General features: G+C 36.1%; 3 protein-coding genes, 1 long non-coding RNA gene and 1 pseudogene across 5 annotated transcripts; 3 read left to right on the forward strand and 2 right to left on the reverse strand.

Annotated features, from left to right (window-relative positions):
• Positions 1-27,865: 27,865 nt before the first annotated feature.
• On the forward strand, positions 27,866-30,667 carry FOXE1 (forkhead box E1). The gene has a single exon (XM_074281821.1). It carries the CDS (start codon positions 28,550-28,552, stop codon positions 29,852-29,854), a length of 1,305 nt encoding a protein of 434 aa, XP_074137922.1. The 5' UTR covers positions 27,866-28,549; the 3' UTR covers positions 29,855-30,667.
• Positions 30,668-64,210: 33,543 nt separating this feature from the next.
• On the forward strand, positions 64,211-100,729 carry LOC141550817 (uncharacterized). The gene is made up of 3 exons (XR_012484687.1): positions 64,211-64,272; positions 66,652-66,764; positions 96,517-100,729. It is a non-coding gene; the product is annotated as an uncharacterized LOC141550817 (long non-coding RNA).
• On the forward strand, positions 66,855-80,818 carry LOC141552245 (cyclin-G1 pseudogene; annotated as a pseudogene).
• Positions 97,856-112,332, reverse strand: TRMO (tRNA methyltransferase O). 2 transcript variants are annotated; one of them, XM_074281823.1, is made up of 5 exons: positions 112,102-112,332; positions 107,659-107,833; positions 106,979-107,136; positions 102,115-102,735; positions 97,856-100,019 (listed from the first exon to the last, which is right to left on the reverse strand). In XM_074281823.1, exons 1-5 carry the CDS (start codon positions 112,187-112,189, stop codon positions 99,763-99,765), a joined length of 1,299 nt encoding a protein of 432 aa, XP_074137924.1. In that variant the 5' UTR covers positions 112,190-112,332; the 3' UTR covers positions 97,856-99,762. The 2 variants fall into 2 exon arrangements, with proteins under 2 accessions (XP_074137924.1, XP_074137925.1); XM_074281824.1 differs by lacking the exon at positions 112,102-112,332 and adding an exon at positions 111,302-111,610.
• Positions 112,333-121,799: 9,467 nt separating this feature from the next.
• HEMGN (hemogen) lies at positions 121,800-134,048 on the reverse strand. The gene is made up of 4 exons (XM_074281822.1): positions 133,904-134,048; positions 131,383-131,473; positions 123,595-125,792; positions 121,800-122,478 (listed from the first exon to the last, which is right to left on the reverse strand). The coding sequence occupies exons 1-4, from the start codon at positions 133,980-133,982 to the stop codon at positions 122,363-122,365; spliced, it is 2,484 nt and encodes an 827-aa protein (XP_074137923.1). The 5' UTR covers positions 133,983-134,048; the 3' UTR covers positions 121,800-122,362.
• Between the last annotated feature and the right edge of the window lie 10,131 nt (positions 134,049-144,179).

Genomic DNA, 144,179 nt, shown 5'->3' on the forward strand with positions numbered 1-144,179 from the left:
CATCTACATCCAGAAAAAAACCTTTGAAGATTAAATGTAAATCAACATATGCTATGTTCACTTCTCTTTTCTGTTTTTTTTTTCCTCTCTCAATAGTTTTTCTCTTTTGTTCTGATTTTTCTCTCTCAACATGATTCATCAATTAATGTGTATTTAAAAATAAATAAATAGTTTTAAATTTGTTTTTGCATATAATTTGATGAAAATTAAATTTTATTTTATTTATTTATTTTGCTGAGGCAATTAGAGTTAAGTGACTTGCCCAGGGTCACACAGCTAGGATGTGTTAAATGTCTTAGACCAAATTTGAACTCAGATCCTCCTGACTTCAGGGCTAGTGCTGTATTCCCTGTCCTGGGAAAATGAATTTTTTTTAAAAATCACATAGATACCAGTGAAGCTTTCAGTATGTCTTTGAGTTATCCTTAATTCATTCTACATACCTGAGCCAATTCTTTTTTTTTTAATCATATAGCTGTCAACTAATCTTCATTATAGTGTTCATCCTTGACAATTCTTTATAAGCAATATACTGTAATTTCCACACACTCACCATGCACCTCTTCATTGTCCCTTGGGTGTCTTACAACTTTGACTCTTCAGAGTCAAATACCAGAGTCTGTGGTATTCCATGAATAATAACCATATAGCCAGTAGATTTATTTGTTTCTCCTTAGACTTGGAGAGCTATTGTGGGCTGTCTAGTAAAGGGTGTGTTTTTTTGGTTTATTCATCCCTTATATGAGCACAGTAGTCTCATATTTGATAAACCTAAAGATCACAGCTATTAGGGTAGGAATTCACTATTTGACAAGAATTCCTAAAAAATTCCTAAAAAAAAAAAAAGTAGAAAGCAATCTCTTATAATTTAGCTATTGGTTTAAACAATAGCTAACACTATATACCTAGAAAAGTTCCAAATGGATATGTGATTTAGACTTAAACTGACATCAAAGATAGATTAAAGGAGCAAGGAGGAAATTATTTAATCAACCTCTTCATGTGTTCTCTGGGACCTTCTAAGATGGACCTATTTACAGCTAGGACTGGATATCCCCACAAACATGAATGGATCTTTTATGTATATCTTTCCTTCATGTTGGGGAATAATTACTGGTAGTTATAATCCTTCCTGTGAGAATGGGTTTCTTGTTTACTTATCATGATGCCCATCAATTGGAAAATGGCTAAAGAAATTGTGATATATGAATGTTATGGAATATTATTGTTCTGTAAGAAATGATCAATAGGATGATTTCAGAAAGGCCTGGGGAGACTTACATGAACTGATGCCGAGTGAAAGGAGCAAAACCAGGAGATCATTATACACTTCAACAACAATACTGTATGAGAATGTATTCTGATGGACATGGCCCTCTTCAGCAATGAGATGATCCAAATCAGTTCCAATAGAGCAGTAATGAACTGAACCAGCTACACCCAGCGAAAGAACTCTGGGAGATGACTATGAACCACTACATAGAATTCCCAATCCCTCTAATTTTGTCCGCCTGCATTTTTGGTTTCCTTCACAGGCTAATTGTACACTATTTCAAAGTCCGATTCTTTTTGTACAGCAAAATAACTGTTTGGACATGTATACATATATTGCATTTAATTTATACTTTAACATATTTAACATGTATTGGTCAACCTGCCATCTGGGGGAGGGGATGGGGGAAGGAGAGAAAAATTGTAACAAAAGATTTGGCAATGGTCAATGCTGTAAAATTAGCCATGCATATATCTGGTAAATAAAAAGCTATAATAAAAAAATAAAAAAGAAACACTAATTATAAAAGGGAGAGAGAATATGAATATATATATATATGAGGATTCAGCAGCAGATAGACAGCAAGGCTTAGTATTCTGAAGGGCCCAGTGAAAATATGAATGGCAATATAATTGAAGCAAATATTTTATTTATAATCAATCATTTCCATTCTAATCCTATTTTGTTTAATTTTCTTTGTTGAAAATTTTCTCAATTTCATGTAATTGATATGATGTATTTTATCTTTTTATTGTTTCTTCCATTTTCTAGTTAAAAATCCACACACAAGCATGCACACACAAACAACACACACACACACACACACACGTCTCCAAAGAGGTCTAGTCAGGGGTATAACTAAGGCTAGGTGATTGGTACTTTGTCTCAGAGTGCAGAAATTTAGAGGGTAGTGACAGCATAAATAAATATAAAACAAAACAAAATACCCTGAACTTATCACCTAGTTAACATAAATATAATTCATTAAAATATGAAACTATCCCATGACACTTCTCATCAAGTCAACTCCCTTTTAGCAAGCACCTCAGAAGAAGCTTTATAATGGTATTTTCTGGGCTTTATCTCTCTTTTATCTATTATTTAAGAGTTTATTTCATCTCATTTGCCCCAGGATCAATAATGGTATTTTTATATCAATTCATATACTCAATAAATGTCTTACATGTCCTCTGGTTGAAAAAGATTAATAAAATATATGTACCAGCAATGATATTTGAGAACCTCTATGATTGCATAATACTAAAATGATCTGAAGGATTTCATAAACACATATCAGGGCAAACAGAAGCACAATATGTCAAGTAAATTCCTCCAAATATTGGGGTGCTCCAGCCTTCAATAGGAAGTGCTGTGTCCAGATGTAGAAAGAAGGGAGGAGGGGCAGCTAGGTGGCGCAGTGGATAGAACACCATTCCTGAAGTCAGAAGGATCTGAGTTCCAATATGGTCTTAACATTTCCTAGCTATGTGACCCTGGGCAAGTCACTTAACCCCAATTGCCTCAGGGAGAGAGAGAGAGAGAGAGAGAGAGAGAGAGAGAGAGAGAGAGAGAGAGAGAGAGAGAGAGAGAGAGAGAGAGAGAGAGAGAGAGAGAGAGAGAGAGAAGGAAAATCAAAGTGAATATAACCCCCTAAATCAATGTAAAGAATTCACTCTAACCCTTCCCCCAATCCCTTGCTTACGACATTTTGTTAGCTTTCCTTATGGTTTTCTCAATCTAGGCTGAAGTAAAGCAATGACATTGCTTCCTCATCTAGACTCAGTCAAGTAAAAAGGTTGGACTTTGACTGGAAGAGACATGTCACAGCTCAGTTGTGGTTCCTTTGGAGGACTCAGCAGCTGTTTGGATCCTACAGTTTTTAAGTAGCCTTGGAGAGAATAGCTTTTTTTTTTTTTTTTTTTTTTTTTTGCCAGAACACAAAAACCTCCCCAAGTTTTCTGAGGCTTTCGTATTTGAATTGTTGTTTATTCAGCCTGAGCCCCAGCAGAATGAGGTCCTGACATTGATTGCTGGGTCAGTATTATGTAATGGGATCCTACTTACCTGCAAGCAGACAGACAAATGGATGATTTGACAGGCAAAACAGAGAGAGACTTCTAGCTCACAGGCAGCCAAGAGGCTATTCAAAGCCAGGGTCTGAGAGATTTTCATGAGGTGCTGACATACTGGGCCTGAATGCAATAGAAACGATGCAAAACTGACAACCTGTGCAATCAAGCATGGCAGGTGATTTTTAGCATCCAAACAAAGCATTAGAATGCTTTGAATATTCCCCCAACGAGAAGCTGTGTTCCTTTGGGAACATAGTCTATAGATTTGTGTGGGGAGGTTCAGCAGGCTTAGAAAACCTTTGTCACTGTCTGAGTTATTGTTCCATCCTAAAACTTACAACATGAGAAAATAATGACAGACCTCATCTGGATGTCACTGAAGAAGGAAATCAATTCAAGGAAGATTTTTTTCCCCTTCAGTTCATGGCTTTTGTGTGTCAATAGTTGCTTAGCTCTCTTCCCCAAACCTCATAATGAAGAGTTGCAGCTGTGGGCTGATCTTCTCCAATGTGCTGCCTTTTATTTGTAATATGGTGATCCCTAACAAGAGGAAGAATGAATGTCTTGCTGTCTTCTTCACCAAGCTCAGAATAAACACAACCTTCATTCTCGCCTTTTCCTTTCCTTCTTTCTTTCTTTCCTTCCTTCCTTTCTCTTTCTTTCTTTTTTCTTTCTCTCTTCCTCTCTTGCTCTTTCTTTCTTCTTTCCTTCTTCTCTCAGTCTCTCCATGTCTCTCTCTCTCTCTCTCTCTCTCTCTCTCTCTCTCTCTCTCTCTCTCTCTCTCTCTCTCTCTCTCTCTCTCTCTCTCTCTCTCTCTCTCTCTCTCTCTCTCTCTCTCTCTCTCTGTCTCTCTCTCCCTCTCCCTCTCCTTCTCTCTCTCTCTTCCAATCTGTCTTTCTTCTTTCTTTTCTCTCTCTCTTACTTTTTCCTCTCCCTCTTTTTGTCTCTGTCTCTCTGTTTCTGTCTCTATCTCTGACTTTTCCTCAATCTCTCTGTCTGTTTCTTTTTTCTTTCTTTCCCTTTCTTTCTTTCTCTTTCTTTCTTTCTCCTTCTTTCTTTCTCCTTCTTTCTTTCTTTCTTTCTTTCTTTCTTTCTTTCTTTCTTTCTTTCTTTCTTTCTTTCTTTCTTTCTTTCTTTCTTTCTTTCTTTCTTTCTTTCTTTCTTTCTTTCTTTCTTTCTCTTTTAAAATATTAGTTCTCCCAATCTGATAATACTAGAAATGCATCAGTTACAAACACACTCATTCCTACTACTAAACAGTAGCATGAGGTTTGCTCCTTTTTTTTCTTTCCTTTCTCTCTCTTAGTTTCTCTCACTCATTCTCTCTCAATTTCTGTCTTTGATTCTGTTTGTCTCTCTCTATGTGTGTGTATGTGTCTCTCTCTCTCCATGTCTCTCTCTCTCTCTGTCTGTCTCACTCCCTTTGTCCCTTTCTATTTCTCTGTCTCTCTCTGTTTCTGTCTCTTTCTCTGTCTCTCTGTGTGTTTCTGTGTTTCTCTGTGTCTCTCTATCTCTATATCTGTCTGTCTTTCCCTTCCTCTCTTCCTTCCTCCATTCCTTCCTTCCTCTTTCTGTCTCTCCCCTTAAATCATTAGATCTCCCAATCTGATAACACTAGAAATGCATCAATTATGAACAAACCCAATCCCACTACTAAACAATAGCAGGAAGTTTGCTCCTTAAACAACCTGGTGGTCCCCCACTCTCATGGCATCATCATAACAATTCTGAACTTAATTCAGATATCAGATCAGTATAGCCTGCTGCAGTTGAGAACTCAGGAGCTCCAACCCAGCTCCCCAGTAGTTGGGATTTCAAGCATGTGACAGCACATCAAGTTCAACCTTCATTCTTCTCAATTAGACAGAAATCTCCATCAGAATAGAAGTTAGAGCTGGAAAGACTTCTAATATAAACACCCTCATTTATAAAAGACCCTAAAGATAAAAGACCCTTAAGAGATAAAGACACACACACATGCACACACACACACACACACACACCATACACACATACATACAGACAATATGTGCATTAGACACATTTATATGCAAGCTGGCTATTTGTGAATATGTAAGCTAGATAGACATAAATATATAAAAGCTGAGCATGTATGTACAAATATCTATTAGCTGTATATGAGTAAGCTGGTTTCATATATGTGTATGATTGTGTGTGTGTGTGTGTGACATACTCACACACATGGTGGGCATAGTAAGTAGATAGGTATATAGCCTAGCTCAGACTCAGACTCAGATCTTCTGACTTTGAATTTGGAGTTCACTCTATTATTCCACACTCTCCATAAACCCCAGTGGTATGCCTGGCAGTCCATGTCTAGTTCCTATCCCAGAAGCCAAGGTTTAGAGTATGACCGACTGATGTAGCCCAAGAGGCCAAATCCAGAATTCAAAATGGCATGACTGTAGGTCAGGACCCAAATATGGGAATGATAAGGTGAGTCATTCAGGCAGAGAAGGGTTAGGTAAAAGAGTACTTTCCAGGTCTTGAAAATCCAAGGAACCAAATCAGTCTATAGTACTTTTCCCAAAAGAAAAATAAACGAAGATTAAAATTGCAGTTCATATAAGGACATCAATCAAAATTACACAAAACCTTTATAGAGTGTAGACACATGGAGGCTACCAGAAATGGAACAAAAGTTCTAAACAATGTCTAGCCCAGTGAGACACAGGAAGCTTTAGGGGGATCTTCCAGGAATCATGGCACCTCTGGAACAGAGGTATCAAATAAACTGCAATATTCTTTCTCATTCTTTTTTTTTCTTTTGGTCTGATTTTTCTTGCACAACATGACAAATATGGAAATATGTTTAGGAGGATTCTACATTTTTATGAAGAGTCTATATTGGATTGCTTGCTGTTTTGAAGAGGAGGAAGAACCAACATACAAAAATTCACTGTCCCTGAACCAGGGGGCAACAACTTCAGTCCCTTGGAGAGAGTGTGCTCAAACTTAAAGTGATAGCTATAAACATTCTTCTCACCACCACTTTTATTTCTGGGTGTGACTTATGTCCTAAAGAGGAAAAAGAGCATGTTTCTTACCTGTGCAGCCAGATCTAAGACTTAGAGCTTAAGTGAAAAATAGATCTATGTTTCCCTATTTCCTCATCTACAAAAATGAGAAGTCACAAATGTTTTGACACCACTTTTGTGGTAATAAAAAACTAGAAGCAAAATAGGTTAAATAGATAAATAAATTGTGGTATATTTAATGGGAAAGTATTATGGTATTAAATATGACAAATATGAGGAATTCAGACTAATATGGAAAGAAATAAGAAATACTATTGCAAAGTGAAGAAAGCAGAACCAGGAGAACAATATACACAACAGGTACAATAATGTAAATAAAATAAAATTATGAAACAAGCAGACATATTAATTTCAAAGGCCCATTTTGGTTCCAAAGAAACAATGATGAAACCTTCCTCCCTCCATTTGACACAGTGTAATACAGCTGCAGAACATTATTATTATTGTTTATTCTTTGTTTTCTAAAAAGAACCAATGACATCACAGGGTGATGTCTTTACTTGCACACAAACACAATTTAAATGAGTAAGAATTGCACAAAGTCATCAGTTTCACTCACAGCTATTGAAGTCCAGGAGCAAGACAAAAATCAAGACAACTGCAATGGCTCAGGATGCAATGGATGACCTTAGCATCTTTAATATCTGACCAAGTGCTAAGAGCTCCTCAGACTTGCTTCAACTGTCTTCATGGACATTGGAACATGTCATATAGGGATAGGATAAGTCATCTTACCAGAAGCCTGCTAAGGGCTATATTGAACTCAGGATTGAGAAATAATACAAATAACAAAGGTGAGAAATAAATGTGGTAAGCCAGCATTTTCAGAAGACATTCCCTGTAATGAATCCTTTAGTGTGTTTATAAAAGCATGTAAAAAATAAGGTGGGAAAAAACTAAAAGGCTGAAGGATGTTGTATACATTGTCAGAAAGGACCAATGTAGATGCAAATACACTATCCCACAAGCCACATGACACCAAAATGATGGTAATATCTAAAGGAAATATAATCAGAATCTAGGAGAAGTGAAGAGGGGCAAGAGATTGGAATTCTCCAACTAAGGATTACCAATATTAATCATACACCTTTTCTTTACAAAAAGGGGATTGAGGACAAAGAGAAAAAATGTATGAGGAAATGAACATAAATACACAATTAATTATTACAACTGTGAACAGGAATGAAATAAACTCACACATAAAAATGGGGGGGGAAGCAGAATAAATTAGAAAGTGAACTATGTTGCTTTTAAAAACGGGCTTGAAAAATAAAATTTTGTACATATTTCAAACATGGAATTTCACAAGAATATGAAGCTAGAGCACAATAGATTATGTTTCCAATTAATTTTTTTAAATAGTATTAAAGGTCACTTTCTCACATACCCTTTGATCCAGCAGTGTCTTTCCTGGTTCTATGTCCCAAAGACCCATATGTACAAAATGTTTGTAGCAGCCCTTTTTGTAGTGGCAAGGAACTAGAAATTGAGTGGATGCCCATCAATAGGGGAATGACTGAATAAGTTATGGAATATGAAGGTAATGGAATATTATTGTTTTATAAGAAATGAAAAGCAAGCCGATTTCATAAAAGCCTGGAAAGACTTATATGTTAAGTGAAATGAGCAGGACCAAGAGAACATTGTACACAGTGACAAGATTATGTGATGATCAACTGTGATGGACTTGGTCTTTCCAACAATGAGATGATCCAAGATAAACTTGTAATAGAAAATATCATCCATATTCAGAGAGAACTATAGAGAGTGAATGTAGCGAGCTGTCGTCTCTAGAAGCTGCCGGATCGCTCTCTGGGAAGAGATCTGCTGTGTCTACTCAAATCTTTAAGACAGATTCTTCTTCCTGTAGTGAACCGTTGTCTCCAGGCAGTTGCTGTTAACTCTTGTCCTTAGAAGTGACTTCCCTTCCTGCAGAGAGCCCCGTCAAGCCTGATGCAATTCAGAGTCTTCCTTCTTGAATCCTGGCTCTGAATCTCCTCCAGCTCTTATCCTTCTCCAGGCCGATCTGCTCTCTGCGCCCATTGCTGTCTCTTTTTATCCTCCCAGAGAATGGGCGTGGGATAATGCAAGGGCTTCTGGGAAGAACCACCCCAGCCAATGAGCTTGCCCCCTCTATCAAGTCAACCTGAGTTCTCACCTTGTAATTGTCCAGAAAACCTCAGTTCTCACTTAGTAATCATAACATCTCCCCCTTTCTTTTGATTTAGAACATAGGACAGTCATGACCTTGAAACATAAATCCATCAATATGGGAAGTATTACAGATAATTACACAAATGACCTTGAAACATAAATCCATCAATATGGGAAGTATTACAGATAATTACATAAATTACATAAGCACATAGTAACATAGTAACATAACACATGCTAGAAGTATATAACAATCATAAATTGAAAATTTATAAATGTCCATAAGTCCATTGTCCATTAGTCTCATCTTGTGTGAGGAAGTCCAATGATTCCTGCTGGTTTTTAAAGTTCTTTAACAGTCTTCTTATTATCCATGCTCTTTCAGTGTCAGATGTTTCTTAGATCTTCTCCTTTATTTTGAGATCTTTCTCTTTTTCTGTCTCTCTCTGATGGACAAGGCGAATATGACTCGTTGGCACCCATCTGATTCCTTCTCCTGCTGAAGAAATACAAGCAAACCCTCTCCCCCAGGCAGTTAACCTACCTAATTTTCTTCTATTTACCACTTTCTAAATCTCTTCTCATCATCTGACAATTACATTGGAGTTGTTTGCACTGGGCACAGCCCTGTTGGTTTAAAAGGCCTGTATTCTCCCCAAGTGTAATCCATTTTTGCAATCTGATTGCCTTTTGACTGACTTATCAGGTAATCCCTTTCTGCCATGTGATTGCTTCTCTGCTGATTGATTAAATCAGAGTCCTGGCCTTCTAAAGGCTCTTTAGGTGTAACATCAGCTGCCATCATGCCCCAAGTCTTTTTTGCCTGGGGCCCTGGACCTGGGCCCCTCATCCCATTTCCCTGAATTATTCTACACTCTGATGCCCAATGGAGTCCTCTGTTGCATTTTGGACATGGGGTTTTAGGTCTTCTCTCACCCTGTCTTCTCACTGTATCTCCATACCTACACTGAGCTCTTAGATGTCCAATTTTTCCACATTGAAAACATCGCCGAGTTTCTCTAGAAGGCCTTTGCCAGGAGGGACCCTGTCTTTCCACATTCATCATTGTCCGGGTGTAAAAAGCATTTGTTCCCACTGTAGCACAGCGTCTTATGATCTCCTCTAAAGGAGCATCTTTGTCTAATCCCCATATAATTCTTTTGCAAATCTCATTGGCATTTTCCTTAGCCAGATGTCTGGTCATTATTTCTGTAGCTGAATTTTCTCCAATAGTTCTTTTGACAGCAGTTTGCAAACGTCCCACAAAATCTGCAAAAGGTTCATTGGGACCTTGCTGTATTTTAGTGAAAGCCTCTCCACGATCTTTCTGTCCAGGGAGGACACCCCAAGCTTTTATTGCAGCCTTAGCAATTTGTTCATATATTGTCATGGTATAATCAGTCTGTTCTGAATTCTCTCCATACCGACCTTCACCAGCCAAGTGCTCAAAAGTGAATTGTGTGTTAACTCCTATTTCCAAATTGCATCTGACTTGAATTTTACATAATTCATGAAATTCCGAAAGCCATAATAAATTTTCTCCAGGTTCCAGGCATATCCTTGCTATGGATTTCCAATCATTTGGGGTTAGGACTTCATAAGACAAACCATCTAGTAACATTTTGACATAAGCTGATGTAGCCCCATAAAGGGTACAACCTTTTTTCAAATCCTTAATTGTATTCAAATCTAAAGGTGCATATCTTCTCCTTTTTTTACCTACAGAGTCAGTATTTTCAATCACAGGATATGCATGTATAAAATCACTTATATCCTGTCCTTCTTTCTTAGCTTTAACCAATGCTTTTTCTAATCTTGTCATAGGCTTAGGCTGCTTCACAGGCAATTCTGTTTGTGTTTCTGCCTCTTCCTCTCCTCCTTCTTGCTCCACCCATGAAGGGTTAATTGAGAGAGGAGATGGGAGGTGCTCCTGTTGCTGTTGCTCAGAATTGTACTTAACTTCATTGTTATCTGATTCATCCTTTTCACCTAGTTTAGTTGACACCTCCCCATTTTGCTCCTTCATCTCTTCCTTTAGAATAACATTTTTTAAAGCCATTTGGATTAAATTGTAAGTATGAATTGTATCTTTGGAAACTGAGTTTGGTCTGGAACCAAAGGGCAAAATGTCACAAAGGCAATTGTAGTGTTCACCTAATTGCTCTCCTACTAATTTCCACTCATCTGGATCCAATTCTTTTTCCAGAGAAAAAGAAGGACATATGACCTTCACAGTTCTTAAAAGTTCAGTAATCTCCTCTAAAATTATAATCAATCCTTGGCTTTTCATAATCTTGATGATGCTCTCTAAACATTTTCCTTGAACAGAAGGTGTTTGCCCCATTTCACTATAAGAGATTGCTGGTTTAGCCCTTAAGTTAAGTTCCTTATTTATCTATTAGCACGCTCACTTAATCTTTAACAAAGTTTCCTCGTTACTCACGGTTCTGGGTCAGAGAGACTGAGATCTGGATGGGAGGCTTTTCAACTGGAATCAGGACCGTGTCTGTCCCTGTTCGGGCGCCAAATTGCGAAGGTCTGGTCTAGCTCCTCTTGTCAGGATAAGCAAAAGTCCTTGCCCCACGTTGGGCGCCAAATGTAGCGAGCTGTCGTCTCTAGAAGCTGCCGGATCGCTCTCTGGGAAGAGATCTGCTGTGTCTACTCAAATCTTTAAGACAGATTCTTCTTCCTGTAGTGAACCGTTGTCTCCAGGCAGTTGCTGTTAACTCTTGTCCTTAGAAGTGACTTCCCTTCCTGCAGAGAGCCCCGTCAAGCCTGATGCAATTCAGAGTCTTCCTTCTTGAATCCTGGCTCTGAATCTCCTCCAGCTCTTATCCTTCTCCAGGCCGATCTGCTCTCTGCGCCCATTGCTGTCTCTTTTTATCCTCCCAGAGAATGGGCGTGGGATAATGCAAGGGCTTCTGGGAAGAACCACCCCAGCCAATGAGCTTGCCCCCTCTATCAAGTCAACCTGAGTTCTCACCTTGTAATTGTCCAGAAAACCTCAGTTCTCACTTAGTAATCATAACAAGTGAATATGGATCAAAGCATAGTATTTTCACTTTTTTTGTTGTTTTTGTTTGCTTATTTTTTCTTTCTTGTATTTTTTCCTTCCGGTTTAATTTTTCTTGTGCAAATGACAAATACAGAAATATGTTTAGAAGAATTGCATATATTTAACATATATGGGATTACTTGCTGGATAAAGAAGGGGGAAGGGAAGGAGGGAAGGGGAAAAATGTGGAATAAAAGGTTTTGCAAAGGCAAATGTTGAAAAGTATCTGTGTATGTATTGGGGGAGAACATACTACTATTTTTTAAAAAGTCATTATCTCAGTTGAGGCAGTTCTCATTTCTTTCCCAATTTTTCTTCTATTAGTCATATCTTTCTTAAACTGTTCTAAGAATTCTTGCTGGGTTTGTGCACAATTAGCATCTTTTCTAGTTATAGAGGTGTTTTCACATAGTTATCTTCTGTATTTCTGTATTGGTCTTCTCTATCACTGTCATAGCTTTTTATGGTCAAGTACTTTTTTTGGGGGGGAGCTGTTGCTCATTTTTTCCAGCCCATTTCTTGACTTTGAACTTTATTTTAAACTGGGTTCTACTCTCCTAGGGCTTGAAAGTTTTCAGAGCTTCCAAGGTGATATGATCTGGGAGAAGTTTGATCACTGCTCTCCTAGTCTGTGCTCTAGTGTTTAGGTAGGAAAAGCTCCTACTTCCTCTGCAGCTGCAAGTGCTAATGCTCTTCTCTATCCTGAACCTGTGCCAACATTCCTAAGTTGTCTTAGTCTGGAAAATTGTCTCACCCTGACCTTTTTTTGGTCTCTGCCACTTCAGAATTCAATTCAAGGCATTTTTTAAAAAGTGGTTTGGAGAGGAATTAGGGAGAATTTGGCTAAGTTGCTACCTCTAATCTTACCCTTTCACTCCTCCCTAATTTTTGGTTGAAAAATGATGGACTAGAAGTATAGAATGATTGATCATTTTCAAATATATGTAATGTGGAGAATTATTTTGCTTGACTGCACTTTTTTGTTATAATGGAAGACTTTTTGTTTGGGGTTGTTGAGTTGCAAGGGAGAACAGGTCAGTGATATCAAGGGGGGAAAAACAAGAAAATAATGTAAAAAGTATTGAAACTTTTTAATGCATAGAAGAGAAAAAGAAATTCATTTGGAAACAGTTCTGGAACTAATATGTTGAATTTGTCATATCCTTTTCTAAAAAAGACAAATAAAGATTTATGATTTTAAATAAAATTCTCATTTTCTGTTCTTATATTTATTTAAAGCTTGTTTACTTTTTTATTTATTTTATTTCTTATACTGATAGCCTTAACAAATTCTGATAATTTGATTACTTTTTTATTTACTTTATTTCTTATCCTGATAGTCTTAACAAATGCTGATAATCACCAATTATCTAAATATCTTACTGATGTAGAAATGGGTAATTAGGGATCTCCTATAAGTGGAGATATTTTAATTGTGGTATTTTGCCTGAATAGTGGCTCAGAGATGTAAAAAAACAAAAAACTATTGCTTTAGTTTTATAATTTCCAGGGACAGAATAGAGAAAATATGTATATTGGGCTTCTTCTAGATAATAATTGAGAAATAGTTAAACTGGTTTAACTGGTACTGAGACTGGACCCCCACCATTTTCCCCAGGTTTTGTTGGAGAGGAAATCCCTTTCCAGAAAAGAGGGGTTGAAGGAGAGGATGGAGAGATAGTCATTGCCAAAAAGAACAAGAGTATTGTATTCTCTAAACATAGTTGGTTAAAAGTGAACAAGAGAATAAAAATAACTAACAGCCATACTCACCTATATAAACCATACAGCCAGACCCTGCTGGATGCAAAAGGCCAGCTCACCTTTAGAGGCCCTTGCACTTCTAGATCTATGATTTTGGGGACAGATTGTAGCTGATGGTACAGGAGATAGAATGCTAGGCCTGGACTAGGGAAAATCTAAGTTCAAATCCAATCCCAGTTTCCTCGATTGTAAAATGAGAATAATAAAAATACCTACCTCACAGACTTGTAGCAAGGATCAAATGAGATATAATACCTGCATAAGTGATTAGCACAATGCCTGGTACATAGTAGGCACTTTATAAATTCTCTACTCTCCCCTAAAAGTAAATAAATTGTCAGTATTTGTTAAGACTATCAGTATAATGTCAACAACAATACTATATGATGATCAATTTTGATGGATGTGGCCATTTTCAACAATGAGATCAAATCAGCTCCAATAGAGCAGTAATGAACTGAACCAGCTACACCCAGCAAAAGAACTCTGGGAGATGACTATGAACCACTACATAGAATTTCCAATACCTCTATTTTTGTCCACCTGAAATTTGGATTTCCTTCACAGACTAATTGTACACTATTTCAAAGTCCGATTCTGTTTATACAGCAAAACAACTGTTTGGACATGTATCCATATATTGTATTTAATTTATACTTTAACATATTAAACATGTATGGGTCAACCTGCCATCTGGGGGGGGGGAAGGAGGGGAAAAATGAGAACAAAAGGTTTGGCAACTGTCAATGTTGTAAAATTACCCATGCATAGATCTGGTAAATAAAAACTATTAAATAAAAAACAATACTATCAGTATAAGAAATAAAGTAAATAAAAAAGTAAACAAGCTTTGTCATAAAGTTGTTATATAATCCTATGGGTCACCTCTAACATCTTTACCTGTTATAACATTCCACAAGTCCAAGTATTATTCCGTGTCTATGATAAAGTATTTACCCAATCACCATTATGAGGGAACGTTTTATGGAAGTTATTTTTATATTAATTTGCTAATTAGTATTTCTAATACTAATTTACATTACTAATAGGAACTAATATAATTTGTATGAAACTAAGACTAATTAGACCTGTAGATGCTAAATGGTCTGTAGGTATCATTGATCATATATCCATTGGTGACTGTTTCAGTATGAGAAAGGAGCCTTGGGTTGGTCCATCCAAAAGCCAATGATCATTGTTCTTTTATCCTTTGAAGCCAAATAAATAGTGGCTGTATAAGCATGTTGAGAAAACTTGTGGCTTTGTCATTGGCTGTTGGACTTAAGGATATATTTCTTTTTTTAAAAAAATGTTAATAGAGTTTTTTTTTAATTTTTCCAAATACAATGCAAAAAAATTAGTTTTCAACATTCATCTTTGCAAAACCTTACATTCCAATTTTTTCTCTCTTCCTCCTCTGCCCTCCCTAAGACAGCAAGCAAGCTGATATAGGCTAAACATGTACAATTCTTCTAAACATAGTTTTAAATTCTTTATACTGTACAAAAAAAATTCAGATAAAATGGGGAAAATGAGAAAAAAAACTCAAGCAAACAAACAACAACAAAAAGGTGAAAACACTGTGCTTTGATCCATATACGGTTTCCAAATTCTCTGGATGTAAATGACTCTTTCCATCACACCTATTCGAATTGCTAAGGACGGATTTCTTGCACTCTAACCAGACCTTTGATTTGAATAAGAATAGACAGCTGTCACAGATTGAAAGAATTAATCCATGTATCAAGCTTACTAAGCAAAAATTTATAACTTTGAGTCATATAATATTAAATAATAATCAAGAATCAATATTTCAAAGAGATTCCTGATGGACTCGCTAAGATTTGATGCTTGCAAGTATCACTAAAAAGGGCTATTGTAGGGCAGCTAGGTGGTGCAGTGGATAGAGCACCAGCCCTGAAGTCAGGAGGACCCGAGTTCAAATCTGGTCTCAGACACTTAACACTTCCTAGCTGTGTGACCCTGGGCAAGTCACTTAACCCCAATTGCCTCAGCCAATAAATAAATAAATAAAACTGTTGAAACCATCGTCCTTTCTTTGCAGAGATGAGGGGAAATGGGTATGGAATATTGCATATACTGACAGACTCAGTTAATGTCTCAATTAGTTTTGCTCAACAGCTCACCCCCCTCCCTTTTAAATTTTAATTCTCTTTATTAGAAATGGTTCTCTTAAGGAGGTAGAATGAAATGAATACATCCAGGAATAAAAATGATGCAAAAATAAAAGATATCAGTATATTTTTAATAGCTGTATTGGAGAAATGGGAATGAAAAATATAATTATGGATAAAAACAAAAAACTCCAGTCAGTAGGTGGAGCTGCAGTCCAGGATTTTGAGTCAGTTATTCCTTATAGATTGATGCTAATTACTCTCTTTAAAAAATTTTTAAGCCCTTTAACTTTAGAATTATATTTTTTGTCCTACCTCCTTTCCTTCTATTATCTTTTTTTCCTTGTCTTACTTTTCCCCCTCTCTTCTTTCCTTCCTCCTTCCCTTCCTTTCTTCATTTTCTCTCCCTTTTCTCCTTTTCCTTCCTTTCCCCCTCATTTCTTCCTTTCTTCTCTCCCCTTCTACTTTTCTTCCTTCGTCTTTCCCACTTTTCTTCTTTCTTTCTTTCATTCCTTCTTTGCTGCCCTTTCTTCCCTTTCCTCCTGTCTTCTTTTCTTCCCTCCTTCATTTTCTCCCTTCTTCTACCTTTCCAACTTGTAGCATATGCTGTTATTGTTTAAGCAGTTCTATACACAGCTAGCTTGCCCTAAAAAAAAAAAAAAACCCCTCTAAATCTCTTTTTTGACTGGTTAACAAGATATAGCCTACTGTTCTAGTAACTCAGTGCTTCTGGAGGAACCATAAGTGGGCAATATGGTTCAACAATTCTATCATCATCACTTGACCATTTCTCTCTACCTCCTAATCAACATGATGAGGATGCTTCTAAGATTTTAGGGATTAAAAAGACTTTTCAAACTTTTTCCAGTTACATCTAACTCTTCATGACTCCATTTGGGGTTTCTTGGCAAAGATACTGGAGTGGTTGGCCATTTCCTTCTCTAGCTCATTTTACAGATGAGGAAACTGAGGGAAGCAGAGTTAACTGACTTGTCCTGGGTCACATGCTAGTAAATATCTGAGGCCAGATTTGAACTCAGGAAGACTCATCTTTCTGACTCTGAGCCTAGAGCTCTATCTGCTGAGGCATCTAGCTGCCCAGAGGTTAAAGAAATTATATTACAGATGTTTCTCTTCCTAGGGATCTTGAATAGAAATGTATAGCATTACTGAGAGTTCAACTAAAGTATATTGGCAGGCAGAGTGAGTGATCATCAGTCTTGATTAGGATGAGCTTGGTGAAAATACTTACTAAAGACATCAGTGAAAGAAATAAGCAGGGAAAGGTTCAAGTCTATGGATCCCTTGCAGCACCAAGGATTGTCAGATTAGAAATGCCTCATTTTACAGTATTATTTCACTTGATGCTCACAACAATCCTCTTAGGAGGTCTTCCGGATTGCAGGCCCAACACTCTACCCACTGTACCACCCAGCTGCCACAAATGATCTTTTAGGATCCTTTCATTTGAGTCCAAAGATGAAAGGAGACATTTAGAGGAGGGGAAAACTACAGAGCCTCTTGAACCAGCATTGGTTCTAATTATTACACATAGCTGAAAAAAAAATTAAACTATTATTCCAAGTTTTTTATGCTACCTTTGATTTTGCTTTGAAAATTGTCCATAGGATCTCAGGATTGGAAGGATCCTCAGAAGCTTTCTAAGTCTAGTTAATCTATTTTTGAATTTATTACCAAATCAAATATAATCTTGTGCCCCAAACACTTATATAATTGATTTTCACTGTACTTTTTTTAGTTCATAATCTTTTAAAATGTCCAATTCTTTCAGAATGCCTGTTCATGATTCACAAAGCCCTGCTTGAAAAATCTCTGGCAAAAAAAAAAAAAAAAAAAGGAAAAACTTTTCATATCCCCCAAATATTTTTCTAAAAAGATACAGAACTCTAGCTGCTCAATAGAAATAACTAAATTTTGGAAACAATTTTGCAGAATTAGTTGAGGGCATAATAAAGAGTCACTTAACTATCTTTGCCTCAGTTCCCTCATTTATAAAATAATACAGAATGAAATGGCAAATTACTCCAATATCTCTGCCAAGGAACACCGGATGGAGTTGCAAACATTCAAATATGCCTGTAAACAACTGAACAAAAAGATCATTTAGTCAAATGACCTCATTTTCCAGATTAGAAAACTGAGACCCATATAGTTTGAATAACACAGTAAGTTTACACAACTAGTTAGTAGAACAAGCAAGATTAGAACTCAAGTCTTATCCAAACCAGGGATATTTTCTGTGATATCACAAGCCTCTGGAAAGCTTAAAAATTTTTTAAATATTAAGAAATCACAAAGAAAATCTGATAATAAACATATTTTCTAAACTATACATAATAGCTTGATTAGGCATGAGCTCTTTATTTCACAAAAGAATTTACCAGTTTATCTGATAAAGGTCTCATTTCCAAGATACAAGAGAAGTTGATTCAAATTTGTAAAAATAAGAACCATTGGTAAATAATTCAAAGATATGAAGAGGCAGTTTTCAAAAGAAGACAGCCAAGCTATTAAGTCATATGAACAAATGCTTCAGGTTACTAATAACTAGAGAAATTTAAAAGGAAGCAACTTTGAAGTTCCACTACATAGCCATCAGATTGGCAAAGATGACAGAAGAGGAAATCGCAAATATTGGAAGAGATGGACAAAAATTGGCTTTTTCATAGACTATTGTGGAACTGTGAAACAGTCTAGCATTTTGGAAAGCAATCTGGAACTATTCCCAAAAAGAGACTAAACTGTCTCCTGATAGACTTATTCTCCAAAGAAATCAAGCAAAGAGAGAAAGGGTGAATATAACAAAATATAACAAAAAAGATTTATAGGAGTTTTTTCTATAGTGGGAAAGAACTGTAAACTAATGTGCTACCCATTTTGGCTTATGAATATAATGAAATATGCCAGAAAAGATGAGGAAAGAGAAACCTGGGAAAACTTATATGAACTGATTCAAAATGAAGTGAGTAGAAACAGAACAATTTATACAATAACAAAATAAAGGGAAAAAACGTTAAGTCAATTCTTAATTCAATGTAATGGCCAAACACAATTCCAGAGGACCTTGGATGATTCATGATACCCACTTCTTGTCAGAAAGTTGATGGGTTCAAGATGTAGAATGAGATTTATATTTTTGGATCTGGCCAATGGAGGGATTTGTTTTGCTTGACAATACATATTTTTCCAAGGGTTTTGTTTTACTTTGGAGGCAATGTAAAGGGATAGGGTTCCCATTTTTAAAAATGAGAAGAAAACAAGTTAAAAGGAATTCTAGATGAGTAGGACAGCTTTGAAAGGTACCTATAAAATGTATTAAATACTTTTTCAAAAAAGCTAGCTCCTTATAATAAAGATTTATAGTTTCCTGTACTATCCTCTCATTCTGCTTTCATTTGGTATTTGCTAAATGAAGAACAGAGGCAGCTACAAGGCATGGCTGATAGAGCAGGACCTGGAGTCAGGAAGACTTATCTTCCTGAGTTCAAATCTCAGATACTTCCTAGTTGTGTGACCCTGGGCAACTCATTTAACCTTATTTGCCTCAGTTTCCTCACCTGTAAAATGAGCTGGAGAAGGAAATGGCAAACCACTCCAGTTTCCTTGCCAAGAAATCCCCAAATGGGGTCATGAAGAGTCAGACATGACTAAGACATTGGAACAACAAAAGCAAAATAGAAACAAACAGAAGAATTTACCACAGAATTTCTTTAAGTGGCAAGTGCATTAAGAATGTGACTGGTTTTTAAAGAATTCCATTTACAGAACCATATCCTGCCGCCCTGAATATACTATTAAATGGCCTGATATCGTATCTATGCCGCCTATTGTTCCTCTGATGCCTATTTACTTAGTGTCCAGGTATGGAAATGTTGTTGTTTTAAAGTTAAATACATATCAAACCACAGTGTTTAATCTGCCAAAGAAAAAATAAATACATGCAAATCATACTTGATATACAGCACATAATAACTTGTGTAGATAGCCAAAGTGAAGTAGGAAACCAAAACAATTATCTAGATAATTTACTCAAAAAAATAATAATTACTGAAGAAAAGAGAAAGGCTGGCCTCTGTTCTCTAAATTAGCTATCTGCCCAAAAATGCACTTCTAAGAATGGCTCATCTCCAATACTCAGCCTCTATCTCTACTTACATTTCTCTGACTCTGTCTTTCTCTGTGTTTCTGTCTGTCTCTCTGTGTCTTTGTGTGTGTGAATGTTCCTCTCTGTCTCTCAATGGTCTATCTCCTGCCTGTCTCTGTTTCTCTCCCTCCCTCTTTTTCACTTTCTATCCATCTGTCTCTATCGCCTCTCCCTTTAATTTTGTTTGTCTTTTTCTCTGTCTCTGTCTCCTAGTCTCTCTTTCCTCTGGTCTTTGTCTCTGTCATTTTCTTAACTTCCTTCTTTCTCCTTTCCCTTCCCTCTACCCTATTCCTCTTAACACAGGCTCAAACAGTCATTTACCTACTCGTGTGTGCACACACATTTTCTACTTCTCTCACTTTTTGACTGAGTTTAAGTATACCCTTAGGCGTGAACTAAACTACAATTTCTTTCCCAGCAAGGTTTTGAAATACTTCTATGCATTTGAACCTACCCTTCATTAAAGTGCAGTTCTGGGAAAGGGCTATGAAAAATAAATTGTAAATGGACCTTTTCACAGAGACTCAGACAGCCCTTAAAAAAAATCAGAAATATGTCCAAAAAATAATCAAACTTTCTTTGCCTGAATTCCACAAAGGCAGCTCTTGAATTTTATTTGTAAAGAGGGCAATGGCAGGCAAGAGCATTCCAAATATGCCCTCCCTGCCTAACTAAGGTGATGAGAGATGCCCTGGAACCAAAGGATATGTACAGGCCCACTGCTTGCAGCTCCAGAACAAATAGGCTATTAGCTATGAGAATTAAGTAGAATAAATTCTATTGGTCCTACAACATGGTCAGGAATTGGTTTTTGAATACTAAAATTCAACAGACAAACAAATTATTTGCATAGACCTAGCATACAAGTATAAACAATTGAATGTGTTTATAACATTTAGTTTAAAAAAAAAAGATTTTATGTAGCTGGCATGGTTTTCAGAATATTTTCACATTTGTGTTTTCTTTTAAGCCTCAGAATCTAGACCCATAAAATAGGCAAAGGGCTAATATTATTCTTCCCATTTTAGAGATTATCAAATGACTTACTCAGAATCAAATAACTAGTAAAAGAGCCAGGACAAGAATTCCTATCTCCCTAATTCTAGTTGTCTTTTCCCTGTCTTGGAATTATTTGCAGATTTCTACAATTGTCTTTTACCTTTTCTGTGGAAAATGGTGAGTGAAGGTAAAGATTTGAGGGAGTTATATAACAACACACATTAGATTGAAGATCGTGGTCAAAATTGGAGTGAGAGAGACAGAGAAACATGGAACATTGCTCCTTTTTCAAACTTCATGCTGATTCTACTAATGGAATCCACTCCATGGAAGATTAGCTGGGGCCAAAACAGTGACAGGTCCCCATTAGCAACTAAATGAACATTCAAATGCTTCTGTGTTTTTAATTCACTCTAGAACTTTTATTCCCATGTGATGAATGGACAGATACCTCAACTCCAAGTATTTCATATTTGTATCTGATGACCAATCTCATAGAAAATACGAGTCAAAATTATTAGGGAAATTAGTGTTACAAATACATCTAGGTAATATGATTTCTCTGAAGAACTTTGGATTAGATTGTGAGACATGAGAGACATGAAACTGTCCAGAATGGTATGTCTGTATCAAAGAAGGTACTGTGCTCTACAAGCAAACCAGAATTGCAATCTCATATTTCAGGCAAAAATTTAGAGATGCATCTACTCAAATGTGTGCACTATTTGTGTCCCACCTGTGGTAGAGTCTTCCAACCTCATATTAGTCTGATCAACCAAAGTGGAGACACATTAGTTTGACCCCAACACAATAATGTCATTTTTGTTCTCTTGGAGCACAAAAGACTGCAGCCAGGTGGTGTGGGAGATCAACTGGATCAGAAAGTTGGATGAGAAGTCAGGCAGACCTAGTTTTGAATTATGCCTCGAATATACTGATTTGAGTAACCCTTAGAAAATCATTTAGTCTCAGGTTCTTCATTTGTCAAATAAGAATAAAATGACACCTACATCACTAGATTGTTGTGAGGATCAAATGACAAATCACATACAAAGATTTAAAGATCTCCAATATAAATGTTAGCTATTATCATACATTCCTGTATTCATTTGTAAGGGCACAGCTGTGGAGAGCTAATAAAATTCAAAATGTATACATCCCAAAACTCCTGTATCCAAAGGTAGCATATGTCTAGATCACAGGAAGTTTACTTTTTATTACTGCATATTCTCCTTGTTAATAAGTATCATTTTTACTTTTTATTCCACTCCAAAATTATAAAATTGCTGTTTGAAATATTCTAGTAAAGACAATCAAATATGACTAAGGTCATGATGATTAGAAATTATTTAAGTACATCATATTCAAAGAAAGGCAGTGACTGGGGACTTGGAGCTAAACTCTAATTGGTAAATCTCCAAATACACACACACACACACACACACACACACACACAAATATACACACCTAGACAACTTGGGAGCACTGCCTCAATAGTGAGAGGCCATCATACACACAGGTAACACTACATTTATTAAGAACTTACCATCACCCTATGGGTGCCCTATGGGGCAGACAGCTTTACCCTTCCCGTTCCCCAGCTTATCTTATCCCCCAATTCCCAGTCACCAACCCATAAGTAGGAATCTTCTATTTTCAGTGCTACCTGGTAGTTAAATATGTGTATGTTGTGATTAGGTTATTAAATACATCTGTTATGAGCAGTGGATAAAACATCATGCTTGGAGTCAGGAAGATCTGAGTCAAACTTGACCTCAGACACTTACTAGTTATGTTATCCTGGACGATCTACCTCAGTTTCTCATCTGTAAAATTAGGACGCATTGGAGAAGGAAATGGCAGATCATTCCAAGATCTTTGCTAAGAAAACTTCATGGACAAAAGCATGGGGATCATGTAGAGTTGAACACAACTAACAACATTTGTTAAATTATAGAGATACCTGTAAATTGAAAGGGTGGCTATTTAATAAATCAAACCCTATAGTGTTCCTTCCAGAAAGACTCTGGGATCATAATACTTTAAGCAGAGATTTAGAGTGTAATTCTTCTCGAGAAAAAAAAATAGAAGGGTCGCTGATCCTTTTTTTCCTCCTACAGCTACATCCCTCTTATTCTGTTTTTCAATTTGACATATATAGCTCCCAAACTCAGAGACAGAAAGTTGGGGAGATGTTTTATGAAAGAATTTATCCTGGTAAGATTGGAGTGGCAGAGAGGTGAGTTCAAATTCCAGAACCACGGAGGGAAAAAGGAGGAAGAGTTTGGGAAAAGAAAAGGGGGGGGGGGAAGAAAAAGAAGAGAAGATTGACTAATAAGTGTGAATTAATAGAAGTGAAACACAAAGAAAGACACTGAAGAGAAATTGACATTGAATTGTAGAGGAAAAAAGACAGGAAAGATAAAAGGGAAGAAAAAGAAGAGATAAGATCAAAATGGAAGATAATGGAGGAAATAAAAAGGGAGGGATAGAGAGATACCAGAAGAAAGAACGGGGCTAGATTTAGTTTTCTTCTTTTACTTAAAAGTAGTTCAAATCCCGACTCCACTTCTCTAGAAGCACACTGACTCCACCAATCCTTCCCTCCTCCTGAAGCAACAAAAACCCAGAAGTTACTATTGTTTACTAAGTTTCAATTGGAGTTTAAGCATTAGTTTCCTTCTGCTTCCCAGGGCTATTCTTCATGTAAATCCCTACTGTACGCTAAATGGCTCAGAGAGTGGGGTGCTAATAAGTATTTAACAGCAGGTTTTCTGAAAAGACAGGATGAATTTTAAGTTTAATCTTCATTATTTTCTCCTTCATTTTCTTAAGTCTAAATAATCAATAAAACAATAAATCAAAAGGCTGATTTGTAACATTTTCCTGTTTTTGAAAACTTAGCAAAAGATATAGCTCAGGCCCTTTAAGGTCTAGGAAAAGTAATCTCAGATTTAGAAAGATTCTCCACCATACTTTTATGGGTTGAGAAGTTAGAAATAGAGACTTACTTGTTCAAAGTAACTCTCTGTTGAGAGTTGGGACATTTCACCTTTATTTACATCCTCATAATCCTTAAAACTTTTTCAAGTAGCCTCCATCTCTGCCAAACCCGGTTTTAAAAAATGGAACATAAAATGTTATCTAAACACATTAATTGGCTAAGAAAATGTAGTTAAGACCTCAGAAAACTTAGGTCCTGTCCCTTACCCCCATCCCCAGGGAGATGTTTAAGAAAGCATTTGCTCATAGTACAACATTCCCTTCTTGTTGGTATAGAGCCAAATTCTCCAACTAATTAAGAGGAGGATTAGCAATAGACTTTCTTTCTGAGCAGCCTTAAATGAGAGGACCCTTAGCCTGGAACTTCCTTTCCAAGCTCTCTGCAAATATTATATAACCCTCTTTTTTTCCTTTCCTCTCTACTCTGAAACTCAACATGAAGTTGCTTGAGCAAGCACAACTGACCTGAAATTAATGCTTTCCAGATTTGGAGATCACTGGGCAAGGAATAGGAGGAACTTAACAAATTGTAGTCTCTAAATCTACTTGCATTTTATCTCCATGCCACAGGCAATATGAAAGGTGAAATAAGGAAGAAAATTATCACCTCAGCTATCTCCTGGGAAGAGCTCTGAGAAACTATCTTCCTCCATCAATCTAGGTATTTATTAAAATTCTTACTTTGGACTTCCACTGGAGAAGAAGAGAATGACCTGAAATGAGGAATCTTTTTCTGAAAATAAAAATAGCAATATTGATTCATTTATATAGTGTGGCATAGTTTGTAAGGTGCTTTCCTCAAAAGAGCTCTCTATAAGATAAAGTACACAATAGAGAATTGTGTACTCTGTTCAAAGCCAGAAATACTTTTAGAAAGTATTTTCTGTAATTGCTGATTTTATTCTATTCCCCAAAACTTATTCTATGAACTGTGATTTTTTTTAACTTTTTAATTCCTGCGATTAATAAAACGTGTGTTATTTTAGAAAAAGGAGGATGGAATTTCAAAACGATGGAATTCTAATTTACCTCAATATATTGGGGGAGGTTTGGGTTTTTATTAGGAAAAAAGCAATACTTGAAGTGGCAGTGAGAACCTAGAGTTGTATTTCATCTGACATCAACAAGAACCTCTGCATGAATATGAAGAGAGTAATCTCATCGAATAGAACAAATCGCTCATAATTTAGATTAAAATAGTCAAGTATTCTTCGGGAGTTAAAAATCCATTTGGCAAATAATCATTCTTTCATTTATAAACCCAACAGATTTTTTTTCAATGTTGCCTTAATCTAATCACTACAGGAAAAAGATTTTAATAGATAGTTTTGCAATAAGATAGAGTTTCAACAGTAATTTCTTTAACAAGGCATAAGCAAACGCATCACATTTCGTATAAGAGATTATAAAATCTAATCGTGTTAGTCTCTTTAATTCCTAGTTCATAGTACAGTGCCTTGAAGGTAGTGGGTACTGAAGAAATAGTTGCTGTCAATATTGTAGTTATTGGATCTGGGTGGAGAGGTTTTTGCTGTTGAACAAAGAACTCAAGGCGAGTAGTGGGGGTGGGGGGGAACACTTCCTGCTCTACCACAAATTCTTTGGGTGATCTCGGGTAAATCACTATCTCTCTGAACCTCAGATTCCCTTTCTAAAAATGAGGTGAATGTAATAGATGATGCAATAGAGCTCTAATGTTTTGTGACAATAAACGTCTTCTCCCTGGATTTGGCACATCTGTAGGCTAGGACCAGTCTCATTTTTCAAGACTGTCGGGATGTTGGGAATTTTTAGGTGACTCGGTGAATTTGGGATACCATTAATTTTATTCCAAATTCTCCAGAGTCTGCTAAAACATTAAAATGATTTGTCAAAGCTAACCACTTTGTAGAAAGCTGTGACTAGTAACGATTCAATTCCAAAACAAAGAAATGCCAGCTTTTCTGGCAGTAAAGATAAGAAAAAAATAATTATCTGTGGCTTAAGAAATAGAAGTTTTACCAGCAGATATGAAAGTGAAGGAATAATATGCATCATTTAGCTATATTTAGCTATGTATTTTATGTCTTTTTTTTTAATGGTGAAGACTTGGAAGCTTTTAAGGACTTAAGAAATATAAACCAGTTTAATTGGGAACAGCACTTTTAATTTAGCCTCTTAATTCATCTGGAAAAGGATGGGCAAAACTTTTCATCCGACTTTTAAGCAAAAATTGTTTTTGTTTTGCTTTGTTTATGTATTTAATATATCCTGAAGGAACTGTACAGAAGCAAGAACCTAAAATCATTCTGTGGTTTCCTTTCTGCCCTGTGCCTCTGAGCCAAACTTGGCTGTGATGTCAGTCCGGGGGCCTTCCACGCTTTCCCAGAGACTCTGGCAATTTTTTATAAAAAGCTTTGAGCCAACAACATTCAAACTGGCGATCGCTCTCTACTTCAACTTCTGAGATAGAAGAAAAAGAAAATTTCTTTTTTAAGATATAGGCTACTCACCCCATTGCACTCTATGAAAATAAGAGAAGAACTTAAGTGCTAGGGGTGGGACAGTTAAGCACAGACAGAAACACAGTTGCATCACCATCAGGATTGCCTAGGCAGAGAAATGTAGTTTCGACAAATATCGAGGAGGTTTTTCTGGGCAGCAGATGCTTCCCAAGAAAAAGATTCTTTTTCACAGTACATTAGTGAATCGGGGAGAGAAAAAAAAAAAAAAAAAAAAAAAAAAAAAAAAAAACACAAAAACCTACACTCTGCTTCGACACACAGCCTCCAAATGGGGCTAATGATGCAGGTGGATCTACCAGATGATTTTTTCCTCTCCATCCACTCAATTCTCAGATTCGACCCACTCTCTTTCACCAAAACTCTCAAACGCAAATACTATCAAATGCACAATAACTCGAGCGCATACCCAGCCTACTCAGAGATCAGAGTGCTCCTTTCGGGTGGGATGAGTTCAAGATGCACTTGATCTCTCTTCACTTTCAGGAACTGAAAGCAGCAGCAGGCGAAGCCTCAGACCGCTGGCCCCTTCAGACTGCCGGCTTGGTGCGGGTATCCTCTTTGGACTCGTGGGCAGAGAATGGGAAAGAATGGCAGAGAGAAAGCGGGAGTCTTCAAAGAAAAAAAGTGTTTGTTGGCATTTTTCCCGTACTTTCCTTCGGGGCCTTTTGTTTTAGGACACAGAAGAAACAGGTTTGCAGTGTAAGGTATAGATAGTATACATTTGCGCTCAGGGAGTGCGTAGAAGAAGGTAATTCGTCCTCCCGGAACTGAAAAGGAAGTCGGCAAACCTCCCTCAAGTGGACTTTCCAAACCCATCCTAACTCAATTTTTCCTCCCTCACATCCGGTCTTATTGTTTTGGGCTCCTTATTCTCCTCTGGAATAAACTAAGAGACCATCTCTTTCACCAGTTTATTCAAAATCGGAAATATGGAGCTAGAAGGGGCCTCAGCAACTACTGTGAATGAGGAAACTGAGGCGCAGAGAGGTTTAGGGACTGTTTAAGGTCGCCCATGTAGAGGCTTCCAAGGTGGGATTCGAATCCAGATCTCCTGACTTCAGAGACAGTGCTCTTTTTATAGTGCCATATAGTCTCTCTAATCCTTATTTTAGTTTCTTTAAAAAAAAAAAAAAAAAAAAAGATAGTGTACAGACATCCCTAAATTTCCGTGCTTAAGTATTTATTTTGTCATTTTATTTTCTCTTCCTCTCCCTTCTCTTCCCTCCCCCTTCCCGCCCCCATCACCGTGGTCAAAGAACTCCAGCATTCCTTTCCTTCTGGGCAATTTTCTGCAGACGAGGTTTCCAAGGACTTGACTAGCCAGGTCCTTTGACAGCAGCAACAGCCTGTCTCCAGGACTATACCCAAAACTTCTCCGGGTTTAGGTAGGACCTGCCAGAGCTTGCGTTTCGTTGTCTTTGCCTTGCAGAACTCAGACTTTCCTCCACCCCAAGATAAGGTATCCGAGGTAGATATGTGTGGAGGGGGGCATCCACTGAGCAGCTATGATTGCAGCCACATCAACGCCACCAATATGGTTTCAGTAAATATAAACTCTAGTTCAGGTGGGAGGGAGGCGGGAATTGCTGCACAGCCCCCTGAGCGCCTCTGTGTCTTTAAGGAAGAAGGAAGGAGGGAGGAGCTGGTTGGTGTTTGCAAAGGGGAGTGCCCTCTGCCCAGGTACAGAGAAAACCTTGCTGAAGCAGAGAAGAGAAACTCGACCCTTCGCCTGGCAAAATATAAGTGAGGAGCAAGCTGTCAAGTGGTGTCAGTTCCCCACTACCTTGGAATGGGTCCCGCACATACGATCCCTCTATGCTTCGGATCCACCAGATCTCCAGAGGCCTGAGAGATTCTGGCTCTCTACACCTCTGGACGTGACCCTGATCGTGGATAGTTGGAGCGAGGGGGGTTGGAGTAGGAAATGGAAAGTTGCAGAGAGAGAACCTACCTCAGCACGGGATCTCGCCAGCGATAACTTCTTGCTTCCTTCACTCAACCTTCCCTCAAACCCCCCTCAAACCTCAACACTTGAGATACCGAGCCAAAAACTTCCTTGGATTGTCTCCCAGATGCCCCATACCTGATGCAAGGTGAGACAACCCTGTGCGGGCCCTCTGAACTGTGGCTTCGTGTCTACTACGAGCTTCGTCCGAACTGGGGACTTCGGGTTCCCCGTAGAGAGCAAGTTGTAACGTAAGAAGCTTCCCCAAACTCGGCCTCTTTGCACCAGCCTGGACTGCATCCCCCCACCCTCACCCCTTCCCGGCCACAGAACCTTCTGCCACAGACAGAGCCCGTGCGCCTGGGCCCGGGCCCCCACTTCTCCCCTAGGGGAGCTGGGTGGCCAAGGCCCGGCCCAGGGGATGACTGAGGAGACGAGGCATTCTCCCCAGCGAGATTGCCCCGAGGACAGGGGCCCGCAGCACCCGTCCACGCCAGGGGCCGAAGCTGCGGGCAGAAGCCTCCCCCTGATGCCGGTAGTGAAGGTAGAGAAGGAGCCCGCTGCCTGTGAGCCCTCGGGGGGCCTCAGCGAGCTGGGGGAGCCGGTGGTAAAGGGCGCCGGTGGCGGCGGGCGCAGGAGGAAGAGGCCCTTGCAGCGAGGTAAGCCCCCTTACAGCTACATTGCGCTCATAGCTATGGCCATCGCGCACGCCCCGGACAGGAAGCTGACCCTGGGAGGCATTTACAAGTTTATCACAGAGCGCTTCCCTTTCTACCGGGACAACCCTAAAAAGTGGCAGAACAGCATCCGTCACAACCTCACTCTCAATGACTGTTTTATAAAGATTCCCCGGGAGCCGGGCCGCCCGGGAAAGGGCAATTACTGGGCACTGGATCCCAACGCCGAGGACATGTTCGAGAGCGGCAGTTTTCTGCGCAGGAGAAAGAGATTCAAGCGCACCGACCTCTCTACGTACCCGGCTTACATGCACGATGCGGCGGCGGCGGCGGCGGCGGCGGCCGCTGCGGGCATGTTCCCCAGCTCGGTGCCAGTGGCTCGTCCTCCCTATCCTGGCTCGGTATATTCCAACGTGGCTGCCGCCATGAATCCAGCGGGCTATGGTCAGACTCTGGGCCCCCACTCCTCCGTTTACTACCCGGCCTCGTCCCCTGGCCAATGCCGGGTGTTCAGCATCAACAGCCTGGTGCACGGGCCTGGAGACCTGCTGCAGCAGCAGCCTGCTCCGCCGCCCTCGATCGGACGCCCGCTTAGCCCGGACCTCAGCCAGGCGCCTCCAGTAGCTGCAGCCGCCTGCTCCTTCGGGGCCTCCGCCTCCGCCGCCGCCGCCTCGTACAGCAACCCCGCGTGCAGTGGAGGAAGTGGAGGCAGCGGCGGGGCTGGGCCCACCGGGGTGCTGCCTCGGCCGTCCAACCCCATGGCTTATACCTATCCAGTTCCCAACGGCCATCTGCCCATGAACCACGGGTCATATCCTCAGGGAAACAGCAGCCAACTGTTCGGAGCGTCCAGCCGTCTGGCAATGTCCACCTCCCCTCCGGGGGCCAACGACCCGGTGGACTTCTACGGCAGAATGTCCCCCGGCCAGATCAGTTCACTGGCACACAGCTACAATCCCGGGGGGCAGCTCGGGGCTGGCCCCAATGCCTACCACGTCCGGCATTCAGCCTACTCTAGTAACGTGGAAAGGTTCGTGTCGGCCATGTAAAACATACAAACAAAAGACATCCTCCCCAGAGGTCCCGAATCACCCAGGAAAGCTGGAGCAATACAGATCGCCACCCTCCAACCTCAACGGGCAAACTAGGCGACTAGGCCTGAGTGATGAGGGTGTGGAGGGCCAGGACACAGGTAGAAATATCTCAAACTGTGCAAAAGGCAGAATTATCGGTTGTAGGTCTGTGTGTTGGGATGAGGGTAGTTGAAGCAGAGAGGAGTAAGGAACAGTGCCGTACCTTTAGTGGAGGTTGCCTCTCAACTATAAGAAAGACCAGAGTTTCAGCTGAAGATTGCCCCTTCAGTATCCCGCTTCGTTCATCGCCCAGTTAACTACATCTTAATGTGCTCCATCACTATTCCTGTGTCCTTATTAGTACAGAATTCTTTCATGGGGCTCTGGAAAGACAAAATACTCAGGGTGCTCTTGGATAAGGGCAGAAAACGCGAGGTGCAGGGTGAATTCGATCAGGCAACTGGAAGGGGATCAAAGACTCTGGTCCAACTCGCAATGTTCTCTCAGTTGTCTATTTGCTTGGAAAGCTGTTTCCTGGGAAGCTGTTAATCACCAGACTGCTTAGGAATCTATGCCGAAGGGAGACTGCAGCCTATTGGTTTGTTTATTTTGTTTTAACGGCTTTCTTGCCTTTTCACCTAGGTGGTTTGTGACATGAATTCATTCTAGCAAACAAACAATTGGCTGCTTCCTTCAGACTTTCTTTGTATACCCCAGACAAGGGGCATTTTTATACAGTGTCTGCTCCTCGTGGCTTTAACATTGTAATAAATGTTTCTGACAGCAGAATGTAGTTTCATCTTCACTGAAATATGAAGGTTTTTGAGGGTTCAACTTGGCTCCCCTGCTGTTCATTAAGTCTACTTCAATTCGCATCATTCTACTCCAGACCTCAATTTGGGCGACAGTATACGAGTATGATGGAAGGTATCCTCAAAGATTATAAAAGGCATATGGGAGTTAATCAAGGAGATGATAGAACAGATCGAAATCTGGAAACCTGGAAGTCCCATTTACACTTTAAAAATAGATTCAAAAGCCGACATCCACTTCCTAGTTCCTTTGCCTTCCGAGAAAGCTGAGTTTGAGGTGCGATCGGAAAACCTTAAGAGAGGGACCGGGACAGGAACAAAAACAGGGAAAAGATGGAAAGATAAGGACAGCATTATATAAGTAAGAAAATGTAACTGGAAAAATTTCAGGCTGATGGTGTCTCTTACACTGCTTCTAGAACACGATTGGCTCTCAAAAGTTAGAATTTAATTGAAAGACATTCGTGTCTTTTCCTCCTTCCGTCGTGAGTGGTTACTGTTAAATAGATAAAAAGTGAGGATGGGGAGGGAGGTGGGGGAAGGAGAAGTCAGAACTGCAATCAAAAAGGCAAAAATCAATCAAAAGGCAAACAAAAGAATTGATCAGAAGTTTTCAGTAATGTCCGATTCTTCATGACCCTGTTTGGGGCTTTCGGTCAAAGATACTGGAGTGGTTTGCCATTTCCTTCTCTAACTCATTTACAGATAAGGAAACTGAAGCCAACAGGGTTAAGTGACTTACCCCGGGTCATATAGATAGATAGATAGATAGATAGATAGATAGATAGATAGATAGATAGATAGATAATTATATATAATCATTATATATATGTGTGTGTATATATATATATATATATATATATAGAAGTGGACTTTCCAACAAACAGCAAAAATAGAAGAAAAAATCCGACTGCTTATTAGTACAAAAAGTCTTTTTTATCGGATCCTCAAGAAAGTTTAGGAAGTTAACTTTTGGATATATAGCTAAATCTAAAAGCTTGTTTCTGAGGTGCGACTGAGATTCGGTGCACTCAGAAACACTATCTTCAAACCAACTAACTTGTGAGTGGTTGAAACAACCACTGCAAAGACTTTGGACTTTAAATGTGACAGAATGCTGCTTCTTCATCGGGTAGTAAGAATCACAAGTATGCTTGTCAGCATTCTGATGAGATTTTTTTTTTTTTTTTTAATGGTGAAGGATAGATTTGGAAATAGTGGAGGTCTGAAGGGAGTAGGAATTTGTGGATTGCTAAACTGGCCCATCTTTGTGTAAATCAGTGATGATTTATTTCTTCCAATGAAACGAACAAAAATAATAATATAACTGAATCTATGTTTAAAGCATAAATATTTGGGCCAGCCCCAAGAATCTGATGTGCCTTTCTTTACTATTTACTGTGAACTAGTTGTCTTGAGAAAAATATCAGTGCCTACATACAGTATTGGAATATAGGTAGTTATAAGTAGTTTTGTTTCTGGATATAGTAATATATTATCCACTTTGGAAACAGCTTCATGTGTATTTGCATATGTGTGTTTGAGTGATCAAACCCAGGCAAATGACTGAGTTCCTATGTCCTAGCCTGTGATGTCATTCACTTAGGAAACTTCCAGGACAGAAATTTCATCCACCAATGCAGATAGCAATTTGAATGTAACTGTAATGTAGAATTGTTTACAATAAGAGCTCTTAATCTGGGATTCACCATCAAGTCTGGGGATAGATTTTAAGGGATTTGAAGGTCTTGGATTGGGAAGGGGGAAAATAGTATTTATCTCTAGCATCTAAGGATTAGCATTCCCTTGCATAATGACTTTTAAAAAACTATTATTCTGAGTGGGGGTCCATACTTTCACCATACTGCCAAAAGGGCTCCTGACACAATAAAGATTAAGAAACCCTGTTTATGTAAACTAACTTCTCTGTCCGTGGTCACACAGATTGTGTCAGTTAAGGGACATTAGCCATATAGACAAACAAGCATACTACATCTCCATATTTGCATGTGAATTATATACATATAATTAATAGCCTAATTTTCATTGAGGCAGTGGAGTAGAATGGGAAAAGCATTTAACTTTGAGTTAGAAGAGCTGAGTTTGCTTACAGGCTGTCCCCCCCACCCACCCTCTCTGAGCATTCACTTAGTTTCTCATTTTTTGAATCTATAGCATGGACATAATAACATGTGCTCTACCTACTTCATTAGGGTTGTTGTGATAAAAGTTTATAACACAACATGGGGTTGGAAAGCACCCAGTTTCAAGAAAAAAGAGAGGAAAAAATGAAAGAGGCTGAATTTTGGAAGAGAGGGAAAATCTAAGAAGCAAAGAAGCAAAGAATAGGGCATTATTGTTTCTTTTAAGGAAAACAAATCACTTTCTGAAACATGAGTAACATGATTTTCTGAGACCACCATTGCACTTTATGTATCTTTGGACAGACTCAAATATTTTGGTGGTTAAAAAAAGATGTATTTTATCTCTTTGGTGAGAGCAAAGGGTTAGAGAGTGGTAAACTAGAGGAGATGGAAAATAAGTTCATTTGGAGCCAGTTGTAGCTGATATAAAATATTATACTGAGCAAAGAAAAGAAATGACTTCTTGATTTCTCTGATTGTGAGTCTACAATTTATAGGTTGCTATAGAAGCAGCCTGTAAAGATAAAAGAGAAATTGGTCCTAAAGCAGAGAGTTCCTAGTTTGGGATGCAAAATGTGTATCCTGGGTTGGGAGGGCAAGAAGAGATTTAAACTACCAAGGAATATATCAGGTTTTGAAATAGGGGAAGAATTAAAAATGCTTACTTTCTGTTTCCAGTATCTCTTCCATATTTAGCAGGAAGTTAAATCAGAATGCAAGGAGACCTGAGGTGTTTCTTTAAAGGATTTGAAGACAGAAGGGAAAAAGATGGAGTTGGTGCTTTCTTCTTTATATTAGATCAGATCTGTGATTCACCAATGTAGGCAACTGCCCGTAAGAAATGCTCTCTACTAATGCAGAATACCATCTGCTTAAGCCACTGAAAGGGTAAGCAATTTACCTAAGATCACACATAGGTAACAAGAGTGGGACTTGAACAGTTGTTGTTAGTTTTTACATTACATTTATGTTTTTTAAGAATATTTTCTCACATAAACCTTTTTTAAGTGAAAAATAATAGTGTGAGTGGAGTGAGTCAAGTTTCATATATTGTAATCCAGCTGTCACCAAAGAGCTTCCTTTTTCTGTCCTTTTTTTTATCCTCATCTATATAAGGAAGGGTTTGAACTTGGTGGTCCCTAAGAGTTCCCCCAGGGAAGCCTTTTGATAGTATCTCTTTGAAAATATGGGTCCTATTAGTTTAGCTTCCATGTTTTCCCCCTTTGACATCGTCAGTATAGAAAGCCAATTCCTCATTAACAATTTTCTCTAAAAGAGCAGATCTCCCCCTACTCTGTAATTTACAGCCTTACAAAGTTACCTGGCACCATGCAAGGCTTCCTTAACTGTCCCAAGATCATACAGCTGGTATGTTAACAGAGGTGGGATTTGAACCTAGGGTTTTCTAACAAAATCCAGGCCCTGCCACTATGCCAAACTGCCTCTCATGATATGGCTTAAGTAGCTTGTTACAATAACGATTCTCCTTTATATAGGTCGCTGTTTAAGGTTCATAAAAATTCATCTCTCACAAAAAACTTGTGAGGTAGGTAAGGACAGCACTATTGTATGAATTTTATGCATTAATTTCACAAAATTAAATCACTTGGCCAGGATCACACAATTTTCAAGGCCAGAACTATGCTCAGCTCTAACCAAACCCAGAGTTCATTTTGCTCCACCACATTGCCTGCATTATGGTCAAGTCTGTGAGTACTTAGTGGTGGGTAATTACGTGGGCTAGTCTCTAATTACAGAATTCTTGTGATAATTCGCCCCACAGCCTTCTTTTTTTTTTTTTTAATTAACATTTATAATTAAGCTGGGGAAGCTAGCACAAAAGCAAAATTTCCTACCGTGCCTTTGCTACTGAAATGAAGATTATTAAAGCTCTTTTATCCCTTGGATTGTTTGGTGAGGGGGAGGGAGGGTGAGCAAACCACATGTTTCAATATTCAAGCCGCAGCGTGAAGAAAAACTAGCCTAACCTCAGAGCACACGTGGAAGATACATCACTATTATAGTTATTGTAGCTATTATTATCATTGCCATCTGGGTGATTATTGTTATTACGATCATTATTGTTATTGCCTTCTCGGTGATTATTGTTATTCTTGTTAATAGTAATAATAGCATCGTTTTAGTGGGTCCCCGCCAAATTCATCCCAGCTATAAAATAATTATGATGCTTCGATACTTCAAAAGATCAGCTTCAGCGGTGCGGAGGATCCCTCTTCTAATTCACATGGCAGCCCTTCAGTAACTTAGTAGGTTGTCTAATGTGTAGAAGTGGCTAAGAGGAAAATAATTGGCCTTCACTGCCCTTCTGGTGATGAAGTTCGCACATTAACCAGATAGACCTCATCAGACAGCAGACACCCACTCAGTCCACTGTGCGGCCAGTACTAGAAATCTTTCCAGCCCCATAGAACTTGCCAGAGCTTGTACTTCTCTGGCATTGCCTTCGGGAACTCAGGGTGGTCATGTTAGGGCATCGGAGGAAGATTTTTAGTGCAGAAATGGAATCATAAGCTCATAGTTTTATAACTATGAACTAGAACGGAACAAAAAGGTTATCCTGTCCAGCTCCTTCATTTTATAAATAAGGAAACTGAGGTCTAGAGAGATAAAGCCATGAAGTAAATAGCAGAGCTGAAATCATAACCCATGTCCTCCAAATCCCATTTCCACACTTTTCCCGACCAAGCAAGTATAATTCTAAAAATTAATGCGAATATATAGAATTTAAGGCTATCTTCCAAACAGCGAGCATTAAAACATGTCGCTATTGAAATTATAGGAGCAAGAAAGAAATTACTTTTCGGATTGACGGATAGAGGAAAAATTCATGACCAAAGGAGTCACAGATAATAAAATGGACAGAAAACTGAAAAAAAAAAAAATGCACAAAATAAAACCAGTGTAGTTACTGTTACTCCAGTTTGAAGCTCATGATGGACTCACCACAATTTTTCCCGCTAAAAGATCGTAATGTTTTAGTTTGGTTTCTCATGATGAAGGACTTTAATTTCGGGTTTTTGAAATTTTTCAGTGTCTTTTGTGTTAATGCAAAAATGTTTATCTTCCGGGAAATAAAATATCCAAGGGAAATTCACAAGTTATCTACTCAGACATCTACTATAAATCATCATTCATTCTGCCCATTGGGGTACCAGACGGTACATTGGGGTAAAAGGAGGAAAGGAAAGGCAGATTTTGGCTGTTTCCCCGGTGAGGGTAGCTAGAAAAAATAAAGCAAATTGACTGACCTGTTTCAAGTTAGGCCCTAGGAAGAGAAAGTAAGGTTTTACCTTTTACTGGTATTACTTTGTTGTTTAAATTAGTTATATTCACCCATTCCTTTACTTTCCTTTCTCACTTTCTCACTCAAACCAGCATCTACAGGAAAGTCATTCTACTCCGTGGAGGAAAAGAGGGAGATTTAAAAACCTTAAACTTGGTGACTTTGATTAGCTTTCATTAAAATAACAATAAACTTCAAGCCAGTGCCATTGCCTGGACCTCAGTTTCTCCCAAGCGTTTGATTAGAATACTTCTAAAGCAGTTTTTCCCATTTATGAGTGTGTGTCATAGATTTCTTTGGGTAGTTCAGTCAAGTTTAGATGCCCACAATGTTTTTATCACACACACACACTTGTTCATGTGTATGTGTGTATATGATTACAAATAGAAAATATTACAGAAGAAACTAATTATACTAAAACATAGTTAGAAGGAATTAAAATTAGTTTTCTGACCTCAGATTAAGAACTTGAGTTAAGGTCTTTTCTAGCTCAAAAAAAAAAAAAATCTTATAATCTCTAAAATTATAAGGTTGCCCCTTTTCTTTTTTTTTTTTATTAATTTTATAATTATTTTTAAAAATTTTTGACAGTACATATGCATGAGTAATTTTTTTTATAACATTATCCCTTGTATTCATTTTTCCAAATTTTCCCCTCCCTCCCTCTACTCCCTCCCTTAGATGACAGGCAATCCCATACATTTTACATGTATTACAGTATAACCTGGATACAATATATGTGTGTAAATCCAATTTTCTTGTTGCACGGTAAGAATTGGATTCCGAAGGTATAACTAACCTGGGAAGATGGACAGTAGTACTATCAGTTTACATTCAATCCTCAGTGTTCCTTCTCTGGGTGTAGTTTTTCCTGTCCATCACTGATCAACTGGAAGTGAGTTGGATCTTCTTTATGTTGAAGATATCCACTTCCATCAGAATATATCTTCATACAGTATTGTTGTTGAAGTGTATAGTGATCTTCTGGTTCTGCTCATTTCACTCAGCATCAGTTCATGTAAATCTCTCCAAACCTCTCTGTATTCATTCTGCTGGTCATTTAAAATTGCCCCTTTTCTAAAGATCAATCCTTAATGGGAATTATATTTTGAATTTTTCTAGTTATGAAAAATGAATTTTCTATGATTTTCTCTACAGCCCAATAGCAGTATTTCTGGGTTCTAGAGAAGAATTTGAACCTAGTTGATATGTAAAATAAGTTTCAAATTCCTGAGGGACAAAGTAGGTTATTATTATTCATCAATACAATCAATTTCAGTAGTCTTACACTGGGCTTTAACTGGTGCTAGGTCCCTCAGGAATTAACAGAGATCAGGTACCAACTATGCCTTACAAGCTAGGAACTAGGAAGCAAACAGATAAGTATTTTTGGACTATGCTTCAACAAGAGTATTCAAGAAGGAGAAACACAAAACAAAGTTCAATTTGAGATCCAAGAGTCTTGATTAGATATTGCAAGAGACTGGACTCCTTTGGGCTGCATTTGTGGATAGTTCACAATGTCCCTACCTCCAACCACACCTTCCTCCTCCCCCATCTCCCACTTCACCCTCCTCCCCCCTAAAAGAAAAACCCAAGCTGTCCCTCCCAAAATTAAACTGCAAGTGGGAACCTGCCTGTATCTGAGGCCATTGAGGGCCATACCTCTGTTTTGTGATGTTGGAAATTACCCTTTCCCCATTTGAGTTAATAGAATAATTCTCTGAGAAAGTACCATATCCTGGGTTTTCTTGTGGCTGTGTTGCAGGAACTATATATGCCACTGAAGGGACAAAACGATGAAATTATAGATTAAGCTAAACTAATTCACTACAGGACAAACTACTTGTGTACAAGACTATCTGGTTGTAGTACTCACAGGACCACAAGACTGTAGAGGATCTCCTTAGGGAACCAAGCCAAGAATTAAGTTTGGAATAATTTGATGGATCTCTCCAGATCTTCTTTTCTAACCTGCATCATCTTTGCCTAGGAAATGATGTTGTTGATTCTAAAGCTGGTTAAAGACTCTGGATAGAACAGCAAAACCACTCTCCACAACTGGAAGAACAATTCAGAGAATATGTCTCATTGATGATGGGTCTGAAATGTTTTCTCCCTGCAGAAATAGCAATACTTTACTGTTACCCTAATGGCAAGAACCTCAGGATCTTCTTTTGGCTAAACCTATCTGGGAACAAAAAAGAGTGGGAAAACTTCCTCATGACAGTTTCCATTCTGCTTGCTGTTCAACTTCCAGACAGAGGAATAAATAGTAGTTGAGCTAACATTAGTTACAATTGGTGGGAAACTGAAAATATTGATGAACCAAAAAGTTTGTCTTTATGCTCCTTCACTTTCCATTTCCTATGTGATCCTGAATCCTGGGCTTCAAATCATGTGATCTCAATTCCTATTTTTAATTTTATTGTTTAGTTAAGCATTTCAAATTAATCTGCTTCTCCCTCTATTTCTCTTTGTTGAACAATTTTTAAATAAAAAATGAAGTCCTTGATATATAGCAGCTTAGTTGTTCCCCCATTAGTCCCCTAAAAAAGATCTCTGAATTTTAAATTTATCGATTCTATCTGGAATTGAGTGGCTTGTTTCACTTTTATTCTTTTGAATTTCATCTACTGTGAAATCTCAATCACAATGTATTCCTGGTTTATTTTGAAGTCTTTAAAAGAATACTTTGTTTTTTGTCTTCCCTCCTTAGCCTCATATCCCCTAAAACCATAGCTTTAAGGACTTGGAACTATGATTTATTTGATAAAATGAATTCTCTAGTGAGCAAACACTCCTTACTAATGCAAACCATCACCTTCTTTGTAATCTGTAGAGCCTGGAGTTTAAGTGACTTGCCCAGAGTCACACATAAGAAAGATGTTTAAAGGCAAGATTTGAACTGGGATGTTTCTGACTCCAAGGTCAGCCCTCTACCCATGACACCTTTTTTGCTCTTACTACCAAAATTTCTGTTAAAGGACATCAGTAAGGCCAATCTTAGGTTTTCCAAGACACCAGAGGAAGATTTTTATTATTATTAGTTTAATTGAGCACACAAACATGTAACTGAGTAATTATAGCACATGAGCAGAAAGTAAGAAAGAGAAAAGGTTTGGGAATTCCATGCTGGGGTGTATCTAAATGTTAATGTTTGCGATACATCCAGAGCGTTTAAGTGTCTAAGTATCTTTACCTGTTTCACGAACACTAATTAAATCTATTGGCAGCATGGTGAGACATGAACTGATCATTTCCCTAGTTTTACAGGTGTGGAAACAATCAGGAAAAGGTTAAGTGATTTGCTGGAAGGCAGAGAGAGTAAGAAATCCAGCCAAGAAGAGCTTAACTCCCACCTCTTTTCTTTAACCACCACACACCCTACCTGTGTGCAGTATAACTTGGGTAAAGAGCTGTATGTGTGCCCAATAGAGTAAACAAATAGCCTTTGTTTTTATACAGAAGCCCAAATACTGTTACTGACATGATTTCATTATTCTTCTCCTTTTGCTAGAGTTTGGATTTGTTCATTTATTTGATAGTAGATGGTCTCAAGTTTTGAAACTCTCTGCCCCCCCCCCCCCATCTATATTTTGGTTACAAAGAAACTGAATTTCTCTGATTCTCTTTCCTTCTCTGCAAAATAAAAGAGCAAGGTAAAAGCTAGGAAATTTCCAACTCCCTTCCAACTCTAAATCCTATAATCTTACAGAGAAGTTACATAATCTCTCTAATGATCCAGGAAATATTTGTTGAAAAATAATTTCAGACAGTTTTCTGTTCATTCATTCAATGCGTACTGCATAATAATAGTTTTATGGCATCTCATTTAATCTTCAACAATTTGTGAGAGAAAGAGGCATAAGCATTATCATCCCCTCATTCCTACTTTTTTTTTTTTTACAACTGAGGAAAGTAGACACTGAGAGGTTAAGAAATTTGTTCTAATTAGGTTATCTAGGTAGCAGGTAACAACCAGAATAAAAATCCTCTCATAAACTAGTGATGAATAAAAAATTCTTTGAGAAATGGGAATATTAAGTGATCTGTCTAAATCAGATTAGGAGGCCCGGGAGTCCAACCCATAGCTAAACAAAGAATCTCCACCTATAAACAACCAGGATTGTTTGTTTGGAGACTTCCAAAGTGGGGGGGAGGGGGGAGAAGAGAGAGAAACTTCTTCCCGAGGTAGTCTATTTGACTTTTGGATGGTTTTAATTGTCAAGAAGTGTTTGTGTTTGTCAAGCCTAAATTTCCCTTTCTTTAATTTTCCTCCCACTACATACTCTCCCCTATTTCTAATTCTACCCTCAGGCAGCCATGTTAAACATCACTAAGAATATTTTAATTCATTAATCATTTCAATAATGGGAACTTCCTACACCTTGTCCAGTTACAAAAACAGACAAGATAGCTATAGAAGTCTGTCAATAAACATCTATCAAGAGCCTCCTATGTGCCATGAACTGTGCTAAATTCTAGGGATACAAATTAAAATAAAAGATAGCCCCTGATTTCCAGCATCTTCTAGTCTAGTGGAAGAGACCGGATGCAAGCGGCCATGTACAAACTATGTACTGGATAAATTGAAGATAATCTTCACAGGGAAGGTTTTAGAATTAAGGGGAATAAGGAAAGGCTTCCTGATGGGAAGATTTTAGCTGGGACCTAAAAAGAAGTTCAGTAATTCCTATGAAAGGAATTACATATGATATTATAATCATAATTTGACAATCTTGATAGTGTCAATCTGATGGTGACAGAAGTCTGGAGGCCCCTTGTTTTCATTTTAATGAAAAGAGTACATTTTATTGATGCATTTTGTTTTTATATTACAAACATTTATAGATTATCCCCATTCCATGAGAAAATGCTTGTGTAACAAAGTAAAATAATTAGACAAAATGAATAAGTGGATTCTTTTGAAAGTAATTGCAACATTCAACATTTATAACACCTCTCCCTTCTCTGTTTTTTATGAAATTTAATTATAATTTATTTTATCTTCCATCCCATTCCCCAATTAAAAAAACCTGTAGCTCCAAGAAGCTGTAACATGTGGTCACACCTCATTAAAATCATTTGGGCAGACAGACTAAACCAGGATGATGGTAACGACCAGCTACAAATCTGTCAGTGAATTGGGAGGATGTCTACCCCAAGGCTGTGAAGACTTCCTCTGACAGAATGGATGGATGGGAACAATTTGTTCCAATACCCATGATGGCAGCTGAAGCGGTTCTGTGGAGAGTTTGAGAGCTTGGCTTTAAGACTCTAAGACTCCAAGGTCATCCACTGTATTCCGGGCCATTGCCAATCATCCTTACTTTTGTCTTGCCACTGAACTTTGATGACTCTGAGAGAGTGAATTTGACGTTTTGCCTCATTTAAATCCATTTCACTCGAAAATCAAGACATCAATTATGGTGACATCATTGATCCTTTTCAAAAATGAAGGATGAACAACAAGTTCTCTCTCTGTCTGTGTTAACTGTCTCCTTTGCTTTCAGTTATAGGAGAATGACAACAGTTTGAAATTCCGAAGGAAAGAGATCAGATCAGGCTAAGCCTCTTGGGCCAAAAGGTGGAGGAATCTCGGTCTTTAGGGGAAGACTTGGTTATGCCGGACCATGCTGGTCAGTTGACAATTAACTGATCATTTTTTTATCACACTGATTGGGAAAGGTTGGGGGAAGAATAACAGGGGAAAAGGAAAAAGTCATACTTTAGTAAATATAAACTTCTTGAGTTAGAGATTGTTCATTTTCATATTTATATCTTCCCAATCCAGAACACAACTGATTCATGGTAAATTATTAATAAAATGTTTATTGAATTGAAGTGAATACTTAATTAATGTAAGTAGTCCAGGACTACTGCCCCAGGACTAGTGACTACCTTTATTTCCACGGGCCTACAGGAACTAGCCCAAGCCAAGAACCTCCTTTTATTTGTCTTGTTTGCTGAGGCAAAACAGGTTGAGGGTATTTGGATCTCTAACAGTTCCCTCCTTTGAACTATGGCGAGAGATTAGAAGAATTGGGTAATCCGGGAATTATAAATGCATAGCCAGAAGGGAACATAGAATTTAGAGTTGGAAAGAACCTTAGAAACCATCCTGTAGTGGAATAATGGCCTTAAAACTGGAAGGAATCTTAGAGATGATGTCATCTCTTGGTTATTTTACGAATGAAGAAACTAAGACACAAAATGTTAAATGACTTCACTAGTAAGTGTCCAAAAGAAAGTCTTGAATGTAGGCTTTCCTGGATGCAAGTCTATCCACTATGGCAAAACACAATCTTTATTTCCCATGACATCACTGCTCTGTTTATTCTTTCTGGATCAAGAAGGTAGAAGAAACTGAATTTGTCCAAAAAGCATATTAGATTTAAGACTGGGGAGAGGGGTGTGAATCAGAGGAAAGGTTTTGACAACAGGTACTAAAAAAAAAATTATACAATTAGTTCATAGCTTCCCATCAATCAAGAGCAAAGCTGTTGTCCCTTCTCCTATTACATAGCTCTCAAATACCATGATGATACATTTCTCACCTAACATTTAATCAGTAAGCATCACAGAATATTAGCTCCAAAAAGAGTGATAACCTAATCCAATCCTCTCAGCTCCCCCCCCCTCATTTAAAACAAATTCATTTACCCAAATAGCATAGCAAAAACTACAGTTTGAAGCCTTTTCCCCATCACTAGGGCATATTCTCCCACAAATACACAAAGAGTTGGGAGGGGGGAAGTATAATTATTGTAGAGCCAAGTCAACTCACAACTTTGGAATTGTGGGGCCCTCAGTGCCCCTTCTTAATACTAATAGCTAACATTCCATTTAAAATAGTTGTAGACAATATAAAACATTTGGGAGTCTACCTGCTAGGACAAACCCAGGAATTATATGAACACAATTATGAAACACTTTTCACACGAATAAAGTCAGATCTGAACAACTGGAAATGTATTGGGTAGACCCAGAAAACTTAATAAAAATGACAATTTTACCTAAATTAATTTACTTACTCAGTGTCATGCCAATCAAATTGCCAAAAAATTATTTATAGAGTTAGAAAACAACACCAAAATTCATCTGGAAGAACAAAAGATCAAGAATATCAAGAAGTCAATTAAAAAATGTGTAGGAAGATAGTCTAGGCTTATCAGATGTCAAATTGTATTATCAAGCAGTAATCATCACAACAATCTGGTACTGTCTAAGAAATAGAATGATAGATCAGTGGAATAGATTAGGTATGCAGGACACAGTAGTAAATAACCATAGTTAGGAAATGTTTGATAAACCCAAAGATCCAAAGATTGGGGACAAAAACTCACTATTAAACAGCAGCCCTGAAAGATAGATGCTATTATTATCCTTATTTTACAGGGATTATATAGCTAGTAAGTATCTAAGGCTGCATTTGAGTTTTAGGTCTTCCTGATTCCATACTCAGTATTATTTGCACTGTATCATCTATCTGCTTCTGGAGCATTCTAAAGTCTCTCCACTTCAAACTGTTGTACTCTCTTTCAAAGACACAGTGTCTCTGCTATACTGGAAGCTCAATTGGCTTTGCTCCTAAAGGGGAGCAGTATTTTAGCTAGACAGGCTAATTTGAGATTAGGCTGAATAGATCATTCTTAATCTTCACTTTCTACTCACCCATTTTACAGAATAAATGAAGGTTCTTCACAAACCACTCTAGATATCTATTTTAACTTTATCATTTATATTATTTGTTTTGTGAAGCAATTGGGGTTAAGTGACTAGTCCAGGATCACACAGTAAGTGTTAAATATCTGAGACCACATTTGAACTCAGGTTCTCTTGACTCAAGGGTTGGTGCTCTATACACTGCCATTCAGTTGCCCCTAACTTCATAATTTTAGCACCATAAAAATTATGTGTGGTAGAGCCTAGATACCATAATCTTCTCTGGAGGACCTGAAACTGTATGGTTCCATGTTTATAGCTCATTTTAGGAAAAACTTGCTTATTCTATTTTGTATGAGAAACCTTAGCAGCTGAAAGTCATGGGATTATTGGTTCAGAACTGGGTAGGAATTTAGAGATTACTATCTGTGTGACTTTGGACATGTCATTTACTCTGCCTCAGTTTCCTCCTTTGTAAACTAAGGATAAAAACACCTACCTCCCAAGGTTGTTCAGTCAAGATACAATATAAAAAATATATTTGTAAAATCCTTTGCAAATCTTAAAGGCTTTATATAAACGCTAGCTAGTACTATTATTAGTCTAACAACCATTTTTCTGAGGGGCAAATTCAGATGCAGAGAGGTGAAACAAATAGTAGATCTGAGTTTGGAACCTAAGTCTTCTAACTCTGTTTTATAGCTGTGTGGTAAAAGAAGGAGACGGGAGAAGGGCAGCAGGGGGAGAAGAGGAATTTGTGCATTTCCCGATTCTACAATGATACTGGCAGATCCTATCTGGATAAACTATCAGTAAACCAATATTTTCATTTGAACTATGTAGATCTGGAGAATTAGTTTCCTCTATGCCTCTGTGGAATGTGATCATTCACAGATCACTGATTTATCCTGAAAGGTTGCATGAGTTTTAAAGATAATCCCAACTTTCTAAATCACCAATCACACCCATCCTCCAGCTACTGCTAGTTCCTTCACTCTGAGATTTTTGTTGTTCAGTCCTTCCAGTAGTGTCTGACCTTTTGTGACCCAATTTTGGGAGGGGCAGGTTGACAGAGTATGGGAATGTTTTATCATTTCCTTCTATAGCTCATTTTACTAAGAAACTGAGACATACACGGTTAAGTGACTTGTCCAGAATCACACAACTGATAAGTGTCTGATGTCAGATTTGAATTTAAGAAGAGGAGCCTTCCTGACTCTAAGCCTAGCACTCTAACTATCCATCTGTTTGCCTTCTGAGATTTACCTAACAATTATTTTGTATATATCTTCTATGTGTGCAGTTATTTCCATACTCTCTCATCCATTAGAATGTGAACTCCTTGAAAGCTTTCACTGAATCTTTTTCCTTTTGAATCAGAGTGACAGATATATAAGTGATTGTTGACTGATTGACTGATGATTGTATTAGTATAGAACAGAACCTTTTTGTTGTTGTTGTTGCTGTTGCTGCTGCTGCTGCTTGCTGCTATTTTAAAGAAGAAAAATAACCAAATGACCTGAGCCCACATCTCATTGTCCTTCCTCCTGGGAGTTCTCCTGCCTAAGGTAGATGTGGAAGTTTCCTCTGAGTCAAGGGTGAAGAAGCTGCCCTGTAGTTTACAAAATACACTGAGGAGTGCCTGTTTAACTGTCTAATTTCCAAATTAATTGCAATAAGAACTTAACAAAACAAACTCTAGCTAATAGTCTCAGCAAACTTTGCCCAGCAAGCTGACAGGCTGGAATTCAGCTAGCACAATAGCTCAGGCTGCAGAGGGGAATGTCTTTTCTTCTGAAAGGGAGAAGAGATTGCCTTTTTTTTTCCCCAGTGAAGGCTCGTCCAGGCCTGCCATTGCCCTGATAGGAGAAGGGAAAACAAAAGCAAGGACTGTTTTTCCACTCAAATAATCAACTGTAATTAATAGAAACAACTTCCCTGAAATGGAGGCATAGCAGAAAGGGCTTATGACTTATGCATTAGAAGACAGCAGTCTTTTTAGCAAGGGAAGTTGATAGTGGTTGAAGTATTAATTTTGACAATTACCACACAGAATTCTTAAGAGGATAGAGCCGCCCTACACGGAGGCCACACAGGGAATTACTATTGTTAACATGAGTACATGTACAAGCCATGTGCATATGAAAATAAAGGTAATAATCCCCATTTGTACAGACTTTTGCAGCTTTCAAAGTACTTTCAGATCCATTATCCCATTTGATCCCCCAAACCATTCTATGAGATAGAGGTAATTATGACTAATCCTACTCAGTAGATCAGGAAACTGAGGCTCAAAGAATTTTCATGGCTCCCTGAGAATAAGGGATAGCCCTTGTTTTTCTCTCTTTGTTCCTTGCACCCAGTAGGTGCTTAATAAATATTGATTTCCCAAAGGCCACACCTAGACAAGACCCCTTGATCTTAGTCTATGTGATCTTAGTCCTATGTGATTTTTGCTGCTATGAAAATATGCAGATTTAAACACGTAAATAATAGCTGACATTTATAGAGTACTTTAAGACTTGTAAAGTGCTTTATATGTCAATGAAAAGGGCCTCAGTATAGATATTAGGACCTAGTCTTCCTTGTTAATGTCAGAAGAGTGATATCTTGACTTACCAGTGAAATGGATTTAAGAGAGGCAAGGTTGTGCAAAGTCATCATCTTCCAGAATCATTTGAGTCCAGTGGCAAGACACAGGACAAGCTTTGGCTGGGACTTATTATTAACCAATCAGTGAGAGTCAGAGTGATTTGGATTTAAAGGCATAGTAAACTAGTTCCAAATGAATCCCATTGGTTTAATCAAAGTCTGGTTTTCTGGAACTCTATTTCTAGAAATCATAAATGAAACTACAGAAGGAAAAAGAAGTAATTGTCTCAGTTTGTTGGGGGGGAAGATGGAATAAATATGTAAGGAAGAAAAAAAAAAAATCTAGCCCCCAAACTCCAAGGTATCTTTTGAGTTTAAGTTACTACTTACTTAGTGGGTGCAAAACACTTTGCTACTTGTCTGGGAATACAAAGTAGTCCCCAGCCTTTAGGGCCTTTCAGTGTACTGTGAGGAAAGGGGACAAATACATAGTATACAAACAAAAACAAGTAAATAGAAAGTAACCACAACATACTTTCAAGAGAGAAAGAATACTAAGAGCTGGAGGTATTAAGAAAGGCTCAAGAATGTTCATTTTCAAACACTAGATTTAACTTGAATAAAAGTGAGAATTCTATATGGTGGACATGGGCAATCATTTGGGCAAAGACATGGTGGTGAGGAATGGAATGTCATTTGGGGGAATATCTAAGTATATTGTGTGTGTATGTATATTACTCTTCCTTATTACTCCAAGGACCTAGAACAATATTTTGCAAATTTAAATATTTGTTTTACATATATATGTATATTTGTGTGTATGTATATATACATATAAACATATATCACACTCCCATTTGACCTAATGAATTGGATCCTTTCAGAACTAAGAGGTAACTCTTAAGAGTTGGGGGTTATCTTTCTATTGCTTCAGCTTTCAATACTGCTCTTTTCCTCCATTGCAAGGGTATGCTTGAACCAGCTCAAACAAATCAGGGCTTAATCTAATGTTTTGTTGGTTGTCTTCACAAAAAAAGTGATGAAAAAAATATTAATAAGGAAAATTAATCTGTGTCTTGCATACATTTTCTCCAGAGTAGTTAAACACTTGCCAGCAAACCCTAGATTGATTTATCAATTAGCCATCCAGATTCGGTTTTTAGAAAGGATTATTTATTGTGGTGGTATAGGAAGAATGGTAACATTCACTCATCAATTCTTACTAAGTAGAAAATGGGCTTAAGCTTAGAGTATAGCAAAGGGGAAAATCACAAGTCCTTTTGTTGGAGTCTTCAAGATATTTCCCTTAGGTATTTAATTTTGTGGGGTGATTTTCTCTGGGGGGGGGGAGGGTTGGTTATATTGTTGATATTCATTTGTTTGTTTGTTTTTCCTGCTGGGATCGTCATAGAAAGTTGAAACCACTACTGGTCAAATCCTTGGCTATTGATGCAGATGCCACTGTTGTCTACTCCAAAGACACTGCTAGGATGGTGACTGAGAAGATGGGAAATCCAAAAATCCTCCAAATTCTTCCAAGATCATAAGGACTTCTTCTGATCAAGGAGGGAAGGGAAGAAGGAGAGTTGATCAATTTTGCCCTTGTCTGCTACCCATCTACTCACCATTAGCACCATCAGCACCACCATCACCACCATTCCTTGCCAGAATTGCTCTCATTGGCCTGAAGATCATTTAAAATCTCCAATTCCACTAGCTTTGAGATTTTTATAAAGCCTCGGAGGGTTTCCCCCAAGTTCTTCAATTAATTGATAGATGTTCTATCTCACCTAAGAAGATAATCAGGTATTAGTGAACAACTGAGAAATGTTTTATCTGATAGATAAGTTTGCTCAAATACCTTCTTAACTATTTTAGATAGGGTGGGATAGGGTGATTTGATGAATTTTTTCAATCAATTCCAACCTTTTCAGGCTTTTTATACAAACTCTATCAGCAAAACTAGATTAGATACTACCATCTTCTGGGTCCAAGTCACTCCCACAGAACTGCTTCTGGAAAAAATAGAGAAGTGATTTTAGTCCTTAAATAAATAATTCCCTTGGATAGAACTCACGATAAGACAGGTCTTCTATAATAAATTCCTTTCTATATCAGAGATCCCAGCATAATTTTTCCTGTGTAAATAAATACCAAAGTAACATTAAATAAGTTTCATTTTGCCAAGATGTCTGCTATGCTGATTGGGGGATAAGGCAGAAATCAATTTGTGACATATTCCAGTTCATTTTATATTTGAATTTTGTCTTGCTTTATAGGATAGTTGGAGTCAGTATAAACCAAAACGAAATATCTCAATTATCTTTTTTTCAAAAAAGATAATTTTTATATTAACTCATCCTTTCCCCCCCCCCCTCAAAGCATGATAGTAAAGGTAATTAATAACAGGATCCAAGTTAAAAACAAAACAAAAAAGCTTTACTAGGGGTAAGAAAAAAATTATCCCTTTAATTTTGCCAGATTAATGAAGATGCACAAATAGTTGCTTAGGTGAAAGCTAATGATCAGTTACACTTTGTCCCAGACAAAGCACTAACCTCCAACCCTAAGGAGAGACCCACATCAATTGGTTCTCAGATGATTTATCATTTTACTGCTGTGTTACTTTGGGAACTTAATCTTTTTGTGGCTCAAATTTCTTCATCTTTAAAATTGGCATAAATTACAATCTATTTCATAGACTTTTGATCAAATAAGTTAATGAATTTAAGAATTTTGTAACCAAAAAAGAATGTTAGCTATTAGGATCATTGTTTTTAGTTGTTCTACCCTATTCCCCAAGAAACTATTATAATACAATTGAATACAATTGTTTAAAATTGGAGTCTCTTTAATTGAGGACTTGGGGAAGGGTAAAAAACACATTAAAGTAAAGGGGGGAAAAAAACAGAAAATGTAGTCTTAGGAAAAGAAAATTTAATACCAAGAAAGTGACTAAAATGTCCACATGTTTTGACTTAGATATATCACTGTTAGGCATACCTTAAAAAAGTTAAAAAAAAGAAAAAGATTCCATATACATCAATATTTTTAAAGCAACACCTTTTGTGGTAGTAAAGAACTGGAAACAAAATAGATGCCCATTGACTGGGAAATGGCCAAACTAAATATGGTATATAACTAAAATCTAATATTACAGCAATAAAAGAAATTATCAATAAGAAGAATTCAAAGAAGCATGGGAAGACAAACCTCAACTGATTATAGAATAAATTAACAAGAACCAGGAAAAAATATATATGTAATAAGAATCGCAATAAAAATAGAACAAAAATAAATTTAAATTGAATGTTCTGTGACTTACAATGACCAATAAATGGCTTTGCAGAAGATATGCTTTTTGAAAATTTATTGTAGGATTATAGATATGTAAGGTAATTCAGAAAGCATATAATCCAATCCTTGCACTTTAAAGATGAGGAAACTGAAACCCACAAAGGTATTGTCCATTATCTCACAAGTAATAAGTGGCACCCAGAGGTTACGAACTCGGGGTCTCATAACTTGAGGTTCATAACCCTCTCCAAAGCACCCTGTAGCTTCTCTTCCTTTTTTTCAAAAGTAAAGATTATGCAGATAAAATATTGCACATATCATCAGACTCATCTGATGCACTGGTTAGGTTTTTCTAAACTCCATTCTCTTTCTTTTAAAAATTCTTTGCTACAGAGATAAAAAATAAGAGATATACACAAACACTGCAACAAGGATCAGGGATAGAGTTTATTAGAAAAATAAGAAGGGCTGGTAATCATTGATCTTAGACAAAGTCAAACTTAAAGATTCAATCAAAAGAGAAATCTACATTATGTGTCACCCATATTAATACAGTTCTAGATGCAAATGGGTATGGGTAAATATGTATATATATGTATGTATATATATATGTGTGTGCATACATATAAGTATGAGGGTGGGTGTGAATATATATGAGTATATATATGTTATATATAAATATATTTGCTTAATTGTACCTTCCTTGGGTGAGGTGGGGAGAATGAAAGGGGAAAAAAGAAGAAAGTAAAAAGTGTACAGCAAAGTACAAAAGAATAACCTACAAGGAAGCAATTCTATACATTCTCTATATATTCTATAATTACATATGCTTTTTTTTTTTCTTTTCTGAGGCTGGGGTTAAGTGACTTGCCCAGGGTCACACAGCTAGGAAGTGTTAAGTGTCTGAGACCAGATTTGAACTCAGGTCCTCCTGAATTCAGGGCTGCTGCTCTCTCTATCCACTGCGCCACCTAGCCGCCCCTATATGCTTTCTTGAAATGGAAATTTATTGTTATATATTTTGAATACTTCCTGCTGTTCTGCTAGGTACATGATTTTGTTTTATTTTTGTTTTCCCCTTCTATTTTACTTTTTCTATTTTGTTTTTTATTTTATATTCAGGTCCAGGGGAAAAAACCTGATAAAGTGGAAAATAAATTCTTTGCTAAAAGGTATGACTCACTGGAGAGGACAACTGGAAACAAAGATAATGTTAAAAAAAATAGTAATTTTTAAAAATCTAGACTTAGAAAACCATCTCAAATGCAGTTAGGAATACCCAGACATAAATTTCATGAGGATCTGGAGGATTAAATACATTTTTCCTATTAAATCTCAATATCTTTAGTTAGAGAAAGAAGGAAAGCATGCATTTCTATACATACATTTTACAAATGCAGGAACAGAAACAGAGAGGAGGGCACTGATCAATTTTAGATACCTTAATAAGTCTTATCTAAAAAACAAGAACTGGATATTTCCACTTCCCATTAAGAGTAGCCATTACAACCTCTTTATAAATAAGTCATAATTAAATTGTTCACAATGTAACATTGTGATAGGTTATATCTTTCTATATAAAAGAGAATTCATTGGTCTAATGCAATACTTAAGAAACGTTGTTAACAAGTTTATTGTTCTGTATCCCCAGCTCTTTCCCTATAACTGGGTTCTCACAATCCCCATACAAGTGTCCACAAGAGGACAGTGTTTATCCTTTTTATGCCTCTGTAATACTAGTGTCTCTCCACATCCATTTTTGCATCTTCTTCATGTCTTCATCCTTAATATCAAACACTCACTGGGAGCTTCCATGCACAAAGGACAGTGCTAGTCCCATATACTTCTGGAATTTATAATCTAGTTGAGAAAAAACACACAGTTTGTGGGCCAGGTCTGATTTAGGCAGGTCCAATGGTTCAGGTAAATTTCTCATAGAATGTCTAATATTTAACAAAGAAAGAAAGCAACAGTAATATGGACATGATATTCATTGATGATAGAGCACTGAATAGCTATATTCACATTCACCTGTTATATATATATATGTATATATATATACACTATGTATACATGTATCTATGCATATGTTTAATATATTGCATGTATATATTTCACATACACATATATCAGGTGTATATAGCCCCTTTCATTTCCACAGAGTCTAGCCAGCCTGTGTTTGCTGAGATGGGACATCAGTGACATCGAACTCATTCTCTCCATTTTATATATAAGGAAGCTTGGCGATCTAAGCATTTTTAGTTGTCCTCTTCCAAACAGAGTCCTAAAATATCATCTCAGAATAGATTGTTCCAGACCTTGGGGTGGTTTAACCTTCACAGGATTCAGTGGGACTATTACTTTTCTTCTGGACAATGCAATTAGATTAATATAGTCTATAATTTCTCTTTAATTATTTACATAAGTACTAAAATAGAAGTATAGTACTGTGGATTTCTTTTGTGAAAAGCTAGAAAGAAATGTGCTAAGGGATTTGGGGAGTAAGTTTTCAGGAAATAACTTAAGGTGGTTTTTACATATTTATAACAATAGTAGCAGCAGCAACAACAACAACAATAAGAAACATCTAACTCTTTCTCAGAAGGGAGGCAAAAGCAAACACAAATGGCTGGGTTAATTTCCACAAAGATGCTACTGTAGCGATTCATCAGTGAGACTAATCCTTAATCTGGCTCACCGTGCTCCCTCTAGTGGTTAAACGAGAAAACACAGACAAGACAGGAGACATGAAAACTCTGGTAATCACAAAGGAGGGAATTTTTATTAAGCTAAAGTCCAGGGAAATTTCAGAGAAGGTGGCATTTTAACTAGAGCAGGAAGGTCGTTACATTTTTAAGAGGTGGCTGGAGCACACAATGTGTTTACCATGGGTCTCAAATTGCAATTGGGACAGCTCTGACTAAAAAGATTCCCTAATGCTTACTAAGTACTGAATACACTCAGTAAAACCCTCGTGTAATAACATTTGTTCAGTGCTCAATAATTTAAACTACTTGGAAGGCTGTCTTAAGTGAAGTGGGCCTGGGCAAGAACAGGTCTGAGGCTTGTTGTAGACTGATAACATTTTTAGTGGCTTAAGGGAAATTATGAGGATTCTTTCCCTCCTTTTTGCTGGGTAGGTTATGTCAAGATCAATTACTAATGATCTGGGACTGGGGCAGACTGGTCTAGTGAAGGGAAGGTTAGCAAACATTTGTTAAATACCTGCTATATGCAAGGCACTGTGCCAGGTGCTGTAGATATAGAAAGGCAGAAAACAGTTCCTGCTATCAAGGAGTTCACAGTCTAACGGTGGAGACAAGCAAACAACTATGTAGAAACAAGTTATATACAAGCAGGGATATGCTGGTAAATGCTTAATAACCATCTCTCAAAAGAGGGGATGTACTCCCTATATGTTTTTAAGTTTAAACTGCAGGATTAATAATTTTCCACCTCCTTCTTAAGTCTAGATAATCAACAGAACAATAAATCAAGCCCTGATTTGTAGTATTTGCTGATTTCAGAGATGCAAAGTTCACACTGAAAATTTAATTGTAGTTCGTAGTAGCCAGTAGGAGCAGGCTTCAGCACATTCCTAGTGCAATTCCTAGATTCTTAGATCAGAGGGAGGGAAGAAACAGAAAAAGGAGAAAGGCAGGAAGGAAGGCAGGAAGGAAGGAAGGCAGGAAGGAAGGAAGGCAGGAAGGAAGGAAGGCAGGAAGGAAGGAAGGCAGGAAGGAAGGAAGGCAGGAAGGAAGGAAGGCAGGAAGGAAGGCAGGAAGGAAGGAAGGAAGGAAGGAAGGAAAGGAGAGAGAAGAAGGGAGGAAGGAAAGCTGCTGGCTACTTCACAGCTCAGGCTAAATAAAGCATTCACTAAAATCAGCCATAGTATTACTTTAGCTTCAAATAAATTATACAACAGTATGCAGTATCCTCAGCAAAGTCCACAGGGCTGTCAAAGTGGTAGTTGTTCAGTGTTCAGTTTATACTAATTGAAGAAGATGCTGCTGTACCAGTGTGTACTTTGTCTCCTCCCTTTCATAGTCAAGCTCTATGAGAAAACTGTTTATAATTGATGTCTCAACTTCCTTTACTCTCTTCTTAACTTTCTGCACTCTGGCTTCCAACCTCAGCATTCAACTAAAAGTACTTTCCCTAAAGTTACCACCGATCTTTTAATTATCAAATCTAATGATATTTGCTTAATTCTTCTTCTTGACCTTTCTGTGGCCCCCGACACTGACAATCATCTTTGTCTAGATCCTCTCTTTTCTTTGTTTTTGAGATACTGCTTTCTTTTGGTTCTCTTCCCACCTGTTCACCCACCCTTTCTCAATTTCTTTTGATGATCTTCATCAAGATCATTCCTGCTGACCTCAGAGGTCCCTCAGAATTCCAACCTGGGTTCACGACTCTTCTTCCTTCTGTTTCCTTCCTTCCTACTGTTTCACTTGGTGATTTCATCAACTTCTATGGATTTAATGATAATCTCCATGTTTAAGATTCAAATCTACTTACCCACAATTAAAGGAACCACTTGGCACACATAGATAGATAGATAGATAGATAGATAGATAGATAGATAGATAGATAGATAGATAGATAGATAGATATAATATAGAAAGAGGCAGACAAGTAAGTAGGTAGGTAAATGGTTAAATAAATAGATGTATAAAACCATACTATGCATATTTCTATTTATCAATTCTTTGTCTGGAGATGGTTAGCATCTTTCTTCATAGGTCTTTTGTAATTGATTTGAGTATTTATAATACTTGGTCGTTCACAGTTTCTTCTAACAATTTTGCTGTTATATATAATGTTCCCTTCATTCTGCTCATTTTACTCTTCATTATTTCATGCAAGTCTTTCTATGTTTTTCTAAAATCAATTGAAGCATTTCAATTGATTCAGTTCATTTTTTTTCAGGACTGTAGTACTCCATCACAGTCATGTTCCACAACTTACTTAGCCATTCCCCAGTTGATGGACATCCCTTCAATTTCCAGTTTTTTTGCCCACAAAGAAATCTGATATCGATATTTTAGATTACATATGTTGTTTCCCTTTTTTCCTTAATCATCTTGGGAAACAGATCTAACAGTGGTATTGCTAAGTTGAATAGAATACAGTTTTATAACTTTGGGAGTATAATTGATAGATAGTTATGATTTCTTCATTGAAAAACTTCTTAGTAATATCCTTTGACCACTTATTAGTTGGGGAATGACTCGTATTCTTATAAATTTGAAAAAAATTCTCTACAGATTTGAGATGTAAAACCTGCATCCAAACAACTGTCTATAAATTTTTTCAAAAACCCAACAATTTTTACCAAATAGTAAATTCTTATGCCCAAAAGCTTAAATTTTTGCATTTGTCAAACACAAAGTTACTGTAATCATTTACTGCTTTGTATTATATGTTTATTCTGTTACACTGATCCACTTTCTATTTCTTTGCCAGTACCAGATAACTTTTAATAATTGCTACCTTGTAATATAATTTAAGATCTGGTACTATTAAAAAAAAACTTCTAGGGCTGGTTTAATATTAGGAAAACTATTAGTATAATTGACCATATTAATAATCAAATTAATAAAAACCATATGATCATCTCAATAGATGCAGAAAAAGCATTTGACAAAATCCAACATCCATTCCTACTAAAAACTCTTGAGAGTATAGGAATAAATGGATTATTCCTTAGAATAATCAGGAGCATATATTTAAGACCTTCAGTAAGCATAATATGCAATAGAAATAAACTGCAACCTTTCCCAGTAAGATCAGGAGTGAAACAAGGTTGCCCACTATCACCATTACTATTCAATATAGTACTAGAAACGCTAGCCTCGGCAATAAGAGCTGAGAAAGAGATTCAAGGAATTAGAGTAGGAAATGAGGAAATCAAACTATCACTCTTTGCAGATGACATGATGGTATACTTAGAGAACCCCAAAGACTCTGCTAAAAAGCTATTAGAAATAATTCAGAATTTTAGCAAAGTGCAGGATACAAAATAAATCCACATAAATCCTCAGCATTCTTATATATCACCAACAAAATGCAACAGCAAGAGATACAAAGAGAAATTCCATTCCAAACGAATGTTGAGAGTATAAAGTATTTGGGAATCCATCTACCAAAGAATAGTCAGGAATTATATGAGAAAAATTACAAAACACTTGCCACAAAAATAAAGTCAGTGCTCTTGGATAGGCCGAGCGAATATAATAAAGATGACAATACTCCCCAAACTAATCTATTTATTTAGTGCTATACCAATCAGACTCCCAAGAAACTATTTTAATGACCTAGAAAAAATAACAACACAATTCATATGGAAGAATAAAAGGTCGAGAATTGCAAGGGAACTAATGAAAAAAAAGTCAGAGGAAGGTGGTCTAAGTGTACCTGATCTAAAACTATATTATATAGCAGCAGTAACAAAAACCATTTGGTACTGGCTAAGAAATAGAACGGTAGATCAGTGGAACAGATTAGATACAAAGGACAAAAAAGGGTACATCTATAGCAATCTAATCTTTGACAAACCCAAAGATACCAACATTAGGGACAAAAATTCATTATTCGGAAGAAACTGCTGGGAAAACTGGAAATTAGTATGGCAGAAATTAGATATGGACCCGCACTTAACACCATATACCAAGATAAGATCAAAATGGGTCCATGATTTAGGCATAAAGAATGAGATCATAAATAGATTAGAGGAACAGAGAATAGTCTACCTCTCAGACCTGTGGAGGAGGAAGGAATTTATGACCAGAGGAGAATTAGAGATCATTATTGATCACAAAATAGAAGAGTTTGATTACATCAAACTAAAAAGTTTCTGTACAAACAATACTAATGCAAACAAGATTAGAAGGGAAGTAACAAATTGGGAAAATATTTTTTAAAGGAAAGGTTCTGACAAAGGTCTCATTTCCAAAATATATAGAGAACTGACCCTGATTTATAGGAAACCAAACAATTCTCCAATTGATAAATGGTCAAGGGATATGAACAGACAATTCTCAGATGATGAAATTAAAACTATTTCCACTCATATGAAAAAGTGTTCCAAATCACTACTGATCAGAGAAATGCAAATTAAGACAACTCTGAGATACCACTACACACCTGTCAGATTGGCTAAAATGACAGGAACAAATAATGATGAATGTTGGAGGGGATGTGGGAAAACTGGGACACTGATACATTGTTGGTGGAGTTGTGAAAGAATCCAGCCATTCTAGAGAGCAATTTGGAACTATGCCCAAAAAGTTGTCAAACTGTGCATACCCTTTGACCCAGCATTGCTGTTATTGGGATTATATCCCAAAGAAATACTAAAGAGTGGAAAGAGACCTGTATGTGCCAAAATGTTTGTGGCAGCTATTTTTGTTGTAGCTAGAAACTGGAAGTTGAATGGATGTCCATCAATTGGAGAATGGTTGGGTAAATTGTGGTATATGAAGGTTATGGAATATTATTGCTCTGTAAGAAATGACCAGCAGGAGGAATACAGAGAGGCTTGGAGAGACTTAAATCAATTGTTGCTGAGTGAAATGAGCAGAACCAGAAGATCACTATACACTTCAACAACAATACTGTATGAGGATGTATTCTGATGGAAGTGGAAATCTTCAACATAAAGAAGATCCAACTCACTTCCAGTTGATCAATGATGGACAGAAATAACTATACCCAGAGAAGGAACACTGGGAAGCGAATGTAAATTGTTAGTACTACTGTCTATCTACCCAGGTTACTTATACCTTCGGAAGCTAATAATTAATGTGCAACAAGAAAAAGGTATTTACACACATATATTGTATCTAGGTTATATTGTAACACATGTAAAATGTATGGGATTACCTGCCATTGGGGGGAGGGAGTGGAGGGAGGGAGGGGATAATTTGGAAAAATGAATAAAAAAATAAAAAATAAATAAAAAATAAAAAAATAAAAAAAAATTAAAAAAAAACTTCTTCCTTTACATTTCCCCCATTAATTTATTTGACATTCTTGACCTTTTGTCCTTCCCAAATAAATTTTGTGATTTTTTTCCTAGCACAATAATTTTTTTTTTGGTAATTTAATTGGGAATGACATTTTATAAGTACATTACTCTAGGTAGAATTACAATTTTTATCATACTGGCTCTGCCCACTCATAAACAATTACTATTTCCCAAATTATTGAAATCTGACTTTATTTGCATATAAAGTATTTTTTAATTATATAAATGTAGTTCATATAATTACTGGGTAGTTATACTCCCAGGTATCTACATTTATCTAAAATAGGATATCTCTCATTCTCTCGTCTTTCTTTCCTTATTTTTAATTAAAGCTTTTGATTTTCAAAATATGTGCATGAATAATTTTCAGTTTTCACTCTTGCAAAACCTTGTGTTCCAAATTTTTTCCCTCCCTTCCCCTCATCCCCTTCCCTAGATGGCAAGTAATCCAATATATGTGAAACATATGCAATTCTTCTATACATATTTCTACAATTATCATGCTGCACTAGAAAAATCTGATCAAAAAGGAAAAAATGAGAAAGAAAACAAAAAGAGTGAAAATACTATGTTGTGATCCACACTCAGATTCCATCATCCTCTCTTTGGGTGTAGATGGCTCTCTTCATCACAACACCATTGGAACTGGCCTGAATCACCTCATTGTGGAAAAGAGCCATGTCAATCAGAATCAATCATTGAATAATCTTGCTGTTGCCTGGTTATGCTCATTTCACTTAGCATCAGTTAGTTGAATCTCTAGGATTTTCCAGGTAATCATCATATTATCTGCAAAAAGAGATAGTTTAATTACTTTATTGCCCATTTTGATTCCTTCGATATCTTTTCTCCTCTTACTCCTATTGCTAGATTTTCCCATATAATATTTAATAATATTGGTGATAAGAGGCATATTTGTTTCACTCTTGATCTTTTTGAGAAAGCTTTTAACTTATCCCCACTGTAAAGAGTGCTTGTTGATGATTTTAAGTACATGCCTCTTATCATTTTAAGGAAATTTAAATCTATGTTTTCAAATGTTTTTAATAGACATGATTTAATATATTTTCTCAAAACCTTTTTTGTATTTATTTATACAATAATATGATTTTGATGTAATTATGAGTACTCATATTATTGATAGAATAACTTATGTTCATAGTTTTCTTTATGTTAAAAACCATCCCTGAATTTCTGATATAAATCCCAGTTGGTCACAATATGTAATCTTTAATATATATTGTTGAACTCTCTAAATAGTATTTTCTTTAGGATTTTTGCATCCTTATTCATTAATGAAATGGGTCTATAATTTTCTTTCTGTTTCTGTTCCTTCTGGTTTAGTATCAGCACCATATTTGTTTCATAAAAGGTTTTGGTAGAACTCATTCTTTGCCTATTATTCCAAATAATTTATTTAATATTGAAATTGGATGATTTTTATATGTTTGGTAGAATTTCCTTGTAAATCCATCTGGTTTTGATGCTTTTTTCTTAGGAAGCTCATTGTTAGCCTGTTCAATTTCTGTTTCTAAAATAGATCTATTGCATAGCATTTTCCATTATGAATATTTTGGAATTGTCTTGGATCATTGTATTACTGAGAAGAACAAGGTCTATCAAAGTTAATAATCACACAATGTTGTTATTATATACAATGTTCTCCTGGTTTTCCTCACTTCACTTAGTATCAGTTCATGTAAGAATTTCCAGATTTTTTTTTTAACATTCACATGCTCATCATGTCTTATAGAACCATAGTATTCCATTCCATTCACATACCACAATTTGTTCAACCATTCCCCAAATGATGGGCATCCCCTCAGTTTCCAATTGTTTGTCATAATGAGAGCTGCTATAAACATTTTTACATACGTGGATCCTTTCCCCTTTTTTTTGTCATCTCTTTGGGAGACAGACCTAATAGTGGTATTACTGGATCAAAGGGTATACACAGTTTTATAGCCTTTTGGACTTAGTTCCAATTTGCTTTTCAAAATGGTTGGATCAGGGCATTCTACAAGTAATGCATTATTGGACCAAAATAATTTGAATTCAACTGAAAAGGCCCCAGATCTCATTTGAAGAGTAAAATTGTCTCTTATGAAATAAGTATAGGCTAGAGATATGATTGCAGTGCCAGCTTCTCTATATGTCAACTGTTTTTCAGTTTTTCTCTACCTTTAGAAATTTAAAGAGAATCTCGAACCCCATGTTTCCTTTCTTAAAACTGGAAACCAGAAGACCAAGATCAGTCTTCTTTAAAGCCCTCCCCAAGTCCATCCCTCCTATAGGCATGGAACACCAAGAAATCAATCTCCATTAATGAGAATAATTCTATGTAAATGGACTTTGAACCAAGGATTCCAAAAGATAATTTGAGGAGGAAAAGGATTTTTTCTTTTTCTTTTAAGTAGTATTTTTTTCCAATTATAAGTAAAGACAATTTTTAATTGCAAAGTCTGGGCTAGATCTCTGGAGGACCTTGGGATCAGCCCGAATCTTTGGTCTTAATGGAGGAGTGAAGGAGTCTGGAATTAAGCATCTTCTCTTGTGTCTTTGGCTGAGATCTGTGGCAAAGAGAACTGTGGCTGAGAGACCTGTTGCTGAGAGAGTATTCTGAGTCTGAGACTCCCTTTAAATACTCCAGTACAATTATGTCACTACCATATTATCCTAATTATATACCAACTAGATTGATTACATCATTATGTGCTTAGAGAACCATTATCTCACATTGAGTAGGTACTTAATTATAAATATCCTGCTGTCCTAGATTTAAGTACACCTTTTCAGAGTTCCTGTCCTCTACATCTAATATTCATTTTTAAATGAAATTTTGGAATCCAAATTTTCTCCTTTCCTCTCTTCCCTCCTTTCTAAGATGGTAATCAATTTCATAAAGATTATATATGTGCAATCATGCAAAATATTTCCACATTTATCATCTTGTGAAAGAAGAAACAGACTCGTTAAGTCCCAGCTGCTTATCTCAGCAGGGGTCAATTGGTTTCTTACCTTCCCCAGGTCTTCAGACGTCTTCGGCTCTAATAATTTCAATCAGAGAGCTACCTCTTTAGAGGTTCCCCCACAGAAGATGACAGTCACTCAAGTATGCGGCAACCGGTCTTTATTCTAACTCTTTACATAGTGTTCCCTAACATTCCCTCTAGCTTTCCCTCTGGAGTTCCCCCCGGAATTCCTCTGGAGTTCTGCAACCCCCTTTTTATAGTCCCCAGGTCACATGGCTGAGAGTGCACAAGTTTGAGCATGATTAGCAAGAGTGAGGAGGCTTTTCCTCGTTAATGAGGTTTACTCAATACCTTCAATGCCCTGTTATCAGGCTCAGGCAGAATAAGCCTCTGAATGCCTCTTACTCTCTGCCCTTGAGATCTGTTCCTGAATTTAACACAGACCAAAAGGGAAAAACACATACACACAAAGTGAAAATAGTATGCTTCAATCTGCATTTGGACTTCAGTTCTTTCTCTGGATGGGGATAGCATTTTCCATCATGAGTCTTTTGAAATTATCTTGGATCTCTGTGTTGCTGAGAACTAAGTCAGTCTTAGTTGATCATCACATAATGTTGCTATTACTATGTATATTGTTCTCCTGGTTCTGCTCATTTCACTTTGCATCAGTTCATACAAGTCTTTAAGAGGAGCACTCATAGAATGGCATTTTGAAAGTGTTAAGCCTTGAAGGAAGATGGGGATCTTAAGAAGGAGTACATTTCAGGCACATAATACAGCCTGTGCAAAATGGAGAAGAGCCAGACTTTGAAGGACTGTAAATGCCAAGCTGAGAGGTTTTCACATTTATCCCAGAGTCAAAAGGTAAATATTGAACCTATTTAAGCCAGGGAGTGTTCAGACCCATGTTTGAAGGAAGATTATTTTAGCAGCCTATCTGGAGGCTGGATTGAACAAGAAATCAACTAGAAATAAGAAGACAGTAAATAATACATACTCTGATAAGGTCAAACTACATCTGGAATATTGCCTACACTTCTGGATATTTCATTTATAAATAATGTCTCATTTATTTCTTTTTTTTTTAATCACCTGCATTCTGCTATATTATTTCCCATATCCCTCCCAGAGAACCATACCTTATACTATATAATTCCCCCAAAGAGGAAAAAATGGCCAGAAAAACTAATCAATAGATCAGCACACCAATTGCCTCTCACTTCTGTAAAGCATTAAGAGGGAAAGAGCTTCTCATATTTCCTTTTAAGAGTAAAACTTGGTCATTTTAATATTGCAACTTGCAGTTTCAATTTTTTTCTCTTTCCATTTATATTTTTGCACAGTAGCGATTGTATTCATTATTTTCCTGATTCTGCTTATTTCACTGCAAGTAAACTTTTCCACAAATCTCAGGTTTCATCATATAAATCATCTGTTACAGAACAGTAGGGCAACTTGGTAATACAGTAGATAGAGTACCAGATAGAGTAACCAAGAGTTAAGTAAACTCATTTCCTGAGTTCAAAAAAGACCTCAAACACTTACAAGCTATATGACCCAAAGCAAATCATTTAGCTCTGTTTGCCTCAGTTTCTTCATCTGTAAAATGAGCTGGAGAAACAAATGACAAACCATTCCATTATCTTTGACATGAAAACTCCAAATAGGGTCACAAAGAGTCAGGCATGATTGAAAAAAATGATTCCCAGCAATTACGTTCCATTATATTCACATTCCACAATTTTTTTAGCCATTCTTCAATTGATGAATATCTATTTTGTTTCTAGTTCTTTATTAACTGCAAAAAGTGATGCTATAAGTATTCTAATGTATATAAGAACTTTCTTTTTTGCCATTAATTTCTCTATAATATATGCTCATCAGTGTAATCTCTTGAATAAAGGGCATGGATATTTTAGTCATTTCTTTTACATAATTACAAATTGCTTTCCAAAATGGTCAGATTAATTCAATAGCTTCACCAACATTTTCATGTGCCTGTCTTTCCACAGATACTCTAAAACTGATTATTATCACCCTTTCTCACCTTTGCCAATTCTCTGCTTATAAAGTTATTAACCTTAAGATTGTTTTGATTTGCATTTATTAGTTATATGGAGCTTTTTAATGTTAGTTAATAGTTTTCTCTTCTTCTTTTGAGAACTATTTGTTCATATCTTCTAGAAATTTATCTACTAGGGACTACCTTTAAAACTTATACATTTTGTTAGTTGTATATATTGCTTATATAATACAACTTTTTCAGAATGGTCCCACCATTCTGGTAAATGATTTGGAATTATGGCCAAAAAGTTATTAAATTGATATTGATCTGAAAGATTAGACATAGCTTAATTTAAATTTATTTCAACAGATGTTTGAAACAATATTTTTTCTCAACTATTTCCACTATCCTATTGACATTAATTTTTGTATTAGCAAGTGCTTTTCAGTTTCATATAATAAAAAATATTATTTTATCATTTTAATGGCCTCATTTCCTTGCTTGGTTAAATTTTCACTCTTTACCCATAGTTACTTAAAGCATATGATCTGATTCTGGTCTAATTTTTTTGGTATACCAGAAATCCCATGGTTTAGATATAAAAGGTAAACATAAACAAATAGGGAAGCAAGGAAAAAATTACTAAGAGAGGCTATAAATATCAGAATACCAAAAATGGATAGTTTTTGATTATGTGAAATTTAAATTTTTTTCATATAAATAAAACTGTTAAGTTGAAATTAGAAGGGAAATAGAATTTGTGAGGGAGAAATCTTTGTGGCAAGTTTCTCTGAGAAGGATATCATATTTAAAACATAAGAAACTGATTCAAATTTTAAGAATAAAAGTCATCTTTTTACAGATAAATGGTCAAAGAATATGAACAGGCCATTTTCAAAAAAAGAAATAAGGTATAAATACTATGAAAAAATGTGCCATACTTCTGACAATTAGAGAAATGCAAATTAAAGCAACTCTGTAGATTCTACATCATATTCATCAGATTGACAAAAGAGAAGAATTATAAATGATATAGGATTTTGGTGGGGAAAGGCACATTTGAGCTCTATTGGTGGAACTGTGAATTGGCCCATCCATTCTGGTAAGCAATTTGGAATTATACCCCCAAAATTTGAAGATTAGACTTATCATAATTTAAATCAATTTCAATTTCCTATGTGCACTAGTCTTTGGGATGAGGAGTTCCTAAAAAGCAGAGCTACAATTAGCACAAAGCCAATAAGAGTTTGGTAGTTTCCTACTCTAAGGTCAGGATACTGATATCCAGGAGGGCACAACTGCTCCCCAGGATGATGGAATGGGATTTGTAGAAGGCCTTGAAATGTGAAGAACTACTAAGATAGGAAATGCATTCCCCACACTTGTGACATAATCTCTCAAAAGTCTCTTTAGCAACATTCCCCTTCACAGGGTCCCATATTTCCCAATATGTGCATATTATATCTAGTCAAGATAAAATACAGCTCTCTCCCTACCCTCTACTAGAAGTCTGGATCTGACAAGGCACTCAAGATCAGTGCAAATGAGAATGTACAGCAGCCTTGGTAAGTCCAGGGGCTTTTGTTCCTCTCTTTGAAAACAAAATTTGCCCCCAGGTGCTGGAATTTCCAGTTATAGCTTTGCATCTGGGGAAATGAATTAATGCTTCCTTTTATCACTACAAATCTTTTGAAAGGTTTTGTCCTAGAATTTGGGATTTAATGAGCAAGTCTGTATCCAGGTTCTCCATCCTATTTATGATTTTATAAAATCATGACACCCCCCCCCTTAGCCTTTTTCTTTACCAAATCAAGAGATGTAAGGCTTTTTTCTCTGTTTTTATAGAAAAAGCATCACATTTCTCTGCTCATTCTAGTTATCTGGATGGCATAAAATATTCCTGTGTGCCCAGGAAGAAGCATCATTGTTTTATATAAAAACAGGATAATGTTTCTTGTGTTTTCGAGACCTTTTTTGATGATGCTTGACATTTTGTTGGCTTTTCTGATGACACCAATACATTTAGCTGACAGGTTTCAGAAATAATCCACACTGACTTCCAATTTTTTTCTTGGGCACTAGACCCAAGAATCATGATACCTTTATGTGCTTCTTTTGAAAGCCACCACAATTCATTGAATGAAACACATCATGATTTTAATTTACTAAATGGACGAAAGAAGACAAATAGTATTGGAGTAAAATAGATTATACAATCAAATGTTCATTGCATTTTTATCCAAAAGAAAGATTTGAATTTACTAGAACTGATGTCTTAATCAGCCTACAAAACTGCTATTATGAGTTCAAAACAAAGCACTCTAAAATAAAATTCTAGAATCATTTTATTTATGGAATCTAGAATTGAAAGGATTATTAGAAATCATCTGAGAATCCTTGAGCATCTGAGTTGGTCTAAGCAACTCTGATACAAACTATCCCTGATGAATGGTCATCAACTCGGGGTTTATTCTCCTTTCATAGGAAGTCATTACAGAAAGTAGCCCATTCCATTTTCAACATTCTGTGCTAGTTATGCTGTTGAAATTTCTCTTTCACCATCTTTTCCCCTATTACTTCTAGCTCTACCTTGCAATCCAAACAGAGTATGTCAAATTTCTCTTCTAAATAACCATTCGTTAAATATCAAAAGACGGCTATCATAAAGAGATTGATGACAGAGCCAAATAGGTTTAGGTCTTCTCTTCTCTAGAAAAAACAAGCTCCCTTTCTTTGACTGCTTCTTATATGAGATAGACATATAAGACTTCCAAAGGTCTCTGGGTTTTTGTCAACTTGTTCTTAAAATGTGGTGAACTAGAACTATACCCAGTACTTCAAATATGGTCTAAAGCAAAGCATAGTAGGTCTTTCACTTCCCTTGTTTGGGACACTACTTTTACTCTACCAAGACATTTACATAACACAATTTTTGTGTTTCGTGACTTCTCATAGAGAAGTCCAAAAAGATAATGAAGTTGGAAATAAACAGGAAAATAAAAGGTACAGCCAGACCCATGTTCTAAGGACTAGAGAATTCTGAGGACATTTTTGATCTCAGGAGAGAGATCCTTAAATGAAGTTCCATTCTCTTCATACCATAAAAATTGCAACTGGAGGAATGAACACTTGAAGAGGCTTTCTTGAATACTAGAAATCTGCCACCAAATTTTTTCATTTCTATCAAATATTTTCTTTTAGAAACTACAATAGCTATACTCCAGCATTATCTAGAATTTACAACCACAATAATTTCAAAAGAGCCTTGATTTCATTAGGATTGATAGTTATGCAATTAAGCATTATGCAAACTACAACTTCTCCATAAGTTGCTTTGGCCAAAAAAAAAAAAAAAAAAAAAATCATCACCAGATATCCCACTGTTTAGTGACAAACTTAGTATTTTAAGTAGGCTGATCCTTAGACATCTAGATATCCTTAGATAGTCTAGCTTGACAGAAATTTGAGGTCATTTAGAAGAACTGTTTAAGAGAATTCAAGGTCCCCTTCATGCCACTATAAATCATCTAATTGAGCTTAAATTGTACAAGAAGTTTTCAAATTATTATAACTATTTTTGTTAAAATCTTTTTAGCCTTTATTATTTTAGCCAATTAAAAGTTTATTTCTCTTCTTGCTTCTCTGTTTTGTAATTATCTAGCACACCTTTGTGCTATATAATACTTTGCTATCATGGCCAATAATAATAATTCATATTTATGTAATCACTTTGCAGTTGACATATGATGATTTATAGATATTATTTTATTTTATTATATATTCTTATGACAATACTGGGAGATAGTTACTGCAAAAATCTTCCCCATTTTTGGGGGAAATTAAGACCCAGAGAGATTAAAAGTAATAGAACAAAAGAGCAAAGCTAGCACTTGAAGAATTCAGATTTTCTGATTCCAAATCTAATGCTCTCTTTTTCTACTAAGAAATTCAGATATTTGATGCAAGAGCAACATCTCCCTCGAAGCATCCAGGACAGACAAAGCCAAGAGAATGGACAAGCTTGGCACAGCGCCTGGCAAGAGTCCTGAACAAGAAGGTAATTAATATGTTATGTGAATGAATGTCACATGGCTAGTGTGGTAAAAATAGCAATGATGAGATACCTTCTGATGATTTTTCACCGATTATGGAGGCTGGTTTTCAGGCAGCTAGAGAAATCAATGTTGGTGCTGTTGTCCTTACCCTGTTATATACATGTCATGGAATTCCCCTGACATCTCTTTTTGGAGTGTTGCTGTTTAGAATGGGAAGGTAACTACAGGGGGCCTCTAAATTAGAAGTCATCAACACTTCCAAAGAGGGTGGGTCTTAATCCACCATAGATCATTAGTTTCAGCAAAATGCAGAGACATCTATCATCACTTTCCTTTCTTCAACCAATTATTTATCTGCTAATTATCTAGGATTAAAAATTGACATGGAACGACATGGTTATTAAGCACATATTTGCAAGACTTATTCATGTTAGTTAGTCTGCATGGTCTTACCTGAATGTAACTGAACACTCCCACACTAGACCTGACACATTTATATCTTCCTGGCTACCGTCAGCCAATAAAGGACTTAGAAGGCGTTTTTAGTTTCAAAGTGACTTGGCCTTTGGCACATATCTTCTGCAGGTACATTATGTTTGTGCTTCCTGATGCCACAAATGGCAGCTTAACTCATAGCATTGTCATTTCATTACAAATTGCTGGCACAGGCTAGGAAGCATGACTCAAAACCATTTTTAACCAGGCTCTGCTAACGCTTAACACTATGCTTCTTACCAAAGGCTGTTTTCTCCTGAATGAATTTATGTTATTAACCTCAGGGCCAGGAATATAAAATTAGCTTTAGACTGTATTTTCTATTGCTTCTAACAGACCACAGGCACAGAAACAACAGTATACTCACAATCTTGTAATTCACAGGAAAAGATTTAATTAAAACCCTATGACGGAAATCATCGTGGACAGACTAATCACAATAATCTCTTTCCATCAAGATTAAGATTTGTTGTTGTTGTTATTCTTTAGTCATTTTTCAATAGTGTCCAAATCTTTGTTGACCCCATTTGGGGTTTTCTTGGCAAAGATACTGTAGTGGTTTGCCATTTCCTTCTCCAGGTCATTTTACAGATGAGGAAACTGAGGCAAGCAGGGTAAAGTGACTTGCCCAGAACCATATAGGTAAAAAGTGTCTAAGGCTGATTTTGAACATAGGGCTTCTTGACTCAGCACTCTGGCCACTGTGTCACTTAACTGACCCAAAGAAATTCTATACATTGAAAAATTTCTAGAGAACTAAATTCCATTTGCAAACAAAATCACATTTATACTTATTTTTGCAGATATAACATTCTTTGATGTAGGTTGAATGTAAGATTCCTTGATATCAAGTTTGGGTTTTTTGTTTGTTTTTTTATTTATATTCTTAGTACCTAGCATGGTGCCTTACATGTATTCCAATGCTTCAACAGATTTGTGATCCCAGAGATGTGGGTTTTTTTCTTAATTCAAATGGCACCTCATCCTACACAACTCCTATCAATATCTTCCCACAAACTCACATGGGAGAATATTCAACCTTCTTCATGGGAAATGGGGACCTTTATGGGGACTTGCTCTGTATTCTCTTGATACAGTGAGGATACCAGTGGAGGTCAAGCCTTGGCCATCAGTTGATAAGATCATCAATCTAGTTTTGGAATGACCTGAGGCCAACCTCTTAATTTTTCATTTGAGGAAACTAAGACCCCGAAGAAATGAAGTGATATGCTCAAAGTTATATAGGTACTATCAGAGGTAGAATGAGAACTCAGGATTCTGACACTAGATCTTTCCATTGTACCACACTGCTTCTTGTGGTAGAGTTATCTATCCTTTCTAAGTTAATGACCCATATTTTGGGGGTTTTGGTTGTATGTTTCTTTCATGATGTTCTTTTCACATTGCTTCTCTTAATTCTATTTGCCTCTGTTTTCTCATCTGTAAAATGAGCTGGAGAAGGAAATGGCAAACTATTCCAATATTTTTACTAAGAAAATCTTAAATGGTATCAAATAAGACAAAAAAAAATGACTGAACAACAAAATAATTATAAACCTTAAAGTGCTATATAAATATTATCAGGTATTATTTTTCTTTGTTATTTCTTCAGAGACTATAACCTTCTAGGACTCATATATATATATATAAAACATCACCAAACACATGCTGTTATGCTTTTATTTTAGAAAGAGGCTTGGAATCCTTAAAAACACTTTGAAGTTTCCTTTGGGAAATTGGATTACCCGTAGTAAGCAAATAATACATGTTGGTTGAACTGAATTATCATCACTGCTGATCACAATCATCATTTCCTAGTACATAGTAGGCACTTAATAAATGCTTATTGATTGACTGATGGGATAGCTCTAAGCAGAGTTGTTGAAAAAAAATCTATTTCCCTTTAAACTTATACAAAAATACAATAACATGAAACAGATGGGGGACTAGGTATGAACATTCTTCTTGCAAAGGATTCTTCACCTTTTAAAGAATTAATGCACTTCAAAGTCCTTTTAAAGAATAAGGTCCCCTGGAACATTTAAAATATAACCCTTTTGTAAAAATTCATTTTAGAGTATAAAACAAGGTACAGCTGTATGCTCTTTGAATGAGCCAGGAATGTATTCATTCATTGGAGTAATGCTTCATCCCACTATAAGCACAACAAAGGATTCAGAATATGACCAGCCCACCAGCATTGAAGCAATCCTTGTTATGTCATAACCAAGCTAGGCTAGACATGTCTGGAGGATGAATGACAACTGGACAAGCAAGAAGCCAAGAAATAATGAGCCAAAAAGAAGCTAGCAGGACTAGAAAAGTGGGCAAAAGAAATGTTCTGAGGACATAATGAAGCATGGTTATGGATAGACTGGAATCTGAAAAGCAGATTAATAAACCACATTATGCTATGTAAATAACAGCTGCTGTTACAAATCAAGGGAAAGTCTTTATGTACATGTAACAATCCCTCCAGGCTACTTTCCTAAATTTGCACAGGAACTTGAAGGTTAGGTTCTTTACCTCAGGTTCTAGGTGTAACTCCATGGGTAGATTCTCCCACTCTTTAGCTCAAGAGCCTTTCCCATTGTGTTGCCCATGAACAATCATCCAGTAGATCAATTAGTTCCTATCAAAGGCATTTTAATGGAATAGCATTAATGGAATAGCAAGAACAGTTGATATAAAACATCCCCCCAAAAAACCTGAGGTTCACTCTCTACAAATACACATACTCAATGGGGAAGAGTAGACACAAAGCACAATTTACCATTGAACACATATGGCTCAAGGAATCCCAGGGCTTGATATTCTCTCTGATAGATATTCTTTCTCACTTGGGAGCCCAAAGAACTCAGAGCATGCTCACAAAGTTCACTGGAAGGCATGGCATCTATTATGATCTCCCTGCTTGGTTGAGCTTACTCTTCACAGGGCATAGAGGATCCCTCTGGTAGATTTCCTAGATTTTCTTCTTGATGGACAGTTGTGTTCTCACCACTCCCAGCTTCTGTCTTTGCCAAAACCTTTACGGAGAGCACTGTTGTGCTCTTTCCAAAAGGGCTGAGATTGTTAGCCTAAGATTGGTACAAGTCTTCTGTCTCCACTCTGGCCACACAGGGCTTCTGACATTTTTTCGCTTTCCAAGTAGGAGATGGGAGAACATAATAAGCATAATCTCTTCTTTTGATAACTTTTACTGGTTCACATCTAGGAAACTGAGGCATATAGAGGTTAAGTGACTTTCCTAAAAGTCTCACAACTTTTAAGTTTCTGAAGGCTATTTGAACACCAGCCTGAGTTCAAATCAAGTCCAGTGCCAAAAAAAAAAAAAAAAAAAAAAAAAAAAAAAAAAAAAAAAAAAGAAAAGCAGATTCTACCTCTCCAAGGTTCTTTGTATCCCTAAATTTATAAAATATCACAGCTATTTTCTCCTCATTCCTACTACCACCACTCCAGTTCAGACCCTTGTTGCCTTTTCCCTCAACTATTATAATAGCTTTATCTCCCTGCCTCCTATTCATAAGACCTTCTTCCCTAAATAATTCTGCATACCTCTCTGAAATCAATCTTCTTAATTCATAGATCTTATTGCATTACAATATAATTTAAAAACTCAGTGATTCTTCGTTCCCTATGGATATAGTGATTATATTTTCCAAACAAAAAATAGAAATATATAGGTCTTTAGTATCCATAAGGTACCTGACATACCATAGGCAAACATCTTAAGGTCAAAGCTACAGAGATCCATTGTACACGAATTTTCCTTGACAATTATCATCTTCAGCTATTATATTCATATTATATGGCATTTGATATTTCGAGATTTAGATATATTTTTATCGTAATGCTTTAATGGTAATTTTAGAATCACAAAATTTCAAAGTTGACCTCTTCAGGTTAACTGAAATCTAATCTTTACCTGAACAGGAATTTTCTATAAAACATTTTAGGCAAATGATCATTAAGCCTCTGAAGGATAAATATCCAGTGATGGGGACTCTGATATTTCCCTTTAGACAACTCTAATTGCTAGAAATTTTTCCCTATATCAAACTAAAATCTGGTTTTCTGCAACACTGAACAATCATTTCTAATGCTGCTTTCTGGGTCCAAGCAAAGTAAATGAAATCTCTTTTCCAAATAAAAGAACTCCAGACACTCTACCTCTTCAGGCTCAAATATCATCAGTTTCTTTAGCTAATTTTTATACAGTATTGGTTCCAGTTCCTTCATGATCCTTTCGACACATTGTAATTTATTTGCATCCTTCCTAAAGTGCTGACCCCATATTCCCTCACCAGGGTACAAAACAATGGGATCATTACCTGTCTTATTTTGAATACTATGCCTTTTTCAATGAAGCCCAAGACTATATTAGCTTTTAAAACTTCCACAATATCATATTGATTCATATTGAGTTTGCAGTCCACTAAGCCCTAAGATCTTATTTCAGATGAACTAAACGTGTCTTAGTTTGTACTTGTGAAATTGATTTTTTTAAACCTCAAAGTAAGTTCATTAATCCTCTTATTTGTTCAGCCCATCATTCTAGCCTAATAAAGATCTCTCTGGAGTCTGATTCTGTCCTGCAACATTCTAGCTAATTTTTTCTAGCTTTACATTATCTGAAAATTTAGCACGTGCCATCTATACTTTTTTAAAAAATGATGAAAATGTCGAACTTTACAATGTGAAGAATAGATCCTTTGGATCTTTATTTGGATCTTGTTGGTTTACCTTGATTCATTAATGAATTCTCTTTGGGTCCAGTCATTCAAGCAATTCTGAATCTTCCTAATATCTAGCCCATATATACCCATCTTGTCAACAAGGATAACATAAAATACTTTGTCAAATGCTTTATTAACATCTAAATAAATTATATCCATAGTATTACCCTGATCAAGCAGTCCATTAGCACTGTCAAAAAAGAAAAGGCAATGAAGTTATTCTGGCATGACCTGTTCTTGGCAAAGGCATATTCATTCTTTGTTGCCACTACTCCCTTTTTTACATATTCACTAATCGTTCCCTTAATAATGTATTTAAGTCAACCCAGTGATCTACAGTTGCCTATTTCAAAATTCAGTACATTTTTCAGACCTCTCCTCCTCACCTCAGTGATGCAACTTTCTCATCTGCCAATTCTTTCAAGACTTTGGGATACAGTTTGGCTGTTCTTGACAACTCACCAGATAGCCTCTTATTTTCTCCTTATTTATCTCAAGTTTTTTATTCCTTATTAGTCACTTACATTCCAAAGGTTATCTCCTTGGCAGAGAAAAAAGGATCAAAATAAGATTTAATTAGTTCTTCCTTCTCTCTGTCTAGTTCTCCCATTATCATTCTCCCATCCACTGCAAGCAATAACCTTATTCCTTCTTTGATCTTCCCTTTGCCCAATATGGGGTAGCTAGGTGGCACAATAGATAAAATGCCAAGCCTGGAATCACATCCAGCCTCAGATACTAGTTGTGTGACTCTGGGTAAATCATTTAATCCTTTTTGCCTCAATTTCTTTATCTGTAAAATGAGCTGGAGAAGGAAATGGCAAATCATATCCATATCTTTATCAAGAAAACCCCAAATAGCATTTTGTAGAGTCAGACACAATTGGAAAACAACAATCTGCCTGAATATTGAAATTATATATGGAATATAGAAACTACATAGTTTCTATGCTATAGAAATTACAACACAGTTTTCAACCAAATCAGAAATACCCTTCAGTTGTATGCCTTATACTGGTTTTGAGAGTGATCCTGAATAAATGTGAAAGTAGATAAAGCCCCTGCTCCCTCTATTATAAATATTAAGAAAACATTTAAAAATTATTCTGATCTGAAAACTTTGGATTAAACCTGAAAAAAAATATTTATCAGTCTTTCTTTAACTATCAGTTTCAAAACAAGGTACTGTTCCCCTCCTTCCCAGAAGGAGTTCAACCTAGAAAGGACTCCTCCCTGAAGTAATTAGGGTGTGACTGAACTGGGCTAGGGGCCCTAAATGGAGCCACCATAGCAGCCTCTTTCCCAGTTCCCAGAAGGGATTAGGGTAATGATCTATGGAATAAAACCAAGAAATCTCTCTAATTACTTCAGTTAATGAAAGATCTTATTTGTTCACCTTTGACCTGGTAAAAATGAGAATAGCAAACCACTTTATAAAGATGGTCTCATTTGACCTTCATAACAACCTTGTAAGGTAGGTACTATCATTATCTATTTTACAGATGAGGTTTGAAACAAGTTTTCCTAACTTCAAGTCCAGGGCATTAGCCATCATTCTACCCAGCTACCTCTTTATGTAAATTAGAGGATAAATTTGTGTCCTTATCATTTTCCTTCAAATATAGCAGGCTCAAATTCTGGCTTTCCCATCTAAGAAGCCATGGGATCCTAGAATCCCTTCTTGGGCTAGTAGAACACATCTTACACTGTATTTGGTGCCATCTCTTTGCCCAGGAAAAAAGCTGAAAAAAATGCTAAAAGCATTACAAAGGGATGACAGTCATGGTTTAGGAGGCCAGAGAAACACTAATTGCATGCTTGTACCAATGGAATTGATTATAATCCAATTTTTTAGACTCTCTTAATAATAGGGTATCCTTAAAGGGCTCACATGTGCAAAAATGTTTGTGGTAGCTCCTTTTCTAGTGGCAAAGAACTGGAAACTGAGTGGATGTCCATCAATTGGAGAATGTTAAATAAATTATGATATATGAATATCATGGAATATTGTTGTATTATAAGAAACAATCAGCAGGATGATTTTAAAAAGACTTGAAGATACTTATATGAACTGATGCTAAGTGGAGAAGAAACAAGAGAACATTGTACATAGCAACAAGATCATGTGATGATCAATTGTAATGGATGTGGCTCTTTTCAACATCAAGGTGATTCAAGGCAATTCCAGTATATTTGTGATGGAAAGAGACATCTGCATCCAAAGAGAGGACTATGGGGACTGAATGTGAATTACAACATAGTATTTTCACCTTTTTTGCTGTTGTTTTTGTTGTTTTTCTTTCTCTTTTTTTCCCTTTTTGATTTGATTTTTCTTGTGCAGCATGATAAATGTGAAAATATGTTTAGAAGAATTTGTATCTGTTTAACCTATATTGGATTACTTGCTATCTAGGGGAGGGAGGAGCCAAGAAAAATTTGAAACACAAGGTTTTGCAAGAGTGAATTTTGATAACTATCTTTGCATGAATTTTGAAAATAAAAAGCTATTATTAAAAAAAATTAGGACATACTCTTAGGAACTAAACCTGATTCAATGAATGTTATAAGCCCTTCCCCCCACTCCCCAAAAGCATCACTTCTCATAAACTAAATTCTGTGATGAGCTCCCTGCTCCCTGTCTGTGTAATGTAGGATGTGGTGACAGGAAAGATTCAGATTCAAATCCTATCTCCAGGACTTACTAGAAAACTCCTGAAAACAATCTGAGATTCAGTTTCCTTATCTACTAAATAGTGATGATAATAGTCTTTATCTTGTACAGTTGTTGTGAACATCAAACGAAATGTTTATAAAGTGTTTGGAAATCTTTAAAGCATTATATAAATGTCAGGGATCGTGGTAGTAGAGGTCTTGGTGGTGGTGTTGGTGTTAGTAAAGATAGTAGTAGTAGTAGTAGTAGTAGTAGTAGTAGTAGTAGTAGTAGTAGTTGTAGTTGTAGTAGTAGTAGTAATAGTGCTATGTAAATATTAGGGGAGTAATAGTAGTAGCAACAGCATCAATAAAAAGAAGAAGAGGAGAAGAGGAAAATGGAAAGGAGAAGAGAAAAAAAGGGAAAAGGGAAAGAGAAAAGAAGGAAAAGGAAAAAAAAGAGGAGAAGAGAAGGGGAAGGAGAAGGGGAGAAGGGAACAAAAAGGGGAAGAAGAGAAGAGAGAAAAAAGGGGAAGAAAGAAGAGAGAAAATAGCAGAAGAAAGATTTGGTATAAGAACCATTTCTTTCCATTGAGTGAACATTCTCTGGAAGAAGTCCCAGATTTCCAATCACACTTTGTATTAGTAGCCCTAGTCCCTTCATTTCCCATATCATTTTCACCCTATCCTTGAAGATTGCAATAATTTCAGATATGTAGGGACTTAAAGATAGATCACATTGGCTAGTAATACATACTAAATTCATATATCACTAAATCTGCAACACCTCTCAAAGTAGAAACATCCAACTTAGCACTTATTAAGCTAAGTCAGTAGATAATGATCTATACATATTTAAAATCAAATTACATACATATTGTCAATGACAACTTACTTCAAAGTCAAAAGAAAAACACCAGCTTATGGAAAAGATAATGTCAGTAAACCCTCTATTGGTAAAATCATTTGGTTTCTTTAAAAAAAAAAAAGTATTTATTAAAAACATACAAAAAAGAAAAAATAGAAAAGGAAAAAATGTCATATGCATAGCAGAACATAAGAGAGGATTCAAAATATAAAACAACACTTTTCCATTTCAAGAAAGCATATATAATAAGTTATACACATTGAATTCAGAACTTTCCATCTTTTCTTTGCTTCCATAAAGGTTTTCTTTTGTTCTCTGCTGTGACTTTTTACTTTACTCTTTTTTATCCCCTTTCCTCCTCCTCTCCATCTCCCCCAAGCAGGCTATAGTTAAGCATGGACATATTTATTCTAAAAATGTATATATAGATATAGATATCTATAATAATATGCATATATACACATATTCATTCATATACCTCTATGTAAGGCTTACTACACTTGTTTGGCCTCTATTTCTCTGAAGCTGGATAACATCATCCTTTTTAGGTCCAAGCCTTTCCACATTTTTCTAAATCCACCATCTCATCATTAACAGCTTAGTATCTAACAGCTAGTATCATTGCCACTGCTACTGTCAACTTCCTGATCAGGTGATGACTCCCAGATACCTGTCCCATATCTAGGCTTTTCTTTTCTGTTCTGACTTTTTGCTATTATCTTCCAATTAGCACTGTTGCCTGAGCCCAGGGCATAATGAGAAAAAAATGTCTTCTTGACCTCCTCCAACCAACTCACTTGCCTTAGACTGAGGGCACTATGGAAAAATAAATCTTTCTCCATTGTTTCCATGCTTTAGGTTCATGCTATTATGGGAAAGTAAGTCCCTTTTCCATCAAGCAATACCCATTACCATAGAAATGGGTCTTCTCTATCTGACTATAGCAAACATGATTTATTATTATTAGGAGGTATTAAAGTTAAATTCCTAAAGCTAGGGTTTTTTTTATTTTATTTTGATGAAGTGACTTGCATCTAAAACTATGTAATATAGTGAATATAGTCTTGGGAAGACCTGAGTTCAAATGCAGCCTCAGATACTTACTGTCCAATCCTGGGCAAATCATTTAATCTCTATCTATGTCAGTTTCCTGAACTATAAAATGGGGATCGTAAGAGTGTCTATGAGGATCAGATGAGATATATATGTTAAGTACTTGGCACAAAGTAGTCATCATATGTCACATGTAATCATGAATGCTTGCCCCCTTCCTCCCCAGTGTGATCGATACAGATTTTAATTCTATAAGCTTAGTAAATTTTCATTCTTTTTTTTTTCCTGAGGCAATTGGGGTTAAGTGACTTACCCAGGATCACACAGCAAGGAATTGTTAAGTGTCTGAGACCAGGTTTAAACTCAGGTCCTCCTGATCTATCCACTGGGCCACTTAGCTGCCCCCTCATTCTTATTTTCAAAGAAAGGCTTAAGAGATTGTGAGTTGGATAAAATTTCCAAGAATTTCCAAAGCTCAGTACCAAGTTCAATGAACTCTTAGAATATGTTTAAAAGGTAATCTTTTTATTCTTCTCTAATTGATTTCTTGGGACAGCTAGGTGGTACAGGAATCATCTATGAGAGTTCCAATCCATCCTCAGACACTTCCTATCCATTGGGCATATCACTGAGCCTTTTTTTTGCCTCAGTTTCCTTATCTGTAAATTGGGCTGGAGAAGGAACCCCAGCACCTTCACCACGAAAACCCCAAATGGGATCACAAAGAGTCTGACAGGACTGAACAACAACAAATTGATTCCTCAAACTTCCCATATCTCCTTCTCTCTCCTCTAAGCTGAGGTCCTTGCCTCATACTTTACTGAGAAAACAGGAACCACTCACCTTGAACCCTCTCTTCTCCCTTCTACATCTCAAAACCTTTTGACTTCATCTCTCTCTCATTCCCTCCTCCTTTGCTCCAGTCTTTCATAAGAACTGACCTTTCTCTCACTAAAGGCAGACCCTCCACATGCATCCCAGGGTATTCCATCCCTAACTAGCTTCTCCAAAACAATTACTTTTTCTACCATCTCCCCCCTCATTAATCTTCAATCTCTTCATATCTACTTGTTTCTGCCCTGATGCTTTTTAAACATATTCAAGTCTCCTTCATTCTTAAAAGTTTCCCTGACTATATCATGTTCTTTCTCTACAATCTCTCATGACTTCATAAGTTCCCATGGATTTAATTATCATCTCTATACAGATAATTGCTAGATTTATATATCCAACAGCTTTCCTGAGACTCTAGTCTTGTGCCATCAGCTGTCTATTGGACATTAGAAACTGGATGTCACATAGATCTCTCAATCTTAACAACCAAAAAGAACTAATTCATTAACTTTTTTCCCAAAACAACCCCTTTTCTGAACTTTCTGATTTTTATTGTTATCATCCAGATTTGCAACCCTGAAATCATCTTCCACTTCCCAATCTCTCACTCTACATATTCAACAAGTTGCTAAATCTTGTATTTTATACCTCTACTAACTACAGTCTGAAAACCAACTCTTCCTCACTAATCACACTACCACCCCATTAGTTCAGGCCCTGATTACCTCCAATAGGGACAAGAAGGATTAAAAAGGTTGGCTGTGCCAAGGGAAGTGTCTGAGGGAAGCTCCTGAGAGAAAGGACTAGAACTCATTACCTAGTAATATGGATAAAAGATGAGTTTATTGACATCCACTCAGTTATAAGACTCTCTAGACCAATGGCCCTCAAACTTTTTAAATAGTTCACTGTCGCTCAGACTGTTGGAGGCCCTTGTCTTACCTTTGTCTTTCATTTTTGAAGAGGACCAAATGATATCACCATATTAGAGTCAGATTAGTGGGTGCAACTGTGGGTAATTAGACTAATATGAGCTCAGAATGCTCTGCCATAAGTCAGACACAAATAGTACATATGAATATTTGGAGTGGAGTCTTTAATTTTGCACATCTCATGTTTTTTCTGAGCTAACTCTGTCTGCTTTGCTCATGGTGCACAACACCTTCTCTGATAAGGGCATGCCATGCTGGGCATTCCTGTGCCAGTGTCATACAGTCAACTCTAAACTTCTTAAGAGGGAGGTCCTTGTATTGCCTTTTCTGATCATCTTGTGACTTCTTGCCCTGTGTGAGTTCTTCATTTTTTGGCAAGCATATATTTGGCATTTGAACAATGTGACTAACCCAACAGAGTAGTGCTCTCTGCAGTAGAGTTTGAATAGTTGGCAGTTTAGTTTGAAATAGGTCCTAAGTGTCTGGTATCTTATCCTGCCAGATGATCTTCAGAATATTTTTCAGACAATTCAAATATAAGCGATTCAGTTTCCTGCTATGGCACTACTCTCTAGGTATCACGGGCATATAACAATAAGCTCAATACAACGGCTCTCCCAAACTTTCCTGTGGAGTCTCCCAAACACTGAGCTAGTGCTAGAAATGTATGTATCAACCTCACTATCAACGTGGACATCCTTGTAAAGTATGCTGGCAAAGAAAGTGAACTTATCCACAGCATTCAAAACTTCTCCATTTAGGACAGCTAGGTGGTGCAGTGGATAGAGCGCCAGCCCTGAATTCAGGAGGACCCGAGTTCAAATCTGGTCTTAGACACTTAACACTTCCTAGCTGTGTGACCCTGGGCAAGTCACTTAACCCCAGCCTCAGGAAAAAACAAAAACAAAAACAAAAAAACCTTCTCCATTTGTGGTAACTGATGATTCCACATATGGATGGTGTAGTGCTGACTGATGGAGTACCTGTGTTTTCTTGGTGTTAATTATAAGGCCAAAATTATCACAAGCAATAGAGAATCAGTCCATACTTTGTGATACCTTAGCTTTGGAGACTGTTCTCTGTTCTGCTCCTGGCAGTTCTCCTGGAGTTGTCAGGCAGCAAATACCATACTGACCATTCCTCTACTCTTTCTGAAGCCACATTGGCTCTCAAGTAGGTGATCATATATGAGCAATACTGGAATAGAATCAGCATCAGGTACTGTGAGAGAAAAAGAGAGAAGAAGGAATCAAATGAAAGAATATGAATCTGAAATTAAGGATTCAAGGATAAAGTTGGCAAGGTAAACAAAAAAAAAAAACATATACATTGGTAAATTGCTAAGTAAATCCAATTGGTAAAGCAAATAACATCACGAGGTTCTTAAAAGAAAAATAAGAGTCAATTCTCCACAATCTGAAACTAGCGTCATTCTCAACTTGCTGGAACCACTGTCCTAAAAATCCTCTCCATAACCTCCCCACCAGAGCCCTCTACTGTCCCCCACAGAGTTCCCACATAATTTGGGATATTTGGGCTAATTTTTCAGGGTGAGAAGAGGACAGGTCCCAGAGTGGGACCTTGCTACAGAGGAAGAATCACCATAAGGAACTCAAGATAATAGAGACACTGATAATAACTGAATCTCAGAAGCTGCCATACCAGCTAAATGTTTTGTTGGACAGGTATCCAGATGTCAGCCAAAGTCGCTGGCTTAAAAATAACTAAATCTGCTCAAATGACTGCAAGACTGAGGGACTTTGAAGTGAAAGAACTTTTTAGCCTAATAATTCTTTTCTTTTTTTTTTTTTTCTAACTCAGTTCTTTGGTTTTAATACAGAGACTTTTTCTTTAGCTGTGAATTTACTGAACAGATTTCTATCCAAAATGAAGGGCAGCCTAAACATCTTGGACATGTGGGATTAAGTTACTTCTATATTGGTGTGAAGTTGACAAAGGAAGAGAAAAATGTCTCATTAACCACTGATTTGATCTGAATAAACCAATACAAATTCATAGTTTCTTACTTGATAAGAATAGAAAAGATTGTATTAGAGAAAGTATGTTGGAAAGTCAAAGTGACTACTGCCTTTCAGTTTCTATAGCTTTATTATACACTCATTTATGAAAACTTGCCATTTGAAAGGAGAAAAAAATCAGTTTTGAAAGATTGGAAGCTCAGCTTAAGGCACACTGCTATAGGATTATGTTTCCTAAAGCAAAATTTCTGTATTGGCATTGCCTATAATTACACTGGAGATTAAGCACAGAAGTTTATAGAATTAACATTTCAAATTAAATTACAGAGATCTGACCTTCCAGCAAGAACTTGAAGCAAAGTGCCTAACTCGATACTCAACAAACAAGTATTCTAAGCCAAATGTTCAGAAGCAAAGTGAATTGTGGATAGGTGTACTGCAACTCAGTTGAAATATAGTTATTACAAAATTGTTCATCTTCCAACACTCCCTGAAACTGGGTCTTAATAGGATTCTTATGGTGAAGAAATTCTGTAAGTATGCGGTTCCCACAAAACAAGAGAAAGGAATTGTAAGGATGCGGTTCCCACAAAACAAGAGAAGGGAATTGTAAGGGCCCTTTAAATGGGCGGGTACAGCGCAACAGGAGATTGAGTGGCCCAGAAGTAATCTCTGTGGATAGAGGACTGCCCTGTGAGTGGGATCCTGGCCATATTGAGATAGCTTCATAATGGGTGACAGCTCTCTCGCTGGTTGGCTGTGTGTGTGACCTCACAGGCCCTTTATAAGCCCACTGCTTGCAGCCAGTCGCTCTCTTTAACCTGGCTCCCTAACCTGGGGTAGCTGAGCCAAGCTGACAGATAGCAGAGAGGTAAGGAGTTTGGTAGTGAACACAGTAGGTCTTCAGACCAGGTGTTCACTAGGGAGCTGACAAGTCAGGGCATTATGTGAGTAGGTATAATAAAGGCTTTTAAGATTACACGTGGCTGTTCTTGAGCGCACTACTGGTTATTAAACTATAGATTCAAGAGATTGTGGTCAGAGACCTTTGGAGGCCTCAGAGGAGGCGAACCGGGTAGAGTTGACACTGCAAAGGTCAGTGGTCAAAGGTACTCTTTTGGGCCTAAGGCAGATTAGTAATTGTAACTGCCAGGAGGGCATATTACAAAATTCAACTATTTTAAAGGCTTATTTCATATCAGAACTCCAATGTTAGAATGGATTTAAACTGTAAAGTCTGAAATATAGCAATAGGTTAGCATTGATGTTTTCAGATTTGAAGAGAAAACAACTTATAGTTGAAAAGTGATTATGTACAATGCAATTGGAAATGTGTTCAGGGCTAAACATATCTTTTTGAAAGCATGTTTGTAAAAACTAAAACTCAAATGTGAAAATTATTTATTTATTTTTTTTTAATTCATTTTTCCAAATTATCCCCTCCCTCCCTCCACTCCCTCCCCCCCGATGGCAGGTAATCCTCAAATGTGAAATTTTAATGTAGTATAAGGAAAAGAGATTAAATTACATATTGACAGTTAATATTAATCCAATCTAGAAGTATTGGGAAGATGGTATTGTTGTCAAGGTGTAATTGACTTTAATTGATGTTATTTGATTGATAAATTGATGAATTTGAAAACAGATCAACTTCAGAAAAATGGTAAGATACACTTTAGTACCATCAGAGTTAGTAGTTTTTAGGCAATATACACAACTTTGTTAAAGACTTATATAACTAAATAATCCAATAATTCTAAAGATTTATTTTTGTTTGGTATACTTTTCATTTAAATTTGATTATAAAATTCTGTTAAAGGTGTAGACAGACTTGTTAAATTTAAGTGAGCTTCAACATTAATCTTGGAAAGAAGTGACAGGTCATAAAAAGTTTTATAAGGAATGAATTTTATCTCAATATCTAGTCCATAGTAAGTTTCTATTGTACAAGAACTTTCATAGTCTGCTGATCTGAAACCTCAACTGTGTCCTTCTAAAGCAATATATGCTAATGTTAGCATTCTAGAACTTTTAAATAAAGATTACTCTTGTTATGAAACTAACAATTAGCATAGAACTTTGAATGTAAAAATATAGAGTATGCTATTTTTTTAATGCTCCTATAACAATTCAACTTAGAGAGACTAAAGTTAGTTGTTTATACAGATTTAAGTAAGCAGCAATTTAATCATTTAGTTATGTGGTAGCTGAAGCATTTAAGGCTAGGTGTATGTAGACATATGGGGTTGGGAAAGTATATAATTAATCAGTACAATATGCAGCTTAACTTCCCCAGTAGCTATAACTAGTTCAAATTTCCCCTTGACATCATGTTGTGGGGAAAAAAAAAAAAAAAACCTTCCCTTTAATGATAAACTAAAGAACTTCAGCATGTTTCATATGTCTTATGCTTCATTTTGTAAAGTGTTTTGCAGATGCACTCCAGTTACTCCTAAACACCTGATTCATTGAAGAATTTCCTTTCTAATTCATCAATACAAACTTAAATTGGTTGAAATAACCTAACAAAATAACATCATGTTCTGATATTAAGAAAATTATCTTTCAATAAAAGTAGTAAATTAAAAAAAAAAAAAGAAAAAGAAAAAGAAAAAGGAGCTAAGGTCCTGACTATAAAGTTGTTAATAAGAAGTTGAGGGTGGTTGCCAAGTTGTTAAAAGGTAATTAGATGTTATTTTTTTAAAAAATTAATCTAAGTGGTAAGAAGATGTAAAAAAAAAAAATAGAGAATCTTAACAGTATGGAGAGAATGCATTTTGTATCAAGTGTGAGATGTTTTGATTTCTGTGAACTAATATTTATATTCTAAATCTAGGTTCGGATCCCTCCTAGACAAGGTATTCCTTTGCCTCTCCAGGTTATTAGAGAAAGTATAGCTTCCTTTACTAAAAAAAAAAAAAAAAAAAATGAAGTGGCAGAACTTTACTTTTGTTGGGCTTAAAAAGGGAGCAAAATTTTCAACAGAAAAGAAGAAAAAAAAAAAGATAAGGTAAAAACCCCACATTTGAGATTCTTCCTAAAGAAGTAGTTGCTTATCTTCTAAGGAAATAGAAATAGATTCACCAAAACTATCAGGTGAGCATCATCCAATGAGTTTCAAGGGTCAGAGGAAGAAGAGAAGGAGAATGATACTTGGTGACTTTCTCTGCTCAGGGATACTGAGGTATCTTTATGTTCAGTTGGTAACAGAGATATAAAGATCTCTTGTTTTCACAGGGCACGCTTCCAAGATATAACAGAGAACCTAACAAGACTTGTCAAAATAGATGACTACTACCCACTCCTGACAATTCATGTGGGTGCTAATGATATTGCCAAAGGGAACTTAGAAAGCATTATGAAATATAATGAAGTCTTAGGCAAGAAACTGAAGGCTATACTGAGGGGGTAGCTTTATTTTTGCCATTCACTAAATGCAAGGGATACAGAGGAGAAAAATTGCTTTAGGAAGTGAATATCTGGTTAAGAAAGTTGTGTCTATGGATGGAATATAAATTTCTGGATTGTGACCTAGAATATATGAGCAAATAGTTTTCAAAAGAACTGCAACCTATAAATAACTGCATGAAAGCATACTCCAAATCACTAATAATAAGGGAAATAAAAATTAAAATAACTTCCACTTCACACCACAGAGACTGGAACTTTATATAGATGATAAAGATGTCAAAGAATAGGAATAATCAATGTTGGAGGGACTATAAGAAAATAGATACCAATGTCCTGTTGGTGGAGCTGTGAAGTGGATAATATTCCTTTATATCAATTTAGAGTTAGATAAGGAATCTGACTAAACTATACATATTCCTTTGGCCCAGCAATCCTATGCTGAGCATATGTTCCAAGGAAGTCAAAGTCAAAGTAAAGGTTAAATATATGTCACAATATTCATCCACAGAACCACTCTTTATATTAGCAAAGAACTGGAAACAATGCCTATCAACTGGGTAATAGCTAAAATAAATGGTCTATGAATGTAATGGAATAGTATTATGTAATTTTTAAAAATGAGAAGTTCAAAGAAACATGGGGAAATTATTATGAAATAATACAAAGCAAAATGAGAAGAACAAAGACAACAATGCACATGACCTCAATAATGTAAATGAGAAAAGATCATGAAAAAGAAATCAAACTTTCAATAAAAGTCCTGGAAAACAAATAAACACATCTTTTGATTCAGACCAGTTCCAATGATCTTGTGATGAAGAGAGCCATTTACACCCAGAGAGAGGACTGTGGGAACTGAGTGTGGTTCACAACATAGCATTTTCTTTTTTTTCTTTTTTTTTTTTAATTTTCTTTTTTTAAAATTAATTTTATAATTACAACATTTTTTTTGACAGTACATATGCATAGGTAATTTTTTTACAACATTATCCCTTGTACTCCCTTCTGTTCCAAATTATTCCCCTCCTTCCCTCCACCCCCTCCCCTAGATGGCAGGCATTCCCATACATATTAAATATCTTATAGTATATCCTAGGTACAATATATATGTGCAGAACCGAATTTTGTTGTTGTTGTTGTTGTTGTTGCAAAGGAAGAATTTTATTCGGAAGGTAAAAATAATCTGGTGAGAAAAACAAAAAAATGCTAACAGTCTACACTCATTTCCCAGTGTTCCTTTTCTGGGTGTAGCTGATTCTGTCCATCATTGATCAATTGGAATTGGATTAGCTCTTCTCTATGTTGAAGATGTCTACTTCCATCAGAAAACATCCTCATACAGTATCATTGTTGAAGTGTATAATGATTTCCTAGTTCTGCTTATTTCACTCAGCATCAGTAGATGTCTCTCCAAGCCTCTCTGTATTCATCCTATTGGTCATTTCTTACAGAACAATAATATTCCATAACATTCATATACCATAATTTACCCAACCATCCTCCAATTGATGGGCATCCGTTCATTTTCCAGTTTCTAGCCACTATGAAAAGGGCTGCCACAAACATTTTGGCACATACAGGACCCTTACCCTTCTCTAGTAGTTCCTTGGGATATAAGCCCAGTAGTAGCACTGCTGGATCAAAGGGCATGCACAGTTTGATAACTTTTGGGGCGTAATTCCAGATTGCTCTCCAGAATGGTTGGATTCTTTCACAACTCCACCACCAATACATCAGTGTCCCAGTTTTTCCATATCCCCTCCAGCATTCATCATTATTGGTTCCTGTCATCTTAGACAATCTGACAGGTGTGTAGTGGTATTAATTTGCATTTCTCTGATCAATAGTGATTTGGAACACTCTTTCATATGAGTGGAAATAGTTTCAATTTCATCATCTGAAAATTGTCTGTTCATATCCTTTGACCATTTATCAGTTGGAGAATGGCTTGATTTCTTATAAATTAAAGTCAGTTCTCTGTATATTTTGGACATGAGGCCTTTATCAGAACCTTTAACTGTAAAAATGTTTTCCCAATTTGTTACTTCCCTTCTAATCTTGTTTGCATTAGTTTTGTTTGTGCAAAAGCTTTTTAATTTGATGTAATCAAAATTTTCTATTTTGTGATCAATAATGATCTCTATTTCTCCACACAAATTCTTTCCTCCTCCACAGGTCTGAGATGTAGACTATCCTATGTTCCTCTCGTTCTTTATGCCTAAATCTTGGACCCATTTTGATCTTATCTTAGTATGTGGTGTTAAATGTGGGTCCATGTCTACACAACATAACATTTTCACTCTTTTTTGTTGTTGTTTGCTTGTGTTTTATTTTCTTTCTCATTTTTTTCCTGTTTGATTTGATTTTTCTTATACAGTAAAATAATTGTATAAATATATATGCATATATTGGATTTAACATATATTTTTACAAAGTTTAAATATATTGGATTACTTGTCATCTAGGGGAGGAGGTGGAGAAAGGGGGAAATTGGAACACAAGGTTTTGCAAGGTTTAATGTTGAAAAATTATCCATGCATATGTTTTGAAAATAAAAAGCTTTAATAAAAAATAAATAAGACAAAAAAAGAAACACATTTTCCCTTTCATTGTAGAGATGCAGAGAATACTAAGACAAAATATTGCACACATTGTCAGATGAAACCAATGTATTGGATGCTTTTTGCTTAATTGTGTTTCTTTATCATAAAGGAAGATACAGTTTCAGGGGGTGAGATAAGAATGGGATTTGAAATTAAGGTGATAAAAAATATGCTGTAGGTAGATACATATACAGACATAAAAAGACTCAAGAAAGGGAAAAAACTGTGAAGAGGAGACTCCGGAAATCCAGAAGAGATGCTGCATCCAAGAGGTATTATATGTGAATTGTAGGAACAGACAATGGATTTCTAGACCCTACAGGACCAGGAAATATGGATTGACTTTGCCACATGTTATTATTCTATATTTGTGAAACTGTGTGCTCCTAGTTTATGAAAGTTATTAAAAGTGTTTTTATTATATCATGTTGGTAAATTACTTTCCTAAGAGCTAACAGAGTTAACTGTCTTATTATTAATGGTATGTACACTCTGTAGAGGCTTATGAATTATGGTATTAGGAATAAAAATCTACAAGATTAGCTATGGGACCTAAAGTAACTCTCTCACCCCCAGGAATGCAGCCAGGGAGTTCGAGTACACATTGATGTAGTAACTTGATGAACTACTATGTTTTTGTTTTTGTAGAACAAATCCTTTCTTACTAAACTCAGTTCCTTTTTTTGATAGTTGCTAAACTGTACATCAAAGCAATGTTACAAATATAGTTTACCTAAATTCTAACAAATCTTTTGTTAAAGTATCTCATGGGGAAAAGAAGGAGATCTGTGAATCAATAATAAAACAAATAAATCAATTTAACTGATTTGATAGTTGGACTCAAAAAGTAATCATTAATGATTTATTGTCAACTTGGCAGTAAGTTAACAATCAAGTACCCCAGGGATCTGTTTGGCCTTGTGTGTGTTGTATTTTTAATCAATTAATGGACAAAGGCATGGATAAATTCTTAACAAATTTGCAGGTGATCTAAAGCTGTTATTTTTTCCTAAGCCTTTGTATCTTCCCTTCCTTCATAAACTTTGTGAAGTAATCCTTGAATGTTCCAACAGTTGTTTCATCTCTAGGACCAATGAATCTCTTATATGAGATGTATATATATATATATATATATATATATATATATATACTTCATCTAATCCAGCTACATATCCTGTCTTTGTTCTCTTTATTGCCATTTTATTTACTCTATAAATTCATCTGGAATGATGATGTTAGAATTACTAATAGATGACAGGTAGTCTTTCATAAATTATATTCACAATAGGCCACATCTTTGCCATCACACATTTAATTGAAAGACACAAAAAATAAAAAAATTCCACTGAAGAAACTATTAATTTGTTCATTACAAAAAAGCACTTGATTCAATGGAACAAAATATCCCCTTAAAAACTCTGTTATAAAGTGTCTCCCATATACACATCAAAGTAATGAAGAATTTCTTGAAAAATATTGCAAACTTGTGTATGCTTATAATATAATACTGTTTTTCTGTGGGAAATGATGAGAAGAATGCTCTCAGAAAAACTTGGAAAGTCTTCCATGAGCTCATGCAAAGTGAAAGGTACTGTGTACAAAGTAATAGCAATATTATGGGATGATCAGCTGTGAATGACTTTGCTATCCTCAGCAATATAATGATCCAAGACTACTCTAAATGACTTAAGATGAAAAAATGCTGTCTATACCCAGAGAAAGAACTGTTTCTGGAGACAGATTGAAGCATACTTTTTTCTAATTTTATTTTTATCGAGTTATTTTTTCAGAGGAAGCTTTTTTTTTTTTTTTATAATTATAATATTTTTTGACAGTACATATGCATGGGTAATTTTTTACAACATTATCCCTTGCACTTATTTCTATTCAGATTTTTCCCTTCCTCCCCCAACCCCCTCCCCCAGATGGCAAGCAGTCTTATATATGTTAAATATATTACAGTATATTCTAGATACAATATATGTGTGTAGAACCGAATTTTTTGTTGCACAGGAAGAATTGGATTCAGAAGGTAAAAATAACAGTTTACATTCATTTCCCAGTGTTCCTTTTCTGGATGTAGCTGGTTCTGTCCATCATTAATCAATTGGAATTGGATTAGCTCTTCTCTATGTTGAAGAAATCCACTGGAGGAAGCTTTTCTTTTGCAACATGACTTTAATGGAAATGTTTTGCATAACTTCACATGTGTCATCTCAGTGGAGGGGGAGATGAAGAGGGAGAAAGGGAGAAAATCTGCAACTCAAGTTGGGTTTTTTAAATAATAATAGCTTCTTATTTTTTAAATATATGCAAAGATAGTATTCAACATTCACCCTTGCAAAACTTTGTGTTCCAAATTTTTCTCCCTCCCTCCAAGCTCTCTCCTCTCCTAGACAGCAAATAATCTAATACATGTTTAATATTCAATTATTTTAAACATATTTCCCCATTTATCATGCTGCACAAGAAAAATCAGATGGGGGGAATGAGAAAGAAAAAAACAAGCAAGCAAACAAAAACAACAAAAAAGATGAAAATATTATGCTTTGATTCACACTGAGTCCTCACAGTCCTCTCTCTGGGTGGAGATGGCTCTCTTCATCACAAGATCATTGAAACTGGCCTGAATCACCTTGCCACTGAAAAGAGTCACACCCATCAGAATTAATTATTGTATAATCTTGTTGTTGCCAAGTACAGAGCTCTCCTGGTTCTACTCATTTCACTTAGCATCAGTTCATGCAAGTCTCTCCAGGCCTCTCTGAAATCATCCTGCTGATCATTTCTTACAGAACAATAATATTCCATGACATTCATATGCCATAACTTATTCAGCCACTCCCCAACTGATGGGCATCCACTTAGTTTCCAGTTCCTTGCCACTACAAAAAGGGCTGCCACAAACATTTTTGCATGTATGGGTTCTTTCCCCTCTTTTATGAATTCTTGGAAATACAAACCCACTAGAGATACTGCTGGATCAAAAGGTATGTACAGTTTTATAGCTTCTTAGGCATAGTTCCAAATTGCTCTCCAGTATGGTTGGATCAGTACACAACTCTACCAACAATGTATTAGTGTCCTATTTTTCCCACACCCCCTCCAACATTTATTATCTTTTCCTGTCATTTTAGCTTATTTGAGAAGTGTGAAGTGGTACCTCAGCAACTCAAAGTTTTAAAAATAAATATTAAAATTGTTTTATATCTAACTGGAAAGATAAAATATCAAATGGAGAAAAACAAGTTTTATTAATTTGATTTGATACAATGATGATATTAGGGTTCATATCTCCAATACTTAGGAAAATATTTTACAGATAGTAGATAATAAAGCAAACTTATTTAATTGCATATATTTTTGCATCTTTCCCAGTGCTAAACATAATTCTGGGAATCCTTAATTGCAAAGTACATAGAATGTTGGGCGTGGAGTTAAGAAGAAATTTCATCAGATACTTTGTGTTACCCAGAACAAGGCACTTAATTTCACTTCAGTTTCCTCATCTGTAAAAGAGGGAACACTAGAATCCACCTTCCCGAACATTGTTGTGAAGAAAAAAAATAATAAGATATTTGTAAAGTACTTTGCAATCCTCTAAGCCCGATATACATTAGCTATTATTAATAATAAGCTACTTTATACTAACTTGATTATTCAATCATATAACCTGAATTTTTTGTTTACTTTTTATATATCCATTTTTCACAGTTTCAATACTTTCCTTATTATTTCTATCTTCTAGTTGTTATTTTTTTTTCTTGAGTAAGAAAACAGGAAGAGGTGCAATAGCAAAAACTAGATTGCATCTTTCATGAGTCTCAGTATTGAACTATTATTACCATACTAAACATAAATAAATATATTTTTATTGTTTTTGTCTTCAAAAAAAAAAAGAAAAGAAAAATATACAAACTTATCTGAGGACTCTCTCAGCAATAAAAGAAGACTCAGTGGAGGAGGCAAGTCCTTATCCAAGCTTCCTACCAATATTTTTTTCTTCTTTCTCTTGGTGGGACAATGATACCCCATCCCCATTTCTTTATGAGGAGCCCCAGAGCCCCATTTTCCTTCCAATTCTCAAACCCACTCTCAACTTTGGAATAGGGATGGATTGGTACATTCAATGCCACCATCCCAGATGTGGACATGGTCACTCTCAGCACTTGGAGAAAAAAGAAATCACCAACTACAATCTTTCTGGCAGGATGACCCTCCCTCTGCATCCTCATCCACCAGTCTTCATAGTTATCACTATACTATCTAGACTCCAGCCATTTTCATCTGAATTTCTAGCATATGGAATTCTGGGACCTGTCATCCACCCTGCTGTGGCAACATAAGAATCACCATGCCTTCTTTTCTACTTTGCATCTGAATCTTCTTTCCTGTATTGTCTCCCTCAACGAGAATATGAATTCCTTAAAATATAGATTTTCTCCCTTTTCTAATTGTATCCCCTTCACTCAGCTTGGTTGGCACACAGTAAGAGCTAAATAATTTTTAAATTCATTCATTAATTCATTTAGGATTTTTCAAATGATTGTTTACACATAACATTGTGTTTTGTACATTAGATCCCAAAATATTAGAACTTTCTAAACAATATCCATGACATTCAAAAAATTTTGGACTATTTACACAGGGAAAAGTAAGGGGATGAAGATTATCTATCGTTTGTATTATGATATGGTGTTAAATAGACTACTTATCCATTTGTTTGTGCCCTCTCTCCAAAGTGACTAACAATCTCTTGCCTTTTCTCCATCCATATCCCAAAGCCTCTCTGACACTGTCAAACACCATCTTCTTCTTGATACTTTCTTCTTTCCAGGTTTTTGTGACACATCTCTCCTGGATCTACTCCTACTTGTCTGACTGTTCCATCTCAGGCTCCCTTGCTGGGTCTCCATCAAAATCATCCTCATTAACTGTGGGTATTCTAAAAGATTCAGTCTTGGGGACTCTTTTCTTTTTACTTTTATATTTTTTCATTTGGTGATCCCATCAGTTCCCATGGATCCAGCTCTTATCTCTCCATCACCACTCCCAGTCATCTGTTGTTATTTCTACTGTAATGATATCTCTTGTATACATTCCCTTCTCTCCTCTGACACTGCAATGAGCCTGATGATGTCCTTCATTACCTCACTTTACTACAATAGACTACTGGTTAGTCTCCCTACCTCAAGCCAATTCCCACTTTAATCCATTCTTCATTCAGCAGCTAAAGTGATTTTTCTAAAGTACAATTTCAACTATATCATTTTTCACACATCTACCTCCCAGGATCAAATCAAACTGTTTATAATTCAAAGCCCTTTTTAACCTAGCCCTCTCTTACCTTTACAATTATTATACTCCTTACTTCTCTCTACTTACTCTGCTATCCGGTATTACTGACTTCCTTGTGGTTCTTCTTACATGTCAACATATCTCTTGACTCAAAGCATTCTCTGGCTGCCTACCATGTCTGGAACTCACTTCTCACCTCTGCCTTCTAACTTTCCTGGCTTACTTCAAATCTCACTGAAGTCCTACATTCTTCAAGAAATCTTTCCTAATTCCCTCTAATAGTGGTAACTTCTATTGGCTATCTCCAATTTATCTTCTATAAATCTTGTATGTTTATAGTTAGATGTTTGTATGTTGTCTTCACCAATATAGAGTAAGCTCAGGAGCAGGGATTCTGGCCTTTCTTTGAATCTTCAGCTCTTAGCACAATATCTGGTACATAGTAAATGTTTAATAAGTGCTAGTTGACTGACTAAATGACTTAAATATTCCATGCTATGGAAAATTCCCTAAAACTATGAGATTGCTGATCTGTACTGTTGGAGAAAGTCTTCATACTGGGAATTCCTTTCACCAATGGAATCAAAGGTCTGGACCAAATATACATTCGACTGGGAGAAAGCATTTAACACCGGAAACTATGCAAAAGAGTGGGCATGGGGGTGGAGCAAGATTTATGTATGTATATACAAGTTCCGAGACCCTTTCCCCCTCTCTCTACCCCTAATTCGGGTTTATGGACTTTGCTTAAAGAAAAATATCCACCATTCCATGTGAGTTTCTCCATACTCTGTGAATCTACAAAGAAGCTAGTCCTTCCACTTTGTGATTTTGGACTTTTCCTTCTCTACAGCCAAACTTCTAAGATTCTGGGAGCCTTAATAGCGAAAGATATCTTGGGAATTTATCCTTTCCATCTCCCTACACCCATCATCACCACAAGCATGACCACTGCAGCACAAATAAGTTGGAACAAAAAAAGAGCTTGAACCAGTCCTGGAGATTTGTTGTAGCCAGGATCTGAAGTCAGGTGGGTTCCCAATGGAGAGGATGAGCAATACTAGTCAGGCATACTATCATGCTCTTCAATGTGATGTCACTGCTAATGTCCATCCAGCACTTCCCTTTCCTCTGTAACCTCCCATTTCTCTAAGCTGAGCTAATATTAGTTTCAAACCTATAATCCCTTTCTGATTCCCATGTCCCAAGCATTCAGAGGATGGAGAAAAAGAAGGAAGATCAGGAAAATCTGAGGCTTATTTACATCTAGTTTACCATGTTCCAATAAATCATGTCTATTGAAATATAAATTGTGTAAGTCTTGAAAGTTAGGTTAATACTAGGAGGTTTCTCTAAAGTGTAGTGGTGGCTCAGAACAGGGATGATAAATGTTCCTATTTTTGTATTTCTTGAGTATATATAGATCTATATAACCCTGTCATGGCTGCAGCAACCCTAAGAGTGCAGGAGAGGTCAAGACAATGGGAGAGGGAAGTAATCTGGCAGCCTGGCACCCTCTAAAAAAACATAAGCATTCACACAGAATATTCTCTGATGTAGTCTCTGGCTAATGGTCTGACAATAGCACCACCTAGTGGCCAAAATATGCTAAACTAGCTAGTTAATTAAAAAGAAATTATTCTTTACTAAGTAATTTTTAATATTAAATTTTAATATAAAGGATGACATCCTCATTCGATCCATATGTCAAAATAGTCACATGCCTTATATGACACATGAAGCATCCTGAGGGGGAAATTTAAGTTCCACAATATGAAGGGGTTCATAAAGTTCAAGATGTAATATCAAAGTGATTAATCACTTTTTTAGCTAGCAAATAATGAAAGGATTTATATTTGTTACATAGATTTACTGATTATGTAACCTAGATTTAACTAAACTAAACTTCACAAAATGGACAAATGACTTTAAAAGATTTTTTTTAATTATTTTTTTAAAATTTCTACAAAGAAACTTTGGAGTAAATTAGATTAAATCTAATAATAAAAATATAGAATAAACAAGAAAGTTGCAGAATTGACAATTCTTCTGGTAATATTTAGTGCTTTATCAGTCACATTGCAAGATTTAAAAAATGACAGTCTAAGAAGTATTGACATAGCCCTCCAAAATAATCAAATGTATCAAGATTAATTGAATTATGAATTTGTTATTAATAAATAATAGCACAGTCATTACAACTAACAAAACAATTAAAAACTAACTTTTGTTGCCCAAATCTATAAAAATTCATCTCTCCACACTTAAAACTTTGAAGAGCATAACTTAAAAAAAAAAAAAAATCTTCCAAATAAATTTAAGCAGGTTTTGAACCCATTTGTTAATTTAAAAAAAAAAAAAAAAAATTCAGTCTCTTCCACAAATTTATTGACATCAGGGAAGGTGAAAATTTATTAGCTAAATTTCAATAAGAATATTTAAATAATTAGTATAAGACTGAAAAAATTGTATCTTTTGTAAGCAGAATCAACAAAGCACTTCATTTACTTTATATTATCTTAGTGAGGTTTTTTTGTTTGTTTTTAGTTACTATAACCACTTAAAACCAAGTTCAGGAATATAATGAAATTCCTTATTACCAAATAACCAAGATAAAAAAAAAAAAAAAAAAAAAAGGACATATTCAATCACATTACTTTCATGAAATCATTATTAATATTTTAGGGAGGGCCGAAAAAATTTTGCATCGTTTACACATAAAAAATCTGAAAAAAGATTTCATTTTTATCACCTTTTAATTTTAATTTTTTGTGGATATTTTATACTGCACATATTAGCATAATGATATAAAGTGTATAAATTAGCATGTGTTGGTAATTCAAGCTTAATTGTATTGTTTTGGTTTGCTTTTTGCTGATAGAATATAATCAAAAAATTTTTGAGAGCACTGTTTTTAAAACCTAGTTTCAATGCCACCTTCTATAAAAAGCCTAACAATTGAACATCATCTTTCTTTTTTGAACTCAATTTTTCATATCTTATAGCAAAAGATATGCAGAATCACATAGATGTTTTCAGTTGTTTGTAACAAGAAATTGAGAACATACTATAATGTACTTGAGAATTCATTATATTTCTCTTACTACTTAGTCATAAAAAAGAAATATGAACTGGGATTGGGAAGGGACTGGTGCAATTTTTTGCCTGAAGGTCCCTTTGGTACTGCAGTAGCTAAATCTGTGGCTACTTACTGGCACTAGCCTGGCCTGGAATTATTAGTTTTCTGATTACTGCCTTCATGAGATGAGTACTTCCTTAACAGATAAAAAAAAAAAACTTCCTAGATCATTTCCAGAATGGTTGGGAGTCAGTGAAATAGGTTCTGAATTACTCCTCAAATATGTCCTATTTCCCATTTATTTAGTAAGAACACATGTTCATCTCCTGGGCTTCTCCTCAACCAGTCCTTATATTCTTTCAGTACTAGGGAATTCCCACAGTAAAAGTTACCAGGACTCTCTTCTAAATTATTAGAGTCAGTGTTCCTATGATGTTGCCTGCTTGCCTCTTTCCAGTCAGCTTCTAGGCTGCATGGATGGTCAAAACCAGTATATTAGGTCTAAGTTTGTTTCTTGAAGATACCTAGCTAGCACTTGAAGATGATCATTAATAGGCATGTGATTATTAATAACCCTAATCAAAACACTGGATTCTCCTTCCTTGCCTGATTGGAATTAAAAGGATATCCAAGGTGTGAGCTCACTCTGATTGGAGAAAAACTTTGGTCAAATTCAATTATGATTTAGGATAATTTACATTTCCCCCTCACTCCTTCAGGCAACATGGTGGCTGAGTGGGGGAGAAAAAGGGGAGAAACTACATTTACTAAATTAATGCAAAATTTAATGTGGTCACCTAATCAGCTTAGCCCACTGTAGCTTAGACCTCCCAAAGTCAATATCTGCCAGTCTCCTTAGCATCAGGGATGTTGTGCCACTGTGCCCAATACTTTAAACAGGATGCTACTGGAATCATGGCTCATATAACAGTGATAGTTGGACATAACCAGAGCCAAGACATTTGTCATCCTGCTGATAGCAACTTTCAGCTTATTCTGATGTATCCCAGGTACAGATAATTTTGTTACTTAGTCCAGCAAGTCCTAAGCTTTTCATTGATTATAAAGATACTTTCCTCAAATATCTCCAATAGAATGATTAGATGATGATGGTTGCTTTATCTCAGGACATTCTTGAGCTTTATTATCACTTCTGTGCTAGGCTTTATGAGTCTAGATGTAATGAATTCATAAGAAACTGATGATCAATTTTGGGGGCTGAAGTTGTTTTTCTTCTTGGTCCATCTCCACTTCCTAATGCTGTCTTGGGAATTTATTTTCTAACACACTAGTTCTGCATTCCTTTCAGGTACATGAATCATTCATGTGCTCATCTAGGCCACAACTATAGCAAAAGATTTCCTATGTTGTATCCTGCTGGTGATGTTTTTGTGTCAAACGTGTTATTTGTCTTTCAATGTAGAATGGTATTGTCCAGGATTCCATCTCTTAACAAGTTTCCTGTGTTTGCACAATGGTCCCATTGTTTTGTTTCTGTGACCCATACACAAGAATATATCCTGAATATACCTGAACTTTTTCAAATTCAATCTCTCTTTACAGCTCTTCATCTGCTCTCTTATTGTTCCCATCAAGTAGCCCAAACTTCTGCTGTAATTCAATGTTGGTGAGGGGTAATTGCAGCTTATGGCCATATGTCATACTTTTGTTCTCGTGCTCCATTCTAACTACTACTACTGTCTCGAGTTTTATTTCCCCTATTTTTGGTGATATATAAGTCATGTAGAAGTACAACTCAAGAGTTTTCAGCAAGGTTCACCTTGTCCCATTGATCCAACCTTCTTTTTTCACAGTTGTCTGAGGAAGATTGGCAGAAATAGCAAAGATACCTTATGAAGGACTTTAAGAAGCAATATAAGTCAAGAAACAACTGAAGCTGAGTCCCTTAAAGGAGAGTTTACCATTGAAACAATGGAAGAAATTGGAGCTATTCAAATGGGACCACAATCCCACACATTGGACCACAAAGTAATTGGTGTTGCCCAGTGCATATTACAGTATATGTATCACTATAAGAAAGCACTACGTAGTGACTTGGACATATGGATCAAGAAAAAAAACCTTAGATTTAGTAAGAAACAGATGTTATTAGTCAAATGCAGGAGATATCACTAAGAAGTATGAAACTTATAAATGATATCTTTAAAGAGAAATGCAACTAACTCATGCTTGCCTTATAAACACAGAATACAAGCATTAACAAATTTCTGGAATACATCTTAATTTACTTTCTATATCTGGAAGAGAACATAAGAATATGTAACATATCTCAGTAGCGAATGATCTTTTTCATCAGGCATGTACAGGCTCACCCAAGTGTTGCAGAAGTATTTTTCAATACATGGATTTTCCTGCCAGAAATCATATTGACCAAGACAATTTGAAAATAAATTATTCAAATAAATACTAGTGCTGGAGATCCAAGAGGTCTACGCCTAACCATCCCCAAAGAAATTCACAGCTTGAGGATTTTCATCACACATTGATGAACACATTAGGAACACTGAGGAAACAAATCTCAGTGTAGTCAACATGTGCCATTTCCTATAGCCACCAGAAATGATGTCTTTATTCTATTCTTATTATATGTAGTTGAGAGGTTTCCTGTTTTGTACTTCAGAATCTAGGAGTATGAGGTAGAAGCAAATATTTATAAGTACATAACTTAGCTGAGAGGAGGGTTGAAAAAGGACTACCAATTAGCAACTCAGAAGAACTACAACAACTCTTTAATCTGACCCCAAAGAGATCATAAAAAAGGAAAAAGGACTCACATCCCAAAAATGTTTGTAGCTGTCCTTTTTCTAGTGGCAATGAATGCCCATCAGTTGGGGAATGGCTGAATAAGTTGTGGTATATGAATGTTATGGAATATTATTGTTCTATAAGAAAGGATTAGCAGGATGATTTTAGAGAGGCCTGGAGAGACCTACATGACCTGATGCTTAGTGAAATGAGCAGAACCAGATCATCGTACACAGTAACAAGAAGATTATACAATAATCAATTCTGATGGACGTGACTCTTTTCAGTGGCGAGGTGATTCAAACCAGTTCCAATGGTCTTGTAATGGAGAGAGCCATCTGCACCCACAGAAAGGACTGTGGGGGACTTAGTGTGGATCACAACATAGTATTTTCACTTTTTTATTACTTTGCTTGCATTTTGTTCTTTCTCATTTTTTTCCCTTTTGATCTTTCTTGTACAGCATGATAGTTGTAGAAATATGTATAGAAGAATTGTACATGTTTAACATATTGGATTACTTACCACCTAGAGGAGGAGATGGGGAGGAGGGAAGCAAAAAAAATTGGAATACAAGGTTTTTCAAGTGTGATGTTGAAAATTATCTGTGCATAGATTTTGAAAATTAAAAAAAAAAAACTTTAATTAAAAAAATAAAAAGAAGAGTTCCAACAGAAATAAACAATGACCCTCCCATTCATTGTTAAGTTCAATTGATAATATTTCAAGGAGAAATCTCTGTGTTCAGGAAACCAGTTAGTAGGTTACTTCAAAGTTACTTTATCACAAGTTGCTAAAAGACTGCATAACTTACCTGTCTACAAAACAGCCCCAGAGAATAGATATAAAGACAACTCATCACCACCTTTCTTGCCTATAGGAATTTTGTTTTATGAAGATCAGTAGAAAGATGGTAGACAATTAAAACAGTAGATTTGAAAAATCTACCCACTAGTTGTAGAAAGACAGATACAGAAGAGCTGGCCACCCAACTTGAACATAAAAGCAAGGAAATTCTAAATTTGTTCAACTAATTAAAGAATATCATCTTTAAATTCTGAAAATAACAAAAAGTATTAAATTAATTACAAAGGATCTTTTTGGTGAAGTTCATGAGTATACAATGAAATTATTAGGAGATAAAGTTTTGGTGAAAAGTGCAGTGACCTGTCCATAAGAACAGGAAGGCAAGGTAAGCGTTGCCAGTTCTATCAAGCCCCTCTAAGTCTTGCAAAGTAAAGTTCTAAGATTGTTTGGTACTGATATTAGCTAATGGAAGTAGGGAAAAAATGTATTCCTTCAGTACAGGTAGCTACCAGGCCTGGGGGAGATTTTAGGAGGTAGTAGCAAGATGGTCAAAAAGAAAAACTTGACCTCAGGGACTCTGTTATGTCCTCTAGGTATGGCTTTAGGCTAAACTCACAAAAAGTCAAACAGTTCAAAGCACAGATTGAAGGATCAGAACAAAGAGCTGAAAATCCTCACTGCAAAGAATCCTGGAAGCAGTATTGCAGAGGTGCAGCAGATGGCAGCCTCGAAGTGCTCACAACTGTGGCTTAGGAGGCAAGCAGCAATTAGCAGCTTCAGAGGCAGTGGAGTATCTCAGCTGGGGCCCCTACTGCAAGAACATCATTTTCATGAGTGACAAAAAAGCTAACTGACCCCTTCTAGATGCAATAGCAATCTGAAACACTTTTGCATACTCTGATATAGACATAATTTTTATAAAATGAACATTAAAAATAGATGTTTCTATACAACCATTCTGAACAAGAGAAACCAAAGCAGTAGGAACTGTAAGATGGGCTTCCTTAATTTGCACATAATGGCAAGCACAATACCAGATGCTTAATAAATGCTTATTAATTAGATAAACATATCTCAAACATACAAATATTTTAATGTTATCTAAGGATTTTTTAAACTAATAATAAAAAGTTTGTTGATATATTAGTAAAAAAAAAAAAAAAAGGGGGGGGGAGGGGGTCTTAAGATCAGTACTGAAACTAAGGAAGCTTATGGCAGTATTAGAAGCTGAGAAAAATTGTGGAGGGTTTATCCTCCTTCTCCATCCTAACCACTACTATCACTCGCTATCTGACCCCATTCTGGATTATTCCTGAATCAAGTAAAAAACAAGTTGATATCTGAATGAGAATAAGTACAGGAAGGATTCAAATGAAAGGGAAGAGAATGAAGAAAGAAGGAAAGCCCAAAGGCTTCCTTCCCATGAAGTCATTCCACAGGATGATCAGTAAGAAGTCCCTAAGATAGGTTTCCCTGTTCTGTATTACTTAAGATGGAGCTGACTGTAATGAACATTGCCAAACTGTATTCTCAACAGTGTCAGTATGTTTGATCCTTAGCACTTCTGCAAACCCATCACCAAACCAGCAAGTAATATGTGCTGTGTCCAATGAAAAGTAGAAAAGACGGTCCTGGCAATGTTTTCTTCGATACACAGACCGGGGATCAGCAGCTAATACAGCAGTAATAGCGCACTTTGCCTCTTTCACTGATCGAAAATATTTAAATGAAGTTATATTGACATCTGAAATGAGAAGAACAAATTATATTTTAAAAACTAACCTGCACTTTGAAATAACATGTAGGTCAAATTTCATTGTAATAAATTTCAATTTTATTGTGCTAAATAGCTCTCAAAATAAATGGGCCACCATCTGGGGTTTAGATAGCTTAATCACAGAGATTTTCCACTCAATTCAACAGGCATTTATTACATATGCCAGGCACTATGCTAGGCGCCTCTACAGACTACATCTGTACTGGCTGTTATGTAGTAATTATAGCCTTCTTCTCTGAATCAAAGCATGATATTTTCTTTTCTGACTGTTAAGATGGGATGTTTTATTTGTTGTTAGCCTCACAATACCAAATATCCTACAACTAATAATAGTTAGCATTTATATAATGCTTTAAGATTTTCAAGGCACTTGAAAATATTATTTCATTTATGATCCAAGATAATTCTGAAAGACCATGACAAAAAATGCTATCGACTTCCAGAGATAGATTTAATGGAGAATGAAGAATTTTTCATTTTTTTTATACTTCTTGCTTTTTCTTATTATTTTCAACATTCCTAATATGTAAATGTGTCTTATACAAGTTCACATATATAGCTGAAATAATAATGCTTGCCTTTTTAATAAATGGAAGAAGGGGAGGACAGAGAGAGAATCTGGGACTCTAAATTTTAAAAAAATGAATGCTAAAATAAAGTATCAAAAAACCCAATCCAACAAATGTCATCTCATTTTATTCTTACAACAATCCTGAGAGGTAGGTCTTATTATTATTCCCATGTTACAGATAAGAAAACTAAGGAAGCATAGGTTAAGTGACTTGCTTAGGGTCACACAGCTACTAAAGATCTGAGGATGAATTTTAATTCATCTTCCTGACTCCAGATTCAGAGTTCCATTCTCTCCCCTTAATAGATGCCTATCAAGGAATGATACAGTAAACTCCATCCATTCATCCAATAGGACCTAATTAGTACAAGCATCTTGCCAGCTGCCTGGCTACTTCTGTCCTTATCTACATATTGAAATAGCTTCTGAAACTGTTTTCCATCCCTGATTAAATGAGTCAATACACTCAAGTTTGGTTCTCCACAGGGCAGAATTGTCCAGCTTGTAAAAACTCTTCTAATTGACTAAATCAGGAGGTCCAAGCCCATGCTTCCTATCTCATCCAGCTATTCACAAAGATACCAGAGCTTACTCAGTCCAGAATGAATATACTCACCTACCTCCAGCTTGTCCTCCTATCCTAAAAACAGCCAAAGTGACACCATAGCTACTAGAAAAGAAGTAATAATTCCAATAGCTCCACCTATAATTTCTGTGATCACCTAGTTCCAAGCTATGCATGTTGTATTCTCTGTCCCATGCCCAACTAGAATGCAAGGGCAAGGATGGGATGGGGGGAGGTGACACCATAGCTGGTTGTTTTTATAGCACCAGTGTCTAGTATATATCAAACATTTAATAAAAGCTTAAAGATTGCTTGCATATAGCTGCTCTGACAATCCCTAAGGACTTAAAGCAACAGATATGTATGAAATCCTTAACAGGGAAAGCAGCAGCCTGCATTTCAGCAAATGCATCTCTTAATACTATATTATCCAGGGGGCAGCTAGGTGGCGCAGTGGATAGAGCACCAGCCTTGAATTCAGGAGGACCTGAGTTCAAATTTGATCTCAGACACTTAACACTTCCTAGCTGTGTGACCTTGGGCAATTCACTTAACCCCAGCCTCAGGAAAAAAAAAGAAAAAAAATACTATATTATCCAATGCTTGCATATTTTTTTCAGCAAACCATGTTAACAAAATAGCTAAAATGTATAAAAAGGACTCTGAAAATGTTACCCTTTATCAGATTCCTAACAAAAACACATCATAATTTTCTAAAATGAGAAAAGATAATCTGATGGAACTAATTTTATCCTAAAGAACATTCCTGAGGCAGCTAGGTAGCACAATGGATAGAGTACCAGCCCTGGAGGGACTGGGGGAATTGAGTTCAAATCCAGCCCAGATAATTACTATTGGTGTGACCCTAAACAAATCATTTAATCCCAAATGTCTCAAACAACAACAACAACAATAAAAAAGGATACCTTTTTCATCTTCTGAATTAAATCGTTCAAGATCCATTTCTGCATGAGGTGTAAATCGGACATCTAAAGTAGTCACAGGAGAATCTTTCACCCAGGATGGAACACAAGTGGTAGAGGCTGAAATACCCAGGCTGGAAGGGTGCCAAGTGCCTGAGCTATTTTCTTTTGTGGCTGCATCTTCTTCCACTATACTTAACCTACGGTCTATATCTTCCTTTGGTGGGTGCAGGTCAATTTGTCCTTCATCTTTATTCTGATTTGTTTTTCTTTCTAAAATACAATCCACTCTAGAGCTCTTGCACTTACTTAATGGCTGTTTCACTTCTGTTGAGTCTTTATCTTTCAAATATTTTTCTTCTTCTGTTTGGTCTTCAGGGTTTTTCCCCTCTGTACTGTGGTACTGAGGTCCAAAATCCTCTATTTTTTGTGGCTGCTCATAATTACTCACTTTGTTGATTGAGTGAGAAAAATCTTTCTGTTTTGGTTCCCTTTCTTGTAAATTGAGCTCATCTAAAGGTTCAATCAGATCATGTGGTGAATCATAGTCAGCTATATATGGTTTTATGTCCAGAACAGGTGTACCATTTATCATGTCAATTCCAGAGAGATATATCGCTCCTCCTAATATGTTTGAAAAAGGGGAGGGGGAAAGGGAGGAAGGGGCAAAAGGGAAGAAATCATCTTAAAATTTCCATAAAAAATTGTCCATTCAAAATGCTACCCACAGTCACATTTTTAAAGACACTAATGCCCAAAATATCTCAAAAAATTAATCAGAAAGCTAACTACAACAGCAAAAAATTAAGTGCTGATAACTAAACAATGTTTAGTATAATGCCTGACACAGAATAAGTGCTTAATAAATGGCAGCTAAATGACTGACTTACTGAGGAAGAGGGTACATTTGCAGCTTCCTTGCCATTCACAACCACTCAAAGAGGGAAATCTTCTATTACTAGCATTTAGTAGAGAGGAAAATTCCATTCTTTCTCGTCCCCATGAGAACTTTAATTAAAAAGAACCCAAGAATCACAAATGTAAGAAGAAGAATTAATCTGATATTTGACAGATGTCTCCACTTGTTTTTGCCCTATTAATATGTAACAGATATTACGAATTAACCAAAAGGGCTTGAAAATCTAATTTAAAGCCTCTTACCGATATATCAGGGCAGCTTTGGTGGCACAATGATTAAAGTGCTGGGCCTAGAGCCAGGAAGACTCATCTTCCTGAGTTCAACTCTAACCTTAAACACTTGCTAGCTGTGTGACCCTAGACAAGTCACTTAACCCTGCTTGTATCAATTTCCTCATTTGTAAAATAAGGTAGAGAAAAGCACTCCAGTATATTGGTGAAGAGAACTCCAAATGGAGTCATGACTGAAAACAGCAGACCAACAAAAATTGTTATACTAGCTTCCCACCTGATATGCAGGGATAGGAGGGACATAAAAAGTATAACAAAGTAAATAGTTATATCTTTTTGTTAATCAGTAGGGTCCAACCTTCATGACCCATACTGTCCATGGGTTTTCTTGGCAAAGATACTGAAATGGTTTACCATTTTCTTCTCTAGTACATTATGGCAAACAGAGGGTAAGTGATTTACTTTCCCAGGGTCACACAACTAGCAAAGACTGAGGCTGAATTTGAATTCAGGTCTTCCTGACTCTAAGTCCAACATGCTATCCACTGAGTCACACAGGTGCCTCCTAGTTTTATCCTAGAATCATGGCATTTTGGATCTGTGATGGAATAAAGAGATTAGTCTCTAAACCTTCATTTTACAAATATCAAACCAAGGGCCCAGAGAAGCTTCTATCCTGCCCAGGATCACCGATCTGACTAGAAGGGGCACCATGACTAGAATCTACATCTCCCAGTTTTTAATCCCTCGCCTCTCATATGCCATCTTTTCTCATTATTACAGCATTTCCTTTATTTAGAGAGCACACAACCTTGCCAAAAATAAAGTAGCTTTGTTATTAAAACATTTAGATATGCTACTTATCCAGAGAAGACTTAGGAAAAGGTGTTAGCCCCGAGGCAGGTGTGACCCATTCATGGCAGTCAACAACTTGCATTTGAAGTAACTCAAATTTCTGCTAAAACCATCCTCTTTGTTCTCAATGGTTTCAAGGATTGGTTTCCTTAATCACAAAAGTTATAGTACCAATCCTTGGTTTTTCATTTCTGCAGAGAGGGACTGGACCTGCAATTCTCCTGGTGGAGGGAGCTCCTGGCGATAAACTCCTCTAGCAATGTCAAGTAACTCTCTGCAACATAAGAGTCTTAGCGAATTACTGTGAAAGCTTAGGGGTCAGAAGTTAAGAAACATGCCCAAGACCATACAGCAAGTAGGGCAGACAAGGGATTTGTTTGGGTCTAGATGTTTTAGTCTAAGATCAGCTTTCTGCTCACTGTTACCCTGTCTTTCATGCACTTAAAATACTGGGAAAATCTTTATCAGAGCCAGAAAGAATGACAACAAGCAAACTACAAGTGTCATATGTTTGACCCAGAAAATTAGATAGGTCAGTTACATCTTAGTATCTTTGTTTTTATAACTAATTTCTGACATCAAAGTTCACAAAGTAATCCGATCTTTGAGAAATTGCAACTTATCTGTTAGCTGTTTATTCCTCTGAGCTCTAGATCAGAAAGCTATATTCCTCAAATTTAATCTTGTAGCTGCCCCAAAAGATGCCTTCACTGAGTGAAGATTTGATTTTATGCTCTCAGATTTTATATAAGTCCAGAATCCAATGAGCATTCAAAGAACATTCTGTAGCATTCAAAAAAAAAAAAAAAAAAAAAAAAAAAAATTGAAGACATCTTTCATTCTAGTACCCAAAGCCTCTTATCTAAGTATCCACATGACAAACTCCTCACAGAAAATGCCAAGAAGCCCTTTGGTTGTTTGTCTGGTATACTCAAGGGAGTCCTTCTTAAAATAATGTTATAAATTACATAGTTCATAAAGAAAACCAATTATATTGAAATACAGTTCTAAGAATATTTAAAAACAAAACAAATTCCTTAGACCCAAGGTTAAGAAACCCTTCTTCTACAGAAAATTTTCTGATTTCTTTTATCACACAATGAGAACTATATAACACATAAACTATAAACCACATAAAATATGTTTGCTTTTCTGCCTGTTTAACTACCAGGAGGCTTAGTGGCAAATTCATTGTTCAACTATAAAATCTCAGAAAAATGACAAATTTAGAAAGAGAAGAAACATCCAGTTCTATCCCCTCATTGTACAGATTACAATAGAAGAGGCCCAGACAGACTCAGTGACTTCTCAAGGTCAAATGTGTAGTGACAAAAGTGGAATATGAACCAAGGGCTTCTGACTCTAAAACCATTACTTTCTTTCCCACTCAACTCCAGGCGTTCAATAGATAGATAGATAGATAGATAGATAGACAGACAGACAGACAGACAGACATATATACACCAATCTCATTTGAAACTTTTTTCTGCTTTTACCTTTAACTATGTTTCCTATGTATTTTAACCTTCAAAGTTTCTCAGACTGTTGAGAGAGCAAAAATGGGGAATAAATATTATCAAATAAAAATGGCCCCCAAAAGTATATGTACAGAAAACCTTGTAACAATAAATTCAAAAAAATGTTGTTACTTCATACATGATCAACTCCTACAGAAAATGGCATGTGTCCTGAAGAGAGAAAACAAGAGAACTCAAGCAATAAAATTAAGGAAAAGATTACTCAATTTTTTTCCAATACAATAGCCTTAAAAACAAAGTGGGTGATAATATCTTATACTTCTATGGTATCTTAGAGTTTAAAAAATGTTTTCCTTGTAACTTCCTAGTGAGATTTAAAAAAAAAAAAAAAAAAAAAAAAGAGTATCATGATCCTCAATTTTTTTTTTTTCATTTTGGCATTTTATTTCAATGAATTGAGAGCTATAATAAATCAATCTATCAATTAAGCATTAAATATGTACCAGATATTGTGCTAAATGCAGGGGACATAAAAAGAAGCAAAAAACAAAACAACATCACCAACAACAAAACAAATAGTCCCTATCTTCAAGGAGATTCCAGGTGACCCTGAGCTAATATGGGTGCAAGACCAAGTACTGTTTGGAAATTCCATCGCCCATACAATTTTAAGTCACATTTCCAGTTTGAAGAGGAAAATTTATAGCAAGTTATAAAGAAGCAGGAACCCTGATCATGGTGCAAGGGCAAAGAGCAGTACTAGTTATTGTGGCTACAGAGAATAGGAGGCCTTCCTGGCTTATCCAGTACAGAAACCAGGAGAACAGTGACCACACCTTTCCCAAAATAATACCACTTTGGAAGCAGAGAAAATTTATAGACTCTCCTAACTGGCTCTTTATTTTTTTTATTTTTATTTTTTATTCATTTTTCCAAATTACATGATCCTCATTTTAAGGATCTGAAAATGAAAGCTCAGAGATTAAATGATTTGTACAACGTGGCCATTTTGTTATCTCTTCAAATCTTCTTGAATTGCTTTTACAGATCTTAGGTTTGCGAGGTTTTTAGAGGCTGGTAATGTGTGCTTTTTAGTGACATAGCTAGTTGTCAGAGTTGAATCCAAGGTTATACTCCCTCCAAGTCTAGAGCTTGTTTCATCTCTGCTAAACCATCACTGGTTTTGTCTTTGAAGCTAACCATAAAAGACTGACATAATTATCTGCAAATTAAAGGAATGTTTTAATTATGCAAATAAAACAATGGTTGCCCTTTTTATTGTTTGATTGTCCCTAAAATTATGCTTATTGAGGAGTTAAGTGGATATTGTCTTGATATCCTTCTTTCTACTGGGATCAGAAATGTAAAAAAGAAATAAATATTACCTTCTATTTTGTCCAGCTTGGCAAGAGTAAGTCCTATTGCATTAGGGCGATGGGGACTCCTTGTAGAGAAGATTCCAGTCTTTGTACCATTCAACCGAGGAGGCTGTACTTTTGCCTTACTACTCAAATGACCATTTTTATGAAAAATAAACAAAATCCTGCCAGAAAATACCAGAATCACTTAGTGTGGGGGAGGAATAACGTTATTTTTTTGAAAACATAAAAGAAACACACAAATTACCCCCCCCAAAAAAAATTGATTTCATTGAGTGTAAAATTTAACACAGACTTTATCCCTCATTTTTGGGATTAGAAGGAAGTACTGAAAAATGGCAAAGGTATAAAAATGTGACTAAAATCATTTTCTTTTTTAAAAGAAAGTAGATTTAAACTTTTAGGAGGAAAAGAATTTGTATTTAATTTATAGTCTTCACCAATACTCATTTACATAATTAATTGACTCAGGCTATTGGAAAGCAGGGAGTAGATAGAGATGTCTCAGTCCAAATGATAGAGATAAATATTAATTAATTTCTCTTGGAAGAGATGTGAAATTAAAATAGACCATACTTAGTTAAAAATCAAGGTACTTTCCAAAGTAACCAATTTTTCCAAAGTACTTATTTATTCCCTAGCAGATTCTAGACATAAAATCTACTACCAATAATGAAACAACTTACCAAACATGTGAAAACTGTTCTAAGCCCATTACGGAATGTTCAGGATTATTAAAGACACTTTTTCTTATCCTCAAACAAGCACGTGATAAACTGCAAATAGTTGGCTGCCTTGGTGTCCCATTCTTAGCTGAGAAACATGACTCTATGTAACCAATTGGTTCAGTTAAAATGTTACCTAAAAGTAAAACAACAAAAACAATTTTCTAATTGGGTGAGGAATGTGGTTGGAATGGCAGACTTGGAGTCATGAAGATTTGAATTCAAATAGACACTTACTAGCTGGTGATCCTGAACAAGTCCCTTAACTGCCCTCACCATCAGATTCTTCTTTAGTAAAATGGGGAAAATATCAATACCTATCTCAAAGAGTTGTGGTTAAGTATGAAATAACATGAAAATGCTTTACAAAACTTTAAAGTAATAAATACTATTATAATCTTCAATAATAAACAATTAAAGAATCATAAAAGCAATCCATACTTTTTTTTCTTGTGTTTTTTTGGCTGCAGCCAACTTTACTGCTCTAATAATCTAAAGGATATTAAGAATATAAATCTACAACTAGGAAGAATATAAAAAATTATCCTTCCAATCTCTTCATTTTATAGATGGAAAAGATGAAGCTCAGAAAGGTTATGTTTTTGTTCAGTTTCACATACCAAGTTGCTAAAGAAATAGGGAATGGTCTAACTACCAATCCAATGTCCCTCCACTAATGCTTGCTGCCTGCATAACACACCCTTCATATAAGGTCATATAAGCATCAAAAAGCTTATCATTTCAAGGCCAACTTTTTCACATAATTTCAGCAATGACTTTTTATGGCCCCATTTGAGGTTTTCTTGGCAAAGGTACTGAAGCAGTTTGCCATTTCCTTCTCCAGCTCATTTTACAGATGAGGAAATTGAGGCAAATAGGGTTAAGTAATTTGCCCAGGATTACAAAGCTATTAAGTGTCTGAGGCCACATCTGAACTCAGATATTCCTAACTTTAAGCCAGGTTCTCTTATCTAGTGAGCCACCTGAAAAAAATCTAAAAGAAAATTACAAGCATTATATTAAAGTATGATGGGGATTCTCAACATACTTTTTTGTTGTTAAAAGAATTCAAGGAACAAAAACAGGTGGGAACCACTATCTAGTCCTACACCTTCATTTAAAAGATGAAGAAACAGAGGCTTAGAAAGGTTAAGTTTAAATAAAAGGCCCAATATATCTATTTCATCATTTTCTAACAAGTCTTGATCATCTTCTCCCTTATCCCCCAATCCAGGAATATTCTTCCCAATCTTCTCTTTTCAGCTTCTTTTTATGTATTTTCCTCTCCCATAAGATTGTGAGTAACTTGAGAGAAAGGGTTGTTTTGCCTTTTTTTGTAGCCCCAATGCTTAACACAATGTCTGGTACAGAGCAGGTACTTAATCAGTATTTATTGCTAATTGTATGATCTAAGTGACTTTCCCAAAGTCTCAAAGTTAGGATAAGGAACAAAAGTGTATTAAGGCTCACTTCAGTGCTCTTGTGGCCATACATAATTTTTTCTATATAGGTTGGCATTAATCTATTCATTTTTCTAAGGCCTTCTGTAATCTGTTTATGTTTTATACAGACAACCCCTCGGGATAAATAAATCCCAAGTTTACAAATGCATAGCACAAAAATATCCTCAATCAAAATCATATTATAAAAGAAGTTCCATTCACATTTATTCATGTTTTGTTTCAGTTCCTGTGCCTAAAGTTCTAGATTAACATGGCACTTATGAGCTAGATGGCTCAGTGGAGTTATGAGTCTGGAAATAGGAAAACAAGTTCAAATACTGCCTCAGACACTTTATAGCTGTACAAGTTATTTAATCTTTCTCACAACTTAACCTGTTTCCTTATCTGTTAAATGGGTTGTTCTGTGAATCAAATGGATTAACACATAAAGGGTTTTGAAAACATAAGTATTATCTACATAGCATATATGTTATATGCATACCATACATTCTATCTGTTACTACTTGTGGAAGACACTGTGCTAATATCAGGGGATGACAAGAAAAGCAAAAACTATCAGCTTGCTCAGAGTGGGAAATGAGGGTTTGTTCTCTAAGTAATCTCCTAGGCTCCTTCATGTCCTTTACAGTGAGCTGCTTTTGTGAACCTGTTAAAGACTTTAGAGCCGGTAAGAACCTTAGAAGTCTTCTCATCTACTTCATCATTCATTTTATATATTAGGAAATGGGCCCAGAGAGATTAAATTATTTACCCAAGATCATGCAAAGTATTGGCATTCCTGGGACTTGTCTATAAGCCTAGCACAGTTCTAGCTCTTTCCTTCATACCAGGAAAATTGGCTGTGGCTGTCATTGAGGCACATGGCATAGAACACTTACTAGCAGTGTGACTCTGGGTTAAGTCACTTACTTGCTGTTTACCTCAGTTTCCATGTCTGTAAAATGGGGATAATAGTATCTACCTTCCAGGATTGTTGTAAGAATAAATACAAATATTTTGTAAAATGCTTTGCAACCCTTAAAGTTCTACATAAATTTTCGTGGCTGTTGTTGTTATATTCAACTCTTTCTTACTCTACTGAGGATTTTCTTGGCAAAGATACTAAAGTGATTTGCCATTTCCTTCTGGAGCTCATTTTACCAAGGAGGAAACTGAAGCAAATAGGGTTAAGAACCGTGCCCAGGGTCTGTATCCCAAAGAAATCATAAAGGAGGGAAAAGGACCCACACGTGCAAAACTGTAGCAGGGTTGGGTTTTGTTTTTGTTTTTGGTGATGGCAAAGAATTGAAAAATGAGTAGATGTCCATCAATTGGGAAAAGGCTGAATAAGTTATGGCATATTATTATTCTATAAAATGGAATGGAATATTATTGTTCTATAAAAATGATCAACAAGCTGATTTTAGAATGGTTTACAAGATTTACACAAATTGATAATGAGCGAAACAAACAGAATCAGAAATATATTGTGCACAGTAACAGCCAGAATGTGCGATTGATCCCCTATGATAAACTTGTTTCTTCTCAGTGTTCAGTGATCTATGGCAATCCCAATAAACTTTGGCTAGAACATGCCATATGCATCCAGAAAGAGAACTATGGAGAATTGAATGGAAATCAATACAAACTATGTTCACTTCTTTTTTCTTTTTCTTCTGTTTTATTTTTCTCTTGCGGTTTTTCCTTTTGTTCTGATTTTTCTCTCTCAACATGATTCGTAAAGAAATTTTTTTTTAAAGAATGTACATGTATAACCAAAAATTAATTAAATTTTTTAAAAAAGAAAGAAAGAAACTATCCCTGAGTCACATAAGTATCTGTAACCATATTTGAATTCTGGTTAAATTGTTCGATTTCTTCGTCGATTGTTGATTGACTAAGTGGTTGATCATCTACGCGCAGGCGCACACATACCCTTCTATATATGACCTTCCATCCAATTCTGATTCCTTCCATTTGCTTGATTATTATTGTTTGCTATTATTTCGAATGTGCTTCCATCGCTAAATCCAGGGCGGGGGAGGGGGGGTTGGGACAGAGGGAGAAGAGGGGAGAAGGGGAAAGGTTGGGGAAGATGTGGAGCGAGGAAAACCCAAGTTCAAACCCGGTTCAGCTCCTTACTACCTGGGCAAACTACTTACTCTTTCTCTGCGTGAGCTTTCTCATCCGTGAATTCTGGTAGCATTTCACAAGATTGTGAAGATCGAATGAGATCATATATGATGAGTTTGAGGGTCAAACTGAGTTTACATTTTTTAATAGATAGATATGCTGGCTATGAGGGCACTGTCTAGAACAGCGATCCTCAAACGTTTTAAATAGGGGCCCAGTTCACTGTCCCACAGACAGTGGGAGGCCGGACTACAGTAAAACAAACAAAACAAAAAAAGCTCACACTGTCTCCACCCCTCAGCCATCTGCATAAGGGTCCTCAGAGGCGGCATATGGCCCGAGGGCGTAGTTTGAGAACCCTCCCCCACCCCCACCCCCGGTCTAGAGTGTAGCTGAGGATACTGGTGCAAATTAACCAACTCCAATCATGGGGGGAAGGGCGGTGAGGAAAGAGAAGAACTAAAAGAAAAAGACTAAAATGAAGAGCTGTTTTGGGATGATTTTCCTTCAGCTCCACTCTCCGCACTCTGGCGGCCACCCAGAATCTTCGCGGGAGAAATGACTGACATTCTACTCCACTAATCATCATTTTATTCTACTTCTTATTTATTTATCACAACAAACAGCCGCCACTACGACAGTAAGGGCACAAGAGCCGGGAAGGCCTGTGGGGGAGGGGGGAGAGGGCGGGAAACGTTTTACGAAAGAAAATTACCAAGGTAAAGAAGAGAATTTACTATCTGGGGCAACCTGCTCACGTGACCTCTCTTCACGTGACGAGCCAGCACGTGACCCTCCACCAATTAGGAAACGCGAGCCAGTAAGTTACCTGTTTCTAAAGCCGGTTTCACGCACCCACAAGGGGTGGAAGCGAGCGGGCTCCTAAGCGCTTCCGAATGCTGCATAGCGTCAGTCATCTCTGCCTGCTCTACAGATTAAAACAACAACGGTGATGACAATAAGCACCACCTCCCGGAGCACAACCTGCAGTGAGTCCCTCGCAGCTAACGGAGCCCACAGTTCCTGACCCCAGTGGCGCACAGCGTTGGCTGGGGTCCCGCGCCTGCGCAGACAACGAGGGGGAAAGGGGAGGGGGAGGGCCCTACGGACGAGCGCGCATGCTCGTGGCCTGTCCAAGCGCTCGGGATCGCGGCTGCTTTTCTGTTGGGTCGCTTCCCTCGGTCGCTAAGGCTGCCTCCGCCCTCCAGTATCCGCCGCCCTCCGAGGACAGGTTCTCCTGCGGACAGCCCAGAAGATCGGTTGGGGCTTGCACGCACTAGTCCCAGGTATCGTTGCGGGGAGCGGCTCTCCGGCCCGGGGCGCACACACCTGCGATCTGTGTCAGCCTGTCTAGCTGGTCCTGGGCTAGAAGGTCCCCCGGGGCAAGTGTCGCGGAGCCGGGCGCCGGCTGGGAGGGATTGGGGGCGGGGCTTCCTGCCCACCCGGACCCCGGGACGGTTTGGCTGCTGACGTCAGACACTGATCCCGAGTTTGGGGACACACGGTGTGTAGTGGCAGGTTAAATGCTATCCTCGTAGACTGTCATTTATTCAAAAATTAAGTTACCAGAGTCTCTTAAAAAACCACCCACCACCCACATCTAGTGCAGTGATACCTGAGCACGATAAAAAAAAAAAAAAAAAAAAAAAACTCTGCTAGACCTTGGAAAGACAGGTACAAAGTATGGCGACAACCCCTGCTGGGTGTCCCAAAAATCCTAGTGCAGGTTTTAAGCTTTAACTTGAGAATAATAATGATAGTAAACATTTATATGGCGCCTACTGTATGCCAGACACTTCATTCCGTCTAAAGAACCATCCTGGAAAGTAAGTGCAATTATTATCCCTCTTTTAATAGGGATGAGGAACCCGAGGCAAACAGTAATTGATTTATCCAAGGTCACATAGTTTGTAAATATCTGAGACTGTATTATAATAACAGCTAACATTTATATAGTATATATTGAGTACAACAAAAGCACGTTTATGTTACTACTTCATTTGAGCCTCACAACAATCCTAGAAGGTAGGTGCTATTAATATCTCCATTTTGCAGATGGTAGTCTGTCCAAACAGGTTAAATAACTTGCCATGAGTCTTTTAATTGTAAGTATGTGAGGGCTGGATTTGAACGCAGTTTTCTTGACTGCACATCCAATACATCTATTCATTTTGCCACCTACTAACTTAGGGCCTAGAGAAAAAAAATCTGAAAGTTTAATTATACATCTTTTGTAGTTATTTAATTTTGAATAATAAATGGTTAATTTTACTTTTTTGTTTCAGTCATTTCAATTGAAAATATAAAATTTCGAAGAAACTCAACTGCATTCTCTGGTTGGCTGAACTAATCTACAACAGCAGTAAGAAGAAAATTCACTTATTTTTATAAGGAGACTTCCCACAGAAATCTAATTAGCGACTAGATGAAAAAAAAAAAATTAAAGGAAACTGGCTCATGTCAATATAAATATAGATTTGGGAGACTCCGAGCAAGCAAAGAAACTGACTGAAATTGAGAGAACAGCATTTGTATGTGAAGCACAAGAGTGTGGTCCTGTAGAATTTTAATAAGAAACATCGATATAAAAAACCTTTCAGATGTAACTTTATGTTTGTGGTAAATATACTTATTATTACATCTAGGTTATGATTAATGCAGGTTCAAATAATTTACAGTTCAGTTTAGTGCAATTTATAAAATGAGAGCAGTTGAATTTAATGTGAGCCAAAAATCAGTTATTCAGTGTGTTACATCAAAGATTTTAACTTACAGAAATGTCATTCTGCTCTTGCCTATCATAGTTTACTGATGTAATTTGTTGCTGTGTACCATCTTACCAACAGTTGCATTATTTTTTTTTCAAAATGGACAAAAGGAAAAAGACTTCAGATGAAAACACTGCCAGTGTGAAAAAAAAAAGGCTTGTTATTACATTAGAACAAAAATGTGATGTAATTGAGCGGCATGAGCGTGGTCATAGTAACTCCAAAATAGGGCGAGATGTAGGAATGCCTGAATCTACAGTACGAAATATTATAAAACATGCAGGAGAAATTAAAAAAAAAGGTAAAGTTGCATCCACTTTTTGTGGTTTGCAAACAACTACTAGGAATAGAAGTGTTACAATGATAGAAATGGAACGCCTTTTAGCTGTGTGGATTGATGATTGTAATAAGAAATGCATTCCTCTTAGCCGAGCAGCCATTCAGACAAAAGCCTCAAGTTTATTTAAAGCAGTAAAAGAAAATGGAAATGAAGTAGATAGTGAAGAAACTTTTTCTGCCAGTGGTGGTTGGTTTGATCGCTTTAAAAATCGAGTTCATTTGCATCATGTTAAAATTACTGGAGAGATTGCCAATGCAGACGAGAATACGGCAGCCAACTATCCTGATGTTTTGAAGAAAATAATTGGAGAAGGTGGATACACTGATCAACCAATTTTTAATGTGGGTGGAACGGGCTTATTCTGGAAAAAGATTCCCTTCAGAACTTATATTTTTAAGAAAGAAAAAACTCAACCTGGATTTAATGTGTCCAATGATCACCTTACAATTTTTGAACAAAGTGAATGTGAAAATAGTAACTCTAAAATAGAACAAAATGTAGGAATTCCTGAATCTACAGTACAGAATATTATAAAGCATACAAGTGAAATACAAGAAAAAGACAATGTTGCACCAGCTTTTTGTGGTTTACAGACAACTACAAGAAATAGAAATGTTACAATAGAAATGGAGCGTCCTTTAGCTGTATGGATTAAAGATTGCAATGATAAAAACATTCCCCATAGCAAAACAACTATTCAGACAAATGCTCCAAGTTTATTTAAGATAGAGAACGAAAATGGAAATGAAATAGATAGTGAAGAAATCTTTACTGCAAACCAAGATGACTTTGATCCCTTTAAAAATCAAGATCATTTACATGTTAAAATTAATGAAAAGGCAGCTACTACAGATGAGAATATGGCAGTTAAGTTTCCTGATGTTTTAATGAAAATAATTGAAGAAGGTGGATACACTGATCAACAAATTTTCAATGTGGATGAAACAGGTTTATTTTGGAAAAGGATGCCATCCAGAACTCATATTTCTAAGAAGGAAAACACTCAACCTGGATTTAAAGTGTCTAGGGATCGCCTGACACTTTTATTAGGAGGTAATGCAGAAGGAGATTTTAAATTAAAACCAATGCTTGTTTATTGGTCTCGTAATCCTCATGCTCTCAGAGGCTACAACCAGCATTCACTTCCAGTTCTTTGGAGGTCAAATAAGAAAGCATGGATGACTAAAGCTATTTTTGAAGACTGGTTTTCAAGTTATTTTAGCCCAGCTGTTGAAAAATATTGCAAGGATAGCAACATTGCTTTTAAAGCATTATTGATTTTAGATAATGCCCCAGGTCATCCAACTACACTTGGTTCCTTGTGTGAGAATATAAAAGTAATTTTTTTGCCTCCAAACACAACATCTTTATTGCAACCCATGAACCAAGGAATCATTGCAACATTTAAAGCCTACTACCTAAGAAAAATTTTTGAACAAGCAGTTGCTGAAACTACAGGTGATGATGCAATGTCTTTAACTGACTTCTGGGAAAATTACAACATCAGAAATGCAATTGAAAATATTCATCATGCATGGCAACAAATAACTACATACAACATGCGTGAAGTGTGGAAGTGCATTTTGCCACATTGTACAAATAGTAATTTTGAAGGTTTTTCTTCTCAAAAGCAGGCTATTATAGAAGAAATAATAAACATAGGAAGAAAGCTTGGTTTTGATGAACTAGAAAATGACAATATTCTAGAATTGTTGGAGTCACACTCAGAAGAATTGACTGCTGATGATTTTCTTCATTTAGATCAACAACGGATGTTTGAAGATGTTGACAATGATGCTGAAGAAGCAGATAATGTCCATATGAAAGAGTTCACTCTCAAAGAATTTGAAGATATCTTTCAAGCTTTAGAAGTTGTGAAGCAAAAGATTATGGATGCTGACCCTGATGTTGATCGAAAAATGCAAATTCACCAAGATGTGGAAAAAGCTCTTTGCACCTACCAGTGTATGTATGAAGATTTAAAGAAAGAGAAGACAATTCAGTCTACACTGCTAAAATATTTTAAACAAGAATAACAATGTTTTCATCATAACAGTGTAGGCTTATCTTTAGGTAAGATATTCAGTAATTTAATTTTTTATTTTCTTAATTTTGATTTCTATAGCTATTACTTTGTAATAAAATTGAATCAAAAGTACATTTTCTTATCCTTTGTTATATTATTTTAATAAACAGTAAAAAAGAAAAACTTATTTTAAATATTTTCCTTGCATATTTCTATCTGGCTGGAACTAATAACTATATTTTTCATATAATATAACTTCAAATTATTTAGCTTCAAATAATGAAACCATTTTATAGGATTCATTATTCATGCTAACTGGGATCTAATTGTGAAGCTTAAAACTGTGCAGTCACCATCCCCCATTTCTCTTCAGCCATCAATCCATCCCCTTATTAATAAGGAATTTCCTAAAAGAAGTGAATACAAACATCAACTCAATATAAAAATTTATGCAGCATTCAGGACTCATTGTTCTATCACCTCTGCAAAGAAGCAAAAACTACCCTTTTTCAATCCCTTTCCAGAAGCAATCTTCTTGGTCATTATAATTATTTAATGTTCAAAAGGAAAACAAAATGAGATTCTGAAAATTTAACTATGCCAAGGAACAGTTTAAGGGAGAAAAAAAAAAATAAAATAGAGGTAACATTCAAAGAGTTTACAGTCTGGTAGAGTACAATGCCTTTTTCAGACCCTATGTCATGTCAGAGAACTTGAATTATTATTCCTGGTATTGATATTGTTGATACTGACTGCAGTCAGGTTACTTGTCCTTGTTGGCATTTCCTCATCTATAAAATAAGGAAGTTGGACTAGATGACTTCTGAGCTTTAGAGTTCTTCCAGCCTAAATATGTATTATTTGGATTATGTAATGTCCAGATTAGCTTTCCGGAGGATCTTGGGATGGATGGATCTTGATCTTAGGTGGGGAAGGGATGAAGGCAGGAGAGCCACCACAAGGATGGTCAAAGATGGAATCTGGACTCTTCTCTTTGAGTCTGAGAGTGAGATTGAGAGCACACACTTGTTTCCAGTCCTTTCGGCCCTTAAATACCTTAGTATGATTACATCACTACAGCACACTAAGCATGTGCCAGCTGTAGAACCATTACATCATATCCCACTAAGTATATACCAACTAGAGTGATTACATCATTACAGCATACTAAGTATATGTGAACTAGAGAACCATTATCTCATCAGTCATATTAAGTAAACACCCTGCTGTAAGTATCCTTGCTTCAAGTATACTTTTCCCAGAGTTCCTCACTATCTGTAGTCCTCTACAGGATTATGCAAAATTTCTTTTGATATAACTGAGGTATACGTAACTTTTATTTTACAGAGGAAACTGAAGAATAAAAATCAAATAGTAAATAATTGAAACAGTCCTGGGTCTTCCCAGCTAAAAGTCTAGTGTGCTTTCTATAATCCACTATTCAAATGAGATAGTAATTGATGCATTAATGTTTTATGAAAAAAGTAAATATATTTTTGGCAATATTTGTTGATTACTTGTTATGTGCTAGGAATATAAAAAAGAAGACATGGTTTCTATATGAAGCATTGTGGAACATCTCACACATATTAACACAAAAAAAAATATTAAGTAGAATGTGAAATTCTAAAAAGAAAAGATCACTTTTCCTCTAGATAAGGCTTCCTGGACCATAGCATTTAAATTGAGCTTTGGAAGAAAGATAAGAATTAGAATGGGGCAGAGGCGGAGGAATAGTGTAAATGCCAAGGCAGAAAAATAAGAGAAGAGCCAAAAGTTTTATTTGACTTAAAGCTTATTAAGATGAGTAGTTTGAGATGTGACATAGGTAAAAATTATAAATTGAGCCCAAAGTATGAAGATTCTTGAATTCTGGATTGTAGAATTTGAACATTATTTGATAATGTGGAAGAAAGAGATTAACAATTTCCGAATGGAGATGTATGGGAGGAGGGGAGAAGTAAACAAGAATCTGAATTAGATTGACAACAATGGTAATAGAGGCAAATTAATCAAAAGATTACTAGGTACTATCTGCTGGGTTATATTGGTGGAAGAAATGGAGTTAACCTTAGAGAAGAAAATGAAGGCACTAGCTTCTGGAGGAAAAGCCTACAGAAAAGTAATCTTTGAGCTGAGTTTTGAAAGAAGTGAGGGATTATAAAAGGAACAGTACAGAAGCATATTGTTAAATTTTCAGTATGAGCACTATAGATCAGGACTTGATTTGTTTTGTTGATTATCTTAAGAATGTATACTGTGTAGCACAGTACCTGCAGGGAAGTAATATTTGTTTTTCACCATTCCTTCTCAAAGAGGACCGATAGCATAAGAAGTCTGGAAAGGTAGGAAGGGTACAAGTTATAAAAACAGTTTAAGTGCGAAATGAGGCAATTTTTAATTGATCCTGGAAGCAACAGAACACTAGAATTTACAAAATTGGGAGACAAGAGGGATCTATGCTTTAGGAAAATTTAGGAAAATACTGTCAGCTATGTGGAGGATTGTAATAGGTTCAAGTCAAGAAAAATTAATAGGTTATTGAAATAGTCCAGGGAAGAGGAGATGAGGGACAAAGCTAGACTGATGACCAAATGAATGGGGACAAAGGGTCAATTACATGAGTAAGAAATTAGTGGAAGTAGAAATGTCAAGATTTGACAGCTGAGCGGATATATAGAGTGAATGAGAATGAAAGAGATTGTAAACTTGAGTGACTAGAAGAATGATAGTGCTCTTTGAAGAAATAGAAAAATTTAGAAATATGATAGGTTTCGGAAGGAAAATAAGGAGTTGTTTTAGACACATGAAGTTTGAAGTGTGTACAGTATGTCCAGTGTGAAATGTGCACTATGCAGTTGATGATACAGGACTAGAGGCCAGGATTGGGAGTATAGATTTGGAAATCGAGATTGAGACAATATTTGAACCTATGAATGCTGAAATTATCAAGTGAGATTACATAAAGAGAAAAGGGGGCAGAAGAGAGTCTTGGAAAACACAAATTATGGTATAAACATCCAATAAAGGAGACTATGAAGAAATGGGCAGAGGATAGTAGTATTGTGGAGACAGGAATTGAACATGGAGACATAAAGAAGGAGGAGACATGAAAGATAATTCCTGAGTTTTCCAATCAGTAGTCCAGAATAATAGCTATGTCATTGACAAAAATAGAAAAGTCAGGAAGTTTTTGGAAGAGCAAGAAAAATATCTCTGGCTGTGAAGATAGTTATACTAGGAGGCAGTTCCATTTCTTCTCTTTTCCAGAGAAAGCTTCTTAAACTGTGAATCTTGGCTCCATGTGGGGTCTTATTACTGAATATGTGATTCAGAAAATTATGATTACCAGTCAATGTCTGATTTGTATATTATATATATGTACATATGTATATATGTATATATATATATATATATATATATATATATACATATATACATATCCAGGGTCACAGGTAAATTCCCAAGTGAAAAGGGGTCATGAGGGGAAAAAATTAAGAAGCAGTTTTCAGAAGAGAGCCTATCATTTGAATAAACAAGCCCAACTGTCCGGAGAGAGAGTGAAAATCTTGAGAGTGAGGCACTCCTCCAAGCCTTTTGAATTTTCAAGATGGGATGTGAATGCTAATTTCAATCAATCTACAAGAAGAGGTATATTGTGAGATGCAAACAGAACTTTCCTATAGCCCCCAAGCTCCTAGTGTGTGACACTCAGTCTGGTCAAGAAGAGTATGCAAAAATAAGCATAGACATAACTGTAAGGTGTTTTTGAGTTGTACACCATACCCCAAGTTCCTCTACCATACAAGATACTTGTTAAACATCTGATCCTCCAGTAAAGGGAAAGAACTTAATACTTTAGTGATAATTCTTAACCTGTGGCCCACAATTTCTTTTTTAAAAATGTGTGTCTATGTGTGTGTTAACAACTCTCAGTTTCCTTTATATTTGTCTTTATTTTATGCATTTATAAATATTCTGAGGAATCCATAGCATCACAGTTAAAGAGTTCCACAACAGAAAAAGGTTCAGAACCCCTGTGCCTAGAAGCTGAGCATGGCAAAAATGCAAAGGATAAAGAAATGAATCAGTAGAAAAATTACTTCTAGCTTCTGGAAGCTAACTGTGGTTACAGGAAATAGTAGCAGTGGCAGAGAGTGGTGAGGGAAAAATCAGTGATACTGCTGAAAAGGGCAGGAGACAAGACTTGTCAGATACTCAATTCATTAATAAACATTAAGTACCTCCTATGTGCCAGGCCCTGGGGATTACAAAAAGAGACAAAAGGTAGTCCCTGTTCTCAAGGATCTGACAATTTAAAAAGGAAGACAAAATGTAAATAAATATATACAAATCTGGATATATAGGATAAATAAAAATAATTTAAAAAAGGAAAGCCCTGTAACTAAGAGGGGTCAGGGAAAGTAGGTTGATTTCAGCTTCTTTCCAGTATTCTCCCTTCTCTGATTGCCACTATTCTGTAGAAAGTGAGATTTTAGTTGGGACATGGAGAAGGCCAAGGAGGTCACTAATCAGAGTAGAGAAGAGTGTTCCAGGTATAGAAGACAGCTGGAGAAAATGCAAAGCTGCAGGAGATGGAGGGTCTTGTTTTTGGAACAGCCAAAGGAAAGGGGTAAGAAGACTGGGAAGGTATCAGAGAGCAGCCTGAGAATGAATCATCCTGGCAGAGGCTAAATTATGAAAGACTCTGTGCATGTGCACAATCAGATCTTTGGGGACTGAATGGAGGAGATGGGGAGAGAGTTGAGGCAGAAGGATCCCCTGGCGGGCTCCTGCAATCATCAAAGTGTGAAGTGACCAGCATGCGCACCAGAATGGGGATAGTGTCAGAGAAGGGGGCCTTCTGGAGAGATGCTGCAAAGCAGAAATCAGCCCCCTGTGGCAGCAGCTTGTATAGCTCTTGTGGAGGAGGAGCAGAGGGAATCCAGGATGATTCCTAGGGAGTGAGACTGAGGGACTAAGAGCACAGTATTGGCTTCTTTTAACTAGGGAAGGCAGGAGGGAGAGTTTAAGGGAAAAGATATAAGCAATCCTGGGCAAGCAAAGATAATATGCAGAGTGTCCCAAAAGTCTGAGTGCAGTTTTTGGCTTTAATGCTCTTAAAATTACACTGAATCTTTTGGGACACAATATTTTAAAAAATTAAAATTATACTGGTGAATCTTCCTTCAAGGGCTCAGATATCTTGGTTCCATTAACCTGTAAATAAAACTGTTCATGTTTTGAGATTTCAAATCTATGTGTTTGGAGTAAAGTGTGCTAGACACTCAAATTCCTAGTTTATCAGGATCCAAGCAATGACCCAGAGGAATGAGGAGTTCCACAAAGTGTATCCTATTGCTTAACATAAGGAAAAAGTCTCAACACAAAGGTCATATATGTAAAATTTTTATTTAGTTAAAAATAGATCAAAACCAAAACACACAAAAAATTAGCTATTATGCACACATCAGGTAGGTTTTGAGGATCCTATAGTAATACATAAAACTGCTACACTAATAAGACAACCAACTTTTTAAAAAGCCTAAACAAAAAAAATAATGAAATTATTACTGTGTTAATATTTGAATTAAGTTTACTAGAAAATAAGAAACTGCCAAAGAAAGGTTTAAAATGTTCCTGGTTACCTAATCTCTTAATATCAAGAATTAATTAAAACAATTTTATTTTCTGAGGGACAATTAGATAGCCCTCAGATATTTTTCCTCCCACCCTTAAACAATCTGCTCCAACCTATCCCTAATTCCCCAGCACACACAAATGAGTCACCATAGCTGAAGGCAGGTCTTTAGATTTGTTATTTCAGATAGAGTGCAAATAGGAAAATATCCTTGAGTTAAATTATTATTGAATATCATAGAGATCTGTACTTTATTGCACTTAGAGAAATTGTGCATTTAAAACATTAGAATATTGTATCTTTAGTTTGAAACTATTATGGTTGAGGTAGCTGTTGAAATCTGTAGTAATCAATCTCTGCATTATTCTCCTGGGAAAGGTTCAGAATTGCAGACTTTTCTGGTTCCTCTACTTTTGTTATTTTTTTCAACTCTGTAAAACAAAATAAAATAGACATAAGTGGTTTGCAACAAAATTCCAGAATGTAAATACTTAGAGATTAGTTATTATCTTGATTTTAATCGACTCTAGTTTTGTATTCCTAAAGGTATTCATATCTACTTTTTGGGGGGTGAGCGTATATTCATTAAGATATGGTAAAATTTCAAAATTAACACCCAATTAAGTAAAATTCCCTATCACGATGTTTAGTTGAATTCTCCTTTTAAAAGGAGCTATATGACAAAGAAATGAGTTATCAAGGGTTTAAAAGTCCAGGAAATATCATAGGGCCAATAGGAATTCATCTAAATATTCTACTTTTTCACACAATATTGAAGGAATAGAACTTATGTTCAGAATGATGGCCATAAAACACTGTGAGACCACCAATCATTAGGAAAGAATTCAGTTATGTTCAAAAAACCCAAAACACTCAGGAATTTGCAAAAAAATTAAATTAAACACACTTTTCCTTAATCACCCTGGTTAATTTTTATTATTTTTATTTTAAGTTTCATTTCTGCTAGATTCCTATCTCTTCATTGGCTAAAAAAGTGTTTCAAGTTTTTTCTTTTTTATTTCCTCAAATTGAAACCACAAATCCAATGTTGACTAATTTCAGCTCTTGAGATAAGGGGTTCAACCCTAGTTGTAAAATAAACCAAAATCAGTGTACCTGAAGGTCATAAATACTCTAGTGAAAGGAACATTTGAGAATCTTTAGCTTAATTGCTCTGGGATGGCACAGGTGATAGAATGGTTAGAGGTCTGGGCATGGAGACCTGAGAGATTTGAGTTCAAAAATGGCTTCAGATCACATGCTGGGCATGTCATTTATGATCCTGGGCAAGTCATTTAACTTATTTGCCTTAGTTTCCTCATCTATAAAATGGAGATAATAATAGTGCCTGCTTTCTGGGGTTTTGTGAGGATTAAATAGATAATAATCATAAAGTACTTAGCACAATGTCTGGCACCTAGTTAGCTATTATTATTATTAAGAAACTTGCCCAGGATTCAATATACTTGAATATTTTAAATCCAGCTAGTTACTAAATGAAAACTTTTGCTTTTATTTGAACATTTTAATGGAAGAGGGAAGCCTACTTGGAAGGCAAATGATTGCTGTAGCAGTTTCTCCATGTGTTCCAGGATCCTGAACTTCAGGCATATCATTTGGGAGGCATGTTTCAGTATGGCATTCTTCAGGACCAGCTGTCTTGTGACATATTTTAGCCAAGAGAGTCTTAGGCATTGCTGCTTCTTGGTATGTTTTAGGGACATATTTTTCAAACACAGATGTTTTCTGGCTGATATTAGTTGTGAGCTCTTTGGCCACAGCTGTATCTTGGTATGTTTCCAAAGAATACTCTTTAATTACATTTCTTTCTTGGCATTTTTTAAGCAAAAGATCTTCAGGCACAACCCTTTCTGGAGACATTTTAAGGGCATGCTTTTCAAATACATTTTTTTCCTGGCATGTTTTAGTAAAAAAAACTTCATGTCTGGCTATTTCTTGGTAGGCTTTAGGGGTATATTTTTCAGGCATAACTCTTTCCTGGTGTGTTTTAGGAGGAAGATCTTTGGGCACAGCTGTTTCTTGGTGTGTGCTAGAGGTATGTTTTTCCAGTGCCTCTATTTCCTGGAATGACTTAGGAAAGCTATTTTCACACACAGTTATTCCTTGATACATTTTAGGAACATCTTTTTCAGACATCGCTCTTTCCTGGCATGTCTCAGGAGAGCAATCTTTAGGCACAGTTGCTTCTTGACATGTTATAGAGGTGTGTTTTTCTGGCACAACTGTTTCTTGGTATGTTTTAAGGGTGTATCTTTCAGATACAGCTGTCTCCTGGTATGATTTTGGAGAAACTTCTTCAGGAACAGCTGTTTCTTGGCTTTTCTTGGGTGCATAGTTTTCAGTGATAGCTATTTCTTGATGTGTTTTCAGAGAGCAATCTTTAGGAACCGCTGTTTCTTGGTATCTTTTAGAAGAGAAAGATCCAGGTACAACTGTCTCTTGACAAGTTTCTAGGGTGTGTTTTTCAGGCACAGCTATCTCTTGGCATGTTTTAGAAGAAAGTGCTTCATAAGTGGCTGTTTCTTGGCATCTTTTCGGTGAAGAATTTTCAGTTCTCGCTCTTTCTTGGAATGGTCTAGGAGAAAGATCTTCAGGCACATTCATTTCTTGGTATGTGTCAAGAGTATTTTCAGTGATAGCTGTTTTTGGATGTATTTTTGGAAAGCAATCTTTAAAAACAGCTGTTTCTTGATATCTTTTAGGAGAGAAAGATTCACATACAACTGTTCCTTGGTATGTTTTAGGAGATGGTAGTTTAAACCCAGCGATTTCTTTGTGTGTTGTAGAGGTATGCTTTTCAGGCACAGCTATTTCTTGGCTTGTTTTAGGAGAGAGATCTTCCAGTGCAGAGGCTTCTTGGTAGGTTTCAAGGGTGTTTTTTGCAGACACATCTATTTTTTGACATGGTTTAGGAGAAAGCTCTCCAGGGACAACTGTTTCTTGGAATCTTGTAGGTGCAGAGTTTTCAGGGATAGCTGTTTCTTGATGTATTTTTGGAGAACATTCTTTAGGAAGAGATTTTTCTTGGTATCTTTTAGGAGAGAAAGATTCACATACATCAGTTTCTTGGCACGTGTTCGGAGACAGTTCTTTAAACCCAGTGGTTTCTTGGTATGTTGTAGAGGTATGCTTTTCAGGCAAAGGTGTTTCCTGGCATGTTTCAGGAGAAAGCTCTTCAGCTACAGCTGCTTCTTGGCATGCCTTAGGTTCAGAGTTTTCAGTGATGGCTGTTTCTTGTCTTTTTTTTGGAGGGCAATCTTTAGAAAAAGATTTTTCTGGATACCTTTTAGGAGAGAAAGATACAGGTTCAACTACTTCTTGGCATGTTGTAGGAGGCATCTCTTTAAATACAGTGGTTTCTTGGTATGCTGTGGAGGTATGGTTTTCAGACACAGCTGTTTCCTGGCATGTTTTAGGAGAAAGATCTTTAGACTCAGAAGTTTCTTGGTATGTTTCAGTTGTATAGTTTTGCGGAATAGCTTCATGTTGATATGTTTTAGGGATTTGTTCTATCACAGTCGCTTCTTGGTTTTCTATAGAATCAAAATCCTTGGCGGCAGTCACTGGTGACTCCTTCTGTTGCTGTAGACATGGTAGTTCTTTCTTTGCTTTTTCTTCATCTTCCGCACTCACAAGTTGTGGAGAAGATCCCTTCTTTGCTTCTTTAATTTGTGGTAGGCCTCGGCTTTTTGCTGTTCTTTGTCGTTTGCTTTGATTTTGTGATCTGTTAGGATAACAAAAGAAGATTCAAGAACAAGAAGATTCAGCATAAATATAAAAATATAGCATTATAGTGTAACTCCAAGCTTCTTAAACTTTTTCTACTCTTGACCTTTTTTTGCCCGAGAAATTTTTTTTAAATTTCAATAGTATTTTATTTTTCTAAATACACTTTTCAACATTCATTTTTAAAAAACTTTTTGTTCTGAATTTTTCTTCTCTCCCTTAGCACCTTCTTCCAAGACAGTGTGTAATTTAATATACATTAGATATGTGTGATTCTTTTAAACATGAGAAAGAAAAACAAACAAAAAGCTGAAAATACTATGATTCAATTCATATTCGGACTCCATATTTCTCTTTCTGAATGCAAATGGCATTTTCCATCCCAAGTCTAATGGAATTGCTTTGAATCACCATATTGTTGAGAAGAGCCAAATCCATCACAGTTGTTCATCTCATAATCTTGATACTACCATGTACAATATTCTAGTTTTTCTCACTTCACTCAGTATCAGTTCATGTCAGTTTTTCCAGACTTTTCTGAAACCAGCCTGTTCATCATTTCTTATAGGACAGTAATATCCCATTACATTTATATACAACAACTTATTCATTCTTCAATTAAAGCTGTCCAAGAAATTTTTATATAGGTATAAAATATATATAAAATACGTATGCAAATAAAACATTTACTTATAACGAATCATAATTTTGCAATCCCCACATTCAGTTACATGATCCCATGGCACAGGTGGGGAAACTTTTTTTTTTTTCTGCCAAGAGCCATTTGGATATTTATAACATCATTCATAGGCCATACAAAATTATCAACTTATAGAACTCAAGCAGTAGAAGTAGTTTTAGTGCCTATCTTTTAGCTCATCATCACTGTCAATTGCCTTAGCAAATGATTTTGAAGAACTTATACACTCAGATGTTCCCCATCCCTGCCCATATAGGGTTGCAACCCATAATTTAAGATGTTTTGGTATAACTACAGTTAGATAGGAGTAAAAACTGAGCTTAAAGCCAATCTAGTTGAGAATCAGAGCCCAGAGTTTGCATCCCCAAAGAGGTGATTAAAATACAATTTCAGCCAGGATTTAGGAGTGAGAAGGTAGGAAAAGGTATAATACTATACTGTATTGTTAGGTTTAGAGCAAGACATTTAGTCTAATCTTTTACAGAAGAAAAAACAGGTTTTGTGAATTTGCCTAGCAATCCACAAACTTGGAATCAAATCTGGGTCCTCTGATAAATCTAACACTTTTTCCACTATGTCTATAGACAAGATGACTTCTAGGTCTAATTCTGTTATGTCAGTTTATGTTGTCCTATGGAAGGAAAAAAGTTTTGAGAGAAGAAATTTAGTACTAATGACTTGGTCAGGTTCAGGTCGATCTGATATTAGGAATGAGATGCTGTGATATAGCACCTTTTGAGCCTTCCTTTAAAGTAGCAATGCTGTGTAATGGATAGGATGTGTATCCTGAAGTCAGAAAGGTCTAAATTCAAATCCCACTCTAGATAATTACTAGCTAGCTATGTGGCCCTGGACAAGTCATGTATCTCCATATGCCTCAATTTATGATAGCGCCTACCTCCTGGGGTTGTTCTGAAGATCAGAAAAGATAATATTTGTAAAACAGGTACTTAACAAATGCTTGTTTTTTTCTTTTCTGACCTGGAGTTTTTCTTGAAAAATAAGTCCAGTAATAACAAGAAGAAAATAAGAAGGTTCCTATATGATTCAAATTGTGCTTTACTTTCAAGATCTTAAAATCTCTTCCCAAACTAGTTGGCAAATCAGAAGCCAATAATAATGTCTTTATCTCCAACTTTAACTTCTGTGTATTATCTGGCTTTTGACTAACAGCCACTTTTTCCTCATGATTTCATCTTTATTTCTGGCTTCCATGCAATTTGCAGCTTTTGCTTTGACTTTCTTGATCTGGCTTACAGCTCAGTCTAGAACAGCTTTCTATTTTGGTATCTTATGTAAAAGCGTGGGCAGCTAGATGGCACTGAGGTGAGACTGTTAGACTTGCAGTCAAGGAGACTTCTTTTCCTGAATTCAAATCTGCCTTAGACATTTTTAGATATTTACTATGAGCAAGTCACTTAATTTGGGTTGCCTCAGTTTTCCTCAACTGTAAAATGAGCTGGAGAAGGAAATGGCAAATTCCAGGCAAGAAAGCCCCAAAAGGAGTTATAAAGAATCAGATAGGCTTAAACTAAATAACTAAAATTAAAAAAAAACAAACAAACAAACAAAAAAAAAACACCTAAATAACAAAATGTAAAGGACTGGATTTAGAAGGCATTTGTATAATACTAGCTGTCATACAGTACTTTAAAGTTTACCAAATCATATTAGTGAGTGGAGGATGGGTAGAAGGAGGGAGAAAATTTGTAACTGAATTTTTTTTAAAATTTTTTTAGTTGGGGAAAAAAAAATGTGTTTCCATTTACCAGAGTTAAGTGACTTATGTTCAGGGTCACATAGCTAGTAAGTGTCTGAAGTCAAATTTAAACTCAGATCCTCCTGATTCCAGGGCCAATGTTCTATCTACTTCATCACTTAGCTACCTCTAATTTATTTTTTTTCTGCCTCTAATTTATTATAGAAACATTTATAGAAAATATAGGGGCAGGTTTGTTGTGGTTATTTTGATTTTTGATAATTTAATTTAAAATTTTAAAATGTTTAAATATTTTAAATTGTTAAAATATTTAGAATTAGTAAATTATTTCTTTAAAATATTTTCACATCAAATCAGCAAATACTTATTGAATGCTAGATATAGTCAAAACATTACACATGAAAATTATTGTACATGATTTGACCCTGGCAATATTTTATTTACTGACAAGTTTCTGAACTTGTATAAAAATTGGTTTTAAATTCCTTAATCCAATAGCTCCAGAATAACAAAACCTCATTTTGACAATATCAGGTTACTGAGAAAATTTATAATTCTGAGCCACTGATTTTCTAATTTTTTATTTTAAAAATGTCCTAGCAGTCTTTACAGGAACAAACAAATGGATAAAGTATGTGTATTGTGCAGGTTTTAATATGTAAAATCATTGAAGAATCTCAGAATTGAAACATTATCAGAGGCCATGTAGCCCAACCCCTACCTCAACAAGAATATGTTTATATACATATGTACATATACAAGTACATATAACACACTTATAACAAACCAAGCAAGTATTCATCTAACCAGAACAATCTACACAGTAACAATATTGTAAAGATAATCAACTTTGAAAAACTTAGAAACTCTAATCAACATAATAATCAACCACAATTCCCAAAGACTCATAATGAAACATGCTGTCCATCTCCAGAAAGAGAAATGACAGACTCAGAGTGCATCTTGAAGCATATTTGTTCTTTTTTTTCTTTTTTATGAAGTTGGGGGTGGGGCATGGCTAACATGAAAATTTGTTTTACATGATTATACATATTTGTAATGGGTTTTTCTTTTCTTCTCAAGGAAAGAGAGAAGGGAGAGAATTTGGAACTGAAAATAAAATTCAAATCTACACACACACACGTAGTCATCTAGACTGCATAAAGACCTCAAGTGAGTCCATGAGCACATATATCTCGGACAGGCACAACAAATGAACAATAATCTGGATGCAGAGTTGTATAGGAAGAGAAGAACAGGCAGGATTGCATTTTGGAAACTACTTTTTCAATGATTTCAAGTTGCCCTGTGTCTGAAAAACTTATTTTTTTAGACGACAGAATTTTCTGATTAATGCTTTGCATCTACAAATTAAAAGAGTCAAGATCACAGGCAATCTAAAGAACAATGAATAGAAATAGAACATATATTTTGAAAATTAAATTGAAAAAGCAAATTTTGTCCTATTACCATTAATGACTTCCATGCAAGAAGTATCCTAGAAGTTGTCACTAATAATCTATATGATAGAAAATATAAGTAGCTCAGTCATTTGGTAAGATTGACATCCTGAATATTACGTTATCTATGAAATATTAAGAGAACCAGAGGAGAGTTTCCAGTGCATTGGGCATATTCTCTATAAATTTATGGAAATCCTCTAAAAATTTATGGAAAGATATGGATAATTCAGAGAATGAAGGAGCTAATAAGATGAAAAAACACTAATGGAGAGGTCCCTCATATCTCAAATATGGGAGATGCTTAATGCTTATCAAATTTGTTTTTATTTTTGGAGGCAATTGGGATTGAGTCCTAAGTCACACAACTAGTAAGCATGTGAAGTCAAAGTTGAACGTAGCTCCTCCTGACTTCAGGGCCAGTGTTTTATCCATTGCACCACCCAACTTCCCCTAATGCTTATCAAATTGAAATGAAATAGCTTAAATTGATATCATGGTTTTCCAAAAGCAACAAATATGTATCAACCCCAAGATTACAAAGTCTGTTCTCTTATTCTCCTACCACTGGTGAAAAAGAATTACAGTAAGAATAAGAAAGCATGGTCTCTATCTGGCCTCAGTCATTTAGTATTTGCTAGTCTGTGGACCACTCACTTAAACCCCCAGGAAAATCTATTTGTTCTTCTGTAACACAGGAATCAGAGAATTTAGAGCTGAATGGACAAGTAAAGATTATCTTGTCCAACTCCTTCATTTTGTAGATGAGGAGAGTGAGATCCTGAGGAGTAGCATGCATAGTCTTATAGTCTTTAAGAATAAAAGTTAGAAAACAGCTAGATGGCACAATAGATAGAACACCAACCCTGGTTTCAGGAGGACTTGAGTTCAAATCTGACCTGAGACACATTACTAGCTGTGTGACACTGATTGTCTCTCCTCCCCAAAAAAAAGTAAGAAGAAAGGATGAAATTTGACTTCTGACTCTAAAGTCCTGTGTTCTTACTCCTAAACCATATAACAGTCTCCACAGAAGAAAATATTTGTTCTTTCCACTACATGTGGTTTTTAGTTTATTTTTAAGTAAACAATAATAATAAACATGTTATATATAAATAATAAATCTATCTATATGTTATATATATAATCTGTAAATCTATAAATAATAAATAAAAGTTAAATGATGATATATTTATATGATATATATATATTATATATATAATATTTACAAAATGTTAATGACCCCATTTGGAGTTTCTAGACAAAGATACAGAGATTTGTCGTTTCCTTCTCCAGCTCATTTTACAGATGAGGTGAACAGTTAAGTGACTTGTCCAGGATCACACAGCTAATAAGTATCCGGGACCAGATTTGAACCAGGAAGATAAGTCTTCCTGATTCTAGCCAAGAAATTCTATCTACTGTGCCATCTGTCTGCCCCACTTTCCAAATGAAAAAACTGAGGTCAGAGAGGTCAACTGATTTGTCCAAGATCACACAGCTAGTAAACGTCCAAGGTGGAATTTGAATTCAAGTGTTGCTGTCCCTAAGTCCAGTGTTATCCCCTCTATTTCAATGACTCTCTGTGTGAAAGCACTTTATGAACTCTACATATGAATAGAAACAATTAGTGTCATTCACGTTTTTGTCTAGATTTCATCAGGTGCCATCTTTACAATGTACTTATGTTCTGTTGTAACTAATTTACCCAAGCAACTGTGGTGTTTGTCTTTCTTGAGCTTCAGCTTTTCTTTTCCTGAGGAGCTCTCGGTTCCGCAAACATCGGGTTCCTATGATCTCTGTGGGACCAAGGTAAAATAACTTGATAAAGCAAAGGAAATAAAATATAATTGGCCCATACTGAAGAATGGGATGACAGAATCTCTATACCCAATAGTTTCAGAATGCAATTGAAATCTTCCATTTGGGAGTAATTGGGATCCATTCCTCTCTTTACCCCCTCAATCAAATTTCTCTTAGCAACAAGTTCTGACCTCAAACATTACTACCATCCTAAGGGTGAAGAGGAACAATTCTGAGCACAAAGGAGATCTCAGTCTCCAGATGTCTATGCCTGTATCTGCACAAGAGCTCCTTGAATAAATGACATTTCACTGAATCTTCACAAAACCATGAGACTTGTGTTTGGGCCATGGAACCATGACCAGAGGAACATAGCTACCTTTATATAAAACTTCAATTCTTTTGAAGAGTAGGTCCTTTGGAAAGTTTAATCTGCAAACTTAAAATCATGCTCCATTCAGACCCTATTGTCCTATCCTTCTTTTATCTGACAAACTTCTTGAATATCACTCATCTACCAAAGGGATCCAAGACAGGACATGCAGCTGAAAGTTGCCCACAAAACTCCACTGCAGCTTGAATCAAATTAAACTGTAATTGAAAAAAGATTAACCAAAAAAAAAAAAGATACTATATAAATAATATTACATTGTGGTTTTCTAAATAATATGCAATCCTTAAGAATCCATTTCTATTTGAGTTTGATACCACTGCTCTACACCCCTGCCTATATATCTTCCCCACTCATTTCCTCCTTAACTCATTACATTCTAGTTCTTTGATCTACCATTAACTAGCTTTGAGAATTTTAGCAAGTCACTTTATTCCTTTGAGTTCAATTCACTCATAAAATATAAAATGAGTTTGACTACTCTGTAATCTTGTCTTCATCAGTCTTTCAACCTTAGTTCTAACTTTTCCCACTATAACCAGTGTGATAGGTTCATTGGCCCCTTGTTCATTTTTACTTCTCTGCCTTAGGTCATGTTGATGTCTTCTCTACATCCTACCCATGTTTCAAAGTTCACCTCAAATCTCATCATTTCCATGAAACCTTCCTTTGCTGCCCTTCCAGCCAACAGTGATATCTCCTTCCTCTGAACTTCTTATATTTTCTATGTATACCAAATCATTTTTAAGTTATTGAAATGTAACCCAGGTTATCCTTTTTGAATGCATATAGCTTATTTCCATTATATTCAATGAGGAAATGAATCAATGCTTAATATGAGGAAGCATAAAACTTCTTGAGAGAGTATCAGAGGACTATAAAATCGTAGAGTTTAGAAGAAACTTTAGCGGTCCCCTGGTCCGGTGCCAATCAGAAGTAGAATTCTTCTCTACTACATGCCTGACAAGTGGTCATTTATTTTCCCCTGAGCCATGTGCTCCAGTTTTTTTAATACTTATATCGTCATAAAGGTTATATGGACAAATTCATTACTTGCATGCATCTTTGCAAACAAATTATATTTACAATCATTTTAAAGAAATATTAATCAACAAGCAGATATAGTCCTGTAGTATATAAAATCCAAAATGAAAGGCATTTAGAAACTCAATGGATGTTATTTTCCATTAAAATTATTGTTTCCTAAGGTAATAAAATGGTGGATTTTTATGATCCCTTTATTTGTAGAATGACGAATTATCTTTTCCTAGTGTCCAGTTTATTCTTGAGTTCTTAGATTATTTACATTATTTAGATTAGAGATCTCACCTGTTATCTTTTGGGCCTTCAGTTTCTTCTAAAACTTTCTACATATTGAATATGGAATTTGTTCAAGATCCATGGTTTACTCATTGTGCCCACATAAGTTATTTCTAGTTTAAAATTTAAAATCCCAATATTTTGTAATAGATGCCCCACATGATAAAAAAAAATAAAATAAAATCCTTGTATTCTTGAAGAATCAATCATTAGTAAAAAGAATAATAATAATAATAATAATAAGGGCAACCATGATAATAATGAAAAGCAAATAATTTACTCAAAAACGTATAAGATTTGTTTTGATCATACTTCAAAAAATAACCTAAACAAACATATTTCTCTGTCCACCTGTTTCTTCTATTCCTTGTCTTCTCAAACACTCACATATATCACGTAGGTCTATGTTCTAAATAATTAATATTTACCCATCATTTTTTCAGTTATTTAGCTTTAATTTTCTAAGATTCAAGGAATAATTATTTTATTAACTTTTTTCATTTCCTCAGATTGTAAATTTAAAAGTTCTATGTCAACTTTTAGAATCATAGAACTAGAGACCAACAACAAGATGCATAATGTCCTATTTCCCACTATTATTAGTAAATATTCATCAATGGCCTGTGAAAGATTCACACAGAAGTGAATATAATCCCTGCTATATCCAACTGCCACCACTTTAGTCTCTGCAACTAACTTTTTTTGTTGTTGTTACCTGGAACATTGTCTTCTTTCTGGCTAAGTGCAGACATCTCAAAATCCGGGTGAGGTTGGTCCCTTTTTACATTATTCATCCTGCTTCAGTTGGTCATTACAGTTTAGTGTGACTGCCACAAATGCCAGCCTAGCAGCTGATTCAACACTTTTTGAAACAAACATTAGTCTTCCCGCCCAAATGTCTTATCTGGTCAGACCACAGCTGTGTGGCTGGCTCCATTTTCTTTATCTTTCTCTAAAGGTGTGTAAAGGGGAAAGTGTTTGGTAATGTATCCTTGCTCTTTTTCATCGAATTATCCTTGTTAGAGTGAGGCCTTCTGATAACACCCTGGCTTATAAATATTTCCTACCATTCAGCATCTGTTTGAGCATATCTGCCCAACTGCACACTTACTTAAATGTTCTTCCTGCTTACATAGTTTTCCCGCCCAGTGCATTTTCTCTCGTATTCTCATAAGATGACATAAAGAATTTTGCTTTTTAAGTGACTAGCCAAATTTAATAACTGAGACATAAGAAAAATTATCAGTTGTTAGATTTTTAAAAAACAGTCTTGATCATTTGCAAGTGATCCATGATAACCAGTAAAGCAAATGGCTATGTACCCAGTAAGAACTAGTAAGCATTAATTGATGAGAATGTCAGGACACATCAGAGAAATCAGGTTGGCTATGTCAAACTTGGAGCTATTTTAAGATATCATCTGGTCCTTCAATGAGGATGGGCTTCCTTTTTTCCTCTTAAGTTTTATTTGTGCCTTTTGTTTAAAAATCACAGCCATTTCTAGATATGCAGCTGTATTGGGAGACTATATTCCCAGAAAATAGAAGTATATTCTGATCAGGAAGTTGGAAGATAATGTGTAATATTAAATCCTCCCAACCCAGAAGACCAATCTAGTCCCTAGCCTCAAGTAAGCCTAGTTCCTATTTGCATGCATACTTACAAGCTCACACTGCCAGAGGCCTATTGTTGCCTAAGCTATATATAGCAGCAATCTAATGACATTCTTCTGGGTTATATTTTTAAAATGCTTATTCAATGTAGTTATTTTTTCTTATGAAAATACCCTCAATTTCTTCTTGTGTTTCAAAATTTCCCCAATCTCCCCCCCACACCTTGGGATTTTCCATATTTCAACCTCCCTAACCCACATATTTATATTTATGCATTCTATGATTATTATTCAAATTTTAAAATATTCCTTAATCAAATTAGTCTGGGAAACTGTGACAGAAGACCTATTTTTGTGTATCAGGGCAAGTTGTAATATGTCATTAAAATCCCAGCCAGTTTGAAGAAAAAAAATATAGTATATATTGCTCTAGAATTGATAGCTACCTAAAGAATTGTGCTTGACTCCACTATATATAAATCAGATCATACTTTAATTTGGCTAGGAATGCAAAGTAAATATAAAGGGATACATTTTTTAAGACAAAGAATACTTTTATAGTGAGAATGGCCACCATTCTTTCCCCTATCTTTTTGTAAATTTGAATTTTCACTGTTTTCTTAAAGAGTGTAAACTGCATAAAGTATTTTGATGACAAAAAAGCATAAAATAATAATGATGGTCATTCAGGGATGTGGTTTTAAATATTGGGCCCTCTCTTTAGTGACTTGAATTATTGCAGTTCATTGGAATAACCTCAAACATTCTAAGAACATTTTCCTGAAAATACAGAGTATTTCATTAACTTGACTATCTTGCTGGTCATTAATAGCATTCTTTATAAAAAGAACTTTTCCTAATGAAAATCACATTTAGTGCATAAACAGTGAATGGCACTTTGTCTAATTCACTTTTTCCTTCCTGAGAAAATGTCATGTATAATTTGACAACTTAATGCTAATGAGAAACTATAGATAGATATAGATAGACAGATATATTATATATATATATATATATATATATATATACAGAGAGAGAGAGAGAGAGAGAGAGAGAGAGAGACTGATTATATCTTTGAATTTACTCTTCATTTAGAGTATTCACTGAAATGGAAACTCCTCTTCTAAACCAGGTCAACATCAATCTTAAAAAATTGTCCAGGATACTTAGAGGTAAATTCATAGCCAGTGTGTCAGAGATGTGACTTCAACTTGGATCTTCCTAACTTTCCCTGTCTATGATGATGATGGTAGTAGTGGTGGTGGTAGTGGTGATGGTGATATAAGGAGGAGGAAAAAAAAGCATAGAGGAGGAGGAGAAAGAGGAAAGGAGGAGGAAGAGGAAGAAGAGGAAGAGGAGGAAAAAAGGAGGGAGAGAAGCACAAGTAGAAAAAAAAAAGCACAGAGGAGGAAAAAAAGGAGGGGGAAAGGAAAAAGGAGGAGGAAGAAGAAAAACAGGAGGCAGAAAAGATAGAGGAAAAGAAAGGAAAGAAAGAGAAAATAATAATAATATGTCTACCTTCTTCTTTTAGGTAAGGCTATAATTAACATTGTCCTAAACAAAAGAGAATTCATCTTGTTTTTAGAAAAAAATTAATCCAGGGCTTAAATTTTTTTACTAAGGGAAATCATTTATTTCATTAACTTAAATCTCCTCAGGATGTAGCTGAAATTTATTTAGGGTCATAGTATGCATTTATAATCAAGAAAAGATAGTGATTCCCATTTCCCATTCCCATTTCTCTCCAATTTTCTGAAGTTGCCCATATCTTCAACTTCATTGTCATCAATCAGCAGCTTCAGCAATCAACATCAGTACCTCCGAAAGAAGAAACATTTCCACCAGAAATTATATTTACAAAGAATTTTTTAGTTCATCTATCCAAAATCTCTTGGTTATGATGTTACTGCATAATACTGAATTACCAAAAATCACATTCTCCATCTCTTCAAAGACTGCACCCCAGGCTCTATATAGAGACTTTTCTTGCTTTTGCACTTCCTCCAGCTTTACTGGTTGACACCTGTGATGTCTCAGATCTAGCACAAATATTACTCCCTTGGAAAGACGTGGAAATAAATAAATCTAAGAGTTCAGTGTATTATAAATTCAGGGCAATAGTCAGCACAGTTCAAACAGGACATGCCAGTAACTTCTTGTTACTTGTCCTGGTGATTTTACCTAGTATCATTTTCAGAGTTTCAAGGCTATCAGGCTGAAATGTATTTTCTGTTCACTTATGTTAATTGAATAGAATTATACTAACCAGAAATAACTTTTTTCTGTCCTTTAATTTTTTGAGACCACTACTAAAACCCTACTCACATATTTCATTTTACCTTGGAGGTGAACCTGGATTCTTTAAGTCTATGTTAGGGGAACAGATCACATCAAGCCAGAATGACTTTGATTGCTCCAGAAATAGACCCTGTGTCTGTCTTCTCCATTCTAACCTACTTAAGTTTGAAAGGATCATCTGCAAAAAGTAGCCTCAAGGTGATGATTTCATTCTTACTTAGATTCAATTAGTGAATTATTTAAGTGCAAAATGGAAGAAACCTGACAAGACAGCCATTTATCAAAAAAAAAAAAAAAAAAAAAAAAAAAAAAAGATCATAATTTTAATGAAGTGAAAAGTTAGTATGAGTCAACAGTACATTAAAAAAAAACTAATGAATTCATAGGCTGATCAAGAAAGGGATTTAATCTAGGGCTAAGAAGATGATATTCCCACTGTATGCTACACTAGTCAAACCATATTAAGAGTACTGAATTAGCTTCTAGACATTCCATTTTAGGAAAGGCATAAACTGTAAAGTGGTCAGTCTAGTGAAAGGCCTTGAATTCATGCCATTTGAGAATAGGCCAAAGGAACTTCAGATATTTTAGCCTGAGGAATGGAAGATTTCAGGGGACATATAATAGCTGTCTTCAAATATTTGAAGGGCTATTGAGTAAAAGTTGCATTTGATTTGTTCTACTTAACTCCAAAGGGCATAACCAGAAGCAGTGAATAGAAGTTGAAGAATCCTATTTAGTCTTGATATTGTTTTTTGAAATCCTTAAACCTCAGAGTTATTTAAAAAAAAATGACACAAGGTTTTAGAGTTTCCCTATATTTGGAGATCTTTAACAAAGACTGGATGACCACCTGTCAGATACATACTTGGATGATACTAGATAGCTACTGACATCCCTTTCAAAACTGAAATTCTTTAATGGTATATGGTTCATGCAAACCATCTACTTGGAAGAAGTTATGATCCCTGTCAGTAGAGGAAATAGCCACATCTATGAAACTATGGACTTAATGTCATACTAATTCTTACAACAGCAACAATAGCTTCTACTTACTTATATATTCACAACTATCTGTACTTTTTACAAAGGATTTTTATATCCATCATTTTATTTGCTTTTCAAAGTGATCATGTAAAACAAATGTCACAGAACCAATTATCCCTTTTTAGAGATGAACAAACTAAATTCAGAGTTATTACTGCCCAACATCATTAGGCTAGTAAATAGTAGTTCTCACTTTTAGGCCAAGTTATTTTCTATTATATTACGCAGCATTTTTCAATCATCAACATCGTTTTTTATTCAGTATATAATTTATTAAATTGCAATATTTCAGACAGATTTACTTTGAATAAATGAATAGAAGACATTAAGCACTTAATATGTGCCAAGCACTGTGTTAAGCCTAAGAATACAAATAGAAAAAGCAAGAGAATCCCTACTTTCCAGTAGGTTCACACTTTAATTGATGGAGACAACACATCTAAAAGAGTTCAGCTGCAGGGCAGATAGAAAGACCCAGAAGTTTTGGCAAAAGTTAATGCCATTTGTGTTAGGGGCTAGGCAAATGCTGGTGCTATTGGTAGGGGCAGCAGGATGAAATGGGAAAAGGCTGGATTGGGAAACAAGAGGTCATGTCTTGACTGTGTTGTAAATTCATTACATAATGTTAGACAAGTCACTTCCTCTCTCTGGGCCTCATCTATTCTAAAATCATTGTCTTTGGGAGAACTTGAAGATTCAAGTCTGATGGAAGTATGGGGTATCTGAAGGACAATAGCTTAAAACTTTCTATTCCAACAGAATATAGTGATCCTGCTAGCTACCCTGGATTGGCCCTCTATAACTTTAGATTTAGGAAGGCAAGAGTGATGGTGATTATAATTGGTCCATTCCATCAACCAGAACTGCTATAGGTACACAAGGCCCATTAGATTACAAGAAGATATTACAGGTGAAACTGGTGAAACAATTCCACTTATGCCCATGCAATAATGGTAATTTTTTCCCATGCAATGTATGCCTTTTATATAATTACATATATTAACTGATATGTGTTAATTTCTCTGGATTCAATAGTCTTTTATTATTTTTCTTATTTACATTTGTTTTTATTGACATCATATAATTATATAATTCATGAACTATACTTCCAATTAACTATGTACACATAATCTGATATTTTGCATTGTCTACCAATGTTATAAGGATAGCTAAGTGACAGAGTGAACAGAGAGCCCTGGTCTTGAAATCAGAAAATTCAAACCTAGCCTCAGACACTTATTAGTTATGTGATTCTGGACAAGCCATTAAACCTAGTTTCTTCATCTATAAAATGAGTTGTAAAAGGAAATGGCAAACTACCCCAGTATCTTTACCAAGAGAACCCCAAATAAGATCATTTAGAATCAGATACAACTTAAAAATGACTGAACAACAGTAACTAATGTTATTATCACTGAAATCAATTTTGCTATTATGCTTGTTAGTATTATATGACTATATATGTACTACTGAGACACGTCTGTAATATATGCTGCATAACGTGCAGACCTTTAGTTATTGAAGCATCCTATTAAATAAATAGTGTTCTTCAGTGCTTTTCTTTAGTGGTAGAAAATAAATAAGGTGGAAAATTTTGTTTGGTCTTATCTCCCTCATGCATTGGGCATCTTTCCAGAAGTAACCCTGTTAATTCCTTCAAGGGAGGTCACAGCCATGAGACAAACCTGAACTTTATTTTAAAAATTACCCTAAAATTGCTACTCTGGAATGGGAACATAATAAACTAGCATAAATGAAAAATACCTTGTTTCCTCTCTTTAGAAGATAGATTCCCTCAAGTCTTAACCTTGTCTGTGTAAACCCAAAGATAGGTCTCCTTAGTAGAAGATGGTGCCCTACTCCTGGTCCAGAGGGTTTTAAATTACCAATAGAAGTAATTTGTCCAATGTAGAAATAGCAACTGAGCAATGTTATAGCGTGCATCTTATTGTCTCCATGTAAGAGAAATCTCAGAGCTATCATGAAAAGTAAAATCAAATTATAGGCTTGCAAAACCATAGCTTAAAACAAATGCTAAAAGAAAAAATTGAAAGAATTCACCAAATTCTACTTGTCTCTCTTTTTAGTGTCTGTGAGGTAAGTGAGTAATAAATTGTTGAAATTACCTATGCACTAGGTAGTTAACATAGTATTAGAGACAGGTTGGTGACACAGAAGATATAATATCAGTTCTGGAATCAAAAAGAAATGAGTTCAAATATGGCCTCAACACTAACTAAGGGACCCTGAAGAAGTCAATTAATCTATATTTGCCCATTTATAAAATGGGGATGATAATAGTATCTCCCTGCCCTGGTTGTTATGAGGATTAAATGAGATGATATTTGTAAAATGCTTAATACAATGTCTGGATCATAGTGTACATTTCATAAATGTCTTTTTTCCTTCTTGCCTGTTAAGAATGAGAAGTATTTCCCTCTCAAAACATCCATGTAGAACAGTTCAACATTTGCAGCTCCACCCATACTGTTTGGGGACTGGACAGTCTTGATAAAGGCTTACCAATGTCCAGGGCAGAAACACAGAGGACATAGAAGCACTGATCCATGGTGCCTTAAAACACCCTCAGAATGATATATTTCTACACACAATTTTTCATTGCTAAGTTATTTTCCTCATCTTTATGTGACCATAGCTTATTCATAATTTTCATAGTCAAGAAAAACTGTAAAGATCTCCTAGCCCTCATTTTTAGTTAAGGAGGCCCAAAAAAGGGCAAATACATTCATAGGATCCTAGATTTAGAGCTGGAGAAGACTTCAAAGATCATTTTATCCATCCGTCCTCATTTTTTCAGAAAACTCAAGCCTGGAGAGGGAAAACACTTAAGAGTGAGAGTTCACCTAATCCAGTACCCCTTCATTTTAGATTTGAGAAACTTGAGGCCCAGAAGGGAGAAATAAATTCATAAGATCACTTAAAAGGTCACCTAATAAAATATCTTTCCCATATACAAATATATTTGTGTGTACGCATATACTTACAGATATATATATGTGTGTGTGTGTATGCATACTTGTATACATAAGCAGATGTATGCTTGTGTATGTATATTCATTAATGTAATAAACTTACTCAGATCAAAATTATGGTGGGTGAGCCCTAAATCCTCCAGCATTCATTTATTACAACTTTGTTCTTGCATTGATGGCATATGCCTTTACAGAGGGAGATACCATGTTCTCCCAGAAGTATCAAATTCAAAGCCTGAAAAACTCCCAAGGGCAGCTGGAGCCAGATTAAAATGTAACTGGGAAATGTTTAAAATTAACAAATTAACAAAATTAATAAAAATATAATACATCCTTTGTTGTTATTGTTCAGTAACATCTGACTTCATGACTTTATTTGGGGTTTTCTTGGCAAAGATATTAGAATGTTTTGCCATTTCCTTCTCCTACTCATAGGTGAATTAAAACGAAAGGAGAGGGAATAGATAAGGAAACTGAGGTAAACAGGATTAAGTGATTTGTCCAGGTTCACACAGCTAGTAAGTGTCTGAAGCCAGATTTGATAAAAATGTTCATTTGTGGTTTTCTAAGTCAATATGTGTCCTACAGGGATCCATTTCTATTCGAGTTTGATACAACTGATCTATACTATCTTTCTTAAGGTCTAAGTTTTCTCACAAGCCAGGTTCGGGGTAGGGCTCTTCCTCCTGTTAGTGGTCATCTTCTCCAAGAAACATTGTATAAAATTGTAAAAGCTTTTACTGTCATCCCCTGACTCTTGCCATTTAAACCCCATTACCATCTAGCTCCAGCCAATCTTTCTAGAACATGACTCTCCTACACACATCCTATATTCCAGCCAAACTTTCAAAGGCCTTTTGCCTTTCTCCAACAGCATCCCTCTTCTTTCACCATACTTTCACCCAGAGCTTTTGTCCCTTCCTGATGCCTGGTATGTTTTTTCTCCTCACCTCTGTATCTTAGAACCCTTGATTGCTTTCAGAAGGCCTCTTATGGTCTCTCTCAGTGTAAGTGACACCAATGCACTAATTGCTTTACATTTATTTAGTAAAGAATCATCAGTTTGCAAGAGGAAGACCACTCATTGATTCTGGGATCAGAAGATATATCTTTATAGTTCTGTTATTTACTACCCAAACGACTTCAGGCAAATCATTTGAACTCTATGGACTCCAGTTTTCTCATATACAATATGAAAAGATTGGACTATATGGACTCTAAAGTCCTTTCCAACACTCTATCTATAACTCTATTTAGTATTTGCTTATATGTATACATGTTAAACCCCCTTTAGTAGAATGAGTTCCTTGAGTAAAGGGACTTTTATTTCTGTTTCTGTATTCCCACTACTTAGTGTAACAACACACATAGAACCATTCTTGAGCTGAGGTAGGACAAGAGAGTGTTTCTAATAAGAATCCCTAACTCTGGACTTAGTAACATGAACCATACTCAAATATTGGAGATACCAAGGCAAAAGATAATTACTGGTCACAAAGACTTCCAATTTAAAGACAACATACAAATATCTATTTACAAACAAGATATATATATATATATATAATGAAATGAAAATATCAATAGAAGTATAGGGGAGTTTACCTCTAAAGAGAGGCAGTCTTTTTCTCATATTTTGTGGCTCCATCTTAAGAACCAGGAAAAAATCATTGAGTTTAATTTGGCTCATGTCTGGATATTCCCCAAAAGTAGAAGAACAGATATATCAAATGTACAAAGGAAATTAGATAGGAAACATTTGTTTTTTCAAAAGAAACATTTAATATAAAAAGATTTACAAGTACACATTGACAAAAATTTAAGCAAGTAGTAACTTTTAGCTACTATCACATTCTCCTACATGATTGAGTCTTAAAACATCAAAGTACAAACTGTTTTCTTATAACTGCCAATTTAGGATTTTACCTTCACCTTGACTGAACACTTCTTCCCCACCCTTGTTTTTGGCAAGCCCGGAAGGATTGGGCTCCTCCTCCCTGTCTCATTAGTCTTCTTCTACAAGAAGCATTGTAATGAATATCAGAGACTTCTATTAGCTTACAGACTCAGGGTCCTTCAACCACTGGAATTCACAAGGTTGCCTCCAAAGCTAGAAATGCCATTTTTTGGATTTGCTGTTCAGTCACTTATGAAGAAGAAAGTAATACAAAGCAATAGTTAGAACTTTGAGATCCAGTCTCAAGCTCACCAAGGCTGGTTGCCATGTGTGAGAAGTTTGCCATTTCTTCCAGAGTGAGAGAGCACCCAGTCCTCATAAGAAATAAGTTCTCCCAAAGAGAAAGCATTTCTTGCCATATAAAATCTAGAAGATGGAGTCATTTCTTTTAAAGTCTATTGTGTGGGCATACTGTTTTGGTATAGCCTACCCTCCACCTCTGAAGTCATGGGATAGAGGAGACCACCAAGCATTTACTGCATTATACAAACTAACATGCTCTTCAACGTTGAGCCACATCTTCCTGGAACTTACAAAGGTAGCTCAATGTAAGCCCAAAGATTCCCAAACATGCTTAGTCCAATCCAACTTTCATTATACTGCTATAGTGTCTAACTGTAGGCACTTAATAAATGCTTTTTTATTGGATTATGGATTTTATAGATGAGAAAACTGAGGTCCATGGAAGGAAGGTGAGTTGCTGAGGTAAATTAGGTGGCAGCTTAATCTGGTTTACTGTCTGCCAAAATGGTTTGCCAGGGTATGGCCACTGTGTGTGATACAGTTTCTTGAAGCCACAGGTAAGAGTTAAGTGGATCAGGTGGACATCAAATATGAAAAGCAGCCCTCATCCCAGAAATACTAGTCTTTCATGAATACAGCCTATGCCCCTGAAGATCATTGTATTTTGAACACCAACATGTGATCACAGGATCATAGATCTAAAGTTGGAAAGGGCAATTATTCCAGCCATCTGGGGGAAGGGGTGGGGGGAAGGAGGGGAAAAGTTGGCACAAAAGGTTTTGCACTTGTCAAGGCTGAAAAATTACCCATGCATATATCTTATAAATAAAAAGAAAAGAGTGGT

The sequence above is a fragment of the Sminthopsis crassicaudata genome, chromosome 1 (genome assembly GCF_048593235.1).
Source record: "Sminthopsis crassicaudata isolate SCR6 chromosome 1, ASM4859323v1, whole genome shotgun sequence".
NCBI lineage: Eukaryota > Metazoa > Chordata > Mammalia > Dasyuromorphia > Dasyuridae > Sminthopsis > Sminthopsis crassicaudata.

Bases quoted from the DNA above. Each gene is read 5' to 3' on its own strand.
- TRMO (XM_074281823.1), bottom strand. From the start codon at position 112,189: ATGACTGACGCTATGCAGCATTCGGAAGCGCTTAGGAGCCCGCTCGCT. The intron at 107,137-107,658 runs GTAAGTTGTTTC...ATTTTCTGGCAG, and splicing joins GAACAGTTTTCACATGTTTG to GATTTTGTTTATTTTTCATA. The intron at 102,736-106,978 runs GTAATATTTATT...CAAACATATTAG, and splicing joins CAAGCTGGACAAAATAGAAG to GAGGAGCGATATATCTCTCT.
- FOXE1 (XM_074281821.1), top strand. From the start codon at position 28,550: ATGACTGAGGAGACGAGGCATTCTCCCCAGCGAGATTGCCCCGAGGAC.
- HEMGN (XM_074281822.1), bottom strand. From the start codon at position 133,982: ATGAATAATGTAAAAAGGGACCAACCTCACCCGGATTTTGAGATGTCT. The intron at 131,474-133,903 runs GTAACAACAACA...TTGGTCCCACAG, and splicing joins GAAAGAAGACAATGTTCCAG to AGATCATAGGAACCCGATGT. The intron at 125,793-131,382 runs GTAAATTAGTTA...TTATCCTAACAG, and splicing joins CAAACACCACAGTTGCTTGG to ATCACAAAATCAAAGCAAAC.